At 35.1% G+C, this 144,179-nt stretch overlaps 1 non-coding gene across 1 annotated transcript; it reads right to left on the bottom strand.

Annotated features, from left to right (window-relative positions):
* Window positions 1-124,308: 124,308 nt before the first annotated feature.
* On the bottom strand, window positions 124,309-124,415 carry LOC124899801. Its single transcript, XR_007057365.1, has one exon. It is a non-coding gene; the product is annotated as a small nucleolar RNA R71 (small nucleolar RNA).
* Window positions 124,416-144,179: the final 19,764 nt, after the last annotated feature.

Raw genomic sequence — 144,179 nt, 5'->3', positions numbered from 1 at the left:
TTTAAAGATTTTATAAGAAATTCTTCACTCTATGAATATGGAATCTCATTAATGGGTATCCTTTCACCTATTTTTTCCGTAAGTGAACTCAGTTTGTCAAGTAATTCATTATTCAAAACTTAGTATGTTAAATAAAAGCATGATTCTCTTTATACTTCAATTCATCATTACTAATAGTTTATAAATACATATTTTCCAATGAAATTCAATACCTTTACAAACTTGTGTTTTACGAACCCTCAATATATAAATATTCAGTATTTTGGGATCTGTGCTTTATGAATTATAGTCTATTTAGAACATGGAAATTTTCACGAATAATTAATCTTCTAAAAGTAGTGGCTTATGAACATCAGATGATTTAGCATTCCATAAGTTATTCAAAATTCAATTCTTCCATTTCGTAAATTTTAGAATTTACTTTCGGATAAAGTATTTATCATTCAGTCTCAAAATATTAGTATTATTGAGCTATTCAGTATAGCACATTAAAATTTAGTTAGGAGTACTGCTTTGCACCGACAAAATACGGGGATAGAGGCTCACTCATCAGTTAGGCTAAGACTATTAGTAGAAGTTCCTATGTCCCAGAACTAAATTACAACTATAGATTTCAACAGGTCACCAACTAGATTTGAAACACCCTAAATTTTTTACCATTGAAAATTTCTTGAGCCATGAGCTCACTTCCCTAGTTATGACTGGACCCCATGAGTCGTAGGGTGTCCTAACGAGTCATTGGGATGAGTCATAACCAAATAAGTAAGTGTATGGCATGATTTTACTCTGAGAATGAGTGGCTCACTAAGAGCTATAAGGGTATGTTATGAGTCGTTAGGTGTAATCATCGAGTGTCCAGTGTAAGTCCCAATTTGGGTTCTAGTTTGACTACGACTGGACCCAATGAGTAGTAGGTCCCATTATGAGTAGTGTCATTGATTGGTTAGAATAACATTGTAGGGTGCCTTATGGTGCTTCCTTGGTTAGTGGTTGACTCATAGCCAAAGATGGTACTTTTCAACTTTTATGTTAAGAGCATTCTGGACATTTCCCCTTTTATCCAAATTGAAACCCATAACTTATAACCTCTTTAGAGTGTTATTATAACTCAGGAACATCTAAGTAACTCCGCAAATACTCCCAAAATCTCAAGGTCAAGAACTCTTAGGGTTTTAAAAAGGTTGATCAATTGGGGATCTCAAGGGTGATTTCTCTCCATACATCTTACTATTACAAACATGTAACTCTTCATTCATTGTTAATTTTGTAAAATCATGTGTTTTCATGTATTGTTTATGAGATGTTTAAATGTGTTTTGAAATAAAGGTCTGGGGTTTTAAATATTTATGAATTAATCAATATTTCACATGCTTTAAATATAGTTTTGAACTTGTGGGTGCATGGGTATGGTGAATGAACTGGGGAATTGTGATTTTCCTAAACTTGAGACTTTTGAAGTAGTTATGACCCCAACCGCATAATGTGAAATTTTTTTTGATTATAAGAACTATGGGAATTTGTAAAATTTAACCAGTCTTGAATTATTTCATGATACTAAGAGGTGTTTGAAATAAAATGGTAAGATTAATGGAAAAAGAGAGTTGGTGACCCCCTCCGTTTATTAATTAATAAAAGGAGTTGTTTCCTCTGAGTTAATGGAAATTGTATTGGCATATTATTATTAGCTTGCAGGTGTAGTTGGTATGATGATACCAATAATATATGAATTAATATGGAATGAGGTTAAATTAATTTGAATGTGTGATACTTATTTTAATGGGGCTTTAATAAGGGTTGTGTAGCTGACTCATGAAAGTGAAGGTATGAGTAATTGACACTGGAAGTTGCATTTAACAATGTGGGGGTTAAAGTGACCAGGGAGGTTTGAGTCCCCCTTATTTTTATTATCTCATGATTATTGAGGTTTGAGTCCCCATAAATAATTATATGATCAGGTGCTTAAGTCACCTTAGGATGTGTTGAGAGGTTCAAGTCTTCTGTGTGCATATATATGAGATTATTCTCCGATTGGTGCAACTACATGTAATAGGGCCCGACCAAGTGGTTATAGATGGGTCCCATATAGATCATAGGTACTATTATATGATGGTTGGGATACACAGTCAAGGCTAAAGTTTTAAAATACATGTTAAGCCATCTTCGCTACCTGACATGTTATATATATATATATACATATATATGTTTATGCTTTAATGTAATACCTCGAGAATCCCAACCATTAGTAGAACCATGATTCAAGCTCATGAGAAATAAATCTTAGTGATTTGGTAAGTTTTATGATCAATTTTTATGTGTATTAAGGCCTTAAATACGTCCTAACTATAAGATGAATCAAAACATCACTTACCGATATAATTCTTGAGAAGGACATTGCCATAGTCAACGTCAAACGAGTATATCTCCCATTATACAAAGAATTTTTGAGCTCATGACCTACCAACATATAGATAAATGAATTATCTTTCAAAAATTACCAATTTCACCAAAATCCAGTAACAGAGTAAGAAGTTATAGCTATTTTACTAAGAGCTGTCCAAGCTTCCCAGGAGCGACGGGCAAACTGTCGAACCGTCAAGTCAGTGATGGGCCATTACTTTGGACATCAAAACTGAAGCAGTAAGTCTATTTTCTGGACCAAAAATGATGGTTGAGTGAAGATTAGTCACTAGAGTGACGGTCCGTCCCTGGGACCGTCACTGGGACCGTCAATTTTATCCGAAACAGCGCTGAAACACCATTTTAAAGATATTTTTGGGTCTTTTTTCACCCTATTTAACACCCAATCACCTCAAATCAAAGAACATAAATTATTATTCTTCCACAACATCAAAAACTAGGTTTTCTAAAAAAAATTAAAACCTTTATTTCTTGTTCAAGAAAAATCAAGAGAGATCAAGAGAATCAAGAGAAATCAAGAATCTCTTCAAGAATCTTCAAGAAGGAAGTTTCCCCAAGGTATGTAGATGTTTATTATTGGGTCCCTTTCATCCAAGAAGCTCATGAAACCTTTTCAAAAACTTAAAGATTTTATGTTTATGAGATTCCATGATTTATATGAGTTGAAATTGATGTGCCAGCTGTTATTGTGTTTTGATTCATGTTTGTTTCCAAAGTTTTTAAGCTTTGACCCTAGTATGTGGGATTTATGTGATGTTTATGTTAAACCCTCTTCAAATTTTTTTCTATGTGAAGTGTTCATGTCAATTAAGTGTAGTAATGGTTGAATAAGCAAAGCATGCTCCTTATATGTTTAATCAAATAACTATGTGAAGGAATTAGGGCTATTATAGCATATTGATTAGGAAACCCCCAATTGTGTGCAAGTCCATGCATTCCTAGTATTTGTTGAAATGCCTTAGTGAATGAATTGTGGCATAATAGCATAAAATTCCCAATTAGGTGAAACTCATCCATGCCTAGTGTTTGATGAAATGCCTTAGTGAGTGAATTGTGGCATGCTAGCATAAAATTCCTAATTAGGTGCAACCCATGCATGCCTAGTGTTTGATGAAATATTGTAGTGAATGAATTATGGTATGATAGTATGAAATTCCCAATTAGGTGCAACCCATGCATGCCTAGTATTTGTTGAAAGGCCTTAGTGAACAAGTCGAGACAAGATAGTAGGAAATTCCCCAATTATGTGCTCTTTGATACATGGTAAATCCTTAATACATTCCAAGTGCTTGACGAGTAAATTGTGAAATGATAGTATGATGTTTCCCTAATCATGTTCTATCCGATACATGCTAATACTAATATACGATTGAAGTACTTGATGCAATACCTTGTTGAATGAAGTATGATGTAATAGCATGTTTCCCCTTCGCTATTATATGTCTATGATTCCTAACTGCTTGAAGTAATGCCTTAGTGATTGTTATTTTGAATATATGTTATGATTCCTAAATGCTTAAAGTGATGTCTTAGTGATTGTGATGGTGAATATATGCTATGATTCCTAACTGATTGAAGTGATGCCTTAGTGATTGTAATGGTGAATATATGGTTATGATTCCTAAATTCTTGAAGAGTTGCTGTAGTGATTGTGATGACGAATGAATGACTATGGTTATACCTAGTCAAGGATGGTCATGTTTCACTTTTATGTTATCAATTCCTGGGGGTCTTTATGCCCAATAATTTAGTTGTTGTCTAGATCCTGTGTAAATTTTCACAATAATCCCAGTTGGGCAATGATTCTAAAAAATTAGTGAATTATAGGACTCTGTATCTTCAGACAGATATAAGACGTAAGAAATCTCTGTAATCTCTATATTGCTAGTAATCTAGCATCTATATTGTACTCAGCTCAAACCTAGTAGTATTCAAGTGTTTAGTTTTGGCCTCTGTAGTGATCGAGGAATCTACTCAAACTCTGTATTGCCAGTCAGATACCGTAATTCAGTAGTATTTTGTCAGATATGGAACTATATAAATCTAGCTTAACACAGTTAGATCATTTGAGATACATGATCAGTATCAGATTTAGCTCAGTTTGTGTTCAGTTGAAAATTTAGTTCAGAGTCTTTCAGTTGGGAGTAGGAGCTAGAACCGAGTGAGGAAAGGGATGGAGGCTCCCCATCAAAGAGGCTGGGTTGTTAGGAAATATCCCTGAACTCTAGAATTGCGTAGCCAATGTAGGATGTAGGAGTCACCGTCAGTAGAGGCTATCACCATTAGAGAGGTTTGAATGTTATATTGCCTTAGGCTGACTTTCTGTGAGGCTCATCCATTAGAGAGGCTTGATCAGAGAGGTCTTTACTCGTGGCACGATATTGACACCTTTCCAGCTGGGGTTATAGGTTGGACCCCACCTATGGTAGGTCGTGGCATGTTGGTTAAGTAACTACTTCCCACAGTTGCAGTTTTAGTATCAATCTTCAGAAATCTGGACTATCAGATACAGTCATCTATCTGTGAGAAACTTAGATAGTTCCATTGATTCATGGGCCATCCGTCCGATAGTCTTGGTCTCATAAATAGTTATTCATTATCATATCTAGAGATCATCCATAAGATAGGCTTGATCTCAGTCTTAGATTCAGTTGAGTATTCTTGTTATCATATCTAGAGATCATCCATCAGATAGGCTTGATCTCTATCTTAGATTCAGTTGAGTATTCTTGTTACCATATCTAAAGATCATCCATTAGATAGGCTTGATCTCAGTCTCAGATTCTGTTGATTTTTCTTGTGGTCAGATTTAAACATGATCATTTTCTTATCATTGATAATCGATTCTTGAATCATCTGTTAGAGAGGTTGATCTCCGATTGAGTCATTGATATGAGTATATTTAGTTAATCAGTTATCAGTATCCGATGATTCAGTGATTAAGTATCTTAGTGTTAGTTGACAATTCAGATGTCAGTAAAGTGGTATCTGAGTTTCAGTAGTTAGAGTTTTGATGATTGTGATTATAGTTTGTGCATTCATGTATGTATTCTCGTTCGGTAATCTCATAATTATTCTGTTAAGTAATTATTCATGCATGAGCCCTTGCATTTATCCTTACCTCATCTACATACTCAGTACATTCTTGTACTGATGCATTTGCGCAATGGGGTTTTATTTGACACCATAGGTTCAAAGGCACAAGACCTCGAGTACCCTCATTAGTTCAGTCCCAGTCAGCAGTAGTAGATGTTGAAGTGAGTCCTCTTTATTCGAGGATGATCCTTGTTTTATTATTTCATCATATTTTGTTTGTTTTTAATTAAAGGAGTTAGTTTGGGGCATGTCCCATCAACTACACAGTACAGAAAGTTTAGAGGTTTTTTAGACAGATGTATCTGTATTTAGTTTTAAGTTTTGAGTATTTTTTGATTTTGAACCTTATGGCTAGTTTTCGCATTTATTTTAGATATTATGCAGTGTTCAGGTACAGATATCAAGAAAAGGGTTAGCTTTTGGTCCTTTAGGGTCATGATCACCTTGTAATGACTAGGGGTTAGTCTCGATTCATTACAAACTTAGTATCAGAGCCTGAGGTTTAATAGTGTCCTAGGGAGTCTGAAAAACCGCATCTAGTATAGTCTTGTGCATGGGTGTGTTGTGTGCTATATTTATATACAAGAGTCTACGAGATGTTGTTAGGATCAGTTTCCCTTCTTTCAGTGTTCATGTCATGCGAGTGAGCACAAGCTCAAGTTGATGCTTAGCCTAAACCACTTATTCCTTCCATTTACAGAGTATGCCTCCTTTCAGGGATTACGTCCATGGGGTTGACTACCAGCCCCCTCAGCCAGTAGATCCTAAGAATGAGAGTGTGTCACATGAAGAGTTTTGGGCTGTTTTCTAGGTACTATCCCAAGCTGTGACTAATGTTCGAGGCAACCGTCTAGCTGCAGCCCCAACTTAGTAAGATGGGGACTCAGTCGCAGCCAGAATCAGAAGTTTCATGAAGATGAACCCCTCAGAATTCTTTGGGTCAGTAGTAGGTGAGGACCTGCAGATTTATCTAGAGAAGGCAAAGAAGATCATCCAGGCATGTTTTTGTGGAGGAGAGTGTAGACTTAGCATCCTACAGTTTGAAGGATATTGCTCATGATTGGGTAGTGATGTGGGGGAAGAGTAGATGAAAGAATGCAACTCCCGTGACTTGGCCAGAGTTTTAGGATGCTTTTCTAGATAGGTTTTGCCCGCTAGAGATGATAAAGGCTAAGGTAAAAGTGTTCATGATCCTAAGGCAAGGTTCCATGATAGTTAAAGAGTACTGTCTTAAGTTCAACCAATTAGCGAAGTATTCTCCTGACTTGATAACTGACCCTAGAGCGAGTATGAGTAAGTTTATGACTGGTGTATTCAAGTTAGTACTGAAAGATTGTAGGACTGCTATGCTTTATACAGATATGGACCTTGCTAGACTGATGATGCATGCATAGCAGATTGAGGTGGATAAGATAAAGAAAAGAGAGAGAAAGTGAGCAAGAGAGCCATGACAGGTAGTTATGGTTTCTCTCAGGTAGGGTCCCCGAGTGGTATCCATTCCCAGCATAGTCAGATATTTTAAGTCTCAGCTCTATCCTTAGCTAGTGTACCTGTACCTATGTTCGGGGGTGTCAGTTCTGATAGAGCGCCAGGCTCTAAATCCCAGAGGAGTGCTAGTGGTGTTCGTACCTCTCTGCTTTGTGAAGAGTGTGGCAAGAGCCACCAAGATATGTGTAGATCCTGTAGTGATGTGTGCTTTGGGTATGGTGAGCCGAGCAATAGGATGCCATAATGTCGAGTGCTAACTCAGAGGGGTAGACTCCATGCGCTTTAGGCTCTCCTTGATCGGGAAAGATTCCCAGAAATAAACTCGAGTATGTTATGAGTCCTTCATCTTTGTGATATGCATTGTTAGATCCTTTGATTCCATTTTGAGCTTATATGTTAGCATGAGTCATGCATTAGTTTCAAATCTCAATCGATCAATCATGACCCAGTTCGTAGGTGCCCCGTGCACTGCCCCAGTCTTTCAGTGACTTATGTTTCGAGGGACATAGAGTACCAAGGGGGAGATACCCCATGATATTATGATGTTTGCATGTCCTTAGACTTATTCAGATGCATGTTCAGATTCTCTTTACGAAGTTAACATCAGTTGTCATTGCATTGCCAGTCATGCATTTAAGAGTCAGTTCAGTCAGACATTTATGCATTAGGTATGCACGTTCAGTAGAAAGAGTTTATCTTATCAGTGTGTTCAGTCATGCATTCATAATAGCAGCCCAGTTATGAGTCCAAGCATCAGATATGCATGTGTATTATGAGAATTCAGCTTATGAGTAGCTTTAGTCGAGTGTTTCATGCATCAGATATGCATACCTAGTATGAGAACTCAGAGTGTTAGTTGTCCAAGTTGTATAGTCATTGTTTGTGATATTTCAGTTCCTTTAGTAAGTTCAATTGATTAGTATTCTTGTCCTATCAAGCGACATTCGAGGACGAATGTTCCCAAGGGGGAGATATTGTAATACCCCGAGAATCCAAACTGATAGTAGAACCATGATTCAAGCTCATCATAAATAAATCTTAGTGATTTCGTAGTTTTATGATCAATTTTGATGTGTATTAAGGCCTTAAATATGTCCTAGCTATTAGATGAATAAAAATCCCTTACCGATTGAATTCTTGAGAAGGACATTGCCATAGTCAACTTAAAATGAGCATATGTCCCATTCTACAAATAATTTTTGATCTCATGACTTACCACTAGATAGATAATTGAATTATCTTTCAAATAATACCATCTTTGTCAAAATCCGATATCGGAGTAAGAAGTTATGACCATTTTACTGAGAGTTGTCCGAGCTGCCTAGGAGCGACGGGCAAACTGATGGACCGTCAAGTCAGCGATGGCCTGTCTCTTTGGCCATCAAAACTGAACCAGTAAGGCCATTTTCTAGACCAAAAATGAGGTTTGGAAAGATGGTTAGTCACCAGAGTGATGGTCCATCACTCAGACCATCAGTTTTTTCTGAAATAATGCTGAAACACCGTTTTAAACAGATTTTTGGGTCTTTTTCCACCCTATTTAACATCCAATCACCTCAAATCAAAGCACATAACTTGTCATTCATCCACAACATCAAAAACAAGGGTTTCTATAAAAAAATCAAAAAGCTTATTTCTTCTTCAAGAAAAATCAAGAGAGATCAAGAGAATCAAGAGAAATCAAGAATCTCTCCAAGAAACTTCAAGAAGAAAGTTTCCCCAAGGTATGTAGATGTTGATTCTTGGGTCCCTTTCATCCAAGAAGCTCAAGAACCCTTTTAAAAAACTCAAAGATTATATTTATATGAGATTCCATAATTAATGAGTTGAAATTGATGTTTCAGCTGTTATTGAGTTTTGATTCATGTTTGCTTACAAGGTTTTCAAGGTTTCACCCTAGTATGTGGGATTCATGTGATGTTTATGATAAAACCTCTCCAAATTTCTTTTTATGTGGATTGTTCATGTCAATTAAGTATAGAAATGGTTGAATAAGCAAAACATGCTACCTATATGTTTGATAAAATATCTATGTGAAGGAATTAGGGCCATTATAGAATATTGATTAGGAAACCCCCAATTATGTGCAAGTACATGTATGCCAAGTGTTTGTTGACAGCCTTTAGTGAATGAATTGTGGCATAATAGCATGAAATTCCCAATTAGGTGCAACCCATGGATGCCTAGTGTTTGATGAAATGACTTAGTGAGTGAATTGTGGCATGATAGCTTGAAATTTCCAATTAGGTGCAACCCATGCATGCCTAGTGTTTGATGAAATACCACAGTGAATGAATTGTGGCATGATAGCATGAAATTACCAACTAGGTTCAACCCATGCATGCTTAGTATTTGTTGAAAGGCCTTAGTGAACAAGTTGAGACATAATACTAGGAAATTCCTCAATTACGTGCTCTTTGTTACATGCTAAGCCTTGGATACATACCAAGTGCTTGACGACTACATTGTGATATGATAGTATCAAGTTTTACCAATCATGTGCTATCCAATACATACTATGACTAATATACATGCGAAGTACTTGATGCAAGACCTTGCTGAATAGAGTATGCTGTTATAGCATGTTTCCCCTTCACTATTATATGTCTATGATTCCTAGCTTCTTAAAGTGATGCCATAGTGATTACGATGGTTAATATATGTTATGATTCCTAAATGCTTGAAATGATGTATTAGTGATTGTGATGGTGAATATATGTTATGATTCCTAAATGCTTGAAGTGATGACTTAGTGATTGTGATGCTGAACATATGTTATTATTCCAAAATGCTTGAAGATATGCCTTAGTGATTGTGATGGTGACGATATGGTTATAATTCTGAAATTCTTAAAGAGATGTGTAATGCGCCAATTTTTTGAACGAAAATGCTACACGAGGCTTATGACCCCGAGGGACCACAAGCTAACCCATGACTGATATCTGTACCTTTATACTGCAATTCATGACATAATAATGTGGAAAACATGCACAATAGGCCATAAGGTTCAACTGAAATAATATAACATCCATATGGGTGAAAAATACCCAAAACAACTAAAAGTTGAATCGGAAAGCTAAATCTGGAAGCCTCTAAATACTGTCTGAAATAAGGAGTTGAAGGAACATGTCTCCAACTAACTCCGTTAAACTGAACTGAACAAATAAATGAATAAATCAAATAATGTCATCCTCGAATGAAGAGGATTCACTGCAACTTTGTATGTTGAATGTGACTGCTACTGCTGGTCTGGGACTCGTGCCTCTGAACCTATGGTGTAACATGAAAAAAAGCACCATAGCGCAAATGCATCAGTACAACTGGAGTACTGAGTATACGATCGAGGTAGGCTAATGCAAAGGGTTTACATGCATGAATAATACTATTGACTGGCTGATATGAATGTAAGAGTACAAACATACATACATAATAACTAAGATCATGAGAACGGAATGGCTAAATCTATAGGCTAACACATGGGTTGAACTATAGTTCTGATAACATGTATTACTATATCTAACAACCCTAAATCTGGTTGAACTCTCTGAGTTCCGTGCAATAACTAAATTTGACCATATCTAACAATCTTGGTATGCTGATATCTGAAGAACTGTCTAAGTTCTTTTACTGAGACTGATACTAAAACTGTGGGAGGTAGCTTTTTAACCGATATTCCCTATGTATACCATTACAGCTAAGCTGGGGTCCAATCTCTTCCCCGACTGGTGGGGTGTCAATATTGTGCCACTGGTAAGGATAGTTGTGAGTGACCCTTATCTGGAAGGTACTAAAAGTGAGAATGGTGGGACCCTAAAATGATAGGTTAAGCCACCTCATCAATCCTAATCTGATAGGCTAAGATGTCTCAACCTACGCTGGCTACGTAGTTCTGGAACACAAGGATGACTGCTAAGAAACACACCCTAAACTTGTAGGTGAGTCCCTATTCTTGGGATCACTCGGTGCTAACGTCTAATCCTATTTGAAGACACTAAACATGATTCAACTGATTGTACATGGACATATTAACTGACTTCTATTGACTGATGAAGTAGTACTATTATCTGATAGTTAACTAAGATCATGAGATTTTTGAGGTTTCCTAAGTTATATGACTGACTGAGTTCTATAGATTATAGCTTGACAAATATTATCGTGGCAACATGATATGGCTCTTGGCACACAACTATGTTTTTTGGGTACGAATGCCCCCAGGACTCAATAAAAGGAAACTGACACACATGACATGATTTGATCACAAGATTTTAGTCCACAAATCATAACATCATAAGTAAGGGGTATCATATTTCATATAGTTATTCAACATCTTAAACATTGTAGGGAATGTATTGATATATTTCATGTATATATTCTATATCTCCATTATCTTACATGTTTCATACCACCACAATAGACCCAGATGAAAAGCATGGGATTCATATTGAAGTATATAGCTAACATGGACTTGTCATTTAGACATCATAGAACCATACAAACATGAATTTCTAGCATCCTAAGCATTTTATCAAACACCTTGCATGCATTCTTTAAGGCATAAGTGAGTTTCATACTTGCACCATATTAAACCTCCTAAAGTTCATAGTTTTCAAATAACAAACATGTATATTCCATGAAAATACCTTTAAACATCACATTGAAACTTAAATAACAATTGTCAATATGTACATACTCATATCACCTCAAAAAGTTTACAAAATAATATTTAAAACAGGGTTCTTGAGCTCTATGAATGGATTGGATCCATAGATGAACACTACGCATACCTTAGTGATTGAATCTTGAAAGAGATCTAATGTTTCTAAAGGTTCTTGAAGAATTCTTTAAGCTTTCTCTTAAGGAGATAATCGTGAGAGAAAACCCTAATCTTGTTGTTAGGAGTGTAATAGAGGGATTTTAAGATGCTTTACTGAACAAAAATGGGAAAAATTATGCCTCTTTAGGGTTATAAGTCATGGAAGGTGAAGGAAAAGACCAAAATACCCTTATGAAATAAATTCCCAGTTGCTGAAAATCATAGCTGACGACATTTATGACAAGGGGTCAAAAATGTGGTAAGCCATAAAAAATGTCGTCACACATGAGTTGGAATTGATGGTTTCTGCCTAAGTCTGACGACATTTATGAAAAGGCATCACAAATATGGTAAACTACCACAAATGTTGTCACTTAGGAGCTGGTTTCTACTTATGGCTGACGACATTCGTGACAGGGCATCACAAATGTGGTAAGCTACCACGTATGTCGTCACTTAGGATCTAGTTTCTGCCTAAGGCTAATGACCTTCATGATAGGGCGTAACAAATGTGGTAAGCTACTACGAATGTCGTCACACTATTTCCAGCCTAATTGGTATGTGGTACCTTGACATATTGGAGTAAAATAGGAATAACTCTTTGCTCTGATATTGGATTTAGGAAAAATTGGTATATTTCGAAAGATAATTCAATTATATATTTGTTGATAGGTCATGATATCGAAATTCCTAGTATAATGAGAGATATGCTCGTTTGAAATTGACTACGGCAATATCTTTCTCAAGAATTCGATCGGTGAGGAATGTTTTCATTCTTCTGATAGTTGCGAGTTATTTGAAGCCTTAATATACATATAACATATTCATCAAACTATAAAAGAACCATGATGTACTATGCATGAGCTTGGTACATGGCTCTAATATTGGTTTAGATTTTTCAGGGTATTACAATATCTCCCCCTTGGAAATATTTGTCCTCGAATGATGATTGCTTGAGAAAGGAGAAAAGATAAATGATGCATACACTGATTATGCTCAAATAGAACATGATTTAGGACTAAATTTAATTCTAAACTGAATATAGTTCAACTAAACATGCATATCTGATGCATGACTGATAAGCTGAACTCATGAATGCATGATAAGGTATGCACTGATACTTGATACGAATTTTAAACTATAATTTTTAACATGTAACTGAACAAGCATAAGAAAAATGGTTACCTCGATCTAAGTCTAATTTAGCTGAGAAAAGATAAGGGTATTTGGTTCGCATGTCTGCTTCTGCTTCTAAAGTATCTCCCTCCATGGACTGATTCCGCCAAAGAACCTTGACTAGAGGGACTTCTTTGTTAGTCAGCCTACAAGTCTGATAGTCGAGGATTTTAAATAGAATCTCTTCAGAAGAGAGGCTATTCTGAATGTCAATGCTCTGAATAGGGACTACAACTGCTGGGTCACCTATGCACTTCTTGAGCAAAGAGACATAGAAGACTGGATGAACTGAAGCTGGATCTGAAGGCAATTCAAGCTCATAGGCTACCTTTCCGAAGCGACTGAGAATCTTGAAGGGACCGACATATTGGGGACTAAGCTTTCCTTTCTTTCCTAATCTCTTGACTCCCTTCATGGGAGAGATCTTGAGATAGACATAGTCATCGACCTTGAATTTAAGACCCTTTCTACAAATATCCGTATAAGACTTCTATCGTCTCTGAGCAGCCCGGAGTCATTCTCTGATTAACTAAACTTTCTCTAAGGCATCGAATAGTAATTCAGGCCCTATTACTAAGGTATCACTAACTTTGAACAAAATGATCAGAGACCTATATCTCCTACCAAAGAGAGCTTCGAATGGAGCCATCTAAATACTGGAGTGATAGCTGTTGTTGTATGCGAACTCAATCAAAGGCAAGTGGTCATCCCAGATTCCCTCGAAATCAATTGCACACGCCCTTAGCATATCTTTTAGAGTTTGAATGGTCCTTTCTGCTTGTCCATCTGTCTGAGGATGAAACATTGTACTGAGATAAACTTGGGTACCAAGACCATTTTGGAACGCTTTCCAAAAAAAAGAGGATAACTGGGTACCTCTGTCTGACATGATAGATAGTGGAACACCGTGTAATCTGACCAAATCCCTGATATAGAGTTTGGTATAATCCTCAGCTAAGTAAGAGGTACGAACTTGAAGAAAATGAGCCAACTTGGTCATTCTATCTACAATGACCCAAACTGAATCATGCTAATGACGTGTTCTAGGCAAAACCGTCATGAAGTCCATGTTCACTTTTTCCCACTTCCAAGTAGGAATAGTGAACTCTTGTATGGAACCACTAGGTTTCTGATGCTCTATCTTAACCTGCTGACATATAGAGCACTTAGCCACAAACTCTTCAACATCCCTCTTCATCTCACTTCACCAATAGATCTCCCACAAGTTGTTATATATCTTAGTGGACCCTGTATGCATAGAGTATTGTGCACCATGCGCTTTTTCAAGAATTTACTGCCTTAAGTCATCTACACCGAGAAAACACAGATGACCCTGACAACGAAGAACACCATCTCCCCCTTGGGAGAAAACCTTTACTTTCTAACTCTGAACTGACTCTTTTAGCTTGACAATGCTTTGATCCCTGTCTTGCTTCTCTTTCACCTCGAAAACAAGAGATGACTCTGAACTACTCTAAACATATACACCACCCTCAGAAGAGTTGACTAAGTGAATACCTAGTCTTTCAAGATGATGAATCTACTGAGCTAATTTCTTCTTACTATCCTCAACATGGGAAACACTACCCATGGATAGTCTACTGAGTGCATCGGCCACTACATTGGCCTTGCTAGGATGATAAAGAACACTCATGTCATAATCGTTCAAGAGCTTTAACCACCTTCTCTGACGAAGATTGAGATGTTTCTTAGAAAAGACATACTGAAGGATCTTATGATCTGTGAAGATGTCTACATGAACACCATATAGATAATGCCTCCATATCTGTAAGGCAAAGATAACTGTTTCTAACTCAAGCTCATGAGTAGGATAATTCTTCTCATGGCGCTTTAATTGTCTGGAGATATACGCTATGACTCTACAATGCTGCATGAGGACAAAACCTAAACCTATCCTTGATGAATCATAATATACTATGAATCCATCAGAATCGTTGGGAAGTCCTACAACTGGAGCTGAGGTGAGTCAAGTCTTTAACTCCTAAACACTCTCCTCGCAAGGTTTTGTCCACTAAAACTTGACCTTTTTCTGAGTCAATCTGGACATAGGAGATGTAATAGAAGAAAATCCCTCAACAAACCGTCAGTAATAGCTAGCCAAACCCAAGAAACTCCTAATATCTGATGGAGAGGCAGAGCGAGGCCACTTTCTTACCACTTCAGTTTTCTTGGAATCTACTCTAATGCCATCACCATAAACAATGTGGCCAAGGAATGCTACTTATCTTAGCCAAAATTTGCACTTACTGAACTAGGAGAACAACTGGTGATCCCTGAGAGTCTAAAGAATTATGAGATTGTCTGAATGATTATGCTTTGTGTGAGAATAGATAAGAATATCATCTATGAAGTCTATGAAAAATGTGTCCAGGTACTTCTTGAGCACCCGGTTCATCAAATCCATGATAGATGCAGGGGCATTGGGAAGACCAAAGGACATGACTAAAAATTCAAAGTAACCATACCGAGTACGAAAAGATGTCTTCGGAATGTCATATTCTCTAACTCTGAGCTGATGATAGCCTAATATGAGGTATATCTTGGAGAAATAACTGGCACCCTGAAGTTGGTCACACAATTCGTCTATACTAGGTAGCAAATACCTATTCTTGACCGTGACTTTGTTGAGCTGATGGTAATCAATACACATTCTGAGAGAACCATCTGACCGTGGCTCTGCAAATACCCTTGTAGTTCTTACCACAAGCCTAACAAAAAGGGTTTGTTCAGGCACTGTTAACATTGCCCTGTGATTTAGAGTGTGGTTCTCTATCTCTGTTGCAGTCCCTGAACTTTGAAATTGGGGTACTAGCAGAGGAAGGGGCTAGAACTGCTGACTTAGGATGAAACTGTAAATGATTTTCTCCCTCTAATTTGGGTTGAGCAAATATCAAAATTGCCTACTCTTGCTCTCTTATTCTGCCTCTCCCTAGTCTTAACCTTCTTCCCCTCTATCTATTAAGCTTGGGTCATGAGCCTGGCTAAAGTCATATCACTATTCATTGTCACAGACCTACACTCATTTACCATGTTATCATTCACCCCTGACACGAACTTGCTCATCTTAGTCTTGTTGTCTGCAAACACATGAGGGGCATATCTGGCTAGCTGAGTAAATCTAAGAAAATACTCTCTAACTGTTATAGTTCCCTGCCTGAGATTGATGAACATAAGAACTTTGGCGTCGCTCATCTTTTAGGGAAAAGAATCTGTCTAAGAAAGTCGTGAAAAATTCTTCTCACTCAACAGGACCTATATCCTCTAACCTTTCAGCTAACCACTGCTTGTACAAATTGTGAGCGACATCCTGCAATTGGTATGCAGCCAACTTGGAACACTGAGAAGAAGTGATTCCCATGATATCAATGACCTTCTAGACTTGGTCAATGAATTCTTGAGGATCCTCATCTGGCTTAGACCCAAAGAAGGACGAAGGTTTCATTCGGGTGAAGTCCTGAATCCTAGCTATTGCTAATTGGCCACTAGGTTGGCTGGAACAACTGCTGGTCAATCATTCTGGGTAGCTATAGACTGAGCAAGAGCGGTAAATATGGTCCTAAACTCCGCATGAGAAACATGTTCGCCCAAAGGATCTTCGGGCTAAGGAGCTGGTTGATTTCCTCTCTTTGGAGGCATGTTTCTGAAATAAGAGAAGAGTAGATTAGACTGAAAGACTGACTTGAAATTATGCATACTAGCACGACATGAATACTAAAGAAAGGGAACTTTTCCTAAAACATCTCATAGACTCCTATACATAAATGTGTAGCACAACACACCAATGTTCAAGACTCTACTAGATGCAGCTTTCAGACTTCCTAGGACTCTATTGAACCTTAGGCTCTGATAGCAAGTTTGTAATGCCCCAATTTTTCTGAACAGGAATGCAATATGGTGCTTATGACCCCGAGGGACAACAAGCTAACCCATGATTGATATCTATGCCTATATACTATAATTAATGACATAATAATGCAGAAAATATGCACAATAGGCCATAAGGTTCAATTGAAATAATAAAACATCCATATGGGCAAAAAATACCCAAAATAACTGAAAACTAAATCCTAAAGCTAAATCTGAGCATAAATCTGAAAGCCTCTAAGTACTGTCTGAAATAAGGGGTTGAAAGAACATGTCTCCAACTAACTCCATAAAATTGAACTGAAGAAATAAATGAATAAATCAAATAATATCATCCTCGAATGAAAAGGACTCACTACAACTCTATATGCTAAATGCGACAGCTACTGCTGTTCTGGGACTCGTGCCTCTAAACCTATGATTTAACCTTAAAAGAAAGAACCATAGCACAAATGCGTCAGTATAACTAGAGTACTGAGTATACGAGTGAGGTAGGATAATGCAAAGGGTTTACATGCATAAATAATACTACTGACTGGCTGATATGAACGTAAGAGTACAAACATAAATACATAGTAACTAAGATCGTGAGTACGTAATGGATAAATCTGTATGCTAAAACATGGCTGGAACCATAGTTCTGATAACATGGATGACTGTATCTGACAACCCTGAATCTGGTTGAACTCTCTGAGTTCCATGCTATAACTAAATTTGACCGTATCTAATAGTCCTAGTCTATTGATATCTGAAGAACTAAGTTGTTTTACTGAGACTGATACAGAAATTATGGGAGGTAGTTTCTTAACCGACATGTCCCATGTATACCATTACGGCTAAGCTGGGGTCCAATATCTTCCCCAACTGGAGGGGTGTCAATAACGCGCCAATAGTAAGGACACTTATGAGTGACCCTTATCTGTCAAGTACTCAAAGTGAGAATGGTGGGACCCTAAACTGATAGGTTAAGCCATCTCAGTAACACTAATCTGACAGGCTAAGATGTCTCAACCTACGCTACCTTTGTTGCTCTGGAACACAAAGATGACTACTAAGTAACACACCTTAAACTGGTAGGTGAGTCCCCATCCTTGGGTTTACTAGGTGATAACTTATACTCCCATCTGAAGAGACTAAACATGATTCAACTGACTGTACGTAGACAGATTAGCTGATTGTCATTGACTGACGGAGTAGTACTATTATCTGACAGTTAACTTAGATCATGAGATTTTTGAGGTTTCTTGAGTCACATGATTGACTAAGTTCTATAGATTATAGCTTGACTGAGATTATCATGATAACATGACATGACTTTAGGCACACAACTATTTTTTCAGGTATGAATACCCCCAGGACTCGATAGAAGGAAACAGACACACATGATATGACTTGATCACAAGATTTGAGTCCACAATTCATGATATCATAAGTATGGGTATCATATTTCATATACTTATTCATTATCTTAAACATTGTATGGAATGCATGGATATATTTCATGTACATATTGTATATCTCAATTATCTTACATAGTTCATACCACCATAATACCAACACATGAAAAACATAGGATTCATATTGAAGTATATAGCTAACATGGACTTTTCATTTAGACATGATAGAACCATACAAACATGAATTTCTAGTATCCTAAGCATTTTATCAAACACCTTGCATGCATTTTTTAAGGCATAGGTGAGTTTTATACCTGCACCATATTAAACCACTAGAGTTCATGGTTTTCAAATAACAAAAATATATTTTCCGCGAAAACACCTTTAGACATCACATTGAAACTTAAATAATAATCGTCAACATGTACATACTCATATTAGCACAAAAAGTTTACAAAATAATATTTAAAACAGGGTTCTTAAGTTCTACGAACGGATTGTATCCATAGATGAATAGTAAAATACCTTAGTGATTAAATCTTGAAAGAGATCTAATGTTTTTGAAGGTTCTTAAAGAACTTCTTAGGCTTTCTCTTAAGGAGATAATCTTGAGAGAAAACCCTACTTTTGTGGTTGATAGTGTAAGAGAGGGTTTTTAATATGCTTAACTGAACAAAAATAGGAAAAATTAAACCTCTTTAGTGTTATAAGTCATGGAAGGTGAATTAAAAGATCAAAATACCCTTATGAAATAAATTCCCATTTGCTGAAAATCATAGCTGACGACATTTGTGACTAGGGGTCAAAAATGTGGTAAGCCATAAAAAATGTCGTCACACATGAGTTGTAATTGATGGCTTATGCCTAAGTCTGACGACATTTGTGACAAAGAATCACAAATGTGGTAAGATATCACGAATGTCATCACTTAGGAGCTGGTTTCTGCCTAAGGCTGACGACATTTGTGACAAGGCATCACAAATGTTGTAAGCTACCATGAATGTCGTCACTTAGGAGCTAGTTTCTTCCTGAGGCTAACGACCTTCGTGATAGGGCATCACAAATATAGTAAGCTACTATGAATATCATCACTTATGATCTAGTTTCTTCCTAAGGCTGACGACCTTTGTGATAGGCCGTCACAAATGTGGTAAGCTACCATGAATGTCATCACACTATTTCTAGCCTGACATATTGGAGTAAAATAGGAATAACTCTTTGCTCCGATATCGGATTTAGTTAAAATTAGTATCGTTGGAAACCTAATTCAATTATCTATCTGTTGATAGGTCATTAGCTTAAAAATTCCATGTATAATGATAGATATGATCATTTGAATCTGACTATGGCAATATCTTTCTCAGGAATTCAATCGGTGAGGAATGTTTGGACTCGCTGATAACTAGGAGTTATTTGAAGCCTTAATATACATATAAAATACTCATAAAACTATAAAATAACCATGATGTACTATGCATGATCTTGGTACATGGCTCTAATATTGGTTTGGATTTTTTGGGGTATTACAAGATGTTGTAGTGATTGTGATAATGAAAAAATGGCTGTGATTATGACTAGTCAAGGATGGATATGTTTTACTTTAATGTTATCAAGTCCTAGGGGTATTTATACCTAACAATTTAGCTATTGTCTAAAGCCTGTGTTAGTTTTTCTGATAATCCCAGTCGAGCCATGATTCTCAAAACTCAGTGAATTATAGGACTCTGTATCCTCAGATAGATACCAAACATAAGAAATCTCAGTAATCTCTATAATATTTGTATCACTAGTAATCTAGCCTCAGTATTGTACTCAGCTTAGACCTAGTAGATTAAAGTGTTCAGTTTTGGCCTCAGTAGTGACCAAGAAATCCATTCAAACTCTATATCATCAGTTAGATACCATGATTTAGTAGTATTCTATCAGATACAGAACTATGTGAATCTATCTTAACTCAGTCAGAACATTTAAGAAATGTGATCAGTGTCAGATTTAGCTCAGTTTATGTTCAGTTGAAAATTTAGTTTAGAGTCTTTCAGTTAGGAGTAGGAGCTAGCACCAAGTGAGGGAATGGATGGTAGCTCCCTGTCAGAGAGGCCGAGTGATTAGGAGCAATCCCTGAACTCTAAAACAATATAGTCGGCGCAGGATTCAGGAGTCATCATCGGTAGAGACTGTCATTGTTAGAGAGGTTTGACTATTATTTTACCTTAGGCTGACATCCTGCGAGGGTTATCCGTTAGAGAGGATTAACTAGAGAGGTATTTACTTATGGCATGGTATTAAAACCCTTCCAGCTGGGTTACAAGTTGGACCCCACCTATAGGAGGTCAGGGTATGTCAGTTAAGTAACTACTTCCCATAGTTGTAGTTTCAGTATCAATCTTTATAAATTAGGACTGTTAGATATGGTCATCAATCTCTGTGAGGAACTCAGATAGTTCCATTGGTTCATAGGCCATCCATCTGATAGACTTGGTCTCAGATACAATTATTCATTATCATATCTAGAGATCATCCATCAGATAGGATTGATCTCAGTCTCAGATTTTGTTGAGTACTCTTGTTATCATATCTAGAGATCATTCATCAGATAGGCTTGATCTTAGTCTCAGATTTAGTTGAGTATTCTTGTTATCATATCTAGAGATTATCCATCAGATAGGCTTGATCTCAGTCTCAGATTCAGTTTAGTATTCTTGTTACCATATTTAGAGATCATCCATTAGATAAGCTTGATCTTAGTCTTAGATTTTGTTGAGTATACTTGTTGTCAAATTCAGACATGATCATTTTCTTATCATTGATAATAGATTCCGAAATCATCCGTTAGAGAGGTTGATCTCAGATTCAGTCATTAATGTAAGTATATTTAGTTAATTAGTGATCAGTATTAGATGATTCATTAATTTAGTATCTCAGTGTTAGTAGTGAGTTTAGAGGACAGTAAAATGGTATCTGAGTTTTAGTATTTAGAGTTGTAATGATTGTAATTATGGTTTATGTATTAATGTATGTGTTCTCATTCAGTACTCTCATCATTATTCAGTTAAGTAATTTTTCATGCATGAGCCCTTTTATTTAGCCTTACCTCATCTACATACTCGGTATATTCCCGTACTGATGCATTTGCGCTATGGTGTTTTATTTGACACCATAGGTTCATAGGCATGAGACTCTGAGTACCCTTAGTAGTTCAGTCTCACTCAGTCGTAGTAGATGTTAAAGTGAGTCATCTTTATTCGAGGATGATCCTTGATTTATTATTTCCTTAGATTTTGTTTATTTTTAGTTGACAAAGTTAGTTAGGGGCATGTCCCATCAACTCCACAGTTCAGATAATTTAGAGGCTTTTTGAATAGATATATCCGTATTCAGTTTTAAGTTTTGAGTATTTTTAGATGTTTTGAACCTTAGGGCTAGTTTTTGCACTTATTTCAGATATTATGCAGTATTTAGGTATAGATATCAGGAAAAAGGTTAGCTTGTAGTTCTTCGAGGTCATGAGCATCGTGTAATGACTAAGTGGTAGTCTCAGGTCGTTACATTTTGATTATGTGCATTGGTATTTGAATGATTTTAAATTATTGATCATGTTATTATATTATCCTTAACCCTAAGTTACATGAAAACATTTACCCCTCTAACCATTTTTGAACATTTTATCCTTCCATAATGCAGGTATTAGTTATACTTTCATTCTTGCTTAGTGACTTGGATTTGTGATGATATAGCAAGTCAAATTAAAGTGGTGAGATTCCAAACTTTGGAAGACCTTATTTCATGATTATGGTTTCCTTTATATTTTAACTATTTTTTTTTATTTGGTGTTTGTCTATTGTCGAGGGTATGTCTCGATGCTTTATTATTATTTAGTTTTGGATCATTATTTAGAAGGCTTTGTTTGGACTACTGTTGCTATTGAGTATTGTTAATCAATTGTTTGGCTGGTCATTGGTGGTTGGTTATGGACATGCAATTAATACTTTCTTAGGCTATTATATGATTTGTTGTTATATGTTTAGGATTTATTGAACTTTGGGTTATGGTTTATTTGGATTCGTTAGGTGTAAGGGGTGATCTCTGGTCTACATGGGACTTAAGATACCCATCAATGCTAGGCCCTTATTGGGTCTTGACAAAGGTGGTATAAGAGCCTAGGTTTGGTATTATTCAGTATACAACAAACCTGTGTTAAGTGTAGCCTCTTTTATAGGTGTGTAGTGTGCCACACTTAGAGATAGCATACCAATGGTATGAAGAGTAGGAATAGTCTAGGGAAGATTATACTGAATTCGCACTATGGGATAATTTCTCTAGTTTTTTATTGGCTTACTTCTTTCCTCACGAATTGAAGGAGGTGAAAGTAGAAAAGTATGTTAATTTAAAGCAAGGCAGGATGACGATCAAGGAGTATTCCTTGAAATTTTATCAATTGTCCTATTATGCTCCTAAGTTGGTATCTAGCATGAGGGGTAGAATAGTAAAATTTTCTTCAGTATTGTCCTATGACTTAATTTTAGAGAGTAAGGTTGCATTGTTGAACAAGGATATGGATATCTCTAGATTGTTTGTATTTATATAGCAGATTGAGTAAGGAAAGAGGAAGTAACAAGAGATAGGGGAAAGCTGAATAAAAAGTTTAGGTTTTTCTCATCAGGGTAGAGGTTAGCAATAGATTGGTAGAGATGGTATAAAGTAGTCTATAAAGAAGTGGAAGAGTTCTAGTTCCTACTCTATGGCTATTTGTCCTTATCTGAAGTCATTGGGTGATCATGGTTCTCAATATGATGGTGGGTATACGGTTCAAGGTGCCTAATATTAGGCTAGTGAGGCTTAGTCCATTCTATTATGTTCTTTTTGTAGATTCTGCAGGAAGGTGCATCATGGGTTTGGTGAAGAAAGGATGAATAGATATTTTAAGTGTGGTTACATTGGTCACTTACAGAGAAATTATCCTTCTAACGTTATTTCAAGGGCAAATAAGATTTCTATCACCACTTCATCGGCTCCTGTACCAAAGGGTGTCACTTCTGCTTCTAGTACTGACACTGGCTAAAATTGCTTGTGTGCCTTTGCTACCTACCAAGACTTTGAGGAATCCCCCGATGTCACCACTGGTATGCTACACCTCTTTTATCTTGATGTATATTTTTTTCTTTCTCTAGGCTCAAATCTTTCTTATATAACCCCATTTATGGTTGTACATTTTGGTTTTGGTCCTGAGTGTATCCTTGATCCCTTTTCTATTTCTGCCCCAAATGGTGATTCTGTGGTTGCTAAGATAATTTATAGGGATTGTGTGGTATTAGTTGGTGGTAGAGAAACTCTAATAGATCTGATAAAGTTAGATATGGTTGATTTTAATTTCATATTAGGGATGGATTGGTTATATTCATGCTATGGATCCTTAGATTATCAGACCCGTAAGGTATGTTTAATTTCCCTATTGAGCCAGTTATTGATGAGAGGGGGTTCTCTAGTGCCTAAGGTAAGGTTCATATCATATCTTAGAGTCCGTATGTTGATTTTCAAGGGATGTCTTTATCATTTGGTCTGGGTTAAGATTCTAACTTAGAGGTTCCTTCATTTCCATCCATTTCTGTGGTTAATAAATTCCCTAAGGTTTTTCTTGACAATCTTCCTAGAGTACCTCCTGACAAGGAAATTGACTTTAGGAATGACCTTGTTCAAGACACTAATCCTATCTTTATCCCTCTATATTGAATTACTCTGGTTGAGTTAAAGGACCTCTTTAACAAGGTTTTTTTCTATCTTAATATATCTCCAGAGGATGCTCCTATTTTGTTCATACATACAAAAGTGGTTCCCTTCAAATGTGCATCGATTATCATCAGTTGAATAAGGTTACAGTGATGAATAAGTATCCTCTTTCCTCGATTTATGATTTGTTTGACCATCTTCAGGGTGTTACATATTTCTCAAAGATTGATTATAGGTTGGGTTATCATCATCTTAATATTAGGGAGGTGGATATCCTTAAGACTGCCTTTCAAAACTGATATAGTCATTATGAGTTCTTATTCCCATCTTTTGGTTTGACTAATACCCCGACCACATTCATGGACTTAATGAATAGGGTCTTCCATCTTTTTCTAGATTTGTTTATTATCGTACTTATAGCTGATATTATAGTGTATTCCAAAAGTGAGGTACATCCTGTCGATCACCTTTGTATCAAGTTGCAAACCTTGAAAAATCAATATTTGTATGCTAAGTTTTCAAAGTACTAGCTTTGGTTGGATGCTATTAGTTTTCTGGGTCATGTCATTTCTAGTAAAGGGATTATGGTAGATCTGCAAAGAGTTGCGGTGGTTAAGAATTGTCCTAGGGCCACGACTCCAACTGATATTCGAACCTTCTTGGGTTTAGATAGTTAGTATAGGAGATTTATGGAGAGTTTCTCAACTATACCTACCCTACTGACTAAGTTGACGCAGAAGAAGGTAAAGTATTTGTGGTCTGGTGCTTGTGAAGGTAGATTTGAGAAGCTGCAAGATAAGTTGACTTTAACTCCAATATTGTCACTGCCCAAGGGTACTGATGGTTTTGTTGTCTATTGTGATGCGTCCTGTGTGGGACTTGGTTGTGTGTTAATGTAGCATTATAGAATAATGGCCTATGGTTCTAGGTTATTGAAAGTTCATAAGAAGAATTATCCGACTCATAACATGGATTTGTTGGTTATGGTTTTTGTAAAGATTTTGTGTCACTATTTGTATGGAGTCCATGTAGATATCTTTTCTGATCATAAGATCTTGCAATGTGTGTTCACCCAGAAGGAGTTGAATCTCAGGTAGAAGAGTTGGCTTGAGTTACTGAAAAAGTACAACATGAGTCTCCACTGTTACCAAGGTAAAGCTAATGTGGTTGTTAATGCTCTTAGCAGGTTATCCATAGGGAGTCTAGCTTAAGTAGATGAGGATAAGTAGGAGTTGCTAAAAGATATTTACTATTTGGATAACCTTAGAGTTCCTCTCTTGGACTCTGAGAATTATGGTGTGTTTATGCAAAGGCAAAGTGATCCCTTATTGCTAAAGTAAAGGAGAAATACATATTAAATCCTGTTTTAGTGAATATTAAGGAATATAAAGGACAGTAAATGGTGGTAGCTTTTAAGATTGGAGGTGATGGTATCCTAAGGTACTAAGGCAGATTATGTGTTCCCGATGTAGATGGGTTATGAGAGAGGATCTTCATTGACGCTCATAAATCACGTTACACGATTAATCTTAGTTTGACAAACATGTATCATGATCTTAAGGAGATTTATTAGTGGAACAAGATGAAGTGAGATATGGCTAGTTTTGTGCTTAAATGTATGGTATGTCAACAAGTGAAGGTTGAGCACTTGAGGCCCGATGGATTGACTCAATACGAACTGTTGGTGTGGAAATGAAAGATAATTAACATGGATTTTGTTACGGGTCTTCCTTGGTCTCGGAGTCAAGTTGATTTAATTTGGGTCATCGTGGATAGTATGACTAAGTCTTCTAACTTTTTGCCAACTAATTATTCGACAGAGGATTATGGAAAGTTATTCCTCCAAGATATTTTGAAGTTGCATGGGGTGCCCATTTCTATTATGGCAGATAGTAGTACACAATTCTCGTCATACTTTTAGTGTTTGTTTTAGAGAGTTTTGGAACAAAGGTGAGCCTTAGTATTCCTTTCCACCTGCAATCATATAAGCAAGTAGAAAGAACTATTTAGACATTGGAAGCTATGCTTCAGCCTTGCGTAATTGACTATGATGGTAGTTTGATTGATCATTTTCCTCTTATAGAGTTTGTGTATAATAATAGCTACCACTCTAGTATTGGGACGGCTCTATTTGAGGAATTGTATGGTAGAAGGTTTAGATCTTCTATTGGGTGATTTGAGGTTGGTGAGGCAGAGATGTTTTGCCTAGATTTTGTGTACCAAGCGATAGAGAAGCTGCAGGTGTTTCGACATACACTCAAAGTTGCCCAATGTTTCCAAAAGTCCTATGTGGATGTGAGTCATAGGGAGTTAGAGTTTGAGGTTAGCGATTGGGTATTTTTGAAGGTATCTTCCATGAAAGAAGTAATGTAATTTATAAAGAAGAAGAAGATCATTCCCCAGTATGTCGTCCCATACTTGGTCATGAATAGGATTGGTAGTGTTGCATATGAATTGGAATTGCCCTTAAGTTTGAGCTTTATTCATACGGTGTTTTATGTTTTGATATTGAGAAAGTGCATGGATGATCCTTCGATGATTCTTTCATTGTAGGTTATAGGTATTTCAGATTTCTTATTGTACGAAGAAGTCTTGGTTGAAATTTTGGATTGGGAAGTTTGGCAATTGCAGACAAAGGACGTAGCCTTGGTAAAAGTTTTATGGAGGAACCACATGGTTGAAGAGGCTACTTGGAAGCCTTAGAGGACGTGACATCCAAGTATCCATTCTTGTTTTTCACTCCGAATAATCGTTCTTAAGGTAAGTGTTATACTTAACATCTATGTTTTCTGACAGTGTTAATAAAAAGAGTTATTGTCTTAGCATCATTATTTTTTGAGTTTTTTAAACGTAAGAGTATAGGTATATAGAGTCAAATCATACTAGCAATTGGCTTGACCCATTATTCGAGGTCGAATGATTCAAGTAGAGAAGAATTGAAACACCCCAGATTATTGGCCCTTGAAATTTCTTAAGACTTGAGCTTACTTCCCTGGTTATGAATGGACCCCATTAGTCGTAGGGTGTCTTGACGAGTCATTAGGATGAGTTGTAACTAAACCAGTACGTTTCTGGCTTGATTCTGCTCTGAATACGAGTGGTGCACTAGGAGCCGTAAGGATATGTTATGAGTTTCTAGGTATAATCATAGGGTGTCCAATATAAGTCCCAATTTAGGTTTTGTGTTAACTATGATCGGACCCTATAAGTCGAGGGTCCCATTATGAGTTGTTCCATTGAGTCGTAAGGATAATAGTGTTTGGTTCCTTAGTGGTAGTTCCTTTGTAAAAACTCATGGTGATGAGTCATAGGGAGTGGTTATGAGTCAATGGGTTGACTCATAGTCAAAGGAGGCACTTTGTCAGATTTTGAGTTGAGGGCAATCTGGACATTTCCCCTCTTATCCATGTTGAAAGTGAAAAGTAATGCTTTAGCGGTTGATTAAGCTTTCTTCGGTGTTGAGGTAGGCTAGCTTTATCCCATGTTAGATTGAGATATTTCATAGAACTCTTATGATCTTGTGATAGATTTGGGATGGGTTTTTGGTGTTGGAATGATGAAATATAAAACTTGGGTTCGTTGGACCGTTTAGGCTAAATTAAAATCATAGAGTTGAAATACTTAGCTTGTTTGCTTATGCCTAAGGTAAATTAGACGTCTTTACTGATGTTTAGCATGAGAATGCCTTTAATTCCTAAGGATTGAGTAAAATTCATTGGTTGATCATGATTAGGGTAAGTTTGCTCTTAGTTGCTTATACTAATAAAGGTCGCCTTAGTTTCCCTTATAATTAGCTAAAGTGATTGAGAAGAACTCTACCTTAGGAAAAATTGTGGTTTGCTATACATCTAAAAAGTGGATTTGGATACCTTAATACTAGTTTGGGTAGACATTTTCTAAAATGGAACTTGAGGATAAGAAGTGGACGTTTAACTCACTTTAGGCTATGACACGTGTTAGCTTTGGTAAAACCATTTATGCTTATTAGACCCTTGGAAATGTGTATTGAGATAAAATTTAGAAATATTGATGCATGATGGTTATGTTGGTTTAGTGAGGGTTGAAGCCTATTGATTTTGAAATTATTTATGTTATTGATGATGCTACTCATGATGATTATAACCATAATGATGTAGTTATCAATTTGAGTTTGGCTATTAATTATATTTACTAGTTCGAGTTTTACTATTGATTATTTAATGATTCAAGTCCCGCTATTGACTATATTTATTAGTTTGAGTTAGAATTTGTATAATATACTATGATCATATGTGTTGTATGATTGACGATGCCAGAGTTTGAGATTGAAGGTACTAATTTAGTTAAGTAGGGAAATGAGGAAATGGTTATAATGTGGCATGACAGAAATGGACTTAAGTGATACATAATGACTAGTTGACAAATGTTAGTTTGTTTATAAATGATAATTAGTGGTTGTATGTTGACTAGCTAATAGTTGATTTAATGATAAGAAATGGATGGTTGATTAATGGTGACTAGAGTATGAATGATGATATGGTTTCTATCTGCCAATGAATTATGAAATAATGGTAAAGCGATGATGTAGGTTAGTAATGGTGGTCGATTGCTTTAATTTATCCTTGAGTGAGCCCTCCAGGCATATAGGAGCCTCTGATGAGTTGTTTACTTTTGTGAACCAATTGGCATATAGGAGCCAATTTTTTAGTTATGATTGCATATGTTGATGATTTATGTTATGTTATGTTACTACTCTCTATTATTTAATTATTTCTTTTTAGCGGCATTGGAGGTAATTTAGGTTCATTTCTGTACCCTGACTTAGTTATATTATCTTGTATTTTATCATACTTATATCATGATTTAGCTCAGTCGGCCTATGATGTCTACTGAATACCCCTTATTTTGGTACTCACACTACACTTCTGTACCTTTTGGTGTAGATTCGAGTACTAGTTGTCATCATTGATAAATATTCATATAGTAATTGATTTTCGAAGATAGGGTAAGCTTAGTTTGAGTAGCCCATTTTTCTCTATCTTTTATATCAGTCTTTAATTATCAAGATAGATGTTGTTAACTTTTCTCTACATTTAAGTTGTATTATTATTAGATGCTCTTGTACTGGCTTTACCAAGTTATGGGTTGGTATCTTGTATTGATTGTTTTATCTATTTAGAACACTTTTCTTATTTGTAAGTGGGTTGTTTATTTTTACCCATGTTCGGCATTTTCTACTAAATTAACCTATTACATTAGCTTTAGGTTATGGTTTGTCTTACCTAATGGTAGAATTTAGTAGGTGCCATCATGACTCATAACTTGGGCTATAAAAAATTGGTATAAGAGCTTAGGTTTCACTAGTATTGTTCGTACAAGAGCAAGTGCCTAGTAGATTTCTATGGATTAGAAAGATGGTCTCTATTAATAATTATCTGGAGGATATAGGACAATCTTACGAGTTCATCACTTTTTTCTCTCACTTCATGCTAAGAGTCTGAGTTGGTTTGTAGAAGTATTCCCTTAACTTTACTCTTTCGTAGATGGATAAGACATGTGCTACTGCTACATAAGACAAGGGTCCCAAAACTGATCCTAGAAATGCTATAACTATTCGTGGAAGACCTAAAGATCATGGATAGCCGCGTTATGTGTCCCAACCTAGGGGCCAGACTAGGACGCATTCCCCAGATCCTATTCCCATGCCTCAGACAAAGATTCTTCCACCCAGCTAGTGGTTGGCTAGGGACCAGCATATGCTTCACCAGGGTTTATTTCTTCTTCAATGTTCAGGGATGTATTGGTTCAACTGTTGGGATAACTTGTTGGGGCACCATCTGATGGTGCACAGTATACATATCATAGTGGTACTGAGGCAGGGGTGCAGCCTATAGCTGTAGCTCCCAGAGTTGAGGTTCCTCCTGCACCAATTATTACTTAGCCGATTGTTGATTAGCCAATTGTTTCTCAGTCTGCTACATCTTCTGAGGAGTAGAAGATATTGGGTATATTCTTGAGATTGGCTCCACCTAGGTTTTCTGGTGCTCCGGGCAAGGATGCATATGAGTTTTAAATTGCTTATGAGGATAGGCTTTGTAATTTAAGCCTGGTTGAGATTTGTGGTACAGATGACACCACATTTCAGTTTGATTTGGCTGCTCAATATTTGTGGAGAGGTTATATGGATTGCGGACCAGCTGGATCTTTTTCTTTGTCGTAGACTCAATACTATGAGATGTTCTTAGAGAAGCACATGCCTCGTAGCCTTTGAGAACATTTGAGGGATAAGGTCTCTATATTAAGTAAGGACTCTATGATAGTTACATAATATAAGGCTCATTTTCATGAGTTAGATAGGGACATGACTTTTATTAGAGATACTGAGTATAAAAGAGTTTGTTTCTCTATATGACGGTTGAGAATTCCAATTTATATGTCTACTCAGAGTTTGATTGTTGTAGGTAGGTCTTTTTCCGAGGTTTTAGATCACTCTCGCATGATAAAGGTGATGCATCATGAGGCCCAAGGGGGCAATGATAAAAGGCTTAAATATCAGGGCAGTTTTAGTGAAAGCTATATTAGTTATCAATTTTGGGGTAGTATTTCTCATGGTGGGTATTCTTCTACATATTATTAGAGTCAGAGTTAGCCTAGTTGACCGGTTTAGGCAGCTCTTCTAATTACTGAAGGATGTTAGTCTAGTACCGGAGAAAGCCCTAGTCCGGGTGGCAGTCAATCTTTGAGGGCTTTATTTTCTAGTTATTTTAGTTGTTATGGTTACTTTGGGTATCCCGATCTATTGGTTCGAGTTTTTCTCAGGGCTCATGCTATACTTTTGGAGATCTTGTTCACTATTTGAATAAGTACCCTAGTCGTAGGGCAATAATTGTTTCAGGTTAGGGCACTTTCTCTATTAGTGCAGTTTATCCCTCAATCAGAGGTGATATTCATAGTTTTAGGGGTAGTTTCCAGGGTACTCAAGGAGGTTCTCAGGTAGGCAAGAAAGGTGGTTGGTCAGGTGTCTATTCAGGTGGTAGGCATGGCCAATATATGCAGTGCCTACAAGACCTAAGGCCGAAACTTCAGATGTTATTGGTACAAGTATGATTATAGTGTACTGCCAGTTGAACCTTTCTTTATTTGATTAAAGATCCACTTATTCTTATATTTTTTTTCTTATTATGCACCACAGTTGGAGTTGTCTTGTGATTTATTGTCTATGCCATTACATTTATCTACTCATATAGGTGATCATTTAGTAGTCGATTGGGTTTTCTGATCATGTATGGTGACTGTTAGAGATATTGATAATTATTTTTATCTTATTATTCTAGATATGGTCAATTTTAATGTGATTCTAGGAATGAACTAGTTATCCCAATATCATCCGGTCATGAATTATTTTGCCAAGACTGTTACCTTAGCCATGATCGGCATACCCCCAGTCGTGTGATAGGGATTGATTAGCCACGAGTCAATGGGGATTATTTCTTATATTCATGCTTGGAGGCTTATATCGAGGGGTTGTGTGTCTTATATTTCTTTTATTTGTGATGCAAGTATAGAGAGTTCGTCACTTGAATCTATTTATGTTGTTTGTGAGTTTCCTAAATTATACTATACTTACCTTCTGATATTCCCCCTGTCTATGAGATTGAGTTAGCTATTGATCTTAAGTCTGGAACCAAACCTATTTCTATAACACCTTATCATATGGCTCCTACCAAGCTTAAGGAGCTGAATTCTCAACTTTAGGATCTTCTTAGTGAAGTTCTTACTTGACCGAGTGTGTCCCCTTGGGGAGCTCCTATATTTGTTTGTGAAGAAGAAAAATGGTTTCATGTGTATGTGTATTAATAATAGGCAGCTTAACAAGGTGACGATGAACAATTATTATCCTATCCCTTCTATTGGCAATTTGTCTGACCAGCTTCAAGGAGCAGCAATATTTTCTAAAATTGATTTGAGATCTGGTTTCCATCAGTTAAGGATTCAGGATGAGGATATACAAAAGATAACCTTTAGGGCCCATTATGGTCATTATGAGTTATTAGTGATATCATTTGGGTTGACTAATTCCCCAGCCGTAATGATGGATTTGATGAATCGAGTATTCAAGCCTTATTTAAATTCCTTCATAATTGTGTTCATCGATGACATCCTTGTATAATCGAGGAGCAGTGAAGATCATGTATAGCATTTGGGGATTGTACTCTAAACTTTTAGAGATCATGTGGTTTTTTTCAGGTTCTCCAAGTGTGAGTTTTGTCTTAAGTTAGTGACATTCCTTGGACATGTGGTGTCTAAGGATTGGATTATGGTAGACCCAACTAAGATTGAGGTGATTCATGATTGGGCGATACCTACATCCCCCAAATGAAGTTTTTAGATTAATTTGTTTGGTCAATCTTTATAGATGGTTCATCAAGGATTTTGCTACTATTTCAGCCCCCAATGAATAGATTAAATTGGAAGGAGGTTCCTTTTTGGTCGTATGAGGAGTGTCAGATAAGCTTTGGAAAGCTCAAAGATTTTCTCACTTCAGCTCTTATTTTACCTCTTCCTATTAAGGTTGAGGGATTCACAATGTTTTTTGTTGTTTCTAGTGTTAGTTTGGGTTGTGTATTGATGCAGTAGGGTTGTGTCATTGCTTATTCTTCTAGACAGCTTAAGGTGCACGAGCATAAATACCCTACTCATGATTTGTAGTTGGCGGTGGTAATATTCAAACTTAAGATTTTTTGGCATTATTTCTATGGTGGGCATTGTGAGATTTTCATCGATCATCGCAGTCCTTAGCATCTTATTTCTAGATGAAGCTTAATTTAAGATAGCATAGATAGATGGTGTTACTTATAGATTATAATGTTTCAATCTTGTGTCATCTGAGCAAGGCAAATATAGTAACATATCCCTTGAGTCAGAAGGCAGTCAGCATAGGTAGTTTGTCTTGTATTTCAGTTTCTTAAAAGTCATTGGCATGGGACATTCCTTCCTTAGCAAACTTTATAGTTCTCCTTGATATTTCAGATCCAAGGAGTATTTTGACAAATGTGGAGACAAGGTCCTCATAATTTAAGCAGATTCAGGGTTGTCAATTTAAGAATAGTGAGCTTCAGTTCCTTTATGACTAGGTGTTAAGTGGTGAGTCTGATAGGAACACCATAGATTGTAAAGGTGTTTTAAGTTTTGATAGCCACATTTGTCTTACGCAGATTGATGACTTGATTCAGATTAGTTTGCATAAGTCTTACATCTCTAGATAAGCCACTCATCTTGGCACAACCAAAATGTACAAAGATTTGAGATCACATTATTAGTGAAGTGGTATAAATAGAGATATGAAAGACTTTGTAGATCCTTTCCTATGTTATCAATAGGTAAAAGCCAAGCATCAGCGAGCTAATGGATTGACTCAGAGATTTCCCATTCCTGAGTTAAAATTGGAGCGAATTACCATGGATTTCATTAGTGGTTTTCCTTGTACTTCCCCTGGTTTGGATGGTGTCTAGGTCATTTTAGATCGTTTGACCAAGTCAGCACATATCATGCCAATTCATATTTCCATTAGTGTTGAGACATTATCCAATATATATTTTGGAGATAGTTTATTTTCATGGGGTGCCCATTTCTATCACTTCAGACTTTGGATCTGTTTTCACTTTGAGTTTTTGGAGGGAATTTTAGGAAGGGTTGGGCACTTAGGTGGATCTTACTATAGCTTTTAATCTACAGACCAATGTCCAGTTAGAGTAGAATAATTAGGTACTTGAGGATATGCTCTGAGCCTATGTTATGGATTTTGGAGGCCAGTAGAACTAGCACTTAGCCTTTGAAGAGATTATGTATAATAATAGCTATCATTAGAGTATTGAGATAGCACCTTTTGAGGCATTTTATGTTAAAAGATGTTATTATCCATTTGGATGGTGTAAGACTTTTGAGGTTAGGCCCCGTTGTACTAATTTGTTTCAGGAGTCATTGGATAGAGTTAGGATACTTTAGAATAGGTTGAGAGTGGTTCAAAGTAGAAAGGAGGCTTATGCAGACTGTAAGCTCTGCGCCTTGAGATTATGAGTTGGTGATCGTGCATTCCTCCATGTGTCACCTATGAAAGATGTGATGAGGTTGGGTAGGAAAGGAAAGCTTAGACTTAGACATATTAGACCTTTTGAGATCCTTCGTGTAGTAGGTGAGGCGGCTAATGAGTTAGCTCTACCTCTAGATTTGGCCGATGTTCATCTAGTTTTCCATGTCTCTACGTTGTGGTGATATATTCCTAATCCAACTCATGTGCTTAGATGAGACTTAGTCTAGCTGGACGAGCATTTGACCTTGGTAGATGAGACTGTGCTCATTTTTACCTGTGATGTCAGGCAATTATGCACTAGGGAGATTCTTGTAGCTAAGGTATAGTAGAGACACCACCTAGTGGGGAGGCTACTTTAGAGATCTAGAGTGATATGTAGTCCCAATATCCTTACCTATTTGAGACTTATGGTATATCCTAATTCTTAAACTTTCATGGATAAAAGTTTCTTTCGTAGTGGATATTGTAATGACCCTCCAGATCATTTTCCATATTTTTGGATATTTTAGTTATTAGAGCTTTTCTATAGCTTTCACAAGTCATTTATGACTTTTTTGGAGATAATAGTTTGATTATTGACTAGTTCATTCATTTTTTAGAGCCAATTCCCTAGTATGAAGTCTTTGCTGGTTTCAAATAGTAGACGAGTGAAAACTTCAACAAAACATTCTTGTATGCAAATTTTGACTATGCCAGTAGTACTAAAATGTCAATTATAGGCTAGGTAGACCTATGGTATGGGTTCCAAGGCACCCGACCTCACTCTGTCCTATTGATAGAAAAGTTAAGAAAATGAAATATGAGTGTGGGACCAATATTTAGTTTTAGTATGATTTTTGGATCGAAGCACAATAGTGAAATATGGGTGTCGTTATTCTCATATGATGAGTAAAATGAGTTTTTGATAGCTTGGCATCTTGAGGAGGCTTCTCATGAGGGAAAAGCGGTGCTTTAGTGGTTCATTGAGCATTCTTCAGCATTGACTTATGCTAGGTTTATCCCTTGTTAGATTGAGTTATTTCATGGTATTCTTATGATATCATTTTATATTTGGTATGGATTTTAGGTGTTGGATTGATAAAATGCAAGACTTGGGTTAGTTGGATCATTTAGACTAAATTGAAACAATAGAATTGAAATACTTAGCTTGTTTCCTTATTCCTAAGGTGAATTGGACTTTATTACTCATGTTTAGCATGAGAATGACTTAGATTGCTCAAGATAAAGAAAAATTCTCTTTTTGATTATGCTCAGGGTAAGTTTGGCCTTAGTTTCTTATACTAATGAATGTTGCCTTAGTTTCTCTTAAAATTAGCTAACGTGGTTGAGAAAGATCTCTACCTTAGGGCAAATTGTGGCTTTCTGTACATGTAAAAAGTGGATTTACCCAACCTAATCCTAGTTCAAGTAGATTTTTTCTAAAATGGAACTTGAGGATTAGAAGTGGACTCTTAACCCAGTTTAGGCTATGAAACATGTCCACTTTGGTAAAACCGTTTATGCTTATTAGACCCTTGGAAATGTGTGTTGAGGTAAATTTGAGAAATCTTGATGCATGATGGTTATCTTTGTTAAGTGAGGGTTGATGCCTATTTATTTGGCCATTATTTATGCTATTGATAATGCTACTCATAATACTTATTATATATATTCAGTTCGAGTCCAACGATGATTATGTTGTGATTATATATACCCGATTCAATTTTGCAGGATGATTATGATCTTAATGATGTAATTACCAGGTTGAGTCTATTTATAAATTATATTTACCAATTTGAGTTTTTCTATTGATTATTTACCAGTTCAAGTTTGGCTATTGATTATATTTACCAGTTCAAGTCCAGATATGTATAATATGCTATGATGACATACCTTGTATGTTTTACGATATCGGGGTATAAGATTGGAGGTAGTAATTTGGTGAAGTTGTCAAAATGAGGAAATGGTTATAATGTGTACCGGCATAAATGGACTTAAGTGATATAAAATTACTAGTTGACAAATAATGGTTAGTTAATAAATGATGACTAGTGGTTATATCATGACTACCCTATAATTGATTTAATGATAAGAAATAGATCGTTGATTAATAGTGACTAGCATATGAATGATGATAAGATTTCTATATAACGATGAATTATGAAATTATGGTTAAGAAATGATGAAGGTTAGTTATAATGTTGGTCGATTTCTTTATTTTATCCTTTAGTTTGCTCTCAAGGTGGATGGGATTCTGTGATGAATTGTTTACTTGTTTGTACCAATCAGCGTATCGGAGCCAATTTTATAGTTTTTATTACATATGTTGATGATTTATGTTACACTATCTTATTACTCTTATTTATTTACTTATTCTGTACAACGATATTGGAGGTGATTCAGGTCTATTTCTATACCCTGACTTAGCTATATTATCTTACATTTTATAATTCTTATATCACGATTTAGCTCAATTGGTTGATGATGCCTGCTGGTACCTTTTGGTTTTGTACTCATACTACACTTCTGTACCTTTTGGTGTAGATTTAAGTACTAGTTGTAGTTGTTGACCGATGTTTGTGAGATGATTGATTTCCAGAGATAGGGTGAGCTCTTGCAGTTTGAGTCACCCATTTCCCTTTGTCTTTTATATTTAATCTTTTGTTTTAAAAATAGATGTTGTTAACTATTCAAGACATTTAAGTTGTATTATTATTAGACCCTCTTGTACTGGCTTTAACAGGTCATGGGATGATATCTTATATTGGTAATATTATCTATTTAGAGCACTTTTCTTATTTGGAAGTGTATTATTCATTTTTTCCTATGTTGGGCATTTCCTATTGAATTAACGCATTGTGTTAGTGCTAGGTTATGTCTTGGCTTACCTATTCGTGGGATTTATTAGGTGACATTATGACGCATAAATCGGGTCATGACAAGTGTGGTGAATCTTTATCTTTTGAGGTTAAGACTTATTATTATTTCCTTATTTTAGTTTTCATATAGTTAGAGTTAGTTGGGGACTTTTCCCAGCAATTCATAGCTTTTAGATAGTTAGTTAGATATTTCTTCAGTTTATGATATTGTCAGACTTATACCCTTTGGATTAGTATTTGTTATTTCTTCAATTTGCTTTTGCATTTAGTATTTGTTTCATCATATTTTAGTGTTCTTATAGTAATGATAGACCATGAGTTAGCTTGGGTTCACTTGTGGCTCCAAGCACCAGGTTGCAGTTAGGGTGTAGACTCTGTTCATTACAAACTTGGTATTAGAGCATTAACTTTAAAGTGTTCTAGAGTGTCTGCACTCTGTGTTAAATATTTTAGGCTTATGAGTGAGAGGCTATGAAACTTTTTGGGGGAGTTTTACTTCTTTTGTGTTCATATCATGTGATAGTGTGTGAACTCTATTTAATATCCTGCTAACTCATTCTCTATGCATATACAAAAAATGCCTTCCAAAATATCTAATCAAAGAAGAAGTGGAAATAGAAATAGTAACCAGGAAATTACATCAGCTCCAATAGACACTCTAATTAAACAAGTCTCTTATGCTGAGTTTAGGGCTACTTTTTAGGTGCTTGCTCAATCAATGATCACTTAGGACAACCAACATGCTATTGCACTGATTAATCCATATGCAAATATGGCAACAATACAAGTCTAGGACTTCACTCAGATAAAACCTCTAGAATTCTAATTCGAAGAGGGTAGAGAATCTATAAGAGCTTATTGATGAAATTTAAAAGGTCATGTATTAATGGTATCACTCTAGTTGAGAGTAAAAACTTAATAATCTATTAGTTAAAAAGTGTGGCTTAGACTTGGTGAAAATAATGGAATGAAGATAAAGGTGTAAATATAGGTCCAATGGATTGGGATGAGTTCATGGCTGTATTTCTAGATAATTTCTTACAATTGATTAAGGGGAATATAAGGTTTGGAAATTCTTAAATTTTAAGCAAGATAATACGATAGTGAAGGATATTTTTCTAATGTTTACACAGCTCTCCTAGCATGCTCTGTCTATGGTGTCCAATTTAAGGGCCCGTGAGAGTAAGTTTCTTTCATGTGTGTCCAAGATAATGGTCAAGAAGTTTAGGATTGCCATACTATTTGAGAATATAGATATCTCCAGACTTATGACTCATTCTCAATAAATCAAGGAAGAAAAGAATAAGGAGAATGAAAAGGAGACTAAGAGGTCTAGAACAAGAGATTTTAACTATTCTCGACAAAAATCAAATGGTGGTAATCGCCGTTAGTTTCATTTGAGGTCTTCATATCCATCCCCAACCTCTTCTAGTTCCTCAATACCCAAGTTTAGATAGGAGCATCATGATAGGGCACTAAGATCTAAGTCCTAGGCCAATGTTACTTATGGATGTCCTTTTTTAGTTTTCAGGAAGTGTGGTATGAACCACCAAGGACTGTGTGTGGCTAGCACTAATAGTTGTTTTAGATGTAGAAAGCTAGGACATAGGTTGAGGGAGTGACCAATGGCCTCACGGATGGTCAGAGATATTCTCTTTTAGACTTAGTCCAATTCCTCAATAGCTTTAATAAGTCACTTAACTCAGCACGGTACCTCATCTAGTGCAGGTGGTGGTCAGCACCAGAACACATTCTAATCCTTACAAACTTCAAAATGATTAGGAGTGTTTCCCTGATATAGTCATTGGTATGTAATAGGTCTTCGATATTGATATTTATACCTCGTTGGATCTCGGATCCATACTTTTTTGTGACCCTCTATATAGAAGTAGAATTAAGTGTCAATCACGAAATCCTTTCAAAAACTTTCTTAGTGTCTACTCTCGTTGGTGATTCAGTTATAGCAAGACAGATTGACAAATATTTCCCTACCACAGTTTCTTAGAAAGTCACCTTAGTTGATCTTGTAAAGTTAGATATAACTGATTTTGATTCCATTCTTGGCATGAATTGGCTACATTCTTGTTATGCCTCAGTCGATTGTAGAATAGAGTCGTCTGGTTTTAGTTTCAAAATTAACTATTCTTAGAATGGAAAGGGTAGTGCTTCACCACCTATAGGTTGAATTTTCTCCTACCTTAGAGTCAAAAAAATAATTTTAGAAGGGTGTCTCTATCATCTTGTTTGGGTTAAGGATTCAAATTCTAAGACCACAAATCTTCAGTCAGTTCCGGTGGTTAATGAGTTTCTAGAAGTATTTCATGAAGATTTTCTCGTAGTTTCTCCTGAGTGGTAAATTTACTTTAAAATACATCTCCTTCAAAATACCCAACCTATTTCAATTCTTCCTTACAAAATTGTTCTAGCTGAGCTTAAGAAACTAAAGAATAAGTTGAAGGATCTTTTAGAAAAGGGTTTTATCAGGCCTAATATCTCACCATAGGGTGCTCTTGTTTTTTTAGCATTTGAAATTTTTCTTGAAATGTGCATCAGTTATCATGAGTTGACCAAAGTCACAATCAGGAATAAGTATCCCATTTCTAGGATTTATGACTCGTTCATCCAGCTTTGGGGTGTCAGTTATTTCTCAAAGATAGACCTTAGATCACGCTATCATTAACTCAGTGTCAGAGAATGTGACTTTCTAATGATAGCCTTCAGAACAAGGTATGATCACTTAATATATATCGTTATGTATTTGGGACTAAAAAATGCTCATGTAGCTTTCATGTACTTAACGAACAAAGTGTTCAAGCAGTACTTGGTTATGTTCAAGATTGTCTTTATTGATGAGATCCTCATTTATTTTCAGGGTGAGGATGAACATACAGATAATTTGAGGATTTTCTTTTACACTATCAAAGATCGCCAGTTATTTTCTACCTTTAACAAATGTGTAATGACTTGATTTAGGTGATATTTTTGAAATATTTATTTTTTGTGTGTTTTTTCCATCTTACCCTTTTCTCGTGGTTGCACATTGGTATTTCTAAGGTGTGGGGATGTTTTCTATGGTTTCTAATGTGTTTCGATGTGATATATGTGAAATTGTAGTTTTGATGGCTTAAAGATCCTTATAGTTGACTGTCGTTATTATTTACTGGTACCTATGTTAGATGGCAAAAAATAATTTGTCGGTAGGTTCAAAATATTTATTTTAGGTTGGTAATATGATCGGTTTAGTTTTATAGCTTTTTTATCTCATTCCAACCCTTGGTTTACAAAGTTGTAAAATTGGGTTACAAGGGTTCACCTTGGAAAACAATGTCATTTCAAAAATTTGATATTGTCGTTGAGTACGGAGAATCATATTTGATAGGGTAGCAAAGTCTATTTGTGATCTCTAGATTACAGATGAATCCCAAGGGGTTCACAGAGACTTGGAATTTTTTAAGTCTCCAACGGTGCATAACTGCTGGTGTGACTTCTAAAGCAGCCATATCCACCCAGCAGGTACCGCTAAAGCTGTAACTTGGGTTCTTTAGCACTCACCACTAAATCAGCCCATGGTCTTCTTTAGCTACACCTAGTATATTTAAATACCCCCTTTTTGTTGCCTTCTTTACCATTTTTGAAGACTTGAAGCTTGGGGTTTTAAGATTTTCAATAATTACTTTCATTTCTAAGTGTGGTAAGCTCGAAAACACTCATTCCCACTACTTTTCTTAAAATTTATCATTTAAATCTTGTTTAAACTTGGATTTAAAGGTGAAATTTGGGGATTTTTGATGAAAGGCCTAAAAATTGTATTTCTTCAATTTAAATCCCAATTTCAACCCAATTTTACTAGAGTATTCTTCTATGAATTCTTTAATCATGGAAAATGTGTTTTTGGATAAAAATTCCAATTTGACCTTCTTTTTTGAAAAACTCCATTTCAAGGGTCCATTTTGACCCCGATTCAAAAGTGATGAATATGAGTTTCAATGGTTTCTCTTCCATGCATAGATTTTATATTTGTATATTTTAGTTGATTTTAGGCCCATACATAAGGTGAAAGCTCGATGTTAAAGGCTTAATTATTTGAATTCAGCATTTGAGGTAGGTTGTCGCTTAACTTTCTTCAGACTGGATTGGGTAGTTAATAATAATGTAAAAGTAAATGTGTACGGGGTTGTACCATGGAAAATGTATTTAGGTGATTTTATGTGCCCATGTGGAGGCCTATGTGTATAATATTTGGTAGTTTTGTGAGATTATTTGTTTATGTCTGGCCGCGTGGAGTCTTATATGATGTTGTTGGCCTAGAACTGACATGTGATTTTTGGTTACACTTTTTTGGTTGGAAAATGCCTAAATTTTTGTAATTATACGGTGCCAATGACATTTTCTTGCATGTTTCACTTGGTGGTTTGGTGTCAACAACACTTTTTTGCATGTTTCACTGTGATTAAGTATTATATTGGAACATGGATGGTCAGTAGATTTGAGTGGATTTTGGCTTACTTGGTTGGTATATTGGTTTAATATTGGATATTTTCATTTTGGTTGGTTGTGAGTATTACATCCTTAAATCATATTCATTCATAAAACATTGGTACCATTACGGACATGCTGGAATACAAGAAACACTAGATTTTTTGATAGAAAATGTGCCATCTTTAAAAACCCTCTACTGATGTATGTGTCAAAGAGGAGTTATGGATATTTGTATTGGATATTAATTGCAAGAGGTTGATGAACCACCCGTTGGTCCTACATCAGGAAGCTTTAGCTCTATAGGTGTATATGGAGGTTGTGCGATGACCTAATGCATCACATCATCAACATCTTCTTTATTACACTTCATATATTATGCTTATGTTATGATTGTATTTTTGTCTTTGATGTAATATCCATCCATTTGTTCTACCTTCCTATACTTGTATTTGATCTATATGTATACTTGTCCTTCTTTCCCCACCCGTATTTGTTTTATGTTTTTTACAGTAGAATTGTTAGTAGAGATGGTGTGGGATACCATTTGGAACATTTTCTAATTGCAGGTGATGTGCTCATAGTGTATATGTATATGCTTTATTTTTTACCTTACTCAGTTGGCACTATACTCATCTCTATTATGCCTTTTCGGTGCATATCCAGGTAGAGTGTGCCGAATGGATAATTGATTCATGCAATATTTGGAGCCCATTTGAGGCAGCGATTGATCTATGCATTCGGAGTTGACTTTTACGTTTTCCTATCTAGACCATGTCTTACTTTTAATCAGAGAGAGTTTTGTTCTATTTGGATATCTTATTTATTTTAACCTCGAGTTGTACTAGTTAGTTCTTCCCTTATAACATCAGGTTTTGGGACTCGATTTGTATCTTGATTTTATTTCTGCTTTTACTATATGTATATATGGTTTGACTCTAATCTAGGGGTCTTGCCTTAGTTTGGTATCATTTTTTCATTTTATATTAGCTTGGGTAGTAGTCTTACTTATCAATGCTTGATGCGACAAGTGCCATCATTACCTTTAGTTTTTAGTTTGTGACAAATTAGTATCAGAGTAGCCAGGTTTTCATTAGTCTCAATAGTGTAAGAACTAAGTGTCTAATAGAGTCCCGTGGATCAGTACGTAGACGTCTATATCTATCTTCGAGATGTTATAAGATGCCTTTATGAACTTCCTTTATTTCATCCTATACTATGCGGATCTTTCATACCTTGTATTATAAGTCATATTTCACTATCTTATGCATAAATGGTGAGGACTAGATGTATTAAGGCTAGAGATTTAGATCCTTTATCTGAGGAGAGAGCCTAGCCTAGAGGGTGAGTTGCCAGCGATGGTTGGGCTCAACGTAGAAGATAGGAACGAGGAATTTCTTTATCCAGAGATAGCACTAGGGGACTCTCCTTTGTGCCTCAAGATAAGCATGTTGGAGATATGTTTTCTATTTTAATTCCATCGAGTTCTTATACCCCAGTCTTGGAGGGGTTACTATTTTGATTGGTGGACTAGAGGAGGGTGCTCCCTTTAATGCACCCGGTGTTCCTCCAGCTCTGAGTATTGTACACCCATTTGCTCCAGAGTCTACTTATGGTGTTTCTCTAGTTTCGAGTCTGGATCCTCTTTTAGTGCCTGTATCAGAGTATGGTGTTATGATATTTGATGTTTTGCCTTCTTCTATTATTCCTACTTAGATGGGTTCTCAGCCAGCCAGATTTACTATGCCTCCTATTATTGAAAGTACAACTATGTCTTCTGAGGATTAGAAGAGGTTTGAGAGATTCACTTGTTTAGGTCCTCTTAGGTTCAGTGGTGTTGTAAATGAAGATGTTTGTGTGTTCTTGATGGATTGTCTTGAGAAGTTTCATAACCTTGGTTTTCGTAAGTTGCATGGAATTGCTTATACTACTTATATGTTGATATATTCAGTCAGAGATTGGTTAAGGTCACTTATACATTCCCTACCTCTTGGTTAGAGATGAGTTATGATTAGTTTGTAGAGGCCTTTTCGGATGGGTTTGTGTCTTTTAGTTTCAGGGATTAGATGAGAGATGAGTTTGATGCTTGGATAAAGTCTCCATGACTATTTTGGAGTATGAGGCACGATTCCATGCCTTTTTTAGATATCCTTATACTTAATATTGCCACTGAGTCCGAGAAGATTCAAAAGTTAGTAAAAGGGTTGGGTATTTATCTTCAGCTTTCTATGACTCTGATAGTAGTGTATGAAGCATCATTTCAGAGTATAGTGGTTCATACTAAGATGACGGAGTCCATTCTTTGATCATCTCAGGGAGGCACTAAGAAGTTGCACCATTTGGTTGAGTTTAGAGGTCACATCTCTCAAGGTAGAGACTAAAAATAATTTCGCAAGTATCATGGTACGCCAGTGCAGGCAGCCTTGTAGAGTTCAAGTAGTACGTCTTCTGGTCCAGCCGCTTTAGTTGGTCTTCCTAATTCACCTGTACCTCTTTTTTTTTAAGCTGGGCTGCATGGTTTGCTATGTGTGTTAGACACTGTCCATGTAGTCAAGGACTATCCCCAACGTGTTTTTAGAGCTACTCTTACATCGACAGTGAGAGGCAGAGGTTCTACTAGCGGTGCGAAAGGTAGAGGTTGTGGTACCCATGGTGGTGGTCATCGGCCAACCTAGCCAGGTGTTGGACATGGTTAGTTTTATGCTATACCTGCCGGGCTAGAGACAAAGCCCACCGATGTCATCATCAAAGGTTGATATCCCTTTTTGTTTCAAATCTACATCTATGTTATTTGATTTGGTGTCAACTTTCTCCTATGTGTCTGAATATTTTTCTTTGGGTTTTGGTTCTACTTATGAGTCTCTTGATGTGTCTATCCGTGTATTTTCCCCGTAGGAAACTCTTTAGTGGTGGAGCGGGTGTACCAATCTCTTCTTGTGAATTTTTTTGTGTCACAACCGAATTTACGTGTCATAATTGCACCTATTAAATCTCGCTCGTAGGTAAGCCAAACAGTAACCTAGAGCTAAACGCAATGGGTTAACTTGGTGGAATTGACCTAAAGGGAAAATTAGATAATCCAACACAAGAAATAAGCAAGACAATGGTTAGTCCAAAAGATCGTCACTTTATAGAAAACCATCCCACGACCTGGCCAGTACAAGAGATACTATATAAATACAACCCAAGTTCTAAAATAGTCAATACAAATCCTGTCTAGAAAGGAAATACTAGACATAAATAAGATAGAAGGAAAAGGGAGGACTCCGATTCCAAGATCTCACCGTATCTCTGAACCAACAATGGCACGATCCTTGAATCAATGATGGCAACTAGTACTCGGATCTATACTAAAAGTGCATAGAAGTATAGTATGAGTACCAAAACATAAGTAGTAAGTAGCCATCATCGGCCAACTGAGCTAAATCATGATATAAATATGTAAAATACAAGATAATATAACTAAAGTCAAGATAGAGTCAAAGCTTAATGCATTCAAATATCGTCGTGCATAAATAAATAGATAATCAGAATAATAACGCAATATAAAGAATCAACCATACAGAGTTATAACTACAAAATTGGCCCACATAAGCCAATGTGTGGAAAGGTAAATAACCTAACGCAAGCCCCCATAAACGTTGAGGGTACATACAAAGATAATATAACCCAAACCACCATCATTACCATTCCCCCAAATACAACAAAAATTTATCTATATCATAAAACATTACCACAATTCCCACTCTCGAACTTGAATCTGTTATCCATATTATCGTCTTTATCATACTCCATGACAAATACCATAGCGGTGTACAGACCAAACCGTCAAGTCAAACCAATTCAAAGAACCAAACCAAACTGAGAAAAAAAACCGACTTATGGTTTGATTTGGTTGGTTTGGCGTTTGAAAAAAAATCGGCCATTCTTGGTTGGTTTGGTGTTAACCAAAAAAAGGTCAAATCGAACCCAAATCAAACTGACATAATATATATATATATATATATGCATGTATATAATTTAACTTTTTATACATAAAATATTAATTATAATCTATTTTTTCAATTAGTTTTACTAATTTTCAGTATTTAGAAAGTAGATGTGTGTGTGTGTATATATATTTATTTGGGCCTTTAAGTTGTAATATTTATCCATTAATTGCTAATAAACTGATCCAAAATTCAATATAAACTCAAAACCTAAACTTTTCACTCTTCATCTTAATTTTTTAGTTTCAAGAAAGTTTTTTGCTCCTCAATTTTTCATAACTACGATATTTTGGTTAACACGTGAGTGAAAATATACTTAATCTAAACTTCAATAAAAATATAGTTGTAAAAATAAAGATAATAACAAACTGAGAAAAACTGAAAAAACTGAAAGAACCGACGAAAACCTAAAACGGAAAAATCGATTTATGTTGGTTTGATTTGGTTTATAGTTATAATAAACCGACATAATTGGTTTGATTTTTTTCAATAGAAAACCAAACCAATCTGAACTATGTACACCCCTAATCATACCAATATCCAAACTCAAACCATTAATCACATCTTCAATTTCAAAGTAATCATCTGGGCTTGAATCGGGTATAGGCCATCAATATCATTAGCAATGTTCAAACTCGGACAGGTAGTTTATTATCATATCATCATCATTATCCGAACTTGAATTGGTAATCATATCATTAATGGTATAAACAATATCTGGACTTGAATCGGTAAGCATATATATATATATACATATATATATATATATAATAAGCAATAGCATAATCATTAGCATAATCAACAAGCTTCAACTCTCAATATTTAACCCAACATCACCATCAAGTACCCAAGTTTCATAATATTACCTTAATAAGAAATTTCATAACTTACATCAAGTGTATAAAAGGTTGTAAATAGCTAACACCAATCATGGCCTAAAGTGGGTCAACGGGCCACTTCTAAATCCCTAAAATCCACTACTAAGCAAATTCTACCACGGAATTGGCTAATGTATCTAATCATATTTTAGATATTAAACAAGACTTATTAAGTCCTAAGATAGAAATTCTATTAATGATATAAGAAACTAAGCTAAAACACCTATGTTATGGTTTTCGAAAGGCATAGAAGGTCCAATTAACCCAAGTATTTCCAAATTGTTCACCAATACTAAAAAAAACTCCAAATATAACTTAATATCATAAATATACTATGACATAGCTCAATATATGAAGGGGTAAAACCTAGCCTTCCTGGATATCGAAGATAGCTCAAAGGTTCTACTAAACCACCAACTTTCCCTTTAGATAAGCTTTTGTAAGATGCAAAGCTATCAAATTCATAATCTACTCATTAATATGAGAATAATGAAACCCATATTACACCATTGCGCTTCGGGTCCAAAAATCACACTAAAATCTCATGCAGGTCCTATTTAGAAAAATTGTATTTCAGAGGCTAATCCAATATTCAATCAAGCTCAAGGAGTAAGTACCCTAAAATATGTGAAATATGAGCTATATTGAGGCTAAAATCAAGATCCCAATTTCAAGGGATTTTGGGCAAGAAAAGGAAAAATCAACCATGAATTTAGTGGAATCATACCTCAAATCCAAAGAAGAATCACATAATAATCATCAACCAAGCTCCCAAAATTGCACACAAGCCTCAATCCTAAGCTATCTCACTGTTTAAGGTTTAAGTCTCAAGAGAATGGGTGAAGAATAGTCAAAGATAAGTTGGAAATGGTCTATTTATACCTATCACATGTATCCAGGTGTTGCTATCGCAACTCGGTACTCGCTATTGCCACATCTAGTGGCTATCAGGGTGAGTTTCTATTGAAATATAATCCTTGCAATAGTGAAACTTTGTGCCTTCCAAGGTTATCATGATAGTGACACCAGGCATTGCTATTGGATATTGCACCAGATACAGTTGAGACTTGGAATTTTCCAAATCTCTGCCAAACCTTTGAGATTCATCTTGAATCCTATATTTGTAAATGGACTATGAAACCTTACAAAATTAAACATTTTAGACATAACGGTGCAGTCAAAATTTCCATCCAAGGTGGATTTTATGAAAAATGAGTCCCACACCTAATCTCCATTTTCTTAAATTTTTAACCAATAGGTCAAAATAAAATTGGCTGCCTTGGGACCCAAACGAAGAGTCCACCTAGCCTAAAATCATTATTTTAGAGCCGCTGAACAGTCATAATTAGCATATGAGGACATTTGATTAAATTTTTCACCTGGTAGCTAATTTGTACCAGTAAGGACTTCAAAATAGAGAATTAGTTCTAAATACTAAACAAACTACCTAATAACTAAACTTTTAGTTCCAAAAAGTCATAAATGACTTGAGGCAGCTATATAAAATCCCTACCAGTGAAAATAAGTGGAAATATGAAAAATAACCTAAAGGGTCATTACATGCATAGTGTGAGACCTGATTATTTGCATTTGGTTGGTTTACTAGGTTTATATTAGCTTTTTGTTAAGAGTTTTTTATCTACTGCAACTCAAAGGACTAAGTTGACTGAGAAAAAGATTTTATTTCAGTGATGTGATGCTTGTGAGGTGATCTTTCAAAATCCTAAAGATTTTTTGACTTCAGCTCTTATCTTGACTTTGACCAAGAAGGGTGTGGGTTTTACTATATTTTATGATGCTTATGGTGTTGGGTTAGGTATTGTGTTAATTCAGGAGGGTAAGGTAATTACTTATGCTTCTCATCAGTTAAAGCCCCATAAGCGAAATTACCCTACCCATGATTTAGAGTTGTGTGATGTTGTTGTTTTTTGTTTGAGGTTGTAGAGACACTACTTGTATGGAGTTCATTGTGATATTTTCTTAGATCATCATAGCCTTTATACTTATTCACCTAGATGGATCTTAATATAAGTCAGAGTTGTTAGCTTGAGTTGCTTAAGTATAATGAACTAATTATTCTTTATCATCCCGACAAGGCTAGTGTAGTTGCAGATACCTTCAGAAGTTGACTAGCATGGGTATCTTAGTGAATATATTAACCCAAGAGAAGCCTTTGGCCTTAGAGGTTCATTCTTTGTCTAACTAGATAGTTAGTCTTGATGTTTAAACACCTAGGTGTGTGTTGGCTTTTCTGGAAGCTAGGTCTTCTTTGATGGAGTAGATTCTATCTCATAAGTTTGATAGAGTTTGGGTAATTTAAGATAGACTTTAAGCGGCTTAGAGTAGAAAAAAGTGTTATGCAGATCATAGGATTTGTGCCCTAAAGTTCAGTGTTGGTGATCGTGTCTTCCTTCATATGTCTCCCATGAAGGGCCTATTAAGGTTTGGAAAGAAGGGTAAGCTTATCACCAAGTATATTAGACCTTTTAGGATCTTTTGGACTATTTGTGATGTGGATTATGAGTTGGCTTTTCCCCCAGATTAATCACTTTTTCATCCAGTTTTTCAAGTTTAAAGCATTCCAGATGAGTTCTATGTTATTCATTAGGATTTAGTTTAGTTTGATGAGTGATTGTCTTTTTTTTAAGCCTTTATTTTTTTAGAGAAATAAGATGGTTGCATTTTAGTGATATTCCATTGGTTAAGGTCCAATAGAGGCATAAGCCTATAGATAAGTCTTCTTAGGAGGTCAATTCTGATATGTATAGTAGTTATACCCAGCTTTTCTCTAGTTTAAGTATTTCCCTTACCTTTAGTTCATATATGAACTAGATTTTTAGGGGTGGATGACGTAACGACTTAATTTTAGTGATTTTGTGAAATATTCATTTCTATATATTTTGATCATTTTACCGCTTTTCGTGGTTGCACTATGGTATTTCTGGGCTGTGGGGATGTTTGACACAGTTCTTAGTGTCTTTTGGTGTGATACATGTGAAATTGTTGTTTTGATGGCTTAAAGAGCCTTATAGTTGACTTTGGTAAACATTTATTAATTTGTGCATTGGATGGTAAAATGGCCTACACCAGCAAGTCCAAAATATTGATTTTAGGTTGGCAACATAGTTGGTTTGGTTTTATAACTTTTATATCTTATTTTAACCCTTGGTTTAAAATTTGTGAAATTGGGTTTTGGGGTTGAACCTTGTGAAGATAATGTCTTTTAAAAAATATGATATCACCATTGAGTCTGAAGCATCGAATTTGATAGGGTAGCATAATCCATTTGCATTATTTGGATTTCGATGAATCCTGAGGTGTCAGCAGAGCCAAGTCTCCAACTAGTGTATAACTTCTGGTATGACTGCCAAAGTGGCCCTTTGGGTGCTTTAGAGTAGGGTACTTAAGCATCTCTTTGGCGCTAAAGCAGCACTAGCTGTCTAGAAGGTACCGCTTAAGCGGTAACTTGGGCTCTTTATTAGACAGTTACCCTAGCGTGGGTAACAATTTAGCGACACCTGGGCGCTTTAGCGCCGATCGTTAAAGCGGCCCATGGTCCGTTTGACCTGCACCTAATATATTTGAATACCTCTTTTTTACCTTATGCACCATTTTTGAACACTTGGAGCTTTGGGTTTTAAGCTTTTGAAAAATTTATTCAATTTCTAAGCATGGTTAAGCTCCAAAATGCCAATTTAAACTACTTTTCTTCAACTTTATCATTTAAACTTGGATTTAAAGGTGACAATTGGGAATTTTGGCCGGATGGCCTAAAAATTATATTTTTTCAATTTCAACCCGTTTTCATTAGAGTTTTCTTCTATGATTTTCTTTAATCATGGAAAATATATTTTTGGACAAAAAAAATATAATTTTAGCCTTTTTTTTTTAAAAACCCATTTTGGGAATCCATTTTGACCCCGATTCAAAAGTAGTCAAATAAGGGCATTAATGGCTTTATTTTGATGCATAGATTCTATATTTGTATGTTTTAGCTAATTTGAATTAAGGGCCCATATTTTAGGTTAAATCTCAATGTTAAAGGCTTAATCTTTTCGATTTTGACATTTGAGGTAGGTTAAGGCTTAACTTTCTTCAGACTGGATTGGGTAGTTTATAATAATGTAAAAGCATGATATGGGTACTAGTTTCTATCATGTAAAATATGTTTATGTGATGTATGTGCCCATGTGGGTGCCTATGTGGACAATATTTGGTGGTTTTGTGACATTATTTATTTATGTATGACTGTGTGGTAATGATATATGATGTTTGGTTACTCTAACATCCCTCATTTTTGGGCTAGAATTTGAACCATTCTTCCAAGGTGGATAAGATCTAATCCAATGATTGTTATATGAATATATCTATCATAATGATTAGCCTAGTGTGAAGTGTACTTATGAGGTGAAAAATGATCATAGGAAACACTTGGAGCGAAATTGAGTTAAGAGTTTTTTATTCGACCAAATATTTGGAATTCGATCCTGCAAGGGTCATGTTTGAACGTGCATAACTTTTTAAATATATAGGATTTGGGAGCTCAAGACCCACCGAATTATATATAAATGCTTCCTCTATCCAAAGCATCTGATTTCGCCTTAATCCAACACCCGAGTAAAAAGTTATGAGCATTTTCATAAGGAACCAGTAAGGGTCCGTGATTTCCGCTTGGCACAGACCTTGTGCTCCACAATTTTCAGCGTGGGGCAGACCTTGTTCAGAAATGCTAAAACCTATATTTTTCTTTATTTTTAAGAGGGAAAACAAGTCATTTATATCCTAAACTATCCTATGACTTATATAAATATGATTTTATCGTCCCATAACCCCAAATATATCAAATACACAATATATTTTCATCCCAAATCCTCAACAACACCAAGCAAGAGTTTCTTCAAAGAATTCACCTCCCAAGGCTCAAAATCCAAGTTCCCTTTTCAAAAAGTTATGAAAATCAGGTATATGGTAATCTATGAGGTTCTTCTTTCATCCTCATGCAAAATATTACAATTTCGATTAATGAAAATTTTATGAATTCCATAAACTAGGGTTCCATGAAAAGCATAAATTCCATGATTCCTCTATGTAATTCTTGAATTTAACCATGAACAAATGTTTCCTCACAATTTGAAGTATTCTCCCATACCCTAATCATTATAACTTGTTTTATTGATAAAATTGTTTGATTTTTTAATTCAAGTCATGAAATTTCTTATCATGTCATTACTTTGAAATTATTATATTTAACTGTATTTTTTAGTGTTGGTGGGTTATGAACACCCGATACCTAGATAATCATGCATGTTATAGTTTTCAAGATAGAGAGTAATTCATACAATGTTTGTACATGAAATTTATAACATTTTCATAATGAGCACTCACTAGTGTTATATCATGCTAAATATATCAATAAACATGTTCATGATTATTTCAGGTTATGCATATACTGTTATTTTTAGAATACTATATTTGAGCATATCAGTCATCAGTGCATGCACTAGTTTATACTTTTGTGTCAGATCAGTAGGGAATAATACTTAGCACCATGCAAGCCTAGGGATCAAGGCTCGCCTACCCATATCGAACTGAGACCTTTAGTAGAAGTCCCTAAGTTCCAGACCTATGTAGCTAGTGTAGGTTATGAGATGTCACTCGTGAGTTTAGGATTGATACTATCTTAGGGTTAACCCGCCAGTTTAGGACTGACACCTAGGCTTTTGGGACGTTATCTTTATGGATCCGCACTGTTAGTGTCAGTACCTACGGTAATGTACTGATATCCTTCCGACAAGGGTTACAAGTTGGACCTCGATTAGCTCAGATTGGGACATGTCAGTTAAATGTTAGCTCCCATAGTCTCATTTTAGTATCCATATCATATAAGCACAGTTATGCATGACCAAGTATTCAGTTTATAAGTTATTCAATTATTCAACCTTACAAATTATTTCAACACATGCTTTACTTTCTCTTGCATTTGTTTTACATGTTTCTGCATTCATGCTTAGAATTCATACATGATCCTCAGTATGGTTTTAAAACCTCAGGAATTATCCATCTAACAAGGTTGCAACAAGGGTGAAAAAGATTCTAGTGGATTTATCTTCTGTTCCTATACCTAGTGGTGTGGCATCTTCCTCTATTATTGCTCCTGGTTCCAGTGCTGGTCAAAATAAGTTGTACTCTGTTGTATCCTATAAGGAATTCGAGGCATCGTCTAACATTATTACTAGTATGTTATAGCTTTTCTTTTGTAACTTATATTTTTTTCGTTATTTAGGTTCTTCTCTTTCCTATGTGACTCCATATATAGATGTATCTTTTGGTTTTGATTCAAAGATTATTTTGGATCTGTGTTCTAATTCTACCTCAGTAGGATATTCGATCATTGTTTAATAGGTCTATAAGAGGTATGTGGTATCTATAAGTTGTAGATAGACTTGGTCGAGTCTGTTTGAGTTGGGTATGGTACATTTTGATGTAATCTTGGCCATGAATTATTGCAGTCTTTTTATGCAAATTTTGATTGTCGAACCTATAGGGTCATCTTTAGGTTCCTTGGTGAGCCGGAAATAGAATGGAAAGGTTGTTCCTTAGCAAAAAGGGAGAAGATTATTTCTTATTTTTGAGCTTAAAGGTTAATCTCTAAGGGTTATCTTTATTACTTGGTCTGGGTTAAAGATTCTAACTCTGAAGGTCCTTCATTGCAGTCTATTTTGGTGGTTAATGGATTTCTAGAGGCCTTTTCGAATGATCTTCTAGGTGTTTCTATGATAGGGAAATACAATTTGGTATTCATTTATTTTTGGACACTCGTCTAATTTCTATCCTTCGTATAGAATGACTCTAGCTGAGTTAAGGGAACTCAAGGAGAAAATTAAGGATCTTCTAGACTAAGGGACTATTCATCCTAGCATTTCTCTATATGGTGCACCGGTGTTATTTTTGCACAAGTAAAATTGTTCTCTTTGTATGTGCATCAACTACAGGCAGATGAATAAGGTAACGGTCAAGAACAACTATTCTCTTCCTCAGATAAATGATATTTTGACATGTTGCAAAGTGACAAGTTCTTCTCTAAGATAGATCTTTGGTCTGGTTACCATCATCTTAAGATTAGGGAGGTGGATAATGCTAAGATATCTTTTCGCACTTTGTATGGGAACTATGAGTTTTTGGTGATATAATTTAGAGTGGCAAATGCCCCGACAGCATTTATGGATTTGATGAATAGGGTGTTTTGATAGTATTTGAACATCTTTTTCATTGTTTTTATTGATGATATTTAGGTGTGTTTGAAGAGTGAAATGGATTATGCTAATCACCTCCGTTTAGTGTTGCAGACCTTAAATAAACAACGGTTGTTTGGAAAGTTCTCTAAGTGGGGTTTTTTGTTGAATGCTGTGAATTTTTTGGGTCATATCATTTCTAGTGAAGGCATCATGGTGGATCTGTAAAAGGTGGTTGTGGTAAAGAAGTTGCCTAGACCTACGACTCCATCTAATATTTTGAGCTTCTTGGGTTTAGCCTTGTAGTATAGGCAGATTGGGAAGTGTTTTTCGTCGATAGCTTCTCCTTTGACTAAGTTAACTTAGAGGAAGGTTAAGTTTTCTTTATGGGATGCATATGAGGGGAGTTTAGAGAAGTTAAAGTATATGTTTAATTCGGCTCAAGTATTGACTATGACGGAGGGTAATGATGAGTTTGTGATTTATTGTGATGCCTCTCGGGTTGGTCTTGGTTATATGTTAATTAAGTATTGAAAGATGATAGCCTATGCTTCCAGGTAGCTGAAGGTGTATAGGAGTAACAATCCTACACATGATTTGGCATTGTTGGCCATTGTGTTAGCCTTTAAGATATGACAACAATATTTGTATGGTGTTTACATGGATATCTTTTCTTATCATAAAAGTTTGTAGCATGTATTCTCATAGAAAGAGCTTAATCACAGGCAGAGGATATGGCTTGAGTTTCTCAAGGACTATGATATGAGTCTTTAATAACACCCAGGTAAAGCTAACATGGTCGTTGTTGCTCTTAGCAAATTTTGCATGGATAGTTTGACTCATGTGGATAAAGAGAAGTAAGGATTGGTGAAGGATATTCACCATTTGTCAAATCTTAGGGTTCATCTCTTGAACTCCAAGAATAGTGGTGTGATAGTGCAAGAAGTGGTTAGATCATCTCTCGATATAGAGATTAATAAACGACAAGTGTTTGATTCTTCCTTGATGAAAATCATGGGTACTGTTGGTAGGTAAAAAGTAACAGACTTTAAAATTAGCAGCAATGGTACTTTGCGATACCAAGGGAGGTTGTGTGTTCATCATGTAGATGGTTGACGGCGAAGGATCTTGGCTGAGGCGCACAAGTCGCGCTATGTTATTCATCTTTCTTCTACTAAGATATAGCATAATCTCAAGGAGATCTATTGGTGGAGTGGAATGAAGTGGGATGTGGTTGATTTTGCATCCAAATGAATGGAGTGTCAACAATTTAAGGTTGAGCATATGAGGCTTGGTGTCTTGCATCAAGAAATTCTGTTTCCTAAATGGAAGTGGGAGGAGATCAATATGGATTTCATTACCGGCCTTTCTAGGTCTTGGAATGAATTTTATTCAATTTGGATCACCATGGATGGGATGGCAAAGTCTGCATATTTCTTGCTTATGCGGACTAACTTTTCGGCAGAGGATTATTTGAAGCTTTATCATCAAAATATTGTAAAACTGCATAGGAAACCTGTTTCAATTATTTTTGATTGCATTATATAGTTTACATCCCACTTTTGGTGGTCTTTCTAGAAAGAGTTGGGGACAAAGGTGAGTCTGAGAACTACTTTTCATTCGTAGTCGGATTGGCAAGCAGAAAGTACTATTAGACATTAGAAGATATGCTTCGATCCTATGGGATTAATTATGGTGGTACTTAGGTGGACCATCTACCTTTGGTAGAGTTTACTTACAACAATATTTATTATAAGAGTATTGGTACGTGTGATTTTGCGTATCTAGGCATTTTGTCAAATGACTCTACTAGCAGTATGTTGATTGACAGTTCTGTAACAATAGAAAAAGACTTCTTGTACTTACCATCATCTTGTTTCTTTTTTATCCTTTATGGATAAGGAGGACAAGGTTTTGGAATGGGCTTCAGTACAGGCTCTGTATCCTTCTCTTCTCCATTATTCTTCTTGCTACTAATACGTATATCTATCGACTCATTGTTATTATTCTACTCATCAATAATGGGTATAGGTGGATCTGTAGTGACTTTACCACTCCGAGTGGTAATGGCATGGCATTGACTATCATTTCTAGGGTTTACCACTGTATTGCTTGGAAGAGTGTCAGGTTGTCTCTGATTTATTATAGATGAAATCTGACCAAATTATTGCTCTGAGTGGTTAATTTTTGTAGCATGTGAATCAACTTTCTAGTTTAACCTTGATAGATCTGCTTTGATATCCTTGATGCAGTTCTCTTGACTTTCTTTCCCTTTTACCAATGTAAACAAAAGGGCCTATATTCTAGACTTTGTATCTCAACTTCCTAGTGGAATATACTTGTCACTTTTTTCCTTATAGTCATCATTAACCCACCAATAACCATCTCTGTCTCTACTCCTATCTCTGTATCTATCATTATAATAGTTTAGACCTTTATTCCCTTACTATTGGGCTAGAACATCCGAGAATCTATGATCAAGATACTTTGCCTCTTCTTCAGATTAAATCTCAAGTGGTTTAGAAGTAAACCTTTGTGTTGCTACTGCACTTATTTTCTTAGCACTCATTATTGCAAATTGATTTATAAGTAGCCTAATATCTTTATGAAGCTGTGTAACCTCTTGTGCTACCATATCATTAGCTGCTCCATAAATGTTTGTTGCTCCAATATTAAATGTACCACCACCACATTCTGAAACTCTAGTATGCCATCCTTTATTGGTCTCAATAATATCATCCAACATTTCCTGCGTAGAATCCCAACGAAGACTCATAAATACTCCTCCTGAAATAGTATCTGCCATAGATCTCAAACTTTCATTAAGTGATCTATATAAGATTTTTGATAAGTTAGACTCTCTAAATTCAGTGATTTGGTACCATGCTCACCTTCTTATTGAATTGAAACCATTCCTCATACATAGATTCTACAGGTAACTGTCTAAAATTATAAATTTCATCCTTCGACTATAGCATCAGTGTAGTAGGGAAAAATCTCCTCATAAACTATTTATTCAACTCATACCAAGTAATGGTAGATCCTCTTCGATGTTTTCGTAACCATAGTGATGCTTTACCTGTCAAAGAAAATAGGAGAAACCTCAATCTCAATGCTTCCTTATCAACCCCTAGAATAGTATAAGATATGAAGATCCTACAAAAATTTGCAAGATGCATGTTTGCATCAACCTTAGCTACACCTGAAAATACACCCTTCAGATTCAACAATTAGATCATAGCATTAGTGATATGGAACTTAACATTTGGCGCTAAAGAAGGAGGAACAATTGATCAAGACATATTAGGCTAAACATAACCAAGATCTTCATCACCCTCCTAATATGGGTCTAAGTGTTAAAATTCTAGAATACATATAGCTCTGGCTCATTGAACTCGACGATCATCAACTTGTCTGGCCCTGACTAGTCCACCTTGTTGAGCTAACTCCACCTCTGTAGGAAGTCTATCCTTTTTTGGCTTCTCTATGTTCTCGCTATAATACATGTTATATCTGTAAGTCTATAATATTTTGTAGATCTGATAGAGCATGTGGGAGTTCTGCTTTTGGATCCACAGGTGGGGGGTCTTCAATCCCATCACAAACTTCTTCTAACATCTTTCTAAGTGTTTGAAGGATTCACTCTGACTCTTGATCAAAAGGGAGTAAGGGATTGCCTCTACACCCAGAACTTGGCATACACAGGCATATACCAAATCAAAAGAAGAAGATGGAAACCTGTAAACTTTATCAAATTAAATCAGTACTTAAATCTCCGTTCCCCAACAAAGGTACTAAAATTTTATGTCTCCAAAACTACACTCTAAATAGAAGTGTAATATGGTCTTTTAAAAATATAATAACCCTAATAGGTTAGGGTCAATCCCATAGTGAAAATGTGAACAGTTGCTTGACATGATACAATCCACAAGTAGTATGGGAAAGTAAATGAGTTTCTCCGTATCAATAGAAAGTAGTAACCAAATCTTGAGTGTGTTTGAATTGTAGTCAATACTAGATGAAGACTTGGCTTGTGTCCCCCCTGGCTTCTCAACTCAATAAAATTTTAATAATTAACCCAACTATTCTATTTTTTTATAGCAAAGCCTACAAGATAGGTATTATCAGCCACTTTATGGATGCAAAGATAAATCTCACCCTATACCGATTAAGTCTCAGGGCATCGACTCATTTATCCTTTCTACAACCTCAGTTAACCCTTCCTTTTAGGAAAAATTAATTAGATGAGATGTGGGGACTTAAAGATAGAAGTAAAAATCTCAAATCACTATCTTTACTTCTTTTTCAAATCACAGACTCCCTTGTGGGGATAGAAGTAAATATAGCTAATCTCAAGCTACTGTAACTACTTCAGGTTAATTATTGTAAAGATGATTAAGATACATGCAGAAACCCTAGAACAAATGAGTATCTCACCCTCTATGTAGCTAATCCACCACGGTTCCCATAACCTTAGTTGAGGATATTAGCCTCTCATGTTTGTCCAATAAACCAAGATTATCAATGAAGAACACATAAAATAAATTGGACAATAATAAGGTGAATAAATCCAAAGTCTTCAATTGAATAAAAATCCAAAATCTCAAGAATAATTGTAAAACTATTGTAAAGTATATTAATGAAGCATAAGTGAGCGTAGCCTAGTAAAATATAAACCCTAGGTTATTTATAGTATCTCAAAATAAAATAAAAGTCCTAACAAAAATGGAAAAGTTAAAGTTATGTCAGCAGTCGGTATGACTCGATCTTCACTTGTACCGGCATCATACAAGTCGTGCCCTACCTTCTCGTATCCGTTCTAATATCTGTTCTTCCAAGGCTTCAACTTATTGTTCATCATATGAATTTTACTTACGAGTCGTACCTAAGTGTACGACTCATGTCCTTCAGTCGTATCCACCTAGGGCCTTGTCTTTTAACATTTGAGCACTGATTTATGTACGACTTATCGATACGGGTCATACCCAGACTTCTGACTAGTATAATTTTGAGCCTTCAATTCCTGCATCGTAGCTTAGGTTTGGTTATTCTTATGACTGCTTTGTATGACTCGTATCCTATCTTATGCCTTGGATACTTGTGTCCTATCTTCCCTATACTTAGCTTCTCAGGTTGGATTTTTGTTCTATTATGCATATCATTCAACATATGAGTCGTAGTGGATGTTCACGACCAAACATATGACATGTATCCTGATCAGAATAGGTCTTTTTCATATCTTTTTCTTCTCTATTCAAAAATTATTGTAAACCTTTTTTACCTATAATATAGAACAAAGTGTGTCATATCTAACAAAAAATCCTAAGTTCACGTAGAAATTTAGGGTTTTAAGAATAAAAAGTGTCATGTTTCCATGCCACCTAACCCACATGAGTTTCTAATATGTCACAAGAAAAGAGCCTTAACCTAATATGGTTGCCATTTAAACATGGCACTATAAAATTATTTGCTAATTCATCTGGAAAGCTTTCTTCTTTAGTGTGACAATGCATTCTATGTGCACTAATTAAAAACACCATAAAATGAGTCAATGCTATTATCCCATAGGAATAAAGTTAGTTTTTTATTTTTTCATGGGAAATGGACTAATTCTTACCAAAAGCATCAATTCCAATTTAAGCATAGATTAAAGAGAAAAAGCCATCAACAAAATGAATAAGCCACCATGTTATGTAGAAGGTGATAGCTATAGGAAATAGGATGACACTGCAAAAGTATGTCAGTAAGAAACCATGAGAAAATTTAGGAGTAACGAAGAGCATCTTTCTAAATCACTGCGGACAATGAATACAAAGACCAATGTTTATAAGCATATCCTGCTATTCTTTTCCTATGACACTTACAAGCAGGCAGAGTATAGTACGGTTTAGTTACTTCCTAATCAGGTTTATTTTGATTAACTTTCATCCCGGGGAATCTTTCTTAGTATAAAATAAAAATCATATATGAGAAATAATAACACTACTTTTGTGATAGATGTGCTACCTTAGGGGTTTTTATTGTCTTCCTCTAATCATATTTGCAAAAAAAGGCTATAGTAAGTGTGTTTCAGAAAGTGAACTTGGTTACCCAGTTCAAGTGGGTCATGAGACAATTTAAATATAGTATGGTCAATGAGGATACATATAATCGACCTACTTCTTTAACATTGAGGCAAATTAGTTGTTGTTGTTTTATTATATGTTATAAAAAGCCTAGCTACAAGACTTACCCCTAGTTTGTTTTAACAGCTAATCAAAGTCCTCACAATAACTCAGATGCTTTTTGATGTTCCTAGATTAATCGTTTTAGTTTTCTTATCTTAAAAGTGTTTCTATTTTATTCTTTGACAATCGAACCTAAAAGCCTCAAAGGGACCTTGAAAAATTCAAGCCCCTAACCCTATACTGAAGCTAGAAAGTGGATGGTAAAACACTGGATCGGTCCATCTATAAGGCATGAACCCTTTGAATAACTATTTCTAGAAATCACTCTTATGGAACTTTGTTGTTTCTTCCTAAACTTTATTTTCTAAAAGCAAGGAACCGAATAACGAGATACAACTTATGTTAACATCAAAGGCAATATTGAAGAGAAGTCAACCATTTTTACCACCCTATCCTGAATTTCATAGAAGCCCAACTCCTAACAACTTTAGAAAAAGTTTGCAGTGTAAACAAACATATTTTGTTAGATAATTAAAAAAGAACTCAAGCTTAAAATTGTAGTATTTAGGGAATAGTACAATGACATTCATCGTGACTGGACTAGTCAAGATGCAATAAATCTTAATATTCAAATAAAATGTAATTGAAATATTCATTGTGACTGGACTAGTCTCAACAAAAATATGTTACACTAATTGATGCAAGTAATTTATATCTTTTAAGGTGACTATACATCTTTCCATATAACTGATGGTTTAGTACCTCTTGCAACAATGCATTATAAGTCTGCATACAATAAGACCCTAGTGGTCCTACTCTTCATCAAACCTCATACATTGCAAGAACATAGTACACCGAGTTGTCGGAGTGAGATTCTAATTTACCACTAAAATAGAGAATTAATGGCAAGTACTATGAGCAATAAATTTTCCAAATGAAAATAAGTCATTAATGAAAAAATGTGATCAAAGTTACTTTGGGTTTCCTAAATGAAATATCAAACATTTGAATGTTGATTTTTTAAGTTTATAATTTTCTATTTGAAATAAGTGTGACAAGAAAACTACACCTTGCCTAACCTTTTTCTTAAATGCAATGGGCAAACAAAATTATATTATAATATAAAAAAGTAAAGATCCTGGGTTGTCTGATCATTGTCCAATATTAAAAAGCATTCCCACATACTTCATCCATGAAAAAGAATCAAGCTCACTCACAAATCTCATATGTTAAAGACAAGTTTCACTAACGAACTAAATTTCTAGATGTGATGATCATTCAATTCAATCAATAACACAAAGTACATGTATGTATGTGTGTATACATTTACACACTAGCTCACATATTCATGTCTTTAAAATTAATAACACCAAAAATACAACAGTCGGCACAACATTAATTTTGCTTAATAGGAGCCTTACTATCCACAAAATAACGAAGTTTGAATCAGATTATAAATATCTAATACAAAATTTAAAGGAAATAGCATATTTGATTGGATCAGCAAAAATTCCTTTTTGATTGCAACTTATTGAGCTTTTGTCTCATTGCAATATTACAACGTCAGAAAACTATGTTATTATTAATCTAGAGTGTTGATGTGGCTTAGTCATCATAGTTAATGTTATACCTCAAAAATTCACAAAATTCACTCCAGAGTTATGAATTTATCTTACATAAATGTGTATAAATACATGAAATCGCCTCTTAGATTTTGCAGAAGTGATGACAATGAGATTTTGTGGAATTTGATCTCCAATTCTTAACTGACTACAAAGAGAACTTAAAAAATGTGTATACCACCTATAAGTTTGATGAATTTGATGTCTCGGATACTGTCTTCCTTATTATATTTGACATACAATTAATCAAACATCTGTAAGGTCAGTTTGAACTTACAAAAATTTAACATCGCGGATGAAATCGCCTCTCAAATGTTGTAGAAGTGAGGACGGATGAGATTTTACGATGAATATTTGCTTCCAATATGGTTAATTGCACCCATTTTCTCTAATTTTATGGATGAATAAACCCAAGGAAACATCGAAAGTGGTAAAAGTAAATTGCTCCTTCAATTCCCCAGTTTCTCTAATTCACAGAAAAGGATAGACCCTAGGAAACATTTTACCTAAATGTTATTATGTTTTGTGATTATTTTTTTGTGTAATTAGAAATGGGAGGGAATAAAATATATTGGAGGGAATATACTTTTAGTGTTAAAAATGTTTGAGGGAATGTCATCTTTAGGTGTAAATTTTATAAAAAGTTATAAGAGTCTTATAAATTGTTGTTTTAAAATAATAAAAGTAGCAACATTTTAAAAGTGTAACCTTATTTTTAAAACATGTATCCAAGTATATAATGATATTGAAACAGTAATAAAATGTAGCTTATAACATTAAAGATCACACTTTATAAGTGTTGTAAAATTTTTGTGGCTTAAAGCTAAAACTTAAGGCCACATTTTAAAAGTCTGCCCAAAACTATTTTAGGCAATACTTTATAAGTGTTGCCAAGATTTACTGTGGCCTTAGGACCAAAGTGTTGTTCTCAATCCTTCCAAAGCCCTCAACCCAAATAAAAATTCATATTCAAATCCACATGACTAACCATTTAAACATATTCTTTAAGTAAAACAAGTTTAAGGGGAGAGGTAAATGCCTAAAAGTATTAGAAATTATTAAGGGAAATCAACCTCTGAGCCCTAGATGATCCACCTTGTAAAACCCTAGCCTTATTTTTTCCTTGAGGAATTTGAGAGATAAGCTATGTATTTTGATTTCTTTTGGAGTTATAGTAATACCTATAGTGTTTTTAGGTCGTGGGTCATAATTAGGGAAAGATCCAAATGACCAAAGTTCCCCCAATTCAAACATATGAAAAAATGTCGCTAATACAACTAGTCACATCACGACTCGTGATGTCTATGTGAGAGTCATCCCCACTACTCATAGTTTGGGAAAATACATGGTGCCTCTTTACTGTTAATCATAAGAGTCGTACCCTATGACTCATACATGGACCTTACAACTTATGGGGGTCCTAGTCATAACCACAATAGTGACTTAGGAATCTATACTGGTTTTACTACGAAAAGCATCATACCACTAATAAAGAGTTACTACGTCTCGCAAAATACCAGGCATAGTCACAGCAAAAACATGGGCAACCCTAATTTGACACCTTGGGACACAAGCCCAGAGACCCATAAGGAGACTTTGTGACTTGTTAGGTGAGTTGTAACCTGGGTATTAAGCTCAAAACTTAGGAAATTCTTATAGGAAAATTTTTTTTGGGTTACATTACCCCTCCCCCCTTTCTTGGATTATTCATCCCCGAATGAAGATTCAAGGCTTCCATTAGAATATTGTAAAATAGACATGCATCCATAATTCCTTTAACAAAGTTAGAAAACAAAGAGAGTAGGAAAACCCATACCTTAAGATCGATTATACAACTCGGGGAACAAGAATGGATACTTGAACTTCGGTCATAATCTGTTTCCCAAGTGCTTTCTTCGAACGTATGGTTTCTCCATAGAATCTGTACTAAAGCCACATTCTTAGTCCTCATACAACAGACTTGTCTATAAACAATCTCAATCGGGACATCCTATTAGGACATGGAATTCAAAAAACCAACACTCTTAATAGGCACAACAAAATAAGGATCACCAACTAATATCATCAACATCAAAACATACAAAATCGGATGAATGGGACCCAAACTCAAAGGCAAATCTAACTCATAAGAATCGTTACCCATACTTCTCAAAATTAAGTATGGATATATATACCGGGGACTAAGCTTCCCCTTCTTCCAAAATATTATCACTCCTTTCATAGGAGATACTTTCAAGAACACCCAATCGCCAACCTTAAACTCTAACTCTCTTTACCTCACATTCGTATTGGAGTTTTGGAAACTCTGAGCAGTATTAAGTCTATCCTAAATCACCTTAACATTATCCATGCTTTAGTAAACCAAGTCCAAAAAAAATAATATGTTCTCACCAACCTCATACCACCAGATAGGTGATGTATAAATCCTATCATAAAGAGCCTCAAAATAAGCTATCCCAATTCTAGAGAGATAACTATTACTATAAGGAAACTCGATAAGAGGCAAATAATCCACCTAATTGCCTTAAAAATCAATCACATAGGTCCTTAGTATGGTATATGTCAGTTAAGAGAACCTCTCTGAAGATTTAAAATATATGTTACCAACCCTGGTTATCAAAGTAAAAGAAAGAAAGAAATGTTTTTAGAAAACTAAGTGTAAATGCTCACAGTTTTATTCTTAATTTTCTTTACAGAAAGACAATAGCTTCAGATTTTAGCTTTAAGATTTCAGATTTAGCGAGAGCTCTTTTACCCATGGACAGTATGATTTAAAGAAAGAGTTTTAGTACAACTTTTTAAACTAAATGTTATGGCTCACAAGATTTATAAAGTATGTTTTGCTTCATATTGCTACATATTTTAGTATTTTAGATACTCCAGCTTTCGTGAGTCATTTACATTTAGCATGCATTGTTTTATAAATGATGATTATGAGATGATGTTTAATTTATGCATATCACCTCCATATACTCAGCATATCCTCAAAGTACTGATCAATATATATGTCTATGTGCTTTCTTATCTCATAATGTAGGTTCAAGTGCTCAGTGTCTGTAGTGTGAGTAGTTCGAGCATCTCCATCCACATCCGATAGTTGGTGAGTTCTCATAATTCTGGGATTTATTCATTCAGATATTGCATTTTATCATTTTATGAGATTTAGCATTTCTTTTCAAACAGTTCGAGTTAGTTTGGGTTTATCCTAGTGACTCTCTAGTATTAGTAGTAGAGGATTGTTAGACTACTAGTTTTGATGTTAATTTTTAAGTTTTGATGTTTCAGATGTTATGTTCAGATTACTCGCAGATATTACAAATAGTTTCAGCAATCTAGCATGACTTTTATGTCTATATTTCCATTATTTTAAGATTCACGCTTAGTAGTATGCAGACAGGGTTAGCTTAAGCTAGTCATAGTCTTGAGCACTATGTTATATCTCGAGATCAGATTTCGGGGTGTTACATCATCATACCATGAAGTTATGTATTCATATTCACTCATCATGTACAAATGATAAGGTCTAGAATTAGAAAATGCCTTAGAGAACCTATATCGGTTGACCATGCAGAGATAACATAATTTGGCATCAAGGATATTTCTATAGTTTATATCTGTTGACCATACAAAAGGAGATGTATCCTGGTATTGCCAATATCTTAGCACTTCATGTACTAGCATTTGAATACATCAACAAATAAAAGTTGAAGAAATCTATGATCCAAAGGTACATTATTAAGTCATTAGCTAATGGTACACATTATACCAAATTTCCTAGAAATTGACAATTTGAGGGTCATTTTTAAGTTTCAATATATAAGATAGGATAGTATACAAGATTAACCATGACATGATATTCCATATGGTATCCATAAGTTGCAAAAAAATCCTAATAAGAAAGTACGTGCGATTATCAAAAGTTGACAACTCATAGTTTATTCATAAGCCACAACTAAGTCCTTATAAGTTAATGTGCAAGATTACAAAAATTGTCAATCTGAGGATTCTCTATAATTTGTGTCATCAAAGATTGATTATGTGTAATACTATCCAAAAATGGAAAATTTATGAGATATCCATAGGTTGCATCGCATTCACTGTTTAATAATGTGCAGAATTAACCAAAAGGCTAGTAGTTTGAGAGATATCTGTAATCCATTAATTATTGTAGGTTATAGAATGTGTAGGATCACCTAGAATACCATCAAATCAAAGGTCATTTATAATTCACATCATATACAATATTTGATAAGATTCAGTATTACTCGAAGATTGATAATTTAAATAATATATATAGGTAATACCTGTATAGAAGATGCAAAAGGCTTAATTGAGGCATATGAAAAGGTCATTGCCTTAGGTGAAGAGGCTATAATTTTAAATGCAAGAAGCATTATAGTTAACAAAGAGAGTTTACACATTGAAAAAAGATTGTTGTTGTAGAAACTCTTCAACATAAAGTGTCATCAGTTTCCAAGAGGGCCACCACACATTGATGGAACATTCAACCATCAAAAGGGTTATGTTATCTAACAACCAAGAGGGTTGCTGTATATTTTATTATAGATAAGTAATCCTTAAGTAAGAAGGTTGATTCAGATTAACATCAATGTTTTACAGAAAGGTGTGCAAGGCTACTCTACTCTGTAGTCTTTGGCATATGATCTAACACTTGTGTCCCAAATGTTAGCTACCAACATTCTCCTTCAGTAAATAGTACATAGTGGTAGTGTATGATCTCCATGTATCTAAGGACCTTTTTCTATTCCTGAATTGTTAAATACTTTAATAAATGCTTATTAATAAGGCTTCATGTCTACTTTCACTAGAAAGTTTTAGGAGTTCTCCTTTTAGTAAAATAAGATCCATGTGTTATTTCTACTCCTAAGGATTACATTTGTGTAAAATCTACTCTATTCATCATTGTTACTATATCAATAGTTTATTCACGTGTCTCTTACTGATGGATTGTTATGACAAAGATCATACTGTTATGACCACCAAAGTAACAATATCAAATATTAAATAAAATAGAGAATGCATATTTGATTATGTATGGGTGGAAACTCAAGGTCAAAAGCGTATCTTGAGCCGATCCCGGTGTCTTGATATATAGGTGGAAGCTCAAGGGCATAAACCTATCTAGGGACAATCCCAACTTATTTATTTACCACTAATTAGTTGGTCATTTATTTCACATGGATTACAAAGAGCATAAATTAGTAAAAGGTAAAGTAAATAAATTAATGGAATGTACACTTTTGCACCACTATATATAAAGGTAGTCTATTAGCACTATCTAAACATTTGTTCCATATTTTATTTGACCTCTTGTTTATGTATAGTTATTTTTAACCTTACATATTTAGTAAATACATTCATATTGATATCCCTCATTAGGGACCTGTATTTTATGCTATAGGCATATGTGGTTCAGTTAATACACCTCCCTAATAGGAGCACGACACATCCAACATCTTTCGGTCAGGCCGAAGTTTATTTAGGGATCCCCAAGTCTTCTATAAATATTTTGGTATTGCCTAGCCGTTCGAGTGATATGGGGGATTTCCCAACCTTAACGAAGTATATGTATCATTTAAAGGCTTTATAGACCGATGTAAAGTTAAGCATGATAGTATCTTGTCTTTTAGACATTATATCCCCAATGACAAAGTTTTGTACATCTTTCTTGGGCTTGCCTATGTGGTTTATTTTCATTGATAAATGATATAAACTAGGAATAAATTATAGTTATATGCATTAGAAGTATAAGGTTATGGATTGGTATTCTTTGGACTGTACAACTATGGTTACATATACGCCCCAATAGGATTTGAGGAATGACAAATGTGGTATTAGAGCGGGTTATCCTAGGGAATATACAAATCTCCGTCTTAATACATTCTTGCTTATAAGTGTATTGTGCACCATATCTATAAACATGAGACTATGGGAAATTAAGGAGTTTTCTCTTATTCTTCATATCTTAGATCCTGCAATAAATCCAAATTTATAGGTGGAGTCATATTTAACTATTGAATCTATTTCTTTTCATATTTGTAACACCCCGATTTTCTAAACCAGAATGCTACATAGTGCTTATGACCCCGATGGACCATAAGCTAACCCATGACTGATATCTATTCCTGTGCACTGTAATATATAATGTAATAATGTGGAAAACATGAACATGTAGGCCATAAGGTTCAACTGAATAAAGAATCTATAAAATAGTAACATCCGTATAGGTGAAAGATACCCAAACCAACTAAAAACTGAATCTAAAAGCTAAATCTGAGCGTAAATCCAAAAGCCTCTAAGTACTGTCTGAAATAAGGAGTTGAAGGAAAATGTCTCGAACTAACTTCGTAAAACTTAACTGAAGAAGTAAATGAATAAGTCAAATAATGTAGTCCTCGAATTAAGAGGACTCACTGCAACACTATATGCTGAATGCAACTGCTACTGCTGTTCTAGGACTCTTGCCTCTGATCCTATGGTGTACATGGAAAGAAAGCACTATAGCGCAAAAGCGTCAGTACAACTGGAGTACTGAGTAAACGAGTAAGGTAGGCTAATACAAGGGCTTATGTTCTTGAATAATACTAATGACTGACTGATATGAATGTAAGAGTACAAACATACAAACATAGTTACTGTGATCGTGAGTACGTGATGGCTAAATCTGTACGCTAATACATAGTTGGAACCGTAGTTCTGAAAACATGGATGACTATATCTAACAACCCTAAATCTGGTTGAACTCTCTGAGTTTCATGCTATAACGGAATTTGACCGTATCTAATAGTCCTAGTATACTGATATCTGAAGAACTGTCTGAGTTATTTTATTGAGACTGATACTAAAACTGTGGAAGGTAGTTGTTTAACTGACATGCCCCGTAAGTGCCATTATGGCTAAGATGGGGTCCAATCTTTATCCTGAATGGAAGTGTGTCAATACTGTGCCATTGGTAAGGACAACATGTGAGCAAGCCTTATATAAAAAGTAACTCTACTGAGAACGATGGGAACCCTCATATAACAGGTTAAGCCACCTCATCTACCCTCATATAACAGGCTGCGATGTCTCAACATATGTTGGCTATACAATTTTGGAACGCAAAGATGACAGCTAAGAATCACACCCTCATATACAGGTGAGTTCCCATCCTTAGGTTTAGTCGGTGCTAAATCCTACTCTCATTTGAAGAGACTAAACATGATTCAACTAAGTATACATGGCAGATTAACTGACTTCCATTGACTGACGGATTAGTACTATTATCTGAGACTTAACTGGGATCATGAGATTTTTGAGGTTTCCTGAGACACATGACTGACTGAGTTCTATAGATTATACCTTTACTGAGATTATCCTGACAACATGACATAGCTCTAGGAACACAACTATGTTTTTTTGGGTACAAATACCCCCAGTACTCGATAGAAGAACACTGACACACATGACATAACTTGATCACTAGATTAGAGTCCACAATTTGCTATATCATAAGTAGGGGATAATAAACTTCATGAATCTAATCAACACCTCAAACATTGTAGGGAAAGTATGGACATAATTCGGACACAAAATTCATATTTCCATTATCATACATACTTCATTCCATTACCATAAGAATACATAAATAGAATGGGCATTCATATTGAAGTGTATCGCTAACATGGAATTGTCATTTAGATATCATGAAATCATGTAAATATGAAATTCTAACATCCTAGGAATTTTATCAAACACCTTACATGCGTTCTTTAAGGCATAGGTAGATTTCATACTTGCATTAGTTCAACCCACCCAAAGTTCATAATTTTTAACCAACAATCACATATATTCTATGGAAACATCCTTAGATATCATCTTGAAACTTGAACAACAATCATCAACGTGTACTTGCTTATATCACCACAAAATTTCATAAAATAACATTTAAAAGAAAGGTTCTTGAACTCTATGAACGAATTGAATCCATAGATGAACACTACGCATATATTAAATCTTGATCTTGAAAGAGATCTAATGTTTCTGAAGGTTTTTGAAGAAATCCTTTGGATTGCCCTTGATTTTTCTTGACTAGGGTTTAACCCCTTTGGGAAAGAATGATCTTGTTCCTTAGGAGATGATCTTGAGAGGAAACCCAAATCTTGTGGTAGAAAGTGTATGAGAGAGCTTTTTAAGATGTTTTAACTAAAGAGAATGTAAGATAATACGTTCCTTGAGGGTTATAAGTCCTGGGAAGTGAAGGAAAAATACCAAATTACCCTTATGAAATAAATTCCCAATTGCTGAAAATCATAGCTGATGACATTTGTGACAAGGCGTCAAAAGTGTGGTAGGCCGTCAAAAATGTCGTCACGCAGGAGCTGGAACTGATGGTTTCTGCCAAAGTCTGATGAACTTCATGGTAGGGCGTCACAAATATGGTAAGTTTCCATGAATTTCTTCACTTAGGAGCTGGTTTTTGCCTAAGGATGAAGACCTTCATGGTAGGGCATCACAAATGTGGCAAGCTACCACGAATATTGTCACATAGGAGTTAGATTCTGCCTAAGGCTGACAACCTTCATGGTAGGGAGTCACAAATGTTGTAAGCTACCACGAACGTCATCACATAGGATTTGGATTCTTCCTATGGCTGATGACCTCTGTGCTAGGGCGTCACAAATGTGGTAAGCTACCACGAATGTCGTCACACAGTTTCCAGCCTAACATGCTTAAGTAAAATAGTAATAACTCTTTGCTCTGATATCAGATTTAGGCGAAATTGGTATAGTTAGAAAGATAATTCAATTATCTATCTGTTGATAGGTCATGAAATCAAAAATTCCAAGTATAATGAGAGATATGATTTTTTTAATTTGACTATACCAATATCCTTCTCAAGAATTCAATCGGTAAGGAACATTTTGATTCGGCTGATAGATGGGAGTTATTTGAAGCCTTAATATACATATAACTTACTCATAAAAATATCAAAGAACCATGATGTACTATGCATGAGCTTGGTACATGGCTCTAATAGTGGTTTGGATTTTTTGGGGTATTACAACATCTCCCCCTTGGAAACATTCGTCCTCGAATGATGACTACTTGAGAAGGGAAAAAAGATAAAATGATGCATACACTGATCAAGCTCAACTGGAACATTCTTGAGAGGGGAGGTTTGCATGTCTTCTTATGCTTCCCAAGTAGCTCCCTCTATGGACTAATTTCACCAAAGAACCTTGACTAGAGGGACTTCTTTGTTCCTCTGCCTATGAGTCTGATAGTCGAGGATTTCAACTGGAATCTCTTCATAAGAGAGGCTATTCTGAATTTCAATGCTCTAAATAGGGACTACAACTGCTGGGTCACCTATGCACTTCTTGAGCAAAGAGACATGGAAGACTGGATGAACTGAGGCTAGATCTGAAGGTAATTCGAACTCATAGGCTACCTTGCTGAAACTACTGAGAATCCTAAAGGGACTGATATATCGAGGACTTAGCTTTCCCTTCTTGGCAAATCTCTTCACTCCCTTCATGGGAGAGATCTTGAGAAGACATAGTCATCGACCTCGAATTTGAGATCCTTTCTATGAACATCCGCATAAGACTTTTGTCAGCTCTGAGTAGCCTAGAGTATTTCTCTGATCAACTAAACTTTCTCTAAGGCATCGAATATTAAGTCAGGCCCTATGAATGCAGTCTCACAAACTTCAAACCAACCGATCGGAGACCTACATCTCCTACCATAGAAAGCTTCAAAAAGAGCCATCTAAATACTGGAGTGATAGCTATTGTTGTATCCAAACTCAATCAAAGGCAAGTGGTTATACCAGCTTCCCTTGAAATAAATTGCACATGCCCTTAGCATATCTTCTAGAGTCTGAATGGTCCTTTCTGCTTGACCATCTATCTGAGGATGAAATGTTGTACTGAGATGAACTTGGGTACCAATACCCTTTTGGAATGCTTTCTAGAAGTGAGAGGTGAACTTGGTACTTCTGTCTAAGATGATAGATAGTAGAACACCGTGTCATCTAACCAACTCCCAGATATAGAGTTTGGAATAATCCTCAGCTGAGCAAGAGGTACGAACAGGAAGAAAATGAGCTGACTTGGTCATTCTGTCTACAATGACCCAAACTAAATCATGCTGATGATGTGTTCTAGGCAAACCCATCACGAAGTCCATGTTCACTTTTTCCCACTTCCAAGTAGGAATAGTGAACTCCTGTATGGAACCACTAGGTTTTTGATGCTCTATCTAAACCTCCTGACATTTAGAGAACTTAGCCACAAACTTGTCAACATCCCTCTTCATCTCACTCTACCAATAGATCTCCCGCAAGTCATGGTACATCTTAGTGGTCCCTAGATGAATAGAGTATCGTGCACCATGCGCTTCTGCAAGAATTTTCTACCTTAAGTCATCTACACTGGGAACACATAGACACCCCTAATAACGAAGAACACCATCTCCCCCTTGGGAGAAAACCTCTACTTCCTGACTCTGAACTGACTTTTTTATCTAGACAAGGCTAGGATCCCTGTCTTGCTTCTCTTTTACCTCGAAAACTAGAGATGACTCTGAAATACTCTGAACACATACACCACCCTCTAAAGAATCGACTAAGAGAATGCCTACTATGGCAAGCTGATGAATCTCCTGAGCTAATTTTTTCTTACTATCCTTAACATGGGAAACACTACCCATGGACAGTTTACTGAGTGCGTCGGCCACTACATTGACCTTGCCAGGATGATAAAGGAGGCTCATGTCATAATCTTTCAAGAGCTCTAACCACCTTCTATGACAAAGATTGAGATCTTTCTAGAAAAAGACATACTGAAGGCTCTTATGATCTGTGAAGAAGTCTACATGAAAACCGCATAGATAATGCCTCGAAATCTTTAAAGCAAAGGCAACTGCTGGTAACTCAAGGTCATAAGTAGCATAATTCTTCTCATAAAGCTTTAAATCCTGAAAACTCTTCTGTCAAGGTTCTGACCACTAAAACTTGACCTTCTTCTAAGTCAATCTGGACATAGGAGATGCAATAGAAGAAAATCCCTTGACAAACCTTTGGTAATAGTTAGCCGAACCCAAGAAACTCCTGATATCTAATGGAGAGATAGAGCAAGGAAAGTTTCTTACCACTTTAGTTTTCTAAGGATCTACTCTAATGCCATCACCAGAAAAAATGTGGCTAAGGAATGCTACCGATCTTAGCAAAATTTTGCACTTACTAAACTTGGTGAACAACTAGTGATACCTGAGAGTTTGAAGAACAATTATGAGATGGTCTGAATGATCACACTCTGTATGAGAATAAACCAGAATATCATCTATGAAGACTATCACGAATGTGTCCAAGTACTGCTTAAACACCCGATTCATCAAGTCCATGAAAGATGCAGGGGCATTAGTAAGACCAAAGGACATAACTAGAAATTCAAAGTGACCATACTGAGTACGAAAAGTTATCTTTGGTCAAACAAGTCTTCTATCCTAAGCAGCGGATAATTGTTCTTGATCGTGACTTTGTTGAGCTGACGATAAATAATACACATTCTTATTGAACCATCTTTCTTGCACATGAATAAGAGTGGCGCACCCCATGGGGATATACTAGGCTTGATGAATCCCTATCTAAGAGATCCTTCAGTTGATCTTTTAGTTCTTTGAATTCTGTTGGTGCCATTCTGTATGGCGGAATAGAAATAGGTTGAGTATCTGGAAGAAGGTCTATGCCAAAGTCTGTTTCCCTTTTTGGAGAAATTCCTGGAAGATCTTAAGAAAAGACGTCTGAAAATTCATTAATTACTGGGACTGATTTGAGACTGGGAGATTTGGAACTGTAATTCTTAACATACATGAGATGATACCCAAACCCCTTAGAAATTATTTTTATTGAACGAAGGTAGGAAATTTGCTGACCCCTGAAAGACGAAGTGCTACCCTTCCACTCTAGGACGGGCTCATTCCAGAACTGAAACTGAATTATCCTATTTCTGCAGTCGACTATCGCATAGAATGAATAAAGCTAATCCATTCTAAGAATGACACCAAAATTAGTCATCTCTAACGCGACTAAATCTGCTGACATGGACTTCTAAAATATTATAACCAGGCAGTTCCTGTATACCCATCGAGCTATGATGGTTTTACCCACTCGGGTAGAGACTGAAAAGGGCTCTGCTAAAATTTTGGGACTGATTCCAAAATTTCCTGCTATGTGTGGAGTGACAAAAGACAAGGATGCACCTGGGTCTAGCAAAGCATAAACTTGAACATGGAAAATCTATAACTTACCAGTAACGACATCAGGAGAATTTTCTTGATCCTGTAGGGTCTGAAGAGCATAGAGTCTATTTAGGCGTTGTCCACTAGTAGCACTGGAAGTGGCACTCTGTAGGTTGGAGCGATCGAACTGAGTTGTGGAATGATTCTGCTGACCCTGAGGACTTGTCTTAGGACAGTCCCTAACTCTATGGCCTCGCTTTCCACAACCAAAACAAATACCTTGACCCGCTCTACGCACACCCTGATGGTGCTTACCGTAGGTCTGACATTGAGGATAAGTGCGGGCACTGCTAACACTACTCTAAGATTTAGAGCCTGGTGATCTGTCTCTGTTGCCATCCCTGAACTTTGACACTGGGGCACTAGCGGAAGAAGGGGCTGGAACTGATGACTTAGGATTAAACTGCGAATGATTTTCTCCCTCTGATTTGGTTTAAGTAAAATTGAAACTACCTGCTCTTGCTCTTTTTTTCTGCCTCTCTGTAGTCTTAACCTTCTGCTCCTCTATCTATTATGCATAGGTCATGAGCCTGGCTAAAGTCATATCACTGTTCAGCATCGCAAACCTACACTCATTTACCATGCTATCATTCACCCCTAACACAAACTTTCTCATCTTAGCCCTGGTTTCTGTAACCACATTAGGGGCATATTTGGCTAGCTGAGTAAATCTAAGAGAATACTCCAAAACTATTATATTTCCCTGCCAGAGATTGATGAACTCAAGAACTTTGGCCTCTCTTAGCTTTTGGGGAAATAATCTATCTATGAAAGCAGTGACAAATTCTTTCCACTCAAAAAGACCTGTATCCTCTAACCTTTCTACTAACCACTACTTGTACCAAGTGTAAGTGATATCATGTAATTGATATGCGGCTAACTCGGCACTCTGAGAAGAAGTGACTGCCATTACATTAATGACCTTCTAGACTTGGTCAATGAATTCCTGAGGATCGTCGTCTGGCTTAGACACAATAGAGGACGGAGGTTTCATTCGGGTGAAGTCTCAAATCCTAATTGCTGTGAAATTGGCCATTGGTTTGGCCGAAACAACTGCTGGTCATTCATTCTAGGCAACTACAGACTAAGCAAGAGTGGTAAATACGGTCCTGAACTCCGCATGGGAAACATGTTCTCCCAAAGGATCTTCGGGCTGAGGAGCTAGTAGATTTCTTCTCTTTTGGAGGCATGTTTATGAAATAAGAGAAGAGCAGATTAGACTAAGAGATTGACCTAAAATTATTTTTACTAGAACGACATGAATACTGAAGAAAGGGAACTGTTCCTAAAACATCTCATAGCTTCATGTACATAAATGTGGTGCGCAACACACCCATGAACAAGACTCTACTAGAAGTGGATTTCAGACTTCCTAGGACTCTATAGAACCTTAGGCTCTAATACCAAGTTTGTAACACCCCAATTTTTTTAACCAAAATGGTACACGATGCTTATGACCCCGAAGGACCACAAGCTAACCAATGACTACTATCAGTACCTATGCACTACAATATATAATGTAATAATGCAGAGAACATGAATATCTAGGACATAAGGTTCAACTAAATAAAGAATTTATAAAATAGTAGCATCCTTGTGGGTGAAAGATACCCAAAACAACTAAAAACTGAATCGAAAAGCTAAATCTGAGCGTAAATCCGAAAGCCTCTAAGTATTGGCTGAAATAAGGAGTTGAAGGAACATGTCTCCAACTAACTCTGTAAAACTAAACTGAAGAAATAAATGAATAAATCAAATAATGTCATCCTCGAATGATGAGGACTCACTGCAACTCTATATGCTGAATGTGACTGCTATAGCTGGTCTGGGACTCGTTCCTCTGAACTTAGGGTGTAACATAAAAATAAAGCACCATAGCAGTATGAGTGAGGTAGGCTAATGCAAGGGTTTAAGTGCTTAATAATACTACTGACTCATTGATATGAACGTAAAAGTACAAATATATATACATAGTAACTAAGATCGTTAGTACGTGATAGCTAAATTTGTACGCTAACACATGGCTGGAACTGTAGTTGTGATAACATGGATGAATGTATTTGAACGCCCTGAATCTGGTTGAACTCTCTGAGTTTCATGCTATAACAGAATTTGACCGTATCTAATAGTCCTGGTATACTAATATCTGAAGAACTGTCTGAGTTCTTTTAATGAGACTGATACTGAAACTGTGGGAGGTAGTTGTTTAACCGACATACCCCATAAGTGCCATTATGGCTAAGATGGGGTCTATTCTCTGCCCTGACTGGAAGGGTGTCAATACCGCGCCATCGGTAAGGACAATATATGAGCAACCCTCATATAACAGGTAACTATAGTGAGAATGGTGGGAACCCTTATATAACAGGTTAAGCCACCTCATCTACCCTTATATAATAGGCTGCGATATCTCAACCTATAATGGCTACATAGTTCTGGAACATAAGGATGACTGCTAAGAATCACGCCCTCATATAAGGTTCACTCGGTTCTAACTCCTACTCCCATCTAAAGAGACTAAACATGATTCAACTAATTGTACATGGATAGATTAACTGACTTTCATTGACTGACGGAGTAGTACTATTATTTGAGAGTTAACTAGGATCATGAGATTTGTGAGGTTTCCTGAGTCACATGACTGAATGAGTTCTATACATTATAGCTTTACTAATATTATTGTGACAACATGACATGGCTCTAGGCACACAACTATATTTTTTGGGTACGAATACCCCCAGGACTCGATAGAAGAAAACTGACACACATAACATAACTTGATCACAAGATTTGAGTCCACAATTCGCTATATCATAAGCAGGGGATAATATACTTCATGCATTTAATAAACACCTCAAACATGGTAGGGAAATCATGGATATAATTCGCACACTAAATTCATATTTCCATCATCATACATACTTTATGCCATCACCATAAGAATACATAAATAGAATGGGAATTCATATTGAAATATATCGCTAACATGGACTTGTCATTTAGATATCATGAAATCATGTAAATATGAACTTCTAACATCCTAGGTATTTTATCAAACACCTTACATGCATTCTTTAAGGCATAGGTGGATTTCATACTTGCATTAGTTCAACACACCCAAAGTTCATGATTTTCAACCAATAATCACATAAATTCCATGAAAACATCCTTAGATATCATATTGAAACTTGAACAACAATCATCAACGTGTACATGCTTATATCACCACAAAAGTTCACAAAAATAACATTTAAAAGCATGGTTCTTGAACTCTATGAATTATTTGAATCCATGGATGAACACTACGCATACCTTAAAGCTTGATTTTTAAAGGGATCTAATATTTCTGAAGGTTCCTGAAGAAATCCTTAGTATTGCCCTTGATTTTTCTTGACTTGCGTTTAACCCCTTTGGGAAAGAATGTTCTTGTTCCTGAGGAGATGATCTTGAGAGAAAACCCTAATCTTGTGGTTTAAAGTGTATGAAAAAGATTTTTAAGATGTTTTAACTAAAGAGAATGGAAGATAATACATTCCTTGAGGGTTATAATTCATAGAAAGTGAAGGTAAAAAACCAAAATACCCTTATGAAATAAATTCCCAGTGGCTGAAAATCATAGCTAACGATATTTGTGACAATACGTTAAAAGTGTGGTAAGCCATCAAAAATGTCGTCACACAGGAGCTGGAACTGATGGTTTCTGGCTAATTCTGATGACCTTAGTGGTAGGGCATCACAAATTTGGTAAGCTACCACGAATGTCATCATATAGGAACTGGTTTCTGCCTAAGGCTGACAACCTTCATCGTAGGGCATCACAAATGTGGTAAGCTACCACGAATGTCATCACACAGGAGTTGGATTCTGTCTAAGGCTGACGACCTTTGTGGTAGGGCATCACAAATGTGGTAAGATACCACGAATGTCATCACAAAGGATTTGGATTTTGCCTAAGGCTAATGACCTTCATGGTAGGCATCACAAATATGGTAAGCTACCATAAATGTCATCACATAGTTTCCATCCTGACATGCTGGTAAAATAGGAATAACTCTTTTCTCTGCTATCGAATATAGATGAAATTGGTATCTTTGGAAAGCTAATTCAATTATCTATATTTGTATAGGTCATGAGCTCAAAAACTCCAAGTATAATGAGAGATATGTTCGTTTGAACTTGACTATACCAATATCCTTCTCAAGAATTCAATCAGTAAGGAACATTTTGATTCGTCTGACAGCTGGGAGTTATTTGAAGCCTTAATAAACATCTCTATTTTTCATAAAAACATAAAAAAACCATGATGTACTATGCAAGAGCTTGGTACATGGCTCTAATATTGGTTTAGATTTTTCGGGGTATTATAATATTATAGTAAAGATGTCAGTTACAAGAAGGAGTAAGAATATAAGCAAGCAAGTATATGTCGCTGCTGATGAAGGGACCAAAAAGTCATCACCTATACACGATAATTAAAGTGAGGCTCAAGCTGAGTTTGTATGACAGACTACTTCTACTCCTCTATCTTCAGAAGGTCTAAGGATGAAAAAAACACCCTCAAAATGACCTACTAATTCTATTGAACTAAATTTAAGAAATATGACGCAATTTTTTTTATTCATATAGTTGCAGAAAAAGTTCAAATACAAGTTATTCCAACTATAGGTACCTAAGGGTATGTATAGGGCACCTAGTCTATGGACATAAGATTTTTCATAAATTAGATTCTCCCATATTCATTGAGTTAAATCTTAATAAAGTCCCATAAGACTTATTCATCAAATACAAAGGGATATAGATGTCATGCATGTATTCGGAAAAGAGACAATTGATCTAGAAATGTAAAGATAAAAAGGAAAGTTCTATATTATATTGTGAAGACTAGAAATGTTTTTCAGTGTATAGGTGTAACTTCAGCTAGTTTGAAAGAGTTCAGAGAGGCATTTCCTAATAATTACCTTCTATTTTTGAATTGAAAGACTTGTGCAAATTATTTTTGAAATCTTCGCAAAAGAAATGTGAGCATGAGGAAGTACAACCTTAAGTTTAACTCTTTAGTTAAGTATGCTCCTAAGGTAGTAGCTGCTATGGATGATAGAGTTTATTGGTATGAAGATAGTTTAGATCCATGTTTGGTTACAAATTATACCATTTCTTCTTTGAATAAAGACATAGATATTTTAAGGATACAAGCTCTTCCATGAAAAATAAAGGATCAAAATCAAGGAAGAACACAAGAATAAGAAAGAGGGCATTCCAAGAGGGCCAAATCTATGAACAAGTTTATGGAAACCCAAAGAGAGTCTAGTCCTTACTTTTTTAATAAAATACCTTAATTATTATAGTTTTACTATACAGGTAGTGCTCCACCAAAATCTTAAGGGTCCAATGGAAATCTGTCTGGGTAAAGAAGTGAGAGTCAAGGTTAGTTGATAGTGAGGTATTAAGAGCATTGGTGTATGAGTCAATTAAGGCCTCCTAAAATCATGAAATAAATGGGGAAATATTTATCTAGGTGCAATTTAGTATGGGGCATATGCAAGCTTTCGTTGCAGTATGTTCAGGCGCATGATGAGAGAGTGCCCACAAAGGGGAATTGGGGGTATGGAACGACCTACTGGATCAGCCATTGCATCATCATCATTGGTTCCTTATTTAGATAGGGATATACAACCTACATATCATGGTATAAGTATTAAAGGAGCAGCTAGTTATAGCGATGTACAGAATTATATATATGCTATAAAGGATCGACTAAATTTAGATGCTTCTCATAATATGGTTATAGATACATCATATATCTTTTAAAATAATATATATGCATTAATTGATCCATATTATACCTATCATATTTCACTCCATCGGTTGATGGAAAGTTCAAATGAATATCCCAATCACAAGTTAACCCTTTGAAGGACGTACACTGATAGGTGAGTCTATTATAGCTAGAGAGTGTATCAAGATTGTACAATAACTTTTTATTTTCATGATACACTAGATAACCTTTTTAAGCTAGAAATGGTAATTATTGATGTTATAATAGGTATGAGTTGCTTGGCTTCTTATTATAGCATAGTATATTGCTAACCTAAGAGGGCACATTTCCATTTTCCAAAAGAGGTAGTCCTTTAATTGAGGGGTAATATTGGTGCACTAAAAGGTTATGTGTTACTTATCTAAAGGAAAATAAGATAATGGCCAAAAGGTTATATATGTAATTGAGTAAGAGTGAAAGATATATATATACAGAGACACCAATTCTTTAAACTATTATGTAGTAAATGAATTTCACAATGTATTTACTAAAGATAATTTAGGTTTTACTCCAGAATAAGAAGTAGAATTTTGTATAAATATAACTCCAGGTACTCAGCCTATCTTTATTCCTCCATATAAAATGGCCCCAACATAATTATTTAAGTTGAAAACACAATTGAAAGACTTGTTACAAAAGGATTCATAAGTCCTAATATGTCCTATAGGGATGCACCAATGTTATTTATATGTATGAAAGATAGATCATTGAGAATGTGTGTCAACTATTGGCAACTGAATAAGGTGACTATTAAGAAAAAAATATCCTTTTTCAAAAAATTGATGATTTATTTGATCAGTTATAAGGGGCTAAGTATTTCTCAAAGATCGACTTGAGGTCAGATTATCATTAAGTGAAGCTCAAAGAGAGATAAACCTAAGATGGCTTTTTGAACATGATATGGTCACTTTGAGTTCTTAGATATGTCCTTTGTTCTAACAAATGCACTAGTAGTTTTTATGAATTTGATGAATAGGGTATTGAAGCCATTCATAGATAGGTTTGTGATAGTATTTATTAATCATATTTTGTAGTATTTAAGATCTAAATAGTACCATGTCAATCTTTTGTTCCAAGTGTTACACAATTTTGTGATCGTAAGTTATATGCAAATTTTCTAAATTTGACTTTTTGGTTAAAATCCATGACATTATTTGGTCATATAGTGTCTGATGAAGGAATTAGGGTTCATACTCAAAAGATAGAAGTTGTGAAGAACTGGCCAAGACCTACATTAGCTACAGAGGTTCGTAGTTTCCTTGTGTTGGCAGATTATTATTGAAGATTTGTTACAGGATTTATTTAATTTATACACCTTTAATAAAGATAACACACAAAGTAGCCAAGTTTTAGTGGAATCAAACATGTGAAAAGAGTTTCTAAGATCTATGGAATTAGTTGACTTGTACATCCGTATTGGTAATTCTAGAAGGCATAAATAGTTAGTTAGTGTATTGTGATGCTTCAAGAATAGTATCATGATATCATATGCATGAAGCATAGTAAATTCATAGCTTATGCCTCAAGACAATTGCGGCCACATAAGAAAACTTATGCAACACATGATCTTGAGCTACCAACGATTGTATTTTCTTTTAATATATGGAACCACTCCTTGTATGGGATTTATTTTTACTTATATATCAACTATATGAGTTTGCAACATATATTTATGTAGAAGGACCTAAATATGAGGTAGTGGATGTGGCTTGAGCTATTAAAATACTATAATGCTTATATCTTGTAACATCCAAGGAAAGAAAATGTGGTGATCGATTTGATAAATTGTAAGATAATGGTAAGAAGTTATGGGAAGTCAATGGAAAGCCAGGGAATTGTCAAGGATCTACACTAACTAGCTAATTCGGGGGTTCTCCTTATTTAAACTCTAGATGATAGTATTATTTTTCATAACATAATAGAATCATCATTAAGAGATGAAGTGAAAAGAAGGTTGTATGTAGATCATTTTCTATTACAACTTAAGAAAAATGTACAACAAGGTAAGACAAATGCATTTCAGTTTACACAAGATGGAGTACTTTGGTGCCAAAACTGATTATGTGTACATAATTTAGATAGGCTAATAAAGAAGATTATATGGAGGCACATCATTCAAGATATTCCATCCATTTGGGGTCAACAAAAATTTATCATTATATGAAAGAAGTGTATTAGTGAGACGACATGAGGAAGAACATTTCACAATATATAGCCCAATATTAAAGTTGTTAACAAGTTAAAGTAGAGAACCAAAATCCTTGAAGTTTTTTATACAATGTATGAATCTTCCAATTTAGATAGAGGACAATATCAACATGGATTTTATCTCTAGTTTGCCTAGTAAATTTTAGAAGTTTGATTCCATATGAGTAATAGTTGATAGACTTGCTAAATAAAAAACATTTTATTAATCAAGACTAGTTACATAGTTGATCAGTATGGAATTATATATTAAATAGATAGTTCTTATTCAAAGAGTACAAATCTCTATTATATCATAAAAGGGAGATCAATTTACTTCAAATTTTTGTAAGTCATTCTACAGTTTTGGTACAAAAAGTGAATTTAAGTACAACTTTTCACCCTCGAATAGATGGTCTAGAAAAATGTACCATTCAACCACTTGTAGATATCCTGAGAGCTTGTGTATTGGACTTCAAACGTAGTTTTGGATGATTTTTTCCTCATATAAAGTTTACCTACAACAACAACTATCATTCAACTATCATATTAGAACCATGAGATACTTTATATGTAAGAAAGTGTAGATCACTAATTAATGGTTTCAAGTGGGGAAAACTGCCTTATTTGGGCCATATCCTTTTCATTAAACTATCAAAAAGGTTGAAGTGATCATTAATATCTAGAAATAACGCAAAGTCAAAACAAATCCTATGTAAGTGTTATAAGAAGGAGGCTAGAGAATTTTATAGGTGATTTGGTATTCGTTAAGGTATTGCCAATGAAAGGTGGTAATGAGATTTTTAAAGATAGAAAAAATATATCAGCATTATATTAGGTCATAAAGATTATTTGAATGTTTGGTCAAGTTCAATATGAGTTATAGCCACCCCAAGAATTCTCAATAGTCCTTCTGTTGTTTCATATATCAATGTTTCAAAATAACATTGGAGATATATCTTATATTACTCCTATTAAATATGTAAAAGTTATGAAAAATCTCACCTATGAATAAGTACCTATTAATATTCTAGTTCAAGAAGTATATTAAGAAGTTACGGAATAAAACAATATCTTTTGTAAAATTACCCAAGAGGAACTAGAAAATTCAACATATTACATGTGAAGATGAGAAAGGGATGAAATCTATGTACCCTCATTTATTTTTATCAAAAGATAAAGTCCAAGATGTTGAATTGGAGAAATAACAAGAAAATATAAATATATAAGTATTATGTAGAAACATGAATATTAAACTTAGGCATGTACTTTTTGAGGTTAGATAATTATTCTAATATTCGAGGATGAGTGTTCCTAAGGGGGAAGGATTAACACCCCATATTCATTTTGTACTTGTTCTACTTATATGGAACTTGATATAGCCTTAGAGTATAGATAATGGACTAGATTTTTTATGCGAGTGTTGATGGTTTAGATAGTTCTTAAAATATTTCTCTGACATTTTATTTGACACAACCAAGTTAGCAGCAATGCAACTATTTAATCATAGGATCATAAGTAGGTATTTGAGTCTCAGAGTTTAAAATGACCGAGTTTGTACAATCTCTAAATCAAATTAAAGGGATTAAGTACTGAATATGGAATAAAATATTATGGTCCTAGCTTAACTTAATTAAGCTAGTAGGTGAGTCACCTACTAGAGCTATATAGTCCATATTAAATATGCCAAGTAGGTAAATTACCTTGCTAAGATAATGAATCAGATTAATTTCTATATTCACTGACTCTTTTAAGGACCAAACTAACTAACATAAAAGAGGAAAGAATGGGAGGTCCAATACCTAAAATCTTTCCTAAAGCTCAATAAGTTAAAATATAAATTTAGATATAAATAAAGCAAGTAGGTGCATCACCTAGTTTGAGCTTTTGGGTAGTTTCAACTCCTAAGTTGATGCATCAACTACTTGGTTCGATGTGGAGCTAAAAATGAAGTTTAAAAAGAAGGTTCTAGAGGGATCAATATAAGACAAATATAGATGGTGTAGTTTACTCATTTAAATACAAATTTTAGGGTTTTATCTCCAGGTTTCTCCCTTTTTTCCCGAGACTTAAAATAGAAACCTTAATATTCCTTCTAGGGTTCTCGAAGAAACCCTTACTTTTCAAGCCAAGGTAAGTGAAACACTTATGGTTTTAGCTTAATTCTACCATGGAAGAATAGAAAAGTATGTCATTGATGCTAAAGTATAAATATAGGGCAAAATGTTTGCACAAGTTAACAATTCTCTTTTCTTAATTATTGAGGGACTTTTCTTTTCTTCTTTGATTAAAAGTTTAAAGTGAAGTTCAATTTCTGGAAGAGTTTAAGTTAAAGGGATAAGTTAAAGAAATTGAGGTAAAGTAACTACTCTATTATTGTCCTCCTTATGTTTTAGTTTGGATATAGAATTATTGGTTTATTGTCATTAAAAATTCAAAGGATGCTGAGTTCAATATTTTGTTGCTACGATAAACTTAATTTGGGGCTATTTGGGGGACTATTTTATGTGTACATATTGGAGACTTTTGGGTTGTTGTTAGGGAAATATGTGAGTAGTATGTATTGAAATATGGAATAAGGGTGTAGTGGTACACCAATGAATTAAATGATGTGTATATTTACTGTCCATTCCTCTTTGTATGCTATTTTGAGGGTGTGATGATGATAATGTTTTTTGGGGGTATCCTACAATAATTATTTTGGTATGCTGGTGTAATTAGAGGAGTAAGGGTTTAATGAACACCTTCGATTTGATAAATTATTAGCTTACTGCACAATTACTATTTTGGTGAACATAAGTCATCCCAATGTGTTTATTAGCTACTAATACTTTTTTGACCACGTACTTTATTATAGATAAGTAATTTGAAAGGAAGGAGGTTAATTTGAACTAATATTGTAGTGGTACATCAATTTATAAAATCCTACTCTACTCTGTATTCATTAGCATGAGATATAAGACTTGTGTTACAAATGTAAGCTTCTAAAGTTCTCTTATAATAAGTGATACCTAGTGTAAATATAAGCTCATTGATGTAGTTAATGACCTTGTTCCATTTCCTAGATGTTAAAATACTTTAAGACATGCTTATTATTTTGTCTGTATGTTTACTTTTGCTAGCGAGTTTTAGGGGTTTTCCTTTTAGTGAAATAAGAACAATGTTTTAGTTTAGATCCTAAGCATTTAATTTTTGAACAAATTACTCCCTACCTCATTGTTACTACATCAAGTTTATAATTATGTGTCTCTCACGAGTGAACTATTATCCCAAAGCTCAGTAATATGATGACCACCAAAGTAACGATGTCAAATACTAATATACTAAAAAATATAAGTATAATTATGTACAAGTGGTAGCTCAGAAGTGAACTCCTAGAATGGGTCAATACTTTTCTCTTTATATATGTGTGGTAGCTCAGAGGTAGAACCTTAGCATGGGTTAATACCAACTTGTATATTTAAAGCTAATCAATTGGTTATTTGTATCACATGGCATACAAATATTATAAATTAATAAAAGGTAAATAAAAGAAAGGAATGGAATGTATTTTTTGCACAAGTATAAGTAAAGGTGGTCTATTAGCACTATTGATACACTTCTACTTGATTTCATTTGAGATCTTGTGTTATATATAATTACTTACAACTTTAAATATTTAGCAAATAGCTTTGTACTATCGTCCCTCATGGGGGACATATATTTCCTATTATAGCATAGATGCTTCCGCTAATATACTTCCCCAATAGAAGAACAAGACATCTAGTGGCTATTGGTTAGCTCAAAATTTATTCAACGCTTTTCAAGACTATTATATATGTTTTTTATTGTATATTAGTTAAGAGTGAGTTAGGGGCTCGTCCAAACCTTCAATAAGTCTATGTTTGTAATACCCCACACTTTTCCTAGCTTAATTTACTTCCCAGTTTTGGAGAGGTTTTTAGAAGGGCCTTGGTACCCAAGTCCATCTTAGCTTAGCTTTCCACTCTCACATAGATGGTCAAGCAGAGAGGACCATCCAAATTCTAGAAGATATGTTGAGGACATGCGCTATTTATTTCAAGGGTAGTTGGGATGAGCATTTGCCATTGATTGAGTTTACTTATGATAACTGTTATTATTCTAGCATTCAGATGGCTTCGTTTGAGACTCTTTATGGGAGGAGATATATATCATCCATAGGTTGGTTCGAGGTGGGTGAGGCTGCTTTGCTTGGGCCTTATGCAGTGTTTAAAGCAATGGAAAAAGTTTAAGATTAATAGAGAAAGATTTAAAATAGCCTAGAGTCATGAGAAATCCTACGCGGATATGAGAAAAAGGGACCTTGAGTTTGAGGTTGGTGATCTCATGTATCTGAAGATTTCACCCATGAAAGGGTGAAGAGATTTAGCAAGAAGGGAAAGCTTAGTCCCCGATATATTGGCCCTTTCAAAGTTGTGAATCGTGTTGGGAAAGTAGCTTATGAACTTAAATTGCCCGCAAATTTGTTAGCCATTCATCCTGTATTTCACCTCTCTATGCATAAGAACAGTATCGGTGACTCTACTATTACGGTTCCTTTATAAATCTCAGAAATTCAGAACAATCTTTCTTGTGAAGATATTCCAGTTAAGGTTTTAGATTATAAAATCCGTAGACTAAGGAACAAATAAGTTCCCTTAGTTAAGGCTCTTTCGCAGAATCAGTATGTTAAGGATGCTACTTGGGAAGCAGAAGTAGTATGCGAGCCAAATACCCTTACCTTTTCTCCTTAAACTCAAATGTAGCCAAAGCTATCACTTTTCCTTGATTCAATCCTTCTCTAATCATACATTACATTCAACTATATAGTTGTCCTCATGTAAGTTCATGCACTCATAGATTATTTAGAAGCTCGAAATGATTTAGATTCAGACTTGCAGTTTATTTCAGTTGTGCATCCTACCTTATATTCTCAGATTACTAAGATATTTCAGCTTAACTAGCCATATTTGAGGACGAATGTTCCTAAGGGGGAGATATTGTAATACCCCTTACTTTTCATTGCTTAAATTCATCCATAGAATGTCAAGGGATAGCTTCCAAAATAAATACTATTTATTTTACATGTAATTCCTTAGAATTATACTTTCCATTGCCTAGTAAATTGAATTAGCTTTCCAAAGATATAAGATTTTCCTAAATCTGTTAACCGAGTAAGAAGTTATAGCTATTTTACGTTACAGTCATCACACTAACATTTGGATCCTTAGCGCATCGTGGATAAGTGTATATTTGCAATGGTCAAATTACAAGAGCCCTATGCAATATTTTTGCATTGTGGAGAGGGTTAATTTCCCATTTGTCATTTCAAGAGGTCCAACATTATAATGGCGCATCGCGCTATGTGGCCAAATGGCATTCCAAAGGGGCTCTGTGATGTCTCCTCATTGCGGAGTTTGCCTATTTTCCATTCATCGATTTCCAGTTAGCCATCATGATAGTGGCAGATCGTGTTAGCCACCCAGATCAAGAAAATTTATGTTTTCCAGTTCCGTTACAAAGTTTAAAGGGGGTATATTGGTAAATCTCCAACCCTTCATCCATCCAAAAACAAAAGATTTATCATATTTGAAAGCACTTTATGCTTTATTCATCATTCTCTCTTAAACAAAACCCTACGGCTCATACTTTATCTCTAAGAAATCCAAAATTTGATTCTTCAATTCTCCAAGGTAATACAAGATTGAGAATTTCCAATTCAAGAACTCTAAGAAGTCATCACCAAAATATCAATAGAGTTCCAAGATTTAAGTTCTAGCATCTAGATCATCAAATAAGGTATGGGGGTTTGAACAAGGATACTTCATTCCTCCTTGTGCCCAAAGGTATACTTTTATTACAAATTTACAGCAATGTATGAAATTTCTCATGAAATTCAAGTTAGCGTTTATACTTATTATCATTATTTGAAAGATTTTGAGATTTCCCCTGATTTAGAAGTTGAATTACATGACTATATTTGTATTTCTATGCATTTTGCAGTCATTTCAAGATTTTATGATGAATTATAAGTGTTTACATTATCAAACATGAATTTTTAGATGTTTTAACAGAATATTGATGCATTGGTCCTTAAGCCGCAATTTAAGATTGTTATTTCGAGATTATTTGTCCCATGAGCACCCACAGATAAGATTATTTACAAATTTTGACAAAGTTTTGACCTTTTGGTCCTAAGCTAAGATAAGAATCTAATTTTATCAAATAACTTGAGATTAAAGAAAGAAAATCATAATTGGTTTTCTTGTAAACCCTTGTGATATTTTACTATTGGTTTTCTTAATATTTTGAGCATAAGAATGAGATTAGTATTTAGCACCGAGATGAGTAGGTTACTACGGTTTCAAACCCCAGAACTACGTGCCAATGTAGGACTCAAATTTATTTCCACTTCAACATGGATGACTCAAACTGTGTTCACTAAGATAGAATTTCAATGCCTATGGCAAGGGTAAAACATCCCTACCTAATGGGGACCAGACGTATGACTCCATGGATTCTCATATGGTGTATGTCGGTTAGAAGAACCTCCCAAAATTTGTCCCCTACTCTTCAATAGTCTATTGTTTTGAAGCTTTAAGATAAAAGCATATGTTTTAGAATATATGGTTTTAAGATGCTTAAGCTTTAAGATAATGGCTTATATGTTTTAACATTTACGATTTATGATCTTCAGATTTCAGATTATTCAAGCTTGTGTGAGTCATTTACATTTAGCATGCATGGTTTTATCAATTGTGATGATATTGTTTACTTATTGCATGCACCCCCTTATACTTAGTACATCCTCAAAGTACTAATCTACATATATGTCTATGTGCTATATTGTCTCATAATTTAGGTTTAGGTGCTTAGTCTCAGTAGCGTGAGTGATTCTCGAGCATCTCATCTACATCTCCACAGTTGATGAGTCCTTATAGTTTTTGAACTTAGTTACTCATACTTTTAGTTTATTAGTACATATTCCTTTATTCATTTCAGAAAGTTTGAGTCAGCTGGGGGCCTGTCCCATTAACTCTCTAGATTCAGATAGTAGAGGCTTGTCAGACTACTTGATTCAGTTTTAGATATTTGATTCAGAAATTAGATTTTTCATTATTGTTTTACCAATACTTCTAGCATATTTCAGATAATATTTTTATGCATTGTTATTATTTAATATTTATATCTCCCCTATATTGAAATCCAGACTTAGTAGAAAGCAGTCAGGATTAGCTCAGGACTACTTGTTGTTCGGAGTATCGTGTGATATCCCTAGAACTAGATTTCATGGCATTACAAACATGGTATCAGAGCCTAAGGTTAAAAGAGTCCTAGGGAGTCAGAAAACTGTGTTGCATAGAGTCTTAATCATTAGTGTAAAGCAACCACATCTTTAAGAAAGAGGATATGGAGCATTTTAGAAAGTCATCTCTTCTTTCATGATATATCATACATTCAATGTATTTATCTACTTATAACTTGTTCTTTCACATGACAGAAAATGCCTCCTCGTCGATCTAATTCCCACAAAAATGATAACAATCCACCTCAGCCCTCAGACCCTTTGAATGAGAATGTATCATATGCAGAGTTTTGGACAGCCTTTCAGGCGCTAGCTGTAGCTATGACAACTAATGTTCAGGGAAACCGTCAGACCACACTTCTACCTCAGTAAGATGGGGACTTACCTATGGCTAGGATCTGAGATTTTATGATAATGAACCTGCCAGAATTCTTTGGATCAAAAGCAGATGAGGACCGACAACTTTTTCTAGATGAGGTAAAGAAGATCACTTGAATTATGGATATTTCTAAAGAGGAAAATGTATAATTAGCATCCTATAGGCTGAAGGATGTTGCTTATATTTAGGTGGTGATGTGGAAGAAAAGTAGATGAGAGAATGCAGGTTCCATGACTTGGCAAATATTTAAGGATGCATTCTTCAAAAAGTACTTCCCACGTGAGATGAGGAAAGCTAAGATAGAATAGTTTATGAACTTGAGGTAGGGTTCTATGATAGTGAAAAAGTATTGCCTTAAGTTCAACCAGTTGCCTAAGTATGCTCTTTAATAGATGGCTGACCCTAGGTAAAGCATGAGTAAATTTGTGATAGGTGTATCTGGGTTAGTAGTTAAGAAGTGTAGGAATTCTATGCGTATTAGAGATATTAATATTCCTAGTTTGATGATGCTCTCTCAGTAGATTAAGGCAAGAAAAAGGAAGGAAAGAGTGAGAGCAAATAAAAGGTCTAGAACAGGGCAGTTTGATCTTGGTCAGAATAGGTCTGCAGGAGGAAATCATTCCTAGTTTCAGAGTTATTCATCCATGCCATCTCACTCTATAGCCAGTGCTACTGTACACAAAAATAGTGACATAAGTCTACTATGTCCAAATCTTTAAATAGTGTGAGTGGAAAGCCTAATCATCACCCATGTGCTAAGTTTTGTAAGAATCATGAAGGTAAATGTCTATTGGGAAGGAAAGGTTGTTATGGTTGTGGCCAGCAAGGTCACAGAATCAAAGAGTGCCCATATGCTAGATGGGGTAATAGAGATATTTGTTCTCAAAATTAGGATAAAAGTGCACCAACTCCTCTAGGTCGCCTAGCTCCTCCTTAGGGCGCATTATCTAGTGCTGGTGGCGGTTAGCACCTGAATTGGTTTTATGCCTCACCATCTCGTCAAGAGTAGGGGGATTCACCCGATGTTGTGACTGGTATGATTTCTGTTTTTCATTTTGATGTTTATATATGTTAAACCCTGGGTCGAGTTTCTCTTATATGACTGCATTAGTTGATGTGAATTCTGAGATAAGTTTTGAAAAAATCCCTGAGACATTCTTGGTGACTACTCCAGTGGTAAGTCAATTATTGCCAAATAGATTTATAAAATGTGTTTTATCACTGTCTTTCATAAAGTCATGTTAACGGACCTAATAGAGTTAGATATGGTTGACTTTGATCTTATACTTTGTATGGATTGGATCTATTCTTGTTATACTTCCGTAGACTGTCGCACCCATCTTATGAAATTTTAGTTCCTAGATGAGCCTGTCTTTGAGTAGTCAGGTAATTCAGTGTCTCTAAAGAGTCATTTCATATCTCACCTTAAGGCCTGAAAGTTGATATTAAAAGGTTGCATTTATCATCTTGTTTGAGTCAAAGACACAAAGTCTGACACTCTAACACTTTAGTCTGTCTGAGTGGTCAACGAGTTTCCTATTGTTTTTCTAGAAGATCTCCAGGGGTACCTCCCGATAGAGAGATAAAATTTGGTATTGACCTTCTCCTGGATACTTAGCCTATTTCTATCCATCCTTTCTATATCCATCCTTTCTATATGGCTCCTATTGTGCTTAAGTAATTGATGGAGCAACTCAAAGATCTTCTAGATAAATTTTTCAGAAGTCCTAGTGTTTCTCCATGGGGTGCTCCCATCCTATTTATGCAAAAGAAAGATGTTCTTTGCGTATGTGCATCGACTATCATCAGCTAAATAAAGTTACAATTAAGAAAAAGTATCCTCTTCTTAGAATTGATGACTTATTTGATCAACTCTAAGATGAAGTTATTTCTTAAAGATAGACCTTAGATCCGACTATCATCAGCTTAAAGTAAGGGAGTGTGATATTCCAAAGACAACATTTTGAACCCGTTATGGTCATTTAAGGTTTCTAGTCATGTCTTTTGGGTTAATCAATGCTCCATCATCTTTCATGGACCTCATGAATCGAGTGTTCAAACATCATCTAGACATATTTTTCATAGTATTCATAGATTGCACCCTTGTGTACTCCCATAGTGAGGATGACCATGTAGATCATCTTAAAGTTCTCTTGAAAATTCTTAGAGACCATCAATTGTTAGCTAAATTCAGCAAGTGTGAATTTTGGCTAAGATTAGTAGCCATTCATGGTCATATTTTCTCTGCCGATGGCATTACAGTCGATTCCCAAAAGATAGAAGCCATAAGGAATTAGCCTACACCTATCTCTCTATTAGCCATTAGGAGTTTCTTGGGTCTACCTGGTTATTACCATAGTTTTGTTGAAGGTTTCTCTTTTATTATGTCTCCTATGTCTAGATTGAACCCAAAAAAAGTTAAGTTCCTGTGGTCAGATTCTAACGAGAAGATTTTTTAGAAGTTGAAGACTTGCCTCACTTCAGCCTCTATTTTAGCATTACCTGATGATACTGATGGCTTTGTTGTTTAATGTGATGGCTCTTGACTTGGTTTGGGTTGTGCGTTGATGTAGAGAGGTAAGGTCATAGCCTATGCCTCTAGACAGTTGAAACCTTATGAAAAAAATTACCTAACCCATGATATGGAATTAGCTATTATGGTGTTTACTTTGAAAATATGGAGACATTATCTATATGGTGTGCATGTTGATGTATTCATGGACTAAAAAAGTTTGTAGTATGTGTTTTCTCAGAGAGAGTTAAATCTCTATCAGAGAAGGTGGTTAGAATTGTTGAAAGACTATAATATGAGTGTGTTATATCATCTGGGTAAGGCCAATGTTGCGGTAGACACCCTTAGTAGGTTGTCTATGGGCAGTGTTGCTCATGTGAAGAATGATAAGAAAGAGTTATCTTGAGAAGTTCATCATTTGGCTAAATTGGATGTTAGGTTAGTTTATTCAGTTGAATGGAATGTTTGGGGTCAGAGTAGTTTTGAATCTTCTCTAGTTTCTGAATTGAAGGAGAAGCAAGATAAGGATTCAAGTTTGGTAATACTGAAGGAGTCGATGAAAGACCAAAAAGTAAGGGTTTTCTCCTAAGGCGGAGATGGTGTGTTAAGATACCTGAATAGATTATATGTGTCTTAGGTTGATGAGTTGAAATAGAGAAATATGTCTGAGGAACACGGTGCGCGTTATTCTATTCATCTAGGAGCTATAAAGATATACCACGAATTACAAAAAATCTATTGGTAGAGTGGAATGATGAGAGAGAGATATAGCAAAGTTTGTAGCAAAGTGTACAACTTTTCAACAGGTCAAGGTGGAATACCAAAGACCTGGTGGTATGTTGCAAGAATTTGGTATCCCTACTAGGAAGTGGGAAGAGGTGAATATGGATTTTATGATATGTTTACCCCAATCGTAACATTATCATAATTTGATTTGGGTTATTGTTGATAGATTGACTAAGTCAACGCATTTCTTTCCAGTTTACAAGTCTTTTACTGGTGAGGATTATGCTAAGTTGTATATTCGAGAGTTAGTTAGATTGCATAGGAGATTTTTAGAAGGTTTTTTGTACCTAAGTCCATCTTAGCTAAGATTTCCACCCTCACAGAGATGGTCAAACAGAGTGGACCATCCAAATTCTAGAAGATATGTGGAGGGCATGCACATCTGATTTGAAGGGTGGTTGGGATGAGCATTTGCCATTATTAAGTTTGCTTATAATAACAGTTATCATTCTAGCATTCAGATGGCTCCATTTGAGGCTCTTTATGGGAGGAGATATAGATCACCCATAGGTTGGTTCGAGATGGGTGAGGCCGCTTTTCTTGGGCCTGATGTAGTGTTTGAAGCTATGGAAAAAGTTGAGTTGATTAGAGAAAGATTGAAAATAGCCTAGAGTTATCAGAAATACTATGCGGATATGAGAAGTAGGGACCTCTAGTTTAAGGTTGGTGATCTTGTGTGTCTAAATATTTAACCCATAAAAGGGATGAAGAGATTTAGCAACAAAGGAAAGCTTAGTTCCCGATATGTTAACCCTTTTAAAGTTGTCAGTCGTGTTGGGAAAGTAGCTTAGGAGCTTGAATTGCACCCAAATTTCCAGTCATTCATCTCGTGTTTCATGTCTCTATGCTTAAGAAGAGTGTAGCTGACTCCACTATTGTGGTTCCTTCAAAAAGCTCAGATATTCAGAACAATATTTCTTATAAAGAGATTCCAGTTGAGGTTTAGATTATCAAATCCGTAGACTAAGGAACAAATAAGTTCCCTTAGTTAAAGTTCTTTGGCGGAATCAGTTTGTTGAGGGTGCTACTTAGGAATCAAAAGTAGATATGTGAGCCAAGTACCCTCACCTTTTCTTCGCAAACTCGGATATAGCTGGAGGTAACAATCTTCCTTGATATAATTCTTTTCTAATCATATGTTACATTTAGCTACATAGTGGTCCTCATGTAAGTTCATGCACTCATAGTTACTCAGAAGCTTAGAATGATTTAGATTCAGAATTGCAGTTTATTTTATTTGTCCATGCTACCTTCTATTCTCAGATTCCTTAGAAATTTCATCTTAAATAGCCACATTCGATGACGAATGTTCCTAAGGAGGAGATATTGTAATACCCTACACTTTTCCTAGCTTAAATTCATCCCTAGAATGTTAAGGGATAGCATCCAAAATGAATACTCTTTATTTCACGTCGAATTTCTTACATTTAGACTTTCCATTCCATAGTAAATTGAATTAGCTTTCTAACGATATAAGATTTGCCTAAATCCAATAATCGAGTAAGAAGTTACGGCTATTTTGAGTTCTAGTCATAAAACACCGTGGTTTTGACCCTTAGAGCATCGTGGATCAGTGTAAATTTCTAATTTTCCCATTCCAGTGGCACTCCACGATATTGGCGCATCGCGCAGAGGGTCAATTTCCCATTTGTCAATTTCCAGAGGTCTACGGGATAATTGTGTACCCCATCATAAGCGAAAATAGCATTCCAAAGGGGCACCGTGATGTCTCCGCATCGCGGAGTCTGCCCAATTTCCATTCATCAATTTCCATTGAGTCACCGCGATAGAGGCGAGTCGCATTGGCCACCCGAATAGGGAAAAATGTACTTTTCCCTGTTCTGTTACAATGTTTAAAGGGGGTATTTTTATAAATCTCTAACCCCCAATCCATCCAAAAATAAAATCATATTTGAAATCACTTTATGCTTTATTCATCATTCACTCTTAAACAAAACCCTAAGGCTCATACTTCCTCTCCAAGAAACCTAAAATTTCCTCAATCAATTCTCTAAGATAATACAAGATCGAGAATTTTCAATTCAAGAGCTCTAAGAAGTCATCACCGAAACATCAATAGAGATCCATGATTAAAGTTCTAGTATCTAGATTATCAAATTAAGGTATGCGGGGATTGAACAATGATAATTCTTTCATCCTTCTTCCCAAAACTTTACTTTAATTACAAATTTATTAAAATTTATGAGATTTCCCGTGAAATTCAAGTTATGGTTTATAGCCATTATCATTATTTACAAGATCTTTAGATTTCCCATGATTTAGAAGTTGAATTACATGACTATATAAGTATTTCTATGCATTATGCAGTAAGTTCCAAATTTTATGATGAATTTTAAGTGTTTACATTATCAAGCATGAATTTTTAGATGTTTTAATATGATATTAATGCACGGGTCATTCCAGATTATTTGTGCCATGAGCTCTCTTAGATAAGATTATTCACAGATTTGGACAAAGATATGACCTTTTGGTCCAAAGCTAAGATAAGAATCTACTCTGTTCAGATAACTTAAGATTAAAGAAAGAAAAGCATAATTTGTTTTCCTATAAACCCTTGTGCAATTTTTTTAGTGGTTTTCTTAAGATTTTAAGCATAAGAATGGGAGTAGTATTTAGCACTGGGATTGGTAGCTTACAACTGTTTTAGACCCTAGAACTACGTGCAAACGTAGGATTCAGATTTATTTGCACTTCTATGTGGATGAGTCAAATTCTGATCAGTAAGATAGAAGTTCTATTCCGATGGCAAGGGTAGCATAGCCCTACCTAACGGGGGCCAGACGTGGGACTCCATGGATGCTCATATGGTTTATGTTGATTATAAGAATCTCCTAAAAGATGTCCCCTACTTTTCAACAGTCCATTCATTTAAAGCTTTAAGATAAAGCATATGCTTTAGAAATTATGGTATTAAAATTCATAAACTTTAAGATAAAACATTTTACAGATTTACTGAACTAAGTGTAATGGTTAACCAGATTTATGTTATATGCTTTATCATTTATGATTTATGATCTTCAGATCTTAGATTACTCAAGACTGTGTGAGTCATTTAAATTTATCATGCATGACTTTATAAACTGTAATGATATTATTTACTTTTTGCATGCACCCCCATATACTTAGTACATCCTCAAAGTACTTACCCACATATATGTGTATATGTTACATTGTCTCATAATGTAGGTTTTGGTGCTCAGTCTCAGCAGGGTGAGCGATTCCCAAGCATCTCATCTATATTCCTGTAGTTGGTAATTGCTCATAGTTTGGATACTTAGTTATTCATACTTTCATTTTATTAGTAGATTTTCCTTTATTTATTTTAGATCGTTTGAGCCAGCTGGGGGCTTATCCCAGTGACTCTCTAGATTCAGATAGTATAGACTTGTCAGACTACTAGATTCAGTTTTAGACATTTGATTCATAATTCAAATTTTTTAGTATTGTTTTACCAAGACTTCTAGTATGTTTCATTTAAGATTTTTTCGCATTATTATGATTTCATATTGATATTTACCCTATATGGAGATCAAGACTTAGTAGAAAGTAGCCAGGGTTAGCTCAGGGCTACTTATAGTTTAGAGCATCATTTGGCATTTTGGGAACTAGATTTTAGGGCATCATAATGTTTGTTTTAGAAGTTTTTGTAGACTAATGTAAAGTTAATCATAGTAGTGGCTCATCTTTTAGTCATTGTGGACTTAACGGCCATGTATTATATAGGTATTTTGGGATTTCCTATATATTTTAGTTTCATTGATTCACCATATCCATACTTTGAAGAACCTTTATTATCATATATACATGCACAAAAAGTACAAGGATATAGGTTGGCACTCTTAGTCCTTGAAGACTATGGGTGCCTATCCGCCGTAATAAGATTTGAGCTGTGAAAAAAAATATGTGCCTTATAGTGTTTGTGAGAGTTTAAGGGAACTATTTTGAAGGATGGATTAGGATTCCATATATGTGTCAAAGTGTAAAGTGAGATTTCATGAGTTGGCTGCCACACCGCTATGATTCTACCTACTAAGATCGAGAGTGTGTGTTGTTTCATTACAGAATTAAGATTTTAATTTTGTATACCAATTAAGGCCATTTATCTTTGGGTCATTCATAGATATTATTGATCAAGCCCACACTATGGAGTATTTCTAATATGATTCCCATGTGGACAACTATTAGAGACACCATCATTAGGTAGCTATAGTGATAATCCTAGTGAATCACATATATAAGGTAGGGGTTTCACTTGCATAGCTTGGTATCAGTATGTTAGTATGGTCAGTCTAGTCATTCTTATTTGTATCACTTCATATTCCTAATCGGGGATCAACCTTGTTATAGTGATTTGAGCAGTTAGAGCATCGATCAACCATTATGGGGTAATTATTCATGGTCTTTCAATTATGGTAGCCGATCTAGTATAGCTAGTTAATCTTGTCATGGTAGGACACCCTGGGCTTTTTATGAGTGTGGTGTTATTATTCATTTTCTAAAGAGTGTCCATAGCGAGCACTAATTGGGCCTTTATCACAATAAGCTTAGTCTTTTAGATCACTGGGGCCACTAGTAATTGGTGGTTCCAAAAGTAGTAGATAAGGTTTGCAAGGTAATTATTGAGGTGTCGATTCATACAAGATAAGTAGTTAGTCAGGTTCTAAAATTAATGGTTAGAGTAGATAATTGTATGCCTTTCCTAATTGCAGAGCGGTAAAGGCATCAAACTCAGCGACCATGTATGATTTTTTAGTGCCGACAATCAACTTATATGTTATGACATTTGAGTTCCAATTATTCTTATTTGTTGATGTATTTTGCTTACTTGTTGAGGATAGTAGTGAGACTTTATCTATTCATATGTATGTATCTACTCCAGCAGGTGATTTATTATTAGTTGATCAAGTTTTGACATCTTCTTTACTAACTATTACGGTGTATGATTGTTGGGATGATCTAATTTCTCTTGATGTGGATATTTTTGATGCTATTTTAGGCATGTATTAGTTATACCCTTATTACACAACCTTGGATTGTTTCGCCAAAACCATTACCTTAGTTGTGCTTGACATTCTCCCAATCATGCAGAGGGGTTCTTCTAGTCAGGAATCAGTAGGGATTATTTTCTATATTTAGGAGAGAAGAATTGTTTTAAAGGGATGCTTAGCTTATCTTTCTTATGTTTGTGATACTAGTGCTAACACTCTTCTTTTTTATTGTGTGTCTATGGTTTGTGAGTTTACTGATGTCTTTCTTACCAACATACCAGGCCTCAAACTTGAGTGTGATATTGCCTATGTTATTGATATTGAGTAAAAAATTAGACCAATTTCTATTTGACCTTCTTATATGGCTCTTGCTAATTTAAGAGAGCTTAATGTTTAACTTTAAAACTATTAGTTAAGGGTTTTATTTGGTTGAGTGTGTCTTATTGTTGTTCCCCTATCTTATTTTTGAAGAAAAAGAATGGTTCCATGAGTATGTGTATCAATTATCGGCAGGTGAATAAGGTGAACTTAAAGAAAAATATTTTATACAATGTATTAATGATCTATTTGATTAGCTTTCGGGTGCAACCATGTTTTTAAGATTTGCTTTAAAACATGCTAGAATCAATTATAGATTTAAGAAATTGATAGCTTTTAGGATTCGATATGGCCATTATGAGTTCTTGGTGATTTTTTTTTTGTTGAACAATGCCCCAACATTATGCATGGACTTTGATGAATTATGTGTTTAGGCCTTATTTGGACTCCTTCATGTGATTATTCATATGATTTTATCCTTATCTACTCGAGGAGCAGGGAGGAGCACAAGTAATATTTGTTGATTGCAGTCCAGATATTAAGAGAATATTGACTTTATGCCAAGTTATCAATATGCATGTTCTTGCTTGAGTCTATAACATTATTAGGGCATATGGTATCCATGGATAGAATTATGGTAGACCCAACAAAGATTGTGGTGGTGAATAATTAGTCCAGGCTTAAATGTCTTACCAAGGTTTCTAGTTTTGTTGGGTTGGTAGGTTACTAAAGATGGTTTTAGTCCATGGGTTTCTATTTATATTATCACCACTTCATAGATTGACTAGGAAAGATATCCCATTTTTGTAGTACAAAAAGTGTAAGGTGAGAATTTTAAAATTCAAGGCATGACTTATTTTATCTCTAATCTTTACTCTTCCATTTGGGAGCAAAATATTTTCAGTATATTGTGATGCTTTGAAAATTAGTTTGGGTTGTGTTATAATGTGCTAGAACTGATTATTTTCACATTTTCCTAAACATCTAAAGGTGCACGAATAAAAAATTATGCTTAAGATTTACCTTTAAGGTGTTCATTGCAAGATATTTATTGATCATCATAATATACAACATATTTTAAACCTGAAGGATGTTAATTTGAGGTAGCATAGGTAGCTAGAGTTGCAATAGCATTTATATTTTATACCATTTAGACAAGGAAAATGTGGCAATAGTTGCCTTGAGCAAAAAGGTGTGGGTATGGGGATTTTGGCTTTCTTTCTATTTCAAAGCTTCAATTAGCCTTAGACATTCATTATTTAGATAGTAGGTTAATTTGACTTGACATTCCTGACCTCAAGAGAATTTTTTGGGTGTTGAGATGCAATTAATTTCACTAGAGCAGATGCAAAGGGGGTAGCTTGAGGATAGTTATCTATGTCGCATTTGAGATCAGGTATCGAGGGGTGAGGCAATGAGGTCCACCTTGGTTCTTGGGGATGTCTTGATATTTGAGGGTCGTATTTGTATTTCAAGGTTTTATGATTTGGTTCAGTTGATATTATAAGAGGCTAATTATTTTCGATACTCTATTTATTTTTTCACAACTAAGATATACAGGGATTAGATGTAGCATTACTTATGGTATGGGATTAAAATAGATTTTATTGACTTTATATCATGGTGTTTAATGGTGAAGTTTGATGATTCTTAACCTAGTTGGTTACTTTAGAGACAACGAATTCCTTAGAGGATGTAGGAGTGAATTATAATGGATTCATAATATTTTATTACACACTTCACTAAGTTCTAATAGAATTTAGGTCATTGTTGACCAAATGTCCAAGTCTGTACACTTTCTACCTATTTAATATTCCTATAATGCCTAGAGAATGGCTCAAATATAAGTTTGAGAGGCAGTTCATCTTTATAGTATGCTAGTGTCTATTATTTCTGATAAAGCTTTTCAGTCTACCTCAGGATTTTAAAGAGATATATAAGAGGAATTAGGTATATAGGTTGACCATAGCATAATTTTTCTCCCCAAACTAGGCTAGTCAAATTGGACTATTTATATCTTAGAGGATATGCTCCAATAGATGTTATGGTCTTTAGAGATCAGTAGGAGTAGTGTTTATCCTTAGCTAAGTTTGGCTATAATAACATCTACCATTTGCATATCCAGATAACTCCATTTGAGGTGATTTAGATCTTCTATAAAATGGTTTGATATCTTTCGAGCTAGGTTGTGGGGTACTTATTTGTTGTGAGAGTTGTTGAATATAGTTTGGGTTATTTAAGATAGACTTTGGGCTGCTTATAGTAGGCAAAATAGTTATACTGACAATAGACTTTATGTGTTAGAGTTTGGAGTTGGTGACTGGGTGTTTCTTCAAGTGCCGACCATGAAGGACGTGATGAGTTTAGGGAAGAGGGGAAAGTTTAGCCCCATGTGTATTGAGATATTTGAGATTTTTTGTTTGGGATCTAGCATATGTGTTAGCTCTCCCTCTAACATTTTATACCATTCATCGTATGTACCATGTATCGATAATTCAGTGTTATATTCTAGATAAATATCATGTGCTCTAGTGGGATTCGATTTGGATGGATGATAGGTTGACTTTCATGGATAATCCAATTAACTTTCTTGCCATAGATGTCAACCATTTGCATTCTATCATTATTCCAATATAAATGATTTAATATTGGCACCTTCCGATTGAGAAGGTTACCAGCGAGACCGAGCATGATATGCTAGCCTAGAATCTTGAGATGTTCGAACCCTCAGGTACATCTTGACTCTTGTGTTTTGAGGACAAAATATCTTTTAGTAATGGATGTTGTAATGACCCTCCTTGTCATTTTCCTCATCTTTGTGATTTTTCTATATATAGAGCATTCCTATTGTTGCTTTAAGTCATTTATGACGGGCTTGGTTCTATAGTATTGTTCCTAGGTAGTTCGTTTGGTTTATTTGCTAATTTTCTTTTTTTAAACATTGTAGAGTTAAGAAACTAGTGTTTATCCAAAACTCTAAGTAAATTACATTTGATGGCAATCTTGACATTAATGTAAGCTCTAAATTATGGATTTTAGGCTAGAAGACCTTTGCTTTGGGCCTCGAGGCTGCTGGGCACATTTTTCTTTAATTGTTGGAAATTTGTAGAAATAGAACAATTGGTGTACTACTCGCTTTTTGAAAAATGTCTATTGGAAATTTTTGTAGTTTCAAGTAAGTCAAAAATGTCATTTCTTGAAGAGTAGTATTTTGTTTGCATACATGGGGTTATTAATGACCCAAATGATTGATCGGTTGTCTACCACTGGACCCTACGAGTCAAAAGGTCCTATAACGAGTGATATAGGTTAAGTCATAAGGTCAACAGATTTTGAGTGCCTTTGAGATTGTGTTGGTTACGACTTGTGGTGACAAGACATAATGAGTCTATACGAGTCGTGTAGTGACTTGTAGTCACTGACAAGTTAATTTCAATTTTAAATTGAGGGAAATATGGACAATTCCCTTCTCACCTATTTAAGATCCCACATTTAGAAGGAACTTAAGAGGGGTTATTTCTTATTCATAACATACTCAAACACTTCAAAGATCGCTTAAATTTTCTAAAGCAGCCATACTAAGAGTTTCAAAGAAGTAGGCCATCCAAGAGCTCCAGGGTTAAATTCTTTCCGTGAAACTTCAAATTTCAAGCATGATACTCTTCAATAATTATTAATTTGTAAAAATAATAAATTTTAAACTATTGTTCATATGGTATTGAGGTTGGTTTTGAAAACATGGGTTAAGGATTTTGAATAACTATTGTCTATGTGATGTTTCATGTTTCCCCTTCATAGGTTATGTTTATATGATGGTTTTAAAAAAAATCAAATTGATGCATGGAAATGGTAAATGAACTATGGATTGTGACTTCCCAAACTTATGACTTTTGGAGTGTTTAAGAACTCAACCACAAATTGTGAAATTGGTTTTGAATATGAAAAGTATACATATTGACTATTGTTGAACTACTGCATATTGTTAAAGGTTAATGAAGCACAATGATTTTTAATTAAACCTTAAGGGGTTGTGTAATTCCCTAAGATAATGTATAATTAACCCAAAAGGAGATTGTGATTTCCCCTAAGTGATGGTAACTGGTGTGGCATGTTGATGTTATCGTGTAAGTGTACTTGGTATAATGATACCAACAATGTATGCCTTAATGTGTAATGTGGATCAATTAATGGTAATGTGCCATACTTGTTTTAATTGGGAATTAATTAGGGTTGTGTAGATGAGTCATGAAAGTGGAGGTCCTAAGGGACCAAAACTGGAAATCGTAGTAGCAACACGGTGGGTCTATATATAACAGAATGGTGTAAGTCTACCTTATTACTAATATTTAATTAGGGGTTTGAGTCCCCCCATTAAATTACATGATTTGGTGATTGCGTTACCATTGTAAATTGGGAGGTTTGAGTTGCTTATAATGCATATGTATACCTTCTGGTTCATGCGGCCACAGGCACTGGGGTGCTATCAGCTGGGGGAAAGGTGATCCCATATACCTCATGGGTGCCTTCTTATGTTATAACGGTTGAGCTACATACTCTAGGCTAATGGTTTAAAGTGCATGTTAAGCCTTCTTCCCTGACAGCGCCCTAGCGCACACACAAGTGTACGTAGTTTACCAAGTAATATAGTGGCCTTCATGAAAGCCGGATATTGATTCCACAGGGATTTCTGTTACACAACGAATCCACTTCTAGTTTAACAAATTGAGAATAGTAATAAATAAAGTTTTATAGTTATAAACTAAAAATAAAAAAACTAATGCGTAAAAGTAATGACTTAGGAAAATCAATGGATAGAAGCCCAGGCTTAAGTCTTACGAACAATCATACTACATTATTGAAATTTATTTGTTAAATTGCTTTTCTTGGTAGTTGATTCATTTGGTTAATTGCATGATCATGGTTTCACAATCACTAATACATTACCTAAGTTGAACTTTCTAACAACATCGTTGAGCGGGGATGTAATAATCCAATTAGGTTATTTAAGATGTCATCCTACAGGTGAACAAGTAAGGCTAAGTACATCCCTATCCTAGATGCTAATTCAAATTCCTTATTTTATAAGGAAATAAGAACCATACTTAGTCTATTCCCATGTCTACTGAGATCACATGGTTGATAATACATGTATTCTAAGGGTGATCAATCCTCAAAATAATTAAATCAAGAATAAATAAACAACCATAATGATAAACAATTAAACAAAATTAATTCAAAATTAAAGAATTCGTGATCTTGGCCTTAACCCCGAAAAGGGGGTTTGAGCCTTTAATTGTTCATTATCAAATTTCTTGGTTTGATGATACAAACCATGAAAAAAACTGAAGCTAAGAAAACAAAATATTAATGAACGTGTAGAGTAGCGTCAAATTATCCAAATACATCCAAAAGTTATGTAAAAAACGTTACCATGATGTATTTATAGACCTGCAGTAAACCAAACCCGTGTAGGAGTTGGAAACATTCAGTTATTGAGAACGAGAGTGGAGAGGGCGCCGCCCTGGGTTGAGCCCTAGACTGGGTGGGGAGTCACCTTAGTTAGAGCCCCACTATGGCTAGGGCATCAAGGTATTATACCCTTGGTTCACTATTTGGTGCTTTATGAAATTTTTGGACTGATGCACATGACAAAATTTCTTCCCACATGCCCTCACTATCCTTGGACATTCCAGGTGTCCAAATTGAGTCCAAGTTATGTATTGTGCTTCTATTGATCTATTACAGGACTTTTTGAGTTGTTTCTACTTGATTTAAAGCTTGTATATCCTTAATATATCATCAAAATAAATTAAACAAGAGTCCTATATCATTAAAAATAACAATTTAGAAATAAAAACAACACAATATTCAACACTATGAACTAGAAACACGAGCTAAGACTAGGCTTCATTCACTTTTATCTTTAGCTTATTGTTTTGACTCTTGTTTTGATCCAATTGACCCTTGAAAATTATAACCAAGTTTTTTCACATGTAAATACACTATTAGAACCTCAAGAACTCATTAAACACGTTAGAACCCAGCATGATAGACTAGACAAACACCTAGCTTATTCTAGTCACACTAGTTTTCTCGGTTGAATTCACAATGACCAGTTTGAATCAAAACTTATTGGAAAAACCATTAAACAATATAAACACATACTTTGAATCCTATATGCTTATTTATATCATTATCAACATACTAAGCACATGAATTATCCTTAAAATAAGGCTAAGAGGCTAAAATAGCAAGGTTTGAATGCATAAATACACCAAACATCACCACCACACACTAAAAGCCCTGTTCGTCCTCGAACAACTCAACTATAAGCATCATGATCTGAATATACTCCACACTTTTACTACATACAAGAAACTCAAGCTAGTACTATAATGACTATATGGAATGCAAGTTTACAACACTACGAATGTTAAACACAACTGAAAGCTCAAGAATCCTACTCCAAAATATCCTAGCCTCAAAAATTGACTCAATACATGTAAAACTCAAGCATATTGCTCAATATAAGACATTATAAAAATTACCCACATTCATGAAACATGTTCCCTCACAACAAGAGAGGTATACAAATCAAGTTATCCTAACTCATACAAAGAATTCACAAATTACACATAATGAACCATAGGCTTGACTTTAGTGTCATACTCCACTAATATTAGACTGTATAATTTAGGATCAAATAGGTCTTTTTTGGGTTATAATGTAGGCTAAGGGATGGGTAGGAACTATTTTGGCTAGAATAATGACTATCTTTCCAAAGCACTTTAATACATCACAATTTTTCACATAAAACCACTTTCAACAACCCATTCACACCTTTTCCATCAACCCATATCTTTTTGTTTTGCCTCATTTCTTTTAAGAACTTTTAGAAGCACATAGTGGACATATTGTCTATTTCTTCAATATTCAATCTTTTTTCTTTTCCACAACCATGGGAATATTTATAACACTATTTACATCGCTTGTAACTACTGCACATCAAATATAAACACCAATAACTATTACCTTGGTGCATCAATTTAACCTTCCTCCTACTTCTTAAATTTCACACTCCTTACTCAATTATTTTTACAATTAAAGCACTTATAAGCTTTTTGGATCAAATTAAGTTCAATCAAAGAAAGGGGATTAGGCTACATTTGAGGATACCAAAGATAAATAAGCTAAAGGATCAATGGGGCTTACTAGGATTATCGTCACAGGGTAGGTCAAATGAAAGGTAAAAATAAGGCTATCAAAGAAATGCCTTGTAATGCCCCAAGTCAGTACCTCTCACGTTACATAGTGCTCATAATCTCGAAGGACCATAACCTAAACCATGACTGGTACCTCCTGCAATAACTAAAAAACAATACAATAATTATGCAGAAATCTGGCATAAGGTTCAAATCTAAAATAAATACTGAATAAAAATGTTGAAAATAAACATCTGTCTGAAATACATTAGTTTGAAAAAGCCTTTACTGTATGAACAAAGAGTTGATGGGACAAGTCCCCAAATAACTCTAACTACTGAAGTAAACTGAGTACCGATATAACTGAAATGATAAATTTATCCTCAAACTAGGAGGACTTACCACTAACTCTACTACTGATAGATTGGGCTGCTAAGTGCGATCAAGAGCCCATGTGTCTGAACCTATGATATAAGACGTCATAGCACAAGATAAAAATATGCGTCAGTACTTTAAACGTATAAGTAAGGTTGGCTGATATGCATGAATAATATTGGTTGAATGACATGAGTATATCTAAATATAAGGACATGCATGAATACGTAAATTATAACTGAAATTAGGAAACATTGGATACTGAGTTTTGAATACTGATTCACTGATATCTGAGTTTATTGATCCTATACTACTGATAACTGAGTTACTGTGTCTAACTGTCCTAATTTTGTTTAACTAATCTAAGATTCGTACTGATCTGACTGACTGTTTCAGACAGTCCTAATTATGTACAACTGAACTGAGTTCTATATTGAGATTGAAACTGAAACTGAGACTATGGGAAGTATTCATCTAACTGACATTCCCCTCTCTAAACTGATTGGGGTCCAACCTGTAACCCCAGCTGGAAGGGTATCAGTACTATTCTACAGGTAAAGACAAACTGAGTCACCCTCATCTGGCAGGTGCCCTGAATAAGAATGGTGGTACCCTCAATTGGCAGGCTAAAACACCTCATCAACCCTCAACTGGCAGGTTAATGTCTCAACTTACGCTGGCTATGTAGTTTTGTAATGCAAGGACTTCTTCTAAGGATAACACATTCTACTGGCAGGTGAGTCCCCATTGTTGGGTTCACTCGGTGCTGAATCCTACTTCCAAATAAATAGACATTGTACTGTATTCTAAACTGTACTAGGCTGGATTGGATTGTTACTGATTGTACTGAATAACTGAATTGAGCTAATACTGAGTTTACTGGGGTTTCCTGAGTTCTATAACTGGCTGAGAGTACTACTTATGATGACATGACTAATACTTTTCTATTAATGACTCTGGCTCTAGGTAAAAAACTAAATATCGGGTATTAAATACCCCCAGTACTCAATAGCACAGATAATACTAATGCATGGAAATTCTTGTAAACATGACAACAATCAACTACTCACAATGAAATCATTGAGATATTTTGGGATACATATGGAATTGTACATGAATGGAAAAGCATGCTAGAATATCATCTTTTGACTATTCAGTACTTATGGACATTCCATCAAACACTTACAAGGTATGGCTTTAACATAGGAGCAAAGTTGGAACATGTGGTTCTAGTATGAATTCATCATAAGGTCAACAATGGATCACAATGTACAATTTATTCGCTAAGGCATTTTGTCAAATACATGGGAAGCATAGCCTTATACTTGGGCATGAACACCATGCTAATGTATCTTGACTACCATAATAAATTCAAAATTCAAGGATTTCAACATTAGAGAATCATAATTCGAACATATGCTAACATAATTTCATGAAATTCAATAAAGATATCAACTTGGAAACCATACGACAACATCAACATGAGCATAATCTAATTCACATCATAGAAATCATAACTCAAATATTATAAAGATTTCTTAAACTCCAAGGGTGGAAGATAACCCTTGGATGAACACTTCATATACGTTAATTGCTAACTTCATGGAGATTAGGGTGAATTCTTGATGTTTATTTCTTAAGCTTTATGAAGATAGGGCTTGTTCTAAAGAGGATTTTGTGAAAAGAGTAATTTTTCTATTTGGGGCTTTAATCACATATTATGGAGTTATTGGGTAAAAGGAGTACCCGAATCATACTAGCCAGGGCGTTGCGGGCTCTAGGGCGCTGCTCTAGCCAAAGGGCCGTGGTCTCCATCGTGGGATTCCCTAATCCTGACTGTAGCAATTACCCAAACCAAACTGGCCAGGGCACCACTAACTCTAGAGCGCCGCTCCAGCTGAGGCGCCGTGAACTCCATCGTGGGCTTCCCAGAGCACTAGACTGGGAGAGGCACCGTGGGATAATTTCCCTGAGCTGCTATTTTGGGGTTTCAAACAGGCCATTATGATTTTTCAAAAATTTTAAAACTCACCCAAGATGTTCTATTGGCTTTCCCAATCATGAATTAACTGAAAAACTAACTTTTATAGGTCGAGAAGGTAGTAAATAAATTCCTCAAAGTTTGAGGGCTTTAGAAAAAACTATGTCCTAACACTTAGCTGAATATTTCTAAGTCTGGGACCCTTTATTAAGCTCTAAGGGACTAAGTTACTCTTATGATTTCTGTGGGGTCTTACAATATCTACCCCCTGGGAACATTCGTCCTCGAATGAGGGTGGCTAGGGTAAGAATACAAATAGACTAAATTCCTGTACTGAACAAACACAACTGAACATACATATCTGATGCATGAATATCTAACTGAACTGACTCGTGAATGCATGACTGAAGATGGAATGATAACCCATACCTAATCTGTAAGGGAAATCTGAGCATGAAACTAATTAAGTTTAAGGAAAACTATTACCTTGTGCTAAGTCTAAGTTTGCGGAAAAGAGGTGAGGATACTAGGTTCAGATGTCTGCTTCTTCTTCCCAAGTAGCTCCCTTAACGGACTGATTTTGCCTAAGAACTTTGACTAGAGTGCATTTTTTGGTCCTCAGTTTGTGATCCAATAGTCAAGAATTTCGACTGGAATCTCTTCATAATAGATACTATTCTAAATATCTACGCCCTTAATAGGGACTATGACTGTTGGGTTGCCTATGCACTTTTTAAGCAAGGAGACATGGAACAATGGATCTACTGAATCTAGATCTGAAGGCAACTCATGCTCGTAAGCTACCTTTCCAAAATGGATGAAAATTTGGTATGGACCGACATATCGGGGACTGAGCTTCCCAGTCTTCCTAAATCTCCTCACTCCTTTTATAGGATATATTTTAAAATACACACAGTCACCAATCTCAAACTTAAGGTCCTTTCTTCGTACATCTGCGTATGATTTTTGTTGGCTCTAAGCTATCTTAAGCCTTTCTTTGATCTGTTGAACTTTTTCCAAAGTATCAAATACCAAGTCAGGCCCATATACTATAGCCTCACCTACTTTAAACCATCCAATGAGATATCTATATCTTCTTTCAGAAAGCTCCTTAAATGGAGCCATCTGAATTTTGAAATGATAGCTGTTATTATATGCAAACTCGATCAAAGGAAAGTGTTCATCCCAATTACCTTTAAAATCAATGACACATGCTCTTAACATATCTTTCAAAGTTAGAATGGTCCTTTCTTCTTGACTATCTCTGAGGGTAAAAGGCTGTACTGAGGTAAACTTGGGTTCCAAGACCCTTTTGAAATTTTTTCTAGAAACGAGAGGTAAACTGGGTACCTCTATCTCAGATAATTAATAACGGAACTCTCTGTAACCTAACCAACTCTCTGATATATATTTTGGTATAGTCCTTATCTAAATAGAAGGTACAAACTTGTAGGAAATAAGCTGATTTGGTCATCCTATCAATAATGACCCAAACTGAATCATGCAAACGAAGGGTACGAGGCAAGCCCATCACAAAATCCATGTTCACCTCTTCCCACTTCCAAGTGGGGATACTAAACTCTTGCAATGAACCACTAGGATTTTGATGGTCAATCTTAACTTACTGATATGTATAGCACTTAGCTACAAACTCTGCAATGCCTCTCTTTATCTCACTCTACTAATAGACTTCCCACAAGTTTCTGTACATCTTGGTGGCCCCTAGATGAATCGAGTAGCGTGCACCATGCACTTCTGCAAGAATCTGTCACCTTAAGTCATCTATACCTGGCATATATTACTGACTTTGCTAACGCAATGCACTATCTCTTTCCTGGGAGAAAACCTCTACTTTCTGATTTCTAACTGATTATTTCAACTTGACTAAACTTCGATCCCTATTCTGTTTTTCCTTTACTTCAAAAATGAGAGATGATTTTGAAATACTCTACACCCATACACTACCTTCCTCTAAATCGACTAAGCAAACACCTAGTCGGGTAAGCTGATAAACTTTCTGAGCTAACATCTTCTTATATTTTTCCACATGAGCAACACTATCCATAGAAATCCTACTGAGAGCATCAACCACTACATTGGCCTTACCTGGGTGATATTAAATAATCATGTCTCAGTCTTTTAGCAACTCCAACCACCTTCTATGATAGAGGTTTAGGTCTTTCTGAGAGAACATATACTGCAGGATCTTATGGTTAGTGAACACATCAACGTGGACCCCATATAAATAGTGCCTCTAAATCATTAAAGTAAATACTACCGATGCTAACTCAAGGTCATGAGTAGAATAATTTTTTTCATATGGCTTAAGATGTCTAGAGGTATAGGCTATGACCTTACCTCACTGCATTAATACATACCTCCGCTCCTGAAAACTCTTCTTACAAGAATTTAACCACTGGAAGTTGACCTTCTGCTGAGTCAATCTGGACATAGGGGATGCAATAGATGAGAATTCTTCAACAAACCATTGGTAATAGCCATCCGAACCCAAGAAACTTCTAATATCTGATGGAGAGATAGGTCTAGGCCAGTTTCACACTGCTTTGGTCTTTTAGGGATCAACTGTAATGCCATCACTGGAAACTATATGGCAGAGAAAAGCTATTGATCTTAGCCAAAATTTACACTTACTAAATTTAGAGAACAACTGATGGTTTCTGAGAGTCCATAAGACTATCCTGAGATGGTCAGCATAATCACGCCTATTGTGGGTGTAGATAAGAATGTCATCTAAGAATACTATGACGAACATGTCCAAGTACTGCTTGAAAACATGGTTTATCAAGTCCATGAAAGTTGTTGGGACATTGGTAAGAATAAATAACATGACTAAGAATTTGAACTGACCATACCGAGTTCTGAAGTGTGTTTTTAGGATGTTACATTCCATGAATCTGAGCTGATGATAGCCTGACCTGAGGTCTATCTTAGTAAAGTAACTACCACCATAAAGTTTGTCAAACAAGTCATCGATTTTTGGGAGTGGATACTTGTTCTTGACCGTGACTTTATTTAGCTGATGATAGTTAATACATATTTTGCGAGAGCCATCTTTTTTATGCACAGATAAAATTGGTGTGCCCCATGGGGACATACTAGATATGATAAATCCCTTATCTAGGATATCATTTAACTATCTTTTTAATTCTTTCAGTTCTATAGGTGCCATTCTTTATGACGAAATAGATATAGGCTGAGTATTTAGAAGAAGTTGATTCCATAATTAATTTCCCTTTCGGGAAGAACTTTGGGAAGATCTTTAGAAACATATCAGGGAATTCACATGCTACTGATACTAATTCAAGAGTAAGGGTTTCTAAACTAGAGTCCCGAACTCAAACAAGATGGTAGGCACATCCCTTAGATATCATTTTTCTTTCCCTTAGTTAGGAAACAAGCTGACCCCTAAGTTTTGACGTACTACCTCACCACTCATGGATGGGCTCATTTGGAAAATGAAACTGGACAATTCTATTTCAACAGTCAACTGAGGCATATTAGGAACTAAGACAATCCATGCTAAGAATGACATCAAAATCAGTCATCACTAACTCAACTAACTCTGCTGAGGTGACTTTATGAGATACCATAATCAGACAGTTCCTATATACCTATCGGGCTATGATAAATTTACCCACGGGGGTAGAAACTAAGAAAGGTTCTGCTATGATTTCAAAACTAACTTTGAAGTCAACAGTTATATATGGAGTTACAATAAATAGAAAAGCTCCTGGATCTAGCAATCCATAAACATGTAAATGATAAACTTGTAACGTACTAGTGATCATGTCAGGAGAACTTTCCTAATCTTTTCGGGGCTGAAGCACATAAAGTCTGTTTGGGCATTACCTACTGGTGCCACTGGAAGAGATACCCTACTAGTTTGGATGACCTGATTAGGCTGGGGGACGATTAAGATAACTCTGAGAACCTGATTGGGGATAATCTCTGACTCTGTGACCTGGCTTGCCACACCCAAAGCATATATCACTTCTAGCTCTACAGATACCTTAGTGGTTTTTACCACATTTCTAACAAAGAGGATTGGTTTGGGCACTGCTGACACTACCCATAGGTTTAAGGCCTAGTTCCCTATCTCTATTGTCATCTCTAAATTTTGGGACTAGTGCACTGGCTTAGGACGGAGCTAGAACTGATAATTTCAGGCAGAAATGAGAACGATTCCAACCCTCTGACTTATTTTGAGCGAACTTGAAACTAGCTGTTCTTGCTCACTTGCTCTCACTTTTCTTCTCTCTGTTCTTATCCTCCTCTATCTGCTGAGCTTAGACCATGAGCTTGAATATGTCCATTTTCTTAATAAATATTGTGGTCCTACACTTCTTGACCATACTGCTAGACACCCCTGACACAAACTCATCTTGACTCTGCCATCTGCTACCACCTAGGAACATATCTATCTAATTAAGTAAACTTGAGAGAATACTATTTAATAGTTATGTTTCCCTACTTTAGATTAATAAATTCTAAAACCTTTACTTCCTTTAACTCCTGTGGGAAGAACCTATCCAGGAAAGCTGTGGAAAACTCCTCCCATTCTATGGGCCCTGCATCTGTGGTCCTCTATTCTTTCCACTATTTAAACCATGAGTGAACCATATCCTGCAACTGTTATGCAACTATCTCAACACTCTCACTAGTTATCACTCTCATGATATCTATAACCTTCTACACTTGATCAAGAAATTTTTGAGGGTTCTCATCTGACTTAGACCTGGTAAAATATGGAAGAACATTCAAGTGAAGTCTCAAATCCTTTTTACAGTAGTATTGGCCACTGGGTTGGCCAAAACAGTAGTCAGGTATTCATTCTGGGCTTCCACAGAATGAGCTAGGGTGGTGAAAGTTGCTCTGAATTTTGCGTGGGAGACATGCTCGTCTAGATGATCTTCCTGAATGGGTTGAGGTGCTGGCTGATTTCCTATTCTTATTCTATTTTTCTTTAGAGGTATGTTCTATAAATAAAAGGGAGAAAAGGATTAGACAGAGGTTTTAAAATGAGCTCACACTCACTCGCACGACATGAATACTAAAAGAGAGAAAACTTTTGCTAAAAATGCCTCATATCTTCTAGCCCATATGTGTGGCACATTACACAGCCCTGTACACAACTCTACTAGATGCAGCTTTTAGACTTTCGAGGACTCTGTTGAACCATAGATTCTGATAGCAAGTTTGTAACACCCCGAGTCTGTACCCTAGATGCCAAATGGTGCTCACAATCCCGAAGGATCATAAGCTAGCCCATGACTAGTACCAACTGTAATAATTGAATAAAAATACATTAATTATGCAGAAATTAGGAGGAAATCTGCCATAAGGTTCAAATCTAAAATAAATACTGAATAAACATGTTTAAACTAAACATTTGTCTGAAATTCTCTAGTCTAAAAAAGCCTTTACAGTATGAACAAAAAGTTGATAGGACAATTCCCCAACTAATTTCGACTGCTGAAGTAAACTTAGTACTAATGTAACTGTAATGATAAATCTATCCTTGTACTATAAGGACTCACCACTAACTCTACTATTGATAGATTAGGCTGATAAGTACGATCAGGATCCCGTGCGTCTGAACCTATAATGTAAGACATTATAGTGCAAGAGAAAAGTATGTGTCAGTACTTTGAATGAACTGGTATGCTAAGTGAGGTAGGCTGATATGCATGGGTTTATATGCATGAATAATACTGGCTGAATAACATTAGTAAATCTAAATATGTGGACATGCATGAATACGTAAAAGGTAACAGAAATCATGATAACACTGAATACTGAGTTTTGAATACTTATTTATAGATATCTAAGTTTATTGATGCTATACTACTAATAACTAAGTAACTGTGTCTTACTGTCCTAATTCTATTGAACTAATCTGAGTTCTGTACTGATCTCAGTGACTGTGTCTGGTAGTCCTAATTATATAGAACTGAACTGAGTTCTATACTGAGACTGGAATAGAAACTTAGACTATGGAAAGTAATCATCTAATTGATATGCCCCACTTTAAACTTATTGGGGTCTAACCTGTAACCCTAGCTAGAAGGGTATCAGTACCATGCCACAAGTAAAGATAAATTGAGTCACCCTCATCTGGCATGTACTCTAAATGAGAATTGTGGTATCCTAAACTGGGAGGCTAAAATAGCTCATCAACCCTCAATTGGCTGGTTGATGTCTCAGCTTATTCTGGCTACGTAGTTCAGGAATACAAGAACTGCTTTTATGGATAACACTCTCTACTGGCAGGTGAGTCCCCATCCTTGGGGGCACTCAATGATGAATCCTACTCCTAACTGAATAGATACTGTACTGAATTCTAAACTATACTAGGCTAGACTGGACTATTACTGATTGTACTAAATAACTGAACTGAACTGATATTGAGTTTACTGGGTTCCTGAGTTCTGTAACTAACTGAGTATACTACTGACTATGACATGACTGATACTATTTTATAACTAGCACTGGTCTAGGTAAACAACTAAAATATCTGGTATTAAATATCCCCAGGACTCAATAGCAAAGATAATACTAATACATGGAAATTCTTGTACACATGGCAACAATTAACTACTCATAATGCAATCATTGAGACATTTTACCATAAATTTAGACTTGTACACGCATAGAAGTGAATGATAGCATATCATAATAGCACTATTCAATCCTTATTGACATTCCATCAAATATTTAACAGGTATAGCTTTAACATGGGAGCAAATTTGGAACATATACTTCTAGCATGGATTCATCATAAGGTCACCAATGGATCATAATGTACAATTTAATCGCTTAGGCATATTTCAAACATATGGGAGGTATAGCCTTATAGTTGGGCATAACAACATGCTAATGCATCTTGACTACCATAATAAATTCACAATTCAAGGATTTCAACTTGAGATTATCATAATTTGACATATATACTAACATAATTTCATGAAATTCAATAAAGATCTCAACTTAGAAACAATATAACAACGTCAACATTATCACAATATAGTTCACATCATTGAAATTATAACTCAAGTTTTAAAAAGGTTTCTTAAACTTCAAGGGATGGAAGAAAACCCTCGGATGAGCACTTCATATACCTTAATTGCTAACTTCATGGAGATTTGGGTTAATTCTTGATGTTTATTTCTTGAACTTTATGAATCTAGTTCTTGTTCTTGAGAGGATTTTGTGAAAATAGTGAGTAATTTTGCTATTTGGGGCTTCAATCCCATGTTATGGAGTTATTGGGTGAAGGTACTACCTGGACCGGACTATCCAGGCCACCGCAGGATTTGGAGCTTCGCTCGGGCCAAGGTGTCGTGGTCTCCATCACGGGCTTCCCTGAGCCTGACTGTAGAAATTACCTAGATCAAATAGGCTAGGGCATTGTAGGCTCTGGAGCGTCGTTCTAGCTGAGGTACCGCGGTCTCCATTGCGAGCTTCCCTGAGCACCGAACCGGGAGAGGCGCCATGGGATAATCACCTTTAGCTACTATTTTGGGGTTTCAAACAAGCCCTTACACTTGTCCAAAAATTCTAAAACTCTCTCAAGATGTACTATTGGCTCCCACGATCGTCAATCAACTTAAAAACTAACTTTCGGAAGTCAGGAATGTCATAAATAAATTCCTCAATGTTTGAGGGCTTTAGAAAAGACTAAGTCCAAACCCTTAGCTAAATTTTTCTAAGTCTGGGACCTTTATAAGCTCTAAGGGACTGAGTTACTCATAGGATTTCTGCGGGGTCTTACATGCCTATATCATCTCCTAAACCACACTCTTTATTTTAATTTATGCATAAACCGGGAATATTCTAGACATCACATGCAATAAGGAATATACAACAACCTCATATAACACATGGCATATGTTCAAATCAGATAGGATCATCATAGATTCCCAACAAAATAATAACATAATTTCAAATTTAAGCCAACAAGTACAAGAGTCACAACATGAGCCTAGGAGTGTCAAAAGTAGCAATTGCAATAATTCACATGCTTTTACAACTAAAATAATTGCATCATGTAATAAAAAATAGCACCAACAAGAATATCTAACTTATTTCTAACCTAAAAATTTTAAATTGAGCCCAAAATTGGGAATTTCCCCCATCCCACACTTAAAAATCTACTTTGTCTCCAAAGTGAATTTAAAAGTAAGAGATAGAAATACTCCCTAAGGCCTCTAGGCCTAACTAGTAGCATCTTTAAATGTCAAGATAGTCTGGGAACCCCACACTCAGTCTTTACCATACTTTAAGCTCAGGTTTTTGGTACTCAGATTTTTCATCAACCAGCGACTCAACCAAAAACAAAAACTATGTGAAATAAAAAACTACAAGCTAAAAAGAAAACATACCTTAGATTTGGTTTCATCTTAATAAGAGCCTAATTTAGTGTCATGGAATGACCCAATAAACTTTTTCCCTTACCTTGAGGATATAAATTTCACCCCCAACATTGTATCCATCTTTTTACCTCGATCATAGGGAGGTGGTACAAAGATTAAGGAACTGAGTAATGGAATGTGCATGGTAAACCATCGTTCTTGAGGTGAGGTGTGTTCTTATGTTGCTTGATTAGTGCAAAATAAAGAATATAGGATTTTTGCTCCTCATCTTCACAATCTTCCACAATTTCAGATGATTCCACAAACAAGATATCATCTAAAAATAAAGCAGAAAAGTGCTTTGAGTGAGGCCCAACCAATCCCATTTCTAAATTACACTATCAATAACACACTCACTCCCATTCACCTTCTCAATTTTAGTCTCAAGATAAAGATGACAATTGGGTGGCTGTGATTCTTGTGTTTTTCTCTGCCCCTGTGGAGATAGTGGTGGTGGTATCTCCTTAACCTATTAACCAACTTTAGTCTTCAAGTACTTAGACTTCATCAAATTATCAACAACTCTATATGCATCTGGTTGGAGACTCAACTCTGCATCTACCTCCGTAGTTGTCTTTTTTGCATTACCCGCAAACATGACAGAATCAGGATTAAAAGCATACATATCTTAAGATTGATACATACTATAACAAATCACACACTAACTTGAGGTTTGCTTCATAGGTTGGAAACAAGCAGGTCCCCTCCAAATGCCTGGATCAAAATCTGGATAAAAAACCTCATGGTAGGGTCCTCCACAAAAATAAAAATAATTGTCATCCCTATAAAACTATCAATCCAAATATAATTCTCAAAAAGAGAGTGAGAAAAATAGAAATAAAAGAAAATAAAAGGAAACTAAAAAAACAATTTACAACTTAATATAGAAAAACTAAAATAAGATAGTTGCCAATTCAATTCCCCGACAGCAGTGCCAAAAACTTGACAACGCCCAAGTGCACACGCAAGTGTACATGGTATCCCATGTAATATAGTGGCATTCAATAAATACGAATATTGATTCCACAAGGACTTGCATTAAACAACTATCAAATTTTAGTTTAACAAATTTAGAAGAGTAACAACTAATGTTTTCGAGTTGTAAACTAAAAATAAACTAAACTAATGCGGAAAAGTAATGACTTAGGAAAATCAATGGATAGAATCCCAAAGTTAAGACTTATGAACAATCATACTATATTATTGAACTTTATTCATTTAATTGCTTATCTTGGTAGTTGATTTGTAGGGTTAATTGCATGATCATGGATTCCCGACCTCTAATATTTTACCAAATTTAAACCTTAAAACTACATCGTTGAGAGGGGATGTAATAATACAATTAGGTTATTTCATCTACCATCCTACATGTGAATCAAGTAAGGCTTCTAAGTATATCCTTGTCCTAGATGCTAATTTGAATTCCTTATTTTATAAAGAAATAAGAACCATACTTCGTCTATTCCCACATTCTATCTCCCAAATCTCTCTCTTAATATCACAAGGTTGACAATACATGTATTCTAAGGGTGATCAATCCTCAAAATAATTAAATAAAGAATAAACAAACAACCATAATAATAAGCAATTAAACGAAATTAATTCAAAATGAAAGTATTCATGATCTTGGCCTTAACCCTAAAAAGGGGTTTTTTTGCCTTTAATGGAAATATTCATCATCCAATATCTTTTATTGATGATACAAACCATGAAAGAAATTAAATTTAACACAATAACACCCTAAAGAACGTGTAGAGTAGCCTTCAATTGTACAAGGACATCCCAAAGTTATGTAAAAATATTACAATGATGTATTTATAGCCCTATGGTAGAACAAACCCATGTAGGAGTTGGAAAATTTCAGTTATTGTGCCTGAGTGTGGTGAGAGTGCCACGCTAGGTTGAACCCCGGATTGGGTGGGGCGTCGCCTTAGTTAGAGCACCTCTATGACTAGGGCGCCGCAGGCTTATAGACTTGGTTCATGGTTTTGGTGCCTTCTGAACCGTTTGGAGTGCTGCATATATGAAAAGACCTTCACGTGCATACTCACTCTCCCTGGACATTCCAGGTCTCTAAATTGAGTCCAAGTTATGTATTGTATTTCTATTTATCCATTCCATGCCTTTTTGAGTTGTTTTCACCTGATTCGACGCTTGTATATAATTCATATATCATCATAATCAATTCACCAAGAATACTATACCATTAAACACAACAATTATGATCTCAAAACCACACAATATCCGAAACGACTAACAAGAAACACGATCTAAGACTAGGCTTCATTCGCTTTGTTCTTTAGCTCATTATTTTGACTCTTGTTTTGATTAAATTGACCCTTGAACATTATTACCAAGTTTCTTCATATATAAATAAACAATAATACCATCAAGAACTCATTAAACATGTTAGAACCAAACATGATAGACTAGACAAACACCTAGCTCAAGCTACTCACACTCATTTTCTTGGTTGAATTCTAAATGATTAATTTGTATCAAAACTTGTTTGAAACATCATTAAACATTGTAAACATATACTTGTACACTTGTATTCTTATTTATATCATGATCAACACATTAAACACATCAATTATCGTTAAAACAATGCTAAAAGGCTAAAATAGCGAGGCTAGAATGCATAAATACACCAAAAATCATTCCCTATCCCAACATGTTATATATATATATATATATTTTTCTATGAATTTTATTTTGTGCATTAGTTTTGCATGATTTTTGTCTATTAATCTTGGAATTATGTTACCCGCATCCTCAAGTTATTTGATAGTGTTCACCCCACTAATTGTCTTAGAATATTGTATACCAATGGAATGCAGGAGCCTAATATGCCTCTACTTTTGTTGCAAAAATTTAGGTGGATTTTCTTGGTTTGTCCATTTATTATGGTGAAATGGTAAGCTTTCATTTTTCGAAAGAATTAGATATTTCATCCATTATTATCGTAGATGAGAATTAAGAGTTTCTATTATCATTTTCATTATCATTGTCATTTGTCATTGTCAGGGACATGTCCTGACCAAGACATGTTTTGGTTGTTGTGTTATAAGGCTTTTTTGGGTTACTATGGACTTGGGGAATGTTGGTCGATTGTTTTAGCCGGTCGATGGTCCCAAGTTATAGACATAACCTTTATTCTTTACAATTTTATTGTTATATGTTTGGAATTCATTTGATATTAGGTATATTTTATTGTTTGGTTAGGTTCACTAGGGTGGTTTTCGATCTACATGGGACTTGAGATACCCATCACAGACAGGCCCTGATTTGGGTTGTGACAAAATAGATGCTTATTTTTTTGTTGCTGAGTTGATTAGTTATATTCTTTGCCATTGTCATGCTTTTGCCTATTGCTCTATTTTTTTTATTTCTCTAATATTTATCCTATATTCTTACTTCATGAAGCTTTTATCTTATTTGAGCTTAGTCAGCTAATGATACTTACTAGGTACCTCATATTTTGGTACTCATACTATACTTTTGCATTTTTTTCCAACTACAGATCCTAATATGCATTATTTTTATTAATTCTATCCTTGCGTTGAGCTACTATAAAGAAATGCAGGGCGAGTTTTTTATGAATCAAGTTCATATATCTCCTTATATTTTGGGATTTATCCTATAACATACCTTAAGAGACTATTGTGTATATATAGAAATTTACTAGTACTCTCTATGCTTTAGTAGCTATTATACTAACTCTACCAGGACCTAGGAGATCTGTTTTGTATATTTTATCCTTTTTCTCTAGATTGTATGCATTTTCCATCTATTTTCATTATTTTTTGGTTTGGTTTCTATTATCCGCTATTCTTCTATCTTATGCCTATTAGCCCATTACTATTATTTAAGGCTATGATTTGGTTTGACATAAAGGAAGGTTATAGTATGTGTCATAATGACTTGAGTTTTTGTGTCATGACAAAGTAGAATTATACTACTCTTGTGAGCTAATTAAGTGGTGAATAGTTTGATGAAGTGTTCACTTATGTAAGCTAGAGGAGTCATAGACCCTTTCTATTTTTATTGTTGAATTTATACTTGTGTTGTAATTTTTAAATTAGTGATGGAGTTAATGTTGGTATTTTTGAGGTTATGGGTTGTTTAACTGGTTATTTACGGATGGTGATTTTTAATTTCAAACTACTTGTTATGTGTTGATTGATGATCTGAGGTGGTTTTGTACACTTTCGGGTCATTATTCTAGCTTATTTTTCCTTGTTTGGGGTGTAAATTGAGTACTTAATGTATTCATATGGATATAAATAAGAATATAAGTGTTAAAATATGTGATTACAATGTGAAAATTGTATTTCAAACAAGTTTGGGTTTAATTGGATCTCTTAGAGTTCAATCGAGGAAACTAGTGTTACTAGCTTGAGGTAGGTGTATGTCTAGTTAGTTTTGTTGGATTCTATTGTGTTTAATGTGTTCCAAAGGGTTTGTGTGTATAATTATATGTGGAACAAATTTTTGGGAATTTTTAAAGTTCAATTGGATCAATCGAAGATTCAACATAATAAGCTTAAGATCAATGTGAAGTAGCCTATGCTTAGATAGTGTTTCTAGTTCACGGTTGTTGATGTTGTGTTGTTTTGAGCTCTAAATTATCGTGGTTAATGCTATAGGATGATTTTTTAATGGATTATGATGATATGAAGGATATACAAGCTTCAAATTAAGTGGAAACAACTCAAAAAGTCTTAGAATGGATCAACGAAATCATAATACACAACTTGGATGCAAATTGGAGACCCGAAATTTTTTGGGAACGTTTAGGCTGTAGGAAAGGCCAATTGACATGTTCTATCAACCAAAATCTTTAGAAGGGACCCAAAACAATGATCTCTAGAGATAAGGTCACACCGTGACCTATACATAATCTATTAAGACTCGCGATGAGACATTCACTCTTATTTTTATCTTGTGCGAAACGACTGCCACTCCCATTTCCAGAAAGTCCGATGCGAGGTCCAATTCTCACATGGCTAGAAGTGAGAATTCCATCCTTCACAGCTTGGTATACAATAAATATATCTTTATAAATATCATTATTTATCTTTGGACATCTGGGAACATAAAAGAGGCTTCTACAACTTCATAACTTAGGTATTTACTTTATTTATCTATCATTCCATTAGATCATAACATGATTTCAACCTTTTCGATCATGAATATTACTATGAGTGACTAGAAACCCCCTTTTTTGGGGTTAAAGCCAAAAACATGATTATTATTATTTTGTGTAAAGTTTGTTGATTTACTTATCATTGTTGGTTATGTGATCAATCTTATCTTAACTATTTTGAGGCATGATCACCCTTTGAATACACCTATTGTCAACCTTGTGAACTCGGGAGAGAAAATAGAGAGATAGAACGTGGGATTGAACAAAGTATGGTTTGTAGTCATTTATGAAATAAGAAATATTAATTATTATCTAGGATAGGGATGTACTTAGATTCCTTACTTGATTCAAATGTAGGATGATAGCTTAAATAACTTAATTAGATTATTACTTCTCGTTCAATGATGTATTTGTAATGTCCACATTAGATAATTGGTTAGAGTTCGGAAGGCCCTGATCATGTGATTATCCCTATTAATCAACAACCAAGATAAGCAAGTTAATAAATAAAGTTCAAAACATAGAATGAGTGTTCAAAGTGCTTCAACCCTGGGTTCTACTCCTATTGATTGTCCATGTTATTTACTTTGTACATTTTTACTTTACTTACAGTTACAAATTCCAAACCCTTTTGGTTACTCTTGCATCAAATTATTCTAAACTGTGAACTACAATAGAATAGTTGTTTGATCAAGTCCCGGTGGGATCAATACCAAGCTTCTTGAAGGCCACTTTACTACTTGGTAGACCACGTAAACTTACGTGTGCGCTGTCAAGTTTTTGGCGCCGTTATCGGGGACTTATAAATTGACAACTGTTTATTATAGTTTTACTTTTAGATTTATTTGGTATTTTTATGCTTGTTCATGGTTCTATTTTTGCAGGAAACAAGTTACAAAAGATTGTAAAGGATTTGGACTTGGTTGAACCATGCGCTGAACCTGAGCAACTTTATCATCAATATAGGAGAGAAGAAAACCTTCTCCCAGAAATTCTGCAAATACACAAAAACTAAGAGAATCATGTGATCTTGGGTGTATGTATATGTCTTGTCACCAATATTCACCCACAATAGGACCTGTTCGACGAGATTAAATGTATGCTTTTGTTGTATTTTGATTTGTAATTGCATTAGTTAGCTAATGGACATAATTTTTGTGATGCAAGATGAATTTTACATGGAATTGAACAAAATTAGAATGCGTGATATTAAGAAAGTAAGGATTGATGCGGTGAATTGACTATATTGGTTGGAGAAAACACTTTCACTATATTTGTAGAGCATTCATGGATAACTGAAGCAAATAAAGGGAGTAACTAGCTGGAGAAGTTTATTCCAAACCTAAAATTTTTTGATGACATTTCCAGTGACCTTTCATGAATTAATCGTGTTGCAATTTGAAGAAACCAAATTCCTTCTCACATCGAGATCCCCAGCAAGGAGGAGGACACGACCAAAATTTTTGAAGCTAATTCTAGTAAGAACTCGTGATCAGCTCATGTTGCGAGTTTCAGAAATGAAACCTACACATTGCTTCACATGGTCTAGAAATAAGGAGCACATCTTGCGTTGCGAGCATCAGAAATGAGTAATAACCCTCGCAGCGTGATACTCATTCCCACTTAGGAAAAATATTCCCAAATATATTAGCAACACATCAACAAAAATTAAAGGACTTTTTGCCAAGCACAACAACGACATAAAAGCACAAAAATTTCTCTTTTAGGGTTCTTAGAATTTATTTTGAATTTCTTCACTTCACTATTAATTTTGGGTAAGATTAATTACTTATTTTGGACATTGAATTCAAACAAGAGTGGCTAAACACCCTTGTTATGGTGTTGAGGTCAAGAACATGATTACACTTTGATCTTTTTTATTGTAGTTTCTTGTTGGATTATCATTAGGTTATTTTTAATTTCATGAGCTTACTAGTTTTATGAGTGGCCACCATTAGAATAAATCTATATTTCTATGTTAATCCTTGAGGAGAATCACAGAAAAGAACAAAGAAATTAAGGAGCAAGGTTCCCATTCTTTCATTAAATAAAGGATTTGAATTAGCACCTAGGATAGGGATATACCTAGGTGCCTTATTTAGTTCAATTGCAAGAGGATAGTTGTATGCATCTTGGTGAATTTTTGCATCTCTGTGGGAGTTGTAGTTGCAATATTCATATAGGTAGAAGATTTAAGGTCGGAAGACCAAGATCTTACCATTAACCTTGCAGATCAATAACCCGATAACCAACTAGAATGCGATAAGAAGATAGAATTATATGATTGTTAGATATGCCTCAACCCTAGAATTCTCATCGTTACTGTTTACAACCATTACTTGCTTTCCTATTATCATAACCTATTAAATCTTATTTATTAACTTACACTTTTATTCACAATTTTGCAAACATCTTGATACTTTACATCACATAATACCTCCTTGTCTGAAACAAAAATTTGACTAAATGTGTAGTTGCTTAGTCCTCATGGGAAAGATATCTAACTGTCTAAGTCTCTATATTGCATGTATGATCACATGTACTTGCATGTGCGTTTGAACACAAGAAGTTTTTGGTGCTATTACCGGGGACTAGTATAATTATTAATTTGCTAAATTTTTGTTTTTCGATAATGACTTTAAGTGTTAACGACTTGATATTAGCGATCAAATTTTACAATTTTTGCTGAATACAAGACTGGTGAGAGACAGAGAGTTGGTAGGGCCTTTTTCAAAACTAGAATTGGTATTTCAAAAAAGGTGAAGAGCTCAGTATCCCATTCAACGGATTCAAATGGTGAAAAGTAGTGATACGAATGTTGTTGATCCAAATGATCCTATTGATCCAAATGTCGGACATATCCCACCATCATTTATCCCATTTGTTCCTGCTCAAATAGTTGCTAGACCTGTTTGTGAAGTGGAAATCCCACTCAAGAACCATGCGACTATAGTATTCACAAGACCAAGCCAGTTGGTTGATTTTAATTAAAGAAGAATATGTTGTAGTTGCTGAATTCGGCTGGGCAATTTTCTAGCCTTTCATATGAAGACACATAGCAGCACATATATACCTTCCTAGAAATAAGTGATACTTACATTCCTACAGGGGTGAATACTGATTATGTCAGACTAGCACTCTTCTCTTTTTCTTTAATTGGAGAAACAAAGAGATAGTTACATTCTAAACCACCACTCTCTATCACTTTTTTAGAATATCTAGCTTGAAAGTGCCTTATTTGATTCTTTCCATCATGGAAGACTGCATGTTTGAGAAGTAAGATTATGAGTTTCAGACAGAAAGAAAAAGAGAATCTCCACCAAGGTTGGGAGAGATTTAAAAGTATTCTCAAAAATTGCCTTCACCATCATTAGTATAATAATGTTGTTGTTCATACTTTCATTGAGGGGTTAGAGCCAAATACCAAGATTCGCTTAGATTCAGTAGCAGGCGGGCAAGCTCTTGAGAAGACTTATGATGAATTGGATTTCATAAGGTAATCCTGAATGGCATGTTGATTTGAGGAGTGCTCCTAAGAAAGTTGTTGGTGTATTAGAGGTAGATCAGTTCACATCATTATCAACCCAACTTGCATCAATGCAAAATTAGATGTTTACTGAGTTGAACAACATAATATTGGGGGTTCCTCAAGTAGCAGTTACAGCTAATGTAGTCCAACAAGTGAATTCTTGGTGTGCGGTTTGTGGAAGTAGTGAACACGCAGAAAATTCTTGTGTGGTTAATCCAGATTCTGTGAATTATGTGGGGAATGTGAATCATCCAAGACAACAGAACTTTAGTAACACATACAATCCCAACTGGAGGAATCATCCCACTTTCTCATTGGGTGGACATCAGGCACAGAATAATAATCAATATAAGGGGCCAATACGACAAAATCAACAACAGGTTAAGAATAATCAAACTACTACTCAAACAAGTAATATTTAGGAGAGGATAAAGCAACTTTTGGCAAATCAAGCACAGTTTGCAGCAGATTTAAAGAGTCAATAGTTGATCACTAGTAATTTGGAGTTGTAACTCAATTATATTATGGGAGCATAAAACACAATACAATAAGGAGTCTTACCTAGAAATACCGAGGAAAATCTAAAGAATGTAAATGCAGTTGCATGAAGGAGTGGGTTACAATTAAAGAAGGTGGTACCTGAGCAGGTTAGTCCCATAGCCACTGATGAGGATCCTAAAGACAATGAGAAGAAAGTGTCAAAGAAAATGAAAAAGCTACAAGTGATGAAACTCATGTGGAGAAGAAGACTCTGCCTTTACCATTCCCTCAAAGGCAAAGGAAGCACTAAGAGGAGGCTAGTTACAAGAAATTTTTGGATCTTTTAAAATAGGTTTATGTAAATCTTACTGTTGTCAATGTTCTACAAAGTGTTCTAATATATGTAAAGTATCTAAATGACATAGTAGCAAACAAGAATCGATTGATAGAGTATGCTACAGTTGCACTTACTGAGGTGTGCACATCCAAGTTATTAAACAAACTACCCATGAAGCTAAAGGATCCAGGTAGTTTTACCTTATAGATCACTATTGGGCAGACCATCAGTACTCGTGGATTGTGTTACTTGGGGGCTAGCATAAATCTTATGCTCACATTTTTGTACCAAAAAAATGGTCTTGGGAGTACTAGAACCACGACCATTGTTTTATAGTTGGCTAACAGGTCCCTTGTAGGACGGATGGAATTATTGAAGATGTTATAGTGCAAGTGGGATCACTGATCTTTCCAGTAGACTTTGTGTTTCTTAACTTTGAAGCTGATCCAATTGTTCTTTTTATTTTAGGATGCCCCTTCCTAGCAATAAGGCAGTCACTAATTGATGTAGCAGCAGGGAAGATGAAAATGAGAGCGCATGATAAAGTTGAGGATTTTGATGTATACAAGGCACTAAAATTACCAGTTATATATGAAGAATTGTCTTCTATATCAGTTATTGACCTTGCATATAATCTACATATGTTGTTGTCTGATGATCTACTAGACTGAACTTTGATGGGCCGTGATCTTTATGGAGAAGTAGTGGAGCTGAAATTGGTCCAAGTCATGAATTTTACAGTGATTGAAATAAAGAAGCTGACTTTTGAGACATGAAATAGGCTAATTGGCCCATCTCCCAAAGCTTTAATTAATGAAGCTCTAAAATTAGAGCTTAAGGTTCTTCCTCCTCACTTAAAATATGTTTACCTTGCTGACAATGATACCTTTCATGTTATTTTACCTGCAAGTTTATCTGATGTGCAGGTAAGGAAAGCAATGGCAGTCTTGAAAAGAAGATAGCAGGAAATTGGATGGTAGATGCCTAACATTAAAAGGATAAATCCATCTTTTTGCATGCAAAATATATACACGGAAAAAGGATTCAAACCAAGGGTACAACAACAACATACATTGAATCCGATGATAAAAAACATAGTGCAGAAAGAGGTCATCAAGTGGCTCAATAATGGGATTGTTTATCTAATTTAAGACATCAAGTGGGTAAGCTCAATATATTACGTCCCAAAGAAAGGTGGGATGGCTATTGTTACTAATAAAGCTAATGAGTTGATTCCCACTCGCATGGTGACTGGATAGAGTATCTGTATTGACTATCTGATGCTGAATAAAGCCACAAGGAAAGACCATCATCTTATTTTATTCATTAATCAAATATTGGATATGTTGGCAGGGCAGGAGTACTTCTATTTTCTTGATGGATACTCGAGATATAATCAGAACAACATTATGCCAGAGGACTAAGAAAAGACCATATTTACTTGTCCATATGGCACATATGCATTTATACATATGAATTTTAGCCACTGTAGTGCACCTGTAATATTTCAGAGATTCATAATGGAAATTTTCTATGACATGGTTGATGAATTTGTCGAGGTATTCATGGATGACTTCTTTGTTTATGGTAATTCTTTTGACTAATTCTTGCACAATGTAGTTCAAGTCCTAGATCCATGAGAAGAGATAAATCTAGTGCTCAATTGGGAAAACTACCACTTTTTGGTTAAGGAAGGAATATTCCTTGTCCATAGAGTTCATGTAGAGGACTGGAAGTAGAGAATGTAAAATTAGAAGTAATTGAAAAGCTGCCAAATCCAGTAATAGTGAAGTGAGTGAGAAGTTTCTTGAGGCATGTCGGGTTTTACAGGTATTTTATTTAAGACTTTTCAAAGATTAAATGCCCGATATGTAAATTGATAATAAAAGAAGCCAAGTTTTATTTTGGGGTAGATTGTCAAGAATCTTTTGAGAAGCTAATAGAAGAAACTATCTTGATTTCTCAATATTTGGAGTTTCCATTTGAATTGATGTGCGATGCCAGTGACATGGCTGTGGGAACAGTTTTGGGGCAACAAAAAGACAAGGTATTTCGTTCTATTTATTATGTATGTAAAACCTTGAATGATTCCCAATTAAATTACTCAATCATGAAAAAAGAAATGTTTGCACTATTTAATGCATTCGACAAATTTAGATCATACTTGGTTGGCACCAAGGTTATTGTCACATTAACCATACCTCCATCAAGTATCACTTCAACAAAAAGGATACAAATCCTTGATTAATCAATTGGATTTTATTACTACAAGAATTTTCCCTAGAGGATCATGATAAAAAAGAAGCAGAGAATGAAGTTACAAACCATTTTACACGGCTGGAGACTCATGACCATATTATTGATGACTCTCTCTACATTCAAGAAGAGTTTTCAAATGAAATTTTTTTGTCTCTAGATACGTGTAAGCTTTCGTGGTATTCCAATATTGTGAACTTTATATCATGTGTGGTTTATCCTCCCGAAGCTACCACTCAATAAAGAAAGAAAATACTTCATAATTATCGCGTTTACATATGGGATGAACCATATCTTTTCAAGTAGGGTACTGATGGGATTGTATACAAATGTGTTCCAAAAGCTGAATTCATACAAGTTTTACAAATAAGACATTCATCTCCATATGGTGGCCATCATGGGGGTGAAAGAACAGCCAGAAAAGTGTTGTAATCAGGTTTTTTTTGGCCTTCCTTATTCAAGAATGCAATTACTTTTATGAAAAGTTATGATCGATGTCAGAGATTGGGTACCATATCAAGGCATCATGAGACACCACTGAACAATATTCTTAATATTGAGGTATTGGATGTTTGGGGGATAGATTTTATCGGACCATTCCAACCATCCAATGGAAACTTGTATGTCTTAGTGGTAGTTGATTATGCATCAAAGTAGGTGAAAGTTGTAGCTTGTCCCACTAATGATTCAAGAATGGTATTAAAATTTGTGACGAAGCACATATTCTCCCAGTTTGGCATTCCAAGAGCTATAATCAGTGACAGACATACGTATTTCATTAACACTTGGTTTAAGAATCTTTTAGCTAAATCTGGTGTTTGGTACAATGTGGCCACTGCGTACCATCCAAAAAAAATTGGTCAAGTTGAGGTATTCAACCAGGAGATAAAGCAGTTATTACAAAAGACTGTAAATGATCAGTAGAAGAATTAGGCTAAAAAGCTAGATAATGAACTATAGTCTTAAAGGATAGCTTATAAGATGCCCATAGGGACCTCTTTGTATTGCTTGGTTTACGAAAAAGTATGGCATTTGATTGTAGAGATGGAACATCAAGCTTATTGGGAAGATAAAAAGTTGAATCTTTAGATGAAGGCCATTGGTGAGAAAAATTTGTTGCAGCTGGTTGAAATTAATTAGTTTTGTCTGGATGCTTATGAGAATGACAAAATGTACAAGGAAAATACCAAGAGATGGCATAACAAACATATTCAGGATAGAGTGTTTGAACCAGGACAATTTGTTTTGTTATTCAATTCAAGGTTAGAGTTATTTCCTGGTAAATTGCGATCTAAGTTGTCTAGGACATTTGAGCTGGAGTAAATGAGGCCTCATGGTGCGGTGGAGTTGTGGAACAAAGAAAATACTGAGATGTTTTTGGTGAATGGACAATATGTGAAGCCTTATTTGGCTGATTATAGAGATAAACACAATGTGTACATCACCTTTACCGATGATTAAGACCAAAATTAGTTGAGCCACGATGTAAAATAAGGCACTACATGGGAGGCAACCCATTCATGTAATGTAATAGGGTAGTTTTTTTTTTCTATTTTTAATATTTAGAAAAGAAAAAGAAAGTGAAAATACAAAAAAAGAGTCGTGCCATGACCTAAAATAAGGTGCTGAGTGGGAGGCAACCCACTTTTTCTTACGTTAGTTTGTTGATTTTGGTTAGCATGTAGTAATGATAATTGTGGCTTCTTGAAGGATAACGAGAAGTAAGTGAGACATGCATAACTATTAGGTAAGTAAAATACACACTACAGAGAGGTATAGGGTGAAAAATAAAAGAGGGAATAAAATATTCCCCATGATGAAAACAATACCAAGACAAATGTAGGAATTCCAGTGGCTTTTCATGATGAACTCATGTCCTGAGGCCTATAAATAGAAAAAATTCTCGTGTCGTGAGGCCCACAAATAGAAATAATTCTCACATCACGATGCCTGAACATGCAACTTATTCTTATGTTGCGAGGCCCAATCCTAACCTAGTGTAACCTAAACATCGGTCTTTATTCACTTTATTCCCTTTAAATACTCACTTGCTACCAAATTTCTTTCTCTTCAATACCCTAATAGCTCTGTACCCCCTCCCTATACTCTTAATTCTCTTCTACTTTATGTATTTTCATCCTAACAATAAGAGTTCAGCCATTTTATTCAACCCAACCAAGGGGAAATATTGAGTCATCAGGAAAAGGGTAAGACCCCAAGCGGGACCTTCTAAGCCAGCACATAAATAAAGTAGACAATCTAGTCATGTACTATGACCTCCAACTATTCCACAAGGACAATAAAGAAACTATGGCACTTGATGGGTCGGAGAGGCTAGAAAAAAATAGTATGTGAAGCATGATGAGTCCAAATATTGTGCGCACTAATTCATTAATTGAGTCATGTTGTTTAGAGAATTCCTGAGCATAGTGTTCCGCATAAACGATTTACATATGAAGTTCTTTTTTGACCAAGCCACCGAATGTAACTTGAGCCTTGTAAGAGAATTTTATACAAATTGGGAACCGCAATACAAGAACTCAAAAGTCAATATAAGGGGCCAAGTGAGTAATTTTAATGCTCACACACTAAATATCCTCCTAGGTACACCAGAGGTGGATGCTGAAACTCTGATGAAGTTGAATATTGAATCACCTTAAGCAGATATCCGCTATCTATTATTCGGAAAAACTCTACAGCTAAGTGGAAATATAAGACAGGCAGTTGCATTCACCTTACTTTCCCCTTCATCCAGATGAATAGAGAGGCCTGCATTTAGTCCAAGATCATCTATACTAGTCTCATTAATGGTACACATATGACTGAGGTTACATATGATAGGGTGTGCCTTATGTATGCCTTAATGCATGAAGATATTGACGTGAATATAGATATGGTCATCTTTTTATCTATTAAAAAAAAATGAGGTGTGCCATATGTAGGTATGGTTTTGGTGGGTTATTGACATAGTTTCTTAAGGGAGAGTGTGTAGATGAAGAGTATTTTAACTATAGGCCACCGGTGGACACGCGTCCAGTAGATATATCCCATAGTAAGCAGATTGCTGGTTCTCAAGGTTCGATATTGACCATGCCCAAGCGTTAGCCTCAGATTGATGAGATCACAACCCGTATATATGGGCTGCAGCTGGTATAGTTAAGGATTGAGGGTCGCCGAACTACCCAATAAGAGATTCAAGCTACTGATCTTGACTATACTCTCGGTTAACATGAAAGAGCAATGCTGCAGATTGGTCTAGATTTTTTAGAGCCAGTTGATGATGATGTGCTCACCAACGAGGAGCATCGATTATAGGATTTAGACATAGAGTCAGATGAGTATGATGATGTAGTTTGTCAAAACTTGGGAGTTGAGGCCTATGGCCTAGAATCTGATAATGATATGTGATCAGGGAGTCTCTCTCCACCTCATACGCCACTTATTTTTCAAGTTCTAGGACAGTGCTTTCTTTTAAGTATGTGGCAGTTGAATTCTCATTATCATTCCCTTTTTTTATGATTATGTTGGTTAGACAATTTCATCTTTATTTCTGCTTTAGGATTTTTTTTGTGTTTAGGTGCTAATCTAACTGTTCAGAACACTATGTTTGTAATAGTTAGTAAGTTAAAAGTATTGCTAGAATTTGCCCTCAAGGAAATTTTTGCATATTGATTTAGTTTAAAGTATTTATTTTCACCTTCTTTGACAATTTTAGTTTAAAGTATTTATTTTTGTCCTCTTTGGCAATTCTTTCATAGTTAGTTTCCCTCCCCTATTATAGAAGGACGATGACCGTCTTAAGGAGAGTTAGTCTTTAGAAGATGAGAAATTGATGAGAACCCAATCACGATTTTTGAGAAATGCTTTGTGTTGGGCCATTTTAATAGTGACATTGAACAAATTTATTTTGTAACAAAAGGAAAAATGAGATATTTTTAGATGCTAAACTCAATAAATGTAATACGATTTGTTGGCTTAATGTTGAATTTGACAAAGAACAAGATCAGGAACCTTAAGGATACAACTTAATTCCTAGCATACACCGAGAATGTGAGTATTTTCTTGTATTCTACGTGTATAGAATGTCTAGAACTTGCCCGGTGTGTTTACAAAGTGAAATAAATGGTTTTGAGTATAGGAAGTGATTAGGCATTTCTTTGTTAGCTGAATTGTAAAGACTTTATTTACCTACCATTATGTTTGTCCCTAGTGAGCCACTTTAAGCCAATAGCTTAAATTCTTTGGTAGCCTTGTACTTACCCTAATCCCTTCTTTCATAACCTTAATTTCATCCAAAGATCTTATGATTTTTTGAATCGGGGAGTAATTGAATAAGGAGTTTGAAATTGAAGAAGAAAAATCGTGAAAGTGAAGCCCCAAAATTATAAGTTATTGGTGTATAATTGTTGTGGTTTTAAGTTAAAGAAATTTTTCAAAAAGAAGTTCAGTTTTCTTATTGCCTAGTTGGGTTACAATGAACCTGTTTTGGCCCTGATTCATTTCGGACATTGGGCACCTCAGCCAAGGCGAATTACTTTAGTTGTGGGTGGCTATTATCGGTTTACATAACAGTAAATGGGTGTGAAGAAGATCTCAAAATTGAATCATGATGTTAAAGAAAAATGTTACCACTGTAGCTTATGTTAATGTGCTTAATAAGACTTAGGGTGGAACAAATGATGTGTAAAGGAAATAAAGTAAAATTAGATTGCTAAAGTGTTATTTTAATTGAAGATATACATGTATTAGAGCACTTAGGCAGATTAGTCACTATTTCCTAAATAGATCTTACCCGTCTTTTAGCCTACATTTCAACCATGAAAGACCTCATGATCCTACATTTGAACATCTGATTATTAGTGGAGTAGTACACTAAGGGTAAGTTTATGGTTTATTGTCTATCATGTATGAATTATTTGTTGAGAGTGAGTGATTAATTTTGATATTCTCATCATGAGAAATATTTAAAAATTATGAGTGGTAAGGGGGAACTTTCTTGTTATGTGGGTGCATGTGGGTGAAAGTCTGGATTACTTATTGTGTTGTTTGATTGAGTGATTTGATTAAGTTTACCAAGAAATTAGATGTCAATATTGATATGATGAGGTTTGAAACAATTTGTTCATGTGCATAAAAGTATTCCTATCATGTTTTGAGATGAAAAGTCATTGTTATAAATTGTAAGTGCCCGACGCAAGCATAACTCATAGGTTCTCATGTGAAGCTTCATTAAGTATTATGTTTGTAATTGTTCAATGAAGAACAAGGTTTTAAGTGTGGGGTGGTAATCTTGGGAATATTTTATGTCTAGTCACCTATATTCACCCATAATAGGACTTGTTCAATGAGCTAAAATGTCTGATTTTATTCTTGTTTGATGTGTAATTGCATTATTTAGCTAATGGACATAATTTTGGTCATACAGGGTGAATTTTCAATGGAATAGAAAATTGTTTTATTGCATGATATAAAGCAAGTGAAGATTAATGTGGGGAATTGACTATATTAGTTTGAGAAGACAATTTCACTGGATTTTTAGACCATTCATGGATAGCTGAAGCAAATAAGGAGAGAAACTAGCAGGTTAAGATTTTACCTTAGCCGAAATTGTTAATAATATTTCCAGTGACCTCTCATGAATTTCTTGCGTTACAATCTCCAAAAAATAAATTCAATCTCATATCATGAGCCCCAGCAAGGATGAGGACTTATCAAAAATTTCTAAAGACAATTCCATTGTGCTCTCGCGATCAGCTCGCGGTGCGAACTTTAGAAACAAGACCTACACCTTGCATCACTTGGTCTAGAAATGAGGAGCATATCTCACATCTTTATCTTTATAAATGAGAAATAACCCTCATGGCGTGATAATCATCCCCAATTTGGTAAAATCTTTTCACCTATATAAGCAAAACATGAATATAAATTAAAGGACTTTTTGGCATGTACAACAGCAACAAAAAAGCACAAAAATCTTTCTTTTAGGATTCTTAGAATTTATTTTGAACTTCTTCACTTAAAAATTAATTTTGGGTCTGATTAATAACTTATTTTGGAAGTTGAATTCAACATGAGTGGCTAATCATCCTTGTTCTGGGGTTGAGGTCAAGAACATGATTACTCTTTGATCTCTTTTATCTTAGTTTCTTACTGGATAATAGTATGGGTTATTCTTAATTTCATGAGCTTACTATTTTAATGAGTGACCACCATTAAGTAAATCTATATCACTATGTGAATCCATGAGGAGAATCACGAAAAAGAATAAAAAAATTAAAAAAGCAAGGTTTTCATGCTTTCATTACATAGAGGATTTGAATTAGCACCTAGGATAGGGATATTCCTAGGTTCCTTATTTGGTTCAATTGCAAGAAGATACGTGTATGTATCTGGATGAATTATTGCATCTCTGTGGAAGCTGTAGTTACAATATTATTATAGATAAAAGATTTGAGGTTGGGAGAGCAATATTGTATCACTAACCTTGCAAATCAATAACCCAATAACCAACTTGAATGTGATAAGAAGATAGAATTGTATGATTGTTAGATGTGCCTCAACCCTGGAATTCTCATCGTTACTATTTACAATCGTTGCTTACTTTACTATTGTCACAAACTATTATTTCTTATTTATTAATTTATATTTTTATTGACAATTTCACAATCATCTTGATACTTTAAAATACTTAGTACCTCCGTGTCTAAAACTAAAAGTTGGTTAAATTTCTAGTTGCTTAGTCCTCGTGGGAACGATATTTGACTGTCTAAGTAACTATATTACTTGTACGATTACTTGCACTTGGATGTGCGTTTGAACTCAACAGGTGAATATTGGTGACTGGATATATAAATACACCCAAGATCATCCTTCCGTTATGGATAATGAACAAGCAGCCCGTAGGATAGTTATATAAGTGTCAATCCTACTTCCAACCAATTTGACCTCCCTATTTTAAAAGACGGAAGCTGGAGGTAATTTTTAGCTTAAATAGAATATGATACAATTTCTGATTAGCAGTGGATAGTTAACAGGGTTTTCATATGAAGATATACAGGTCCACTTGTAGAATTTTCTGGAAATTAGTGTTATACTCATCCCGATAGACATAAATCAAGATTATGTGAGGATAACGCTTTTTCCCTTTGCTCTATTCGGGGAAGCAAAAAAGTGGTTGGATGCGGAACTGGAAAATTCAATCACTTCATGGGATGATTGGGCCAGAAAATTTCTTATTCGGTACTTCCTATTTGGTAAGAATGAGAGACTTCTCAGTGAGATAATGTGCTTCAAATAAAAGCCAGATGAGACCCTTTATAATTCTTAGGAATGCTTCAAGGCTTGTCTTTGGGACTGTCCACATAATCAATAGTCCAATGAGGTACTTGCTCATACTTTAGTAGAAGCACTTGATCATAATACAAATATTTTGCTTGATTCAGCCGCAGGTGGTCATGTGATGGAATTAACTTATGATGAGTAGTACATATTGTTGAGTCGTATAGCATAAGGAATTTCGAGTGGCATTCATATGCTAGAAGTTCCATGAATAGAACTTTAGGTGTAATAGAGGTAGACTAGTTCACTACCTTATAAGCTCAGGTTGCAGCATTACAAAATATGATAAATAATCAATTCAATAGCCTAAAACTGGGAACTTCACAACCTACCAAAGAAGTCAACACAGTTCAGCAAACTAGTGGTTGGAGTGAGGTCTACGAAAATAATGTCTATTCAGAGGCCATGTGTGCTTCAAACCAAAATCAGTAATGTATGTAGGCAATAATAAAAGGAAAAATTATGGTAATGCCTATAATATGAAGTGGCAGACTTAGTCTTGGAACGCACAACAATAGAAAATTCAACAACCACAGGCATAAGTAAATCAGTTAACTAGAAATATGGAAGAGATGTTGAAACAACTTCTAGCTAATCAAATATAGTTGGCTATGAATATAAAAAATTTATAAGCTTCCCAGAGAAGCTTAGAGTTGCAGATAGCGTAGTTACAACAAGCATTAAGTAGTACGCCATAAGGTGGATTGCCTGGAGAAATAGAAAATCCAAAACTGGTTATGAAGATCACCTTGAAAAGTGGTAAAGAGCTTCAAGGAGAACCTCCAAAGGCAATTAAGGAAGTAGATGTTGATGCAGTAACCCCACAGGTATCTGAATAAGTTGCTAAAAATTTAAAGATGTTTGAGTACTGTAAAACCAAAGTTGTTGTTGATCCAGAAAAGAAAAAGATGCCGCCACTTCTTTTCCCTCAGAAATAAATAAAATTGAAGAAGGATACAATATTCAAGAAGTTCTTTGACACATTCAGAGATCTTTGTTTCAACATACATTTGTTAGATATTTTACAGGGAATGCCGAAGTATGCTAAGTACTTAAGGGGTGTGGTTGCTAATTAGGTGAAATTTTAGGATGTTGGGGTGATAACACTCACTAAAGAGTGTAGTATTGTAATGATATAGAAAGTCCCCAAGAAATTAGGAGATCTAGGGTGGTTTACTCTTCCTATTCAATTTGTGAGCAGGGTGTTCCACACATTGAATGACTTAGGGAAAAGAATAAATTTTATGCCTTGATTTTTACTCAACACATTAGGCTTAGAAAATCCTAGACCGACCATCATGGTTCTGCAACTGGTTTAAGGGTCCATCGCATATTTGAAAGGAATAATTGAGGATGTCATCATAATGGTTGGTAAATTTTTTGTTCCTATAGACTTTATTGTTCTTGATTATCATGCATATGAACAGGTACCCATCATCTTTGGGTGTCCATTCTTAGCAACTGAAGGAGCGTTAATTGATGTAAGACAGGGTATGCTCAAAATGAGGTTGGAGGATGAAGAGGCAGTTTTTACAGTCTTTAAATCACTTAAAACATCATCCCACTATAAGTACTTGTTTATGATGTCTATAATTGAAGGGGATGAGTGTGGGGTTCTTAATCCATTAAGGGCATCATCAGAAACCATTATTGAGTGACAACAACCTCCACTACCTCAACCTGACAAGATAGAAATTAATCAGCCTTAAAAGGCTAAAGCTAAAAAACATGTTACACTTGAGAATCCACACCTAAGAAGGGTGAAAAGAATAATAAGATAAAGACTAATTGTGAGAAAGAGAAGGAAAGAGAACGACTAAGTCGTTAGTTGGGTCGTGTCGCGACACTAAATCAGGCGCTGCTTGGGAGGCAACCCAAGTTAAGTAGGTATATTTTCTTTTCAGCTTTTAATTTTTTATTTCACATAGTTTTAGTTTTCTATTGAGTCGCGGGTTAATGAAAGGTCTGAGTACTGGAAACCTGAGCTAAGAACATGGAAAATACTAAGTGTGGGGTCTCCGCACCTCCTTTATGAAAAAAGATGCTTCTAGCTAAGGCTAGAGGCCTCAGGAAATATTTCTATCTCTAACTTTAAGTTCAATTTGAGGAAAAAGTAGGTTTTTAAGTGTGGAGTAGGAAAATTCCAATTTTTAGGGCTAATTTAAAAATTTTTGTGTAAGATATTCTTATTGGTGATATTTTTTGTTACATGGTGCAAGTGTTGTGATTGTGAAAGCATGTTGAATTGTAAGAATTACTACTTTTGAGACTCTTAGGCTCATGTTTTTGACTCTTGTTCTTGTTGGCTTAAAATTAGAATTCATGCCATTTTTTGGTTATGCATCTATGATGATTCTTTGTGAGTCAAGCATGCGCCATGTGTGATGTGAGTTTTTGTATATTCCTTGTTATGCGTGATATCTAGAATTTTCCCTGGAAGTGTGCAAAGAGAAATAAAGAATGTGAGTTTAGGAGATGATATAGGCAATTCTTTCATAGCCTTGTTTTATGCCATCTTTTGACCCACCATGTGTGCTTAATCATAGTCAGCCCCTTTGAGTCTTTAGCTTGTTCTTTGAAAGCAACATGAGTAGCCTAATCCCTTCTTTAAATAACTTGAATTTGATCCAAAAGCTCATAAGTGGTTTAGTAAAAAATCAACCGAGTGAGGAGTTCGAGACATAATAAGGAAAAAGTGAAATTAAAGTCCCAAAGTGATAGTGATTGGTGTGTACAACTTTTATGTGTTGTGGTGGGGAGTTGAATAATGATAAAGAAGATTTATTCTTAAATATGGTTCATGAATAAATAGGAAAAAAATACTACCACCAAAGTATTTATGAATATACTTAAAAGAAATGGAGTGAAAACTAAAAAAGAGGTAAACAAAAAAGGAGTAAATTTACTGGAGAATGGTTTTAATTGATATTGTGTTACATTAAAGTTCTTGGGAACATAGTCACCATTCCAAAATAGTTCCTACCCATCCCTTATCCTTTATTATAACTCAAACAGACCTAATTAATCCTATACTTGACATTTTGATATTAGTAGAGTACTACACTAAGGGCAAACCTATGGTTAATTATGTGTATTTTGTGAATTCCTTTGAGAGTGAGCGCAACTTGATTTTTTTGCCGATCTTGTTCTAACTACATTATTGTGAATGATATTGGGTAAGTCTCTTTGTTGTGAGGGGCACATGTGTTGATATATATGGGTGATTCATGTGTTGTCTTTGATTAATAAATATAGGTGAGTTTGACACTAGTGGAGTCAATTCTTGAGGCTAGGATATTTTGAATTAGGATTCTTGAGTTGTCAATTGTGTATATAACATATTTAGTATAGAAACTTGCATTCTGTGTAGTCATTTTAGTGCTAGCTTAAGTGTCTTTGTAGTAGCAAAAGTGTAAAGTCACCTAAGATTATGATGCTTCAAGTAAAGAGTTGTTCGACTACAAATAAGAGTTTAGGTATGGGGTGATGATTTAAGGTTGTTTTGTACACTTTCGGGTCATTATTCTAGTTTATTTTGCCTTGTTTTTAGAGTAAATTAAGTTCTTAATGTGTTCATATGGATATAAATAATCATCTAAGATTAAAAGGTGCAAAGTGTATTTCAAACAAGTTTGGGTTTAATTGGATCACTTATAGTTCAATCGAGGAAACTACTGTTATTAGCTTGAGCTAGTTGTTTGTCTAGTTGGCTTCGCTGGATTCTATTGTGTTCAAGGCATTCCAAATGGTTTTCTTGTATAATTATATGAGGAACAACTTATTTGGAATTTTTAAGTTCAATTGGATCAAGCTAAGAGTGAAAACAATAAGCTTAAGATCAATGTGAAGTAGCCTATGCTTAGCTTATCTTTCTAGTTCATTTTTTTATGTTGTGTTGTTTTGAGCTCTAAATTGAGGTGTTTAATGCTATAGGATACTTTATGAATGGATTATGATAATATATGAAGGATATAGAAGCTTCAAATCAAATAAAAATAACTCAAAAAAGATCAGAATTGATCAACAAAAGCATAATACACAACTTGGATGCAATTTGGAGTCCTGGAATGTCAAGGGCGCATGTAGACTGCAGGAAAGGCCAATTGGTGTTGATATAGACCAAAATCTTCAAAAGGGACCCAAAATAGTAATCGCTAGCGATGAGGGTACGTCGCGACCTCCACACCGCCTTTTAAGCCTCGCGATGCAACTTTTACTCTCGTTTCCATCTTATGTGATGCGACTTCCATTCACATTTCTATCAAGTGTGATGAGAGGTCTAATTCTCACATGGCCAGAAGTGCAAATTCAATCCTACAGGGTATGGGACTACTTGTCTACCATAAATACATCTTTGTAAATATTATTATTTATTTTTGGATGTCTTGGAACATCAAATAGTCTTCCACAACTTCATAACTTAGCGTTTTACTTTACTTATATAGCATTCTATTAGATGATAACATGATTTTAACCTTTTGGGTCATGAATATGACTATGAGTGGCTAGAAAACTTCCTTTTTGGTGTTGAATCCAAAAACATGAATATTATTCTTTTGAGTTAAGTTTGTTGATTTGCTTATCTTTGTTGTTTATGTGCTCAATCTTATTTTAACTATTTTGGGGTGTGATCACCCTTAGAATACACCTATTGTCATCTTTGTGAACTCAGGAGAGGAAATAGGGAGACAAAATGTGGGATTGAACAAAGTATGGTTCGTAGTCTTCTATGAAATAAGAAATATGAATTAGTGTCTTGGACAAGGATGTTTTTAGATGCCTTACTTGATTCAAACATAGGATGATAGATTAAAGAATTTAATTTGATTCTTACATCCCCGCTCAATGATGTAGTTGTAATGTCCACAGTAGGTAACTGGTTAGATGTCGGGAGGCCATGATCATGCAATTAACCCTATGAATAGATAACCAAGATAAGAAAGTTAATAAATTAAGTTCAATAACATAGTACGAGTGTTCATAGTGATTTAGCCCTAGGGTTTACTCCTATTGATTGTCCCAGATCTTTACTTTATGCATTATTACTTTACATACAGTTACAAATTCCAAACTCTCTTTTGGTTACTCTTGCATCAAATTAATCTAAACTGCAAACTAGAATCGACTAGTTGTAGATTAAGCCCCTATGGGATCGATACCTGGGTTCTTGAAGTCCACTTTATTACTTTATAGACCACATAAACTTGCATGTGCGCTTGGGCGCTGTCAATTGCTAATCTACTCATATTTGATTTATGTTAGTGTGATAGTGCTTATTTGTTAGTTGAGGTATTTCACATGTTATGTGACTTTACACTTTGATAAGTATTGTGATGTTGTCCTAATTTGATAAAAGGATAGGAAAATTATGGTTAAGCATGCTGGGCGCATAAGCCAGATGTTTAGTGAGGAAATAAAAATCCTTAGATGGAAATTGGGTTTGCACTCTTTACTAAATTGGTAAAACCAAGCTTACAAGATATAATCAAAACATACTTTAAAGTGGAGTGTGGGAATGTGAAACACGTATGTAATTTTCATTCTTTCTTTTTGTGGTTTATGTATTATGTTTTCTTTATCTAACCCTGGTCAACCAATGATGTATACCAGTACTTGTTGTATACTATACTAATCTTTCTATACCCCTTTATGGCATATAGGTATGTTGCAGGTTGTTTAGGAGTTTCTTGTCTGGAGCCGATTGTCATTCAACATTAACATTTGCACCTCTTTTCTGTGGAAGTTTTGGCTTTCTATTTATCTTGTCTTATTATTTTAATAAAAGCTCTTGTACATATCTAGACTAGGGCTTACGTAAGGAATATTATGAAGACCTTGTTTATTAATTATGTAGACATACTTATGAGGCTTTTACTTGAATTTTTCCATAATATTGGTTGGGCAGTAATAGTTCTCCTATCTAGTTTTAATAAATTAAGTGATCGAATGATCCCATAATTTAGGTTATAACACTTTGCATTAAGCTCTATCAATAATTCTTATTAGTATATGGGGATTAGTACTCATGATTTTTTATTTTTTACACCTTGCATACAGGTAAAATGAGTCGATCATCCCAAAGCATTGATCCAATCCTATGTTCGAGGATATTAATTTTGATATTATGGATAGCTACTAGTTAATTCATGGCTTTACCATATATTCTCTATCTTTATTTTATGTCCTTTCTTCTTATAGTTGGGCTGAGACTCTTTCATTTGTATCTTGTTGAAGTAGAGGCTTGTACTAATAACTTTCATATTTTAGGTGGTTGACTGTTGAATCTCAAACTTCTATTTTCAAGTTCAACATGATAAGTGGTATTTAAGACTTGCTATATATATTTGTATCTCTTTAGGTAGATCTATGTGTTACTGTCATGTACTCATGTTGCCTTACCTGAATGAAGAAAACCAACTTATATTTCATTTGCATGATTTTTCGTGTTATGATATGCTATGGTATGTCATAAACAGATATATCATGCAAAAGGTTCAACTATGATCGATATGTTGAAATTGTTATATCAAAAATAAAATGTTTTACATAAGTAAAATTAAATTAAATTGATCATAGAAATATAATTAAGAAGAATTAATCATCTAATAATGAATTTTTACCATATAATATTTGTCATCACATTAATGAGTTAAGGCCGAGAAAGAAATATAAGCATGTATAATTTGGAATTGTTTTGTATTAATAATATGGTGGGATTTGATCCCGCTCATAATTTGAATCACCGTCATACCCCTGAGATGACAAACTCATTTAAAATCATATTCAAAGATCGAACATATGAAATAAAATGTAATATAAAGGGAGAAATGTACTTGACATGAACAAGTTAATTACTTTATGTACCCAAAACAATAAAATAATAGTATGAAGGAAACCATGTTAATTCTTATATGTCATCATCATTCAGAAGAAACAAAATTTCTATATACATAATGTTGTGCTATATTCATACCTAGTTTCTTCCCTCATTTTAACATGTCATTTTGGAATTGCATTTGCATCTATTTCTGATGACTGCCTTGAGATGGACATGACACTGAGTTGTTTGGGGTGATAAGTTGAGATTCTAATTCCATTTTCATCATATAGAATCGTGTCGTCTTCATCTTGATTTGGGACTTTACACCTCTCTCCTAAGATAATTTGCTTCTTCCAAATTGAGTCTTCATGTTTAATCTTAGAATTAATTTTTTCATGACGATGTGTTAATGCCTCTGAAATTGCCTTCATGCTCAGACTGGCACTTAATTTTCTTTGTAGAGATTTCATACTCGAATTCGACCTGGAAATTCGAGTAGAAGCCATTAAATTTGTCCTTAAATTATTAGAAGAATCTACCCTAATAGCTGGTGGTGGGGGCAATGGTTGTTGCAAGATATTTTCCTCACTTTTTTTATATATTGAATCCTCATGTTTTGCATCTAGTATTGTAGCATTTTCTGGCTTATTTGGCGAAGTGCTAACAACATCTACATTTTCTTTGATATCTCCTACAGAATGATCAGGAGATCCTTTAATTCTTTCCAAAATACCACACAGAGAAGAAACTATGCTAATGATTGCAGCAATAGAAGCAGTTAGAAATAAGAAATATATTAGAGGATGAGTGGGATGGACCTCTCCCAATGGAATTTTTCTTCCCATGAATCAGTACAAAAATAATGGGAAAGAAATCTCCTATCCTGTTATTTTGAAGTTTTTGCTCTCTACATAACTCATCTTCTGAAAAAATCAAGGGTCCTTGAGGCTGCAAGATTTTTTTTTTCTTTTTGGTATTTTCTATAATGGTAAACAGAATGCTTGAAACTAGGACATCAAGACCAAAAGGTAAGGCTATTAAAATCAACTTGCTTGCTGTCGATAGATTATTATTATTATAATTACGGAAAAGGGTCAAAAATATCCTTGAACTATGAAAAATTGATCAAGAATATCTTCCGCTGATTTTTTGGCTCAAAAAAACCCTTCTGCTTGTTCGTTTAGCTGAAAAATAGACTTCCATTAATTTTTTGGCTCAAAAATATCCTTCTCTCAAACAGAATGCCACCAAATACACCACAAAAAAATAGTTAATCAATCTATGTCAACATACACATGAAAAATCACTCAATTTAATCATATTATTACTTCCCCATTTTATTCTACTTAAAAATCCTACCCGACCCATATTCAAAAAACCTGAACCAAGAGGAAACAATTAAAGAATTTGATTGCTTAATTTTCATACTATGGGTTAAGATATTTCAGATCGATCAAGGGAAAATTTGAGGAAATAATCAAGTCCTAAAATTGTTGACATGAAAGAATCAAGTTTTAATTTGGTCATCCCTAAACAATTGGATCTTCAAATAATCAGTTTGGTGTCCAAGAGCTCAAACTACTACTGGATGCCCTATCTAAATTGTTTTAATGAGAAACCTAATTGTAGTGAGAGGAATGGTAATTCGAAGACGAAATTAAAATTTGGAGAGATAAATTTTAGCGGCAATGTCAGACAACCATAAGTTGATAAGGTCAAAAATTGCTCAAGCAAGTCTCGTAACTTTAAAAACATTAATAATGAAATGAAATTTGGTGAAAGAGATGATTTGAGAAAAAAATTGAATTTGATTTTTCACTCTTGGTTCGGATTTTTTGAATATCGGTAGGGTTGGGTTTTTAAATAGAATAAAATGTGTTTGTGGTTAGATATTGAAAAATTGATGATAATTTCGGGTATTACTAATGATATGGTGTATATATATATATGTATGTATATGTATATGTATATGTATATATATATATGTATATGTATATATATATGTATAGATATATATATATGTATATGTATAACATTATTGTCATGGATTTCAGACATGATAAATTAGATGATTTATATATGTGAGTAATGATATGACTTATCTAGATATAATTAATGATATGGCTTTCGGGGATGATTAATTATGACTTTTGGATATGATTTATAAATATGACTAATGATATGGATTATTTGTACATGATTAATGATATGGCTTTTAGATATGATTAGTGATATAATTTATAGATACGACTAATGATATGGATTTTATATTCATGATTACTGATATAGTTAGCAAATATGATTAATAATATGGCCTATCAGTACGCTTAATAATATAAATATCGATGTACTGTATGATTTTACGACCTATTAATAT

Source organism: Capsicum annuum, chromosome 6 (assembly GCF_002878395.1).
Source record: "Capsicum annuum cultivar UCD-10X-F1 chromosome 6, UCD10Xv1.1, whole genome shotgun sequence".
NCBI lineage: Eukaryota > Viridiplantae > Streptophyta > Magnoliopsida > Solanales > Solanaceae > Capsicum > Capsicum annuum.
The sequence above is the reverse complement of the archived record's forward strand: the minus strand, read 5'-3'. Positions and strand labels throughout refer to the sequence as shown.